The sequence below is a fragment of the Colossoma macropomum genome, unplaced genomic scaffold, assembly GCF_904425465.1.
Source record: "Colossoma macropomum unplaced genomic scaffold, Colossoma_macropomum, whole genome shotgun sequence".
NCBI classification, from domain to species: Eukaryota; Metazoa; Chordata; class Actinopteri; order Characiformes; family Serrasalmidae; genus Colossoma; species Colossoma macropomum.
Genome location: NW_023494786.1, coordinates 9,308,605 through 9,428,071, shown reverse-complemented (window position 1 = coordinate 9,428,071; position 119,467 = coordinate 9,308,605). Strand labels below are relative to the sequence as shown.

At 39.4% G+C, this 119,467-nt stretch overlaps 5 protein-coding genes across 5 annotated transcripts; 3 read left to right on the top strand and 2 right to left on the bottom strand.

Moving 5' to 3' along the window:
• The first annotated feature begins 1,879 nt into the window (after positions 1-1,879).
• zgc:77784 (uncharacterized protein LOC402947 homolog) lies at positions 1,880-50,390 on the top strand. The gene is made up of 27 exons (XM_036560426.1): positions 1,880-2,344; positions 6,950-7,276; positions 21,554-21,711; positions 22,692-22,812; positions 22,910-23,048; positions 25,068-25,195; positions 30,950-31,074; positions 33,958-34,129; positions 34,768-34,973; positions 36,667-36,748; positions 36,909-37,077; positions 40,551-40,717; positions 40,858-40,979; positions 41,078-41,294; positions 42,207-42,325; positions 42,413-42,590; positions 44,709-44,927; positions 45,035-45,077; positions 45,190-45,329; positions 45,441-45,710; positions 45,898-46,012; positions 47,085-47,297; positions 48,108-48,268; positions 48,372-48,485; positions 48,602-48,745; positions 48,941-49,080; positions 49,556-50,390. The coding sequence occupies exons 1-27, from the start codon at positions 2,284-2,286 to the stop codon at positions 49,565-49,567; spliced, it is 4,062 nt and encodes a 1,353-aa protein (XP_036416319.1). The 5' UTR covers positions 1,880-2,283; the 3' UTR covers positions 49,568-50,390.
• Positions 50,391-68,421: 18,031 nt separating this feature from the next.
• lim2.3 (lens intrinsic membrane protein 2.3) lies at positions 68,422-69,412 on the top strand. Its single transcript, XM_036560418.1, has 4 exons — positions 68,422-68,596; positions 68,739-68,888; positions 69,081-69,215; positions 69,354-69,412. Exons 1-4 carry the CDS (start codon positions 68,422-68,424, stop codon positions 69,410-69,412), a joined length of 519 nt encoding a protein of 172 aa, XP_036416311.1.
• A 144-nt stretch (positions 69,413-69,556) lies between these two features.
• On the bottom strand, positions 69,557-77,307 carry hspa8b (heat shock protein family A (Hsp70) member 8b). The gene is made up of 9 exons (XM_036560408.1): positions 77,159-77,307; positions 74,784-75,000; positions 74,490-74,695; positions 74,081-74,233; positions 72,708-73,263; positions 72,426-72,628; positions 71,660-71,858; positions 71,333-71,565; positions 69,557-70,258 (listed from the first exon to the last, which is right to left on the bottom strand). The coding sequence occupies exons 2-9, from the start codon at positions 74,986-74,988 to the stop codon at positions 70,064-70,066; spliced, it is 1,950 nt and encodes a 649-aa protein (XP_036416301.1). The 5' UTR covers positions 74,989-75,000; positions 77,159-77,307; the 3' UTR covers positions 69,557-70,063.
• Positions 77,308-84,105: 6,798 nt separating this feature from the next.
• LOC118797514 (zona pellucida-like domain-containing protein 1) lies at positions 84,106-90,375 on the top strand. The gene is made up of 10 exons (XM_036556886.1): positions 84,106-84,360; positions 84,474-84,632; positions 84,821-84,927; positions 86,409-86,635; positions 86,751-86,935; positions 87,029-87,101; positions 87,198-87,295; positions 87,566-87,646; positions 87,744-87,915; positions 90,169-90,375. The coding sequence occupies exons 3-10, from the start codon at positions 84,825-84,827 to the stop codon at positions 90,373-90,375; spliced, it is 1,146 nt and encodes a 381-aa protein (XP_036412779.1). The 5' UTR covers positions 84,106-84,360; positions 84,474-84,632; positions 84,821-84,824.
• Positions 90,376-97,076: 6,701 nt separating this feature from the next.
• On the bottom strand, positions 97,077-115,791 carry sytl2b (synaptotagmin-like 2b). Its single transcript, XM_036556879.1, has 19 exons — positions 115,583-115,791; positions 112,125-112,446; positions 109,849-110,000; positions 108,304-108,391; positions 107,349-107,406; positions 107,053-107,164; positions 105,910-106,878; positions 102,937-105,708; positions 102,399-102,491; positions 102,017-102,070; positions 101,069-101,163; positions 100,354-100,467; positions 100,008-100,177; positions 99,767-99,869; positions 99,454-99,615; positions 99,251-99,329; positions 98,989-99,088; positions 97,925-98,130; positions 97,077-97,410 (listed from the first exon to the last, which is right to left on the bottom strand). Exons 2-19 carry the CDS (start codon positions 112,223-112,225, stop codon positions 97,262-97,264), a joined length of 5,577 nt encoding a protein of 1,858 aa, XP_036412772.1. The 5' UTR covers positions 112,226-112,446; positions 115,583-115,791; the 3' UTR covers positions 97,077-97,261.
• Positions 115,792-119,467: the final 3,676 nt, after the last annotated feature.

The following is a 119,467-nucleotide window of genomic DNA, read 5'->3' as shown; positions in this document are numbered from 1 at the left end:
TCTCGTCCAACAGCAGTGTCTGACCTCACAAACGTTCCTTTGACTGAATGGACGCAAATTACCACAGACACACTCCAGAATCCAAATTCAAAGCCTTCTCAGAAGACTGGAGCCTGTAATAGCCACAAAGGAAGGGCCAAATCTCATGGTTTAGGTGTGATGGTCAGGTGTTCACATGTGTAAAAATAAATAGCATAAAATGTAGTTACAATATTCATCTATTTCTCTGCATAATTTGTTAGCCCCATTTTGCACACAGTAACAGTGGTGAGGACCTCCAGTGGACCTCCACAGAGCAGGCATTATTTGGTGGATCATTCCCAGCACTGCGGTGACACTGATGTGACGGTGATGTGTTAGTGTGTGTTCTGCTGGGAAAAGTGGATCAGACACAGCAGTGCTGCTGGAGTGTCCACTCACTGTCCACTCTATTAGTCATGCCGACCTTCTCGATCCACCTTGCAGATGTAAAGTTAGACAGATCATCTGTTGCTGCACAGTTTGTGTTAGTCATCCTCTAGTCCTTCATCAGCGGTCAGTTTCAGATCACAGGACACTGTTGGCTGGATATTTTTGAATGGCAGGCTGTTCTCAGTCCAGAAGTTACACTGACTTGTTTAAAAACTCCAGTAACACTGCTGTGTGTGATCCACACCTTGCAGCACACACACCCACTACCATGTAAACATCACTGCAGTGCTGAGAATGATCCAGACCACCCAAACAATACCTACTCAGTGCTGGTCTGGTGAGGGTTCTGACCACTGACCGAGGGAGAGTAATCATAAATTGAATGTTTATACTGAATCAGTGATCTAACAGAACTGTAACAGCATAACAGTTCTGATGACACTGAAACAGTGTCTGGGATGCTAAAGCACACAAAGCAGCTTGAATGTAAATGCTCCCTACTAAACTGTAAAACTGAGCAGTTCTTAGTACAGTGATTTTGCATGACTTAAAATAATCAATATGTCCATATTGCAGCGTGAAACATCAGAACTATCTCTATAAGTGTAAACTGCTTAGCGAACAACAGCAATTTAGACAATATAAGGTGCTTTAATTCATGGTTGCATGATATAGTTTAAATAGCTTGTTGCAGTTTCACAGAATGAATATTACAGTTTAATGATGTTTTTAAAGTTTCATGATAATTTTCAAACGTGATGTTTTGCCATACAGCAGGGTAATAATGCACATAATTTTTGAATGTATTAGTGTATGATAGATTTTAAAGTTAAAATTTTATATGAAGTAAAAAAAATAAACAAAATGGATATTATTAAATCGGGCACGTCAAAGATGCGAGTCACGTTTGTGAAACGAATCTGTTAAATGAATCGTTATGTTTTGAACCCTGTGAGAGAGGCTTTTTCTCAAAAGTGTCAGGTAGGCAGAAGTCACAGTGTTTTTCAACGGCAGTTACAAGATGTTTCCAAAGATGTAGCGGCTTTTTTAAGATAGATGATGCAGAAGAATACAAGTTAATAGTGCAGTAGTACCTAGCTGGTGGTTTGAGTTTATTCGGGTTGATGGGTGTAATATTTATCAGAGCGCTGTCACTTTAAGCTTTGTTTAACGCTGTGAGAAGTTGTGCGCGATTCGGCTTGGCAGACGAGCAGGAGCGTATTATATATTTATTTTTTCCCCGCCCGTTTTCGGACAATTCGCGCCTCCTGCGCCCGGATTGGCTGGTGGAATACCGCGTCTGCGCGCGAGCATGACATATCGGACAATCTTGGCGCAGGCGAAGGCGGGATTTTATTAAGTGTAGCCAATCCTGGCACGAGGGGCGGGGCTTGTCGGAATACAGGCGGGAAAAAACTCAACGCTGCTCGAGCGGTTTTCGTTTAAACGCGCGGAGTGAGACGGCTGGAGCAACGGCCGTTTGGCGGCGAGTGGTTGTGTTCGTTGTTTGACAGAGCCCACCTCAGTCTAAAAACGATACGTTTGAGGTAAAAATGGACCAAAAAGTCCAGCAACATGAAACGAGAGTCGTCATCTTACCTCATTTCTGACTCCATATCCAGCCCAGAGCCGACACGGAGCGCCTCGTCATTCGGATGCTGAGAGTTTGAGTGCTGAAGTGACCGTTATGCTCGTTAGCACAGCTCGAGTGAGGCGTAGGCTGCTCTGTCACACGAAGTTGACTAGACCGTCTTCATAACTATGTGACTTTAAGATGAAAGCGACTCTTCGACCTCATAATTCTGAAACCGCCACCCCAGCGTCTCACTTCTGCCAAAAAATATTTGAAAAATCTTCGAGGCACGCTTGACAATGACGCTGGGTGCCGGAAAGACCTTACTGCTGTTGTTCGTTCAGATCTGCGTTTCCACAGGTAAGTTCTAAAGGAAAGACACTGAGACAAACAAAGTAAAATTTGATGTGTTATTGATTTGAAGCTAACTAACTGAATTCACTTGGGGAATTTCTTAAGCTGTTTATTTTCATTTTATTGCACAAACGAACAAGGAAATAGTGTAATAGCCATTATTCAGCACACTACAACCATTTTCAATGAATAACCAAACACCAACGTAGGCCGGTACAGAAACAATTGGAAGGGCGTGTGGACTCTATGCATTAACCATGCTGAAAAAAAAAAAACATAAATACTATTAAGTGTTTTTGTTGGTTCCTGATGATTTTGTAATGTGTTTTGGCTTTTTTGATGGGTTGGTAGTGTAAAAGATCCTAATGGTTTAACAGGTGATCTGTGGCTGATTCTAAGTGCTTGATGGTTTCCTATGGGATCTAAAGGTGTTCTACGGGAAACTAGAGGGCTTGGAAACATTTAGCCAATTCCCAATAAAAAGTCTTGATCCTTTTTCAGCAGGGAAGTAATTATTCATTCATTCAAGCTAAGCTAGACCTCATGAAATTTATACGTTGAAATGATTGTAAACAGGCTACTTCTCGGGAACAATGTGCGCACATGAAAGTGAGCCCTTCCTTTTGTTACTCATCCTCTAATACTGGAGCCTGAACTCAGGGGGCATTCTGCATATCCCACTATAGAACATTTGTGCCATATGGCAAGGTGTGGAAAAGGCTGCTGTGCAGAAAGCACCCAAAACAAAAGCATCTGAGTCTGTGTTTCTCCAGATGTTTCACTTGTTGCTGTCTCGTATTATGAGGCACACCTTATGCCAAATAAGAGCAACAAAGGGGAAGGTCTTTGAAAAGAACATTTTAGAGAATTAGAAGAGATAATAAAGGGCTAGAGGCACACAATCATATATTCGGGTAGGCTCAGCTGATCACTGCTGTGTCAAGCTTCTGAAAATGATTCTTTCCTCTGTTCTAACAGAGGCATAAAATGTCAAGATCTTATGTTTTTTGAAAGTGATGCAAGAACTGGTTTAATCTCTTCTAAAGGTCTTATATGTGTCATTTCAATGTTACCATATGTGTTCTCAAGTAAAGCCATGGATGTGGTCAATCTTGTTGTGGCCTCATTCACTTGGCGAGCACCAATGCTGTATCATCAGTCTCTGTAGCCCAGCGTGTCCCCCTGCTGTGCCTGGCTGGCCCTGAGCATTAGTGGAGACAGAAGCTGCTGTGCACAGCAAGGTTCTGAAATGCATGTTAAGGGATGCCTCTGACCCTTCCATTATACACACAGCAAAATCCCCAGTGTTGGATTATCACCCACAGTGCTGAATTGACACACCGCGTTCATTTAAGTCCAGCTGGACACAATGAACACTGTAAGTGTTAATGTGGATTTTGCAGTACCATTGCGGAGGTGCACGCCATGTGCTTTGTTAACACAGTGGAAGCCTCAAATATGAAAGGCACAAGGCACGCTGCGTTGCTGCCAATTACGCGTTTATATAAAAGTAGCGTGAGAAGTGAGTGTGTTCGTTCTGGAGGTGGTGTGAAACATTTCTTAAGAAACCATTTTTTGCGACAAGCTTTGAAGAAGTAAGAAATAATGGGGCCTTCACGGTCCAGTCGTTAAGAAATGGCTGTACCACCGTGGACATTTCTCTTGACAGGACAAGTCACGGTTTTGTGTATGCAGGAGGGTTTGCCTGCACTAACCACCATGTCAGAGTCTCACAAAGGTGTTTTGTGATGTTTTCTCAAAACTGCCACATTTGTTACAATACAGTGGAACGGTGGAGATTTTTTGGTCCAGTCAAAACAGTTTTAGTTGTTTGTGTTTGGTCTCACGAATTAATAATATAAAACAAACTTGCAGGGTTTTTTATTGTAGAATGAAAAGTTTTTGTTTTCAGATTTATTTTAGTATAATAGAAATATCCTTTGCCTTATCCCAGCCATTCAAATTGAAATTGTTCATTCTATCAGATTGATTTGTATAATGTAGGGAATTAATCTGATGCTGAGTGGATCATTTTGTGGTGCTGTATCTGTATTTTATATCAGTCGTGACATACAAAAAGTCTCTGTGCAGTCATTAACATAATAGGGCTTAAACAGAGAATAGACAAAACAGTGCTGCACAGTTTGTGTCGTGTGGTGGCTTTAAGTCATATAAGGGCAGATGGACCACTCTGCTTGAGTGGAGTACATAGGATAATGGCATTGTAAATGGCAAATGGCATTAGATGGACCACCTAGGACAGGCAGACCGTGTCAGAGGATAGTTACGTCTATGTTACAGTGTTATTAGCTAAGAACGGCTATAGATATCTCAGTGCCCTGACTTAAGCCTGTCCTTGTTTGACTGCTCTTTGCCACAACACGCATACACAGCTGACCTTTTCCACAAACAGTTATTTTCCGCCATGTGGTTTGATTAGGTCAGTAACAGACTTCTCCGCACGCATTCTGCTGCACTGCCTGGTGCGGGTGCGCCCATTCAAGGCTGTACTCTTGTTTATTTCTGTTTGTATGTCTAAAGCAAAAACCTCTTTGGAAACACAACCCCCTCTGGCCCTCGTTTTCACAACATATTAGCATAACAACAGCACATTCAAACCCTGAGGAGGGAGTAGGAGATGCACAGCTAATGTTTTGTTAATATTAATTACTGTAAAGCATTACATAATGGCATAGCTCGTAGTCACACACCAGATATAACTTGCTTTAATGGTATTGCCGAGGAGGCGACTCGAGCCTCTCTTTTTTTCTTGCACCAGCACTAGTCTTGCAGTCTAACAGAACTGTGCAAAAGCTTTGATCAAACAACAATTGAAGTCAGCTGCTGGCGCTTAAGGTCCCCAGATTAATCCCAGTTTGTTCTGCCCTAGTAATTCTTCCCCAGTGCTGTCAGAAGCAGAGTGTTGTCACTCATTAGTCTTAAATGAGCAAGAGAATTGGTGATGACTGGTACCTCACAGTTTATGTTCCTTCCTTCATAAAGTCCATATTTTACCAAAATCACCATTGTTTAAACTAATACCTACAGTGAGCACTGTGGGTGTTCATTTAGCGCTGGTGATCTAAATCAGTTCAATCCTTTTCTGGACAGATTAAGTCATTACATTTTTGTAACTGGTATTAATGTTTTACTGGCAGTTTATTATTATACTTACTATTAGCAATAGCATATTCATCTTAGTCTTGTATGAAAAGATGTTATGCATGTTTTAAAATCTTTGAATAAGCACCTTTCCTTAAGGAGAGAAGCAGCAATTATATAATGCACCGTTCCTCATGTTTTTTTTAAAAGAGCTGCTCCTCTTTGTCTGTGCTCTACCCATCAAGAGCATGAGCTCATCCTAGAGAAACACACGGAGTAATTATCCTGCACTTTTCCATTAGAGGATGTCACACAGTTCTCCTTTACTCAAGCATAAAGAAGTCAAGCGTTAAGCATTCAAAAGAATTTCAGGCATTCAAGAGAAAAACAAGCCATGATTTATAATCAAGGAGCTGTAGCCTACACTGTCACCATGAAATGATGCAAGAATGTCCAGTGCAAATGTGTGTATGTGTTTAATTACAAATTTACCAGTATTATCTCTTATGGGTTCTTCATGGATTACTATTTTCTTGTACTTGCTTTTTAAATAATAGTGTAGTGCAATGGACATTTTAATATTGGCACATATTTTTTCCAAACTGTCCTGAGCATTTTCATTTTCATTGATATCTTAGTCCTTGATAACCTAATATTGGACTGTGTTTGATGAAGAAAGCAGGTCTGTCATTGTAAGCTTTTTCATGACCCAATTTTCAATGCTGTTATCCTCTTCTCAATGGTGCCATGGCAACGGTCAAAACTGAATTGGCCATAGGTGCATACTTTTCCTGGAATGTAAGAATATGAGATCTCAGATACATTCTGCCTGTGTCCAAGGCATTCTCATCTGTATCCTCTCAAGGTAAAACTGACTGTGCAGTCCTAGCTGTTGTACTGTAGCATATGCAGGCATGTGAACTCTTGAAAGCCCAGAGTTTAAAGCCATGCCCCACATTGGTAGGCTTTTATCGACACCTATAGAGTCCTGCACTAATGGGTCCCGAGAGGAGGAGTGCGGTGAGTTTTCCAGGCCTTCTTCCCCGGCAGCAGCCATGCCAAACCCAGCCCTAATGCCAGCTTCCTTCAACTTCTCTCTGCTCCAGTCAGCCCCTCCGGACTCTCCGAAAGCTTAATAGATGCTGAGTCATCAGCTCCTCAGGCTCCTTCCACCACCAGCCATTAAGAGTCTACTCTAGTCCCGTTTCGTTTGATGCCGTCTGAAACCCACTGTTCTTTTTTCTTTTAACTTCAGGACAAGTGCCTGTCTGAAATATGTATAAAGTGCAATACTGACTTCAAGAGAGACAAATAAAAGCACATCTTTACATGTAGAACCCACGTCTGATTTAATCACTGCCTGTCAGGCGTTTTGAAAGTTAAAAGCTTTTCCGACAACCTAGCCTTTCATGTTGCACTTGTTTGTATCACCGGAGACTTTTCAGTATTGAATGATGGCTAGAAGAGAATGGCACAGAACACTCTGAATAGTCAGTTGATTTCCTGTAGGGTCTCGGCCACGCCTGGAGGACAGTCCGCCTCGGATTGTGGAGGACCCTTCTGATCTGATTGTGTCCAAAGGGGAACCAGCCACTCTGAACTGCAAGGCAGAGGGGCGGCCCACACCAACGGTGGAGTGGTACAAAGATGGAGAGCATGTGGAGACAGATAAAGATGACCCACGCTCGCACCGCATGCTGCTACCTAGCGGCTCGCTGTTCTTCCTGCGTATTGTCCATGGGCGCCGCAGCAAGCCAGATGAGGGTGTCTACACCTGCGTGGCCCGCAACTACCTGGGAGAGGCGGTTAGCCGGAATGCCTCGCTAGAAGTAGCCAGTAAGTCACTTTTCCATTCAATCTATATGTTTTGAAAGAGTGCAGATTTCCTGAGAGTTTAAGTAAAATGCTTTTGATATGATCCAGATTTCTTAAAGAATGTGTTAGAGTATGTCTTTGGAATTCCTTGCATGCTTTCAACCAAAGTCACCCTACATAGACCAAAGGCAGGGGTACTCCTTCTAGAGTGACTTGGGGTTAAATGCATAATGGTATTAGTCAGTAGCTGAGCTCGTAACAAGTTCTTTGAACACTTGGTTCCACATCACTTGACCCACTTAAATGAAAGCATGTTGAATCAGCATAGTTAAGTTTGCAGAACCTCAATTGTTTTCAGTCTGAAGTATATCACAAAGCAATTTAGAGAATGTCTCAGAAGAAGGGCTGGGAGATCATGTCATTTATCATATTTTTCATGTCATTGTCAGTGTTTTGGTTAGAGCTGGGCGATATGGCCAAAAATGTTATCACGATAAACAAAATTTATATTGTTCGACTCACCAAACAGTGGAACATTTCACAAATCTGTCATGGGAGAGTGGGAGAAAGTGTCTGCTGAGCTGTTTTTACCAGCTGGAAAAACATGGCTATTTTGTAATAGTCATAATTTAAGAAAGAAAACAGATTATTTTTAGCTGGTGACGAGCGCTCGGCTACCCCGCTACAAATGACATCACAGTATTCAGACACCAGCTAGCGACGACTGGATATTCAATTGTAGTAGTTTAAGGGGTGAACCGCAAAATATCAACACCAGACAAACAGAGTCCTCCTTTTAGGTACGTTTAAACTGAAAGCGGTGCTTTTGTGTCGTGTTTGATCTACAGTATCATTAATTCCCCGTGTCGTGCAGTGATGAAGCGCTGCTTTAAGTTAGCCAGCTGCTAAAAACAGCTAGCCTGGAAAGCTAGCGCTCTCCCGCTTTCCAATGCCTCACAGCTTCCTCAGTTTACTTTTGTTTACATCAGGGCTGTAACTGCATGAACCCACTTCTTTCTTTCACTTTCGTTGCTTGGGAATGCACTCATACTCAAATATGACTATCCGAGCGCTGTAACACATACTTTGTTGGCCACCTTTACCCTGTTCTTCAATGATCAGGACCCCCACAAGAGCAGGTATTAAAGTATTCAGAGAGTAAAATATTCAGAGGAGCAAGATGGACTACAGTCTGTAATTGACTGTATGACTACAAAGTGCACCTATATGTTATACGTACAGTGAGTGTAGATACAGGGAGGTGTACTTAATGAAGTGGCTGGTCAGTGTTTATGTGTCAGAAATTGGAGAAACTTTGTATGTGAGTCTGTTTGAAACAAAAAAGGATCGTATTGAGCTTGTTAATGTTAATTAAAATAGGAAAAATCTTTTAACTTCTGCAGTTTAAACAAGTAGGTTTTATGTAAGATGAAGAGGAGGCTTGTGTGGCGGAGGCTGCCTCTTCAGATGAGAACACTAGAATGTTACTGGTGCAGTGATAGATGGTTAGGTGACTCACTGTTATGTACACAATGTTTTTTTCCCAAATCTCAGTGATAGCAATGCAGAAGATGGCACATGTGAATGCATTAAAATTTATCTTGATTTATACATTTTTTAAATCGTACATGCAAGCAAAACTGCTGCACTGTGCAGCCCTGTTATAGCACTGTTTTGGCAGGTGGGGTAATGACATTGTTGATGTTTTTTGTTTTCCGTGCCTTTAAAATGAACATCTTTTATTATTATAAGGCTTTGGTGGTGTTTGCTAAATTTGAATGAAATATTAGAAAAGAGAAAAGCCATATAATAACATGCTCATTTACTACCTATATGAACCCATGCACTTCAGTGGAGAAGTATAAATGAGAGCAATCTGTCTATCTAGCTGTCCAGAGCTATAGCGAATTTATTCAGACTGCACCAGACTGTTAAAGCCGAGGTGACCGAGTTTAGCTTGTGCTCTTGTACAAAGCAGTTTTGAGTGGCTTAAACACCATCACTCCTCTGTTTACTGATAAGAGTTGACCAAAATGTTGTTCTCATTTTTGGGATGATTCATTTTTAAGCAGGGTTTCCCTTTTTTATATAGAAAACTGGATTGCTGATACAAAGTGATGCCACTTAGCTGCCATATCGATACTTTCTCTCTACAAAATCAATGGTTATCTATGGGCAAAATGTAAACATATCCCAGACAAATGAAAACATTCATGTCAGCCGTATCCTTTTTCACTGCAGTAATGTGAAAGCTGGCACTGTCAGTTAAACATCACAATTAGCATATGCTTAACAGTAGTTGGTTTAGGCCAGGGGTCGGCAACATGCAGCAACTTTACTGCCCTGTTGTGGCTTCACAGCAGAATTAAATAAAATAATCCTCCTTTGCGGTACAATAAAGCTCTGCTGATCGTTCTAGCACAGTTTTAACAATAACCTGTCTTAAACGCTGGAGTTAATTTATAACTGCTAAATCACCAACCTTTAACCCTGAAGGTTGGCCCGCAGACTGTTGGTTACCATAGCAACAACAATCTCACCTAGCTAGTAGCTAACAAAATGGCAAAGAGAAAGATTTAAGACAAACATTGATAATTTGGAGTTGAATAGACTTACTTGCATTTCTAAGCACTCAATTGGTTTAGGCTCATTTGGGGGAGGGTCTCATTACTGCTGGTTTGCTTTCACATTTATGAATTCCATCCAAACCATGAATCGATTACGTATTTCCATATGTCACTTTTCTACATGCAGGTTTGCAAAATGGTAAGCACTAGCTTCATCCGTTTGCTGCTTTTTATCATTTTGCTTGGATACAAACACTCAATGATCAGCGCTTTTTGTCCACAACAGTCCTACACATGCATATGCGACTGAAATTTCACTGCTTTGACTTATCACGATAGTTTCGTGGTGCCAGGAAAGGACTGTTGTGGACAACAAGCGCTGTACTCTGAACCTCATATCTCCAAAATAGTAACTTTACAGGAGAAGGAAAAAAGATACTTTACTTTTCATGTAATGGAACCAGACTTTTGGTCCAGGTAATTTTGGGACATTTCTTTTGGTCCAATGATCATAAAATTTACACACAGTGTAAAAGGCAACAGGCATTTTCAAATTATGTAAAAAACATATATATACAAATACATATATGTGCCTTGCATGTCTGTCGTTACAGTCGGTGCATTGGAAATAAACGTGAGCTGAACAAGTATCTAACATGGCCTGGTAGCCAAAGAAAGCTTCTCTTTCAAACATGTAGTGTGTGTGTTGTAATGGCACTCTTTTGTTAAAGCACAGAGCACACTGATATGTTGTGAGACATTATTCATGGAGTTAGGAGTAACACATCATGTTCAGATGCTCCCACATGTTATCCAATTAATCGTTAAATTCTTTAAACGATAATGTGACAGATGTTTATTTGTTTGTAACATTACAGTGTGAAATCCCAAAGTTGCGCGTTTTTTTTTAACCTGCGTGTCATGTTATCTTGGTAAGGCCCTGTTTTACTTAAACTACACATAACAAATGTTAGGGAAAATTTTGGTGCATGTTATATATTTCTGTAGGAAAAATATTGTCCAGTATATAAGATTTTTTAATCCTCAAATACCGATATTGGTATCTGTCTTAAAAATCCTATTATCGGTCGGGCTCTAGTATATTGTCAGAATGATCAAGATAAAATGTATGAGCAGTAGATGTCATTTGAGAGGATGGATACTTCAAATTCTTCAGTGTTTCACACTTCCACCCTTGATTCTGCTCATCACTACTGCGAGAATATAGGATGTAAATGTGAGTGTTTTCAAGGGCAACAATTTACTTTTGTAAAATACAACCCCCAAATTTTGTTGGTTAAATTACGCTCTCCATTTCTAGCTAAATCAGTATGTAGATCTACATTTGTCAGGTAGTGTTAGTGGATAACTTAACCTTGTTCTAGCAGGAATGGCAGTGCTATCACAATAGGAGTCCTGTGTAATTCTGTTTAAATAAGATTTACCATAACAAAAGCAAAGTAAAACTAACAATTAAATATGGAGTTCATTCAGCTAAAAATAAATTGGTAAATAAACAGTTAAATAATTATTAACTAAATTAAAAAGGGACAGCAAATGAAAAAGATACATAACGTATATTTTATATGTAAAAAGGGAGTAATATGGTGAAAAGCAAAAAGGAGATCAGAAATTAGCACTTGGAGTTTATGCCCCATGTGAAGTAGGTCACATTTATGCAATTTGGGCTGCACGAAAATTCTGATCCCGGGTACAGCCCTGCGTTTATGTAAAGTATAATGTTAGAAACCATACTAAACATGCCCTGTGTAACGATATGATTTAGTTTAATTGTGTCTTAGCTGGCAGATAGCTCACATAAACAACAGGCTGAAAGGCTCCTTCCGTGTGTATATGTGAGGCTTTAAGGTGAAATGTTGTCAGAAAGATTAGCTGAAAAACAAAGTAAATAATATGTTACATATATGTCTTACCAGCTTCAAAAGTCCTCGTTTATGTAGAGCTTCCAGAGGTAGCGTTAAGTCTAGTGTTGAGAAGCTAAAGTTAGCTTGATACTAATGTAGCATAGAGACATTATTGTAATGATAGAAATAGAATAAAACAAATACTTTCCAAAAGGAAATTACAAAAGATCAGATATTGTGTTCTGCAGAAAACCAGTGATACCGTAGTTTCTGATGCATATAAGAGGCCTTTAGAAATGGATAAAAATCAATGCAAGTTTAAATGCATTTACTTCCAGAGAGTATGCAACGCTGGAGCAGTGGCTTGAGTACTCCCTCCTCTGTCAGCACTGTAGACATAAATATCTATCTTTAAAAAAATTAAAGAAAGGGTATACCGCCCAGCCTTTCTCACAGGACTTTCATAGAGTAGCCACTGAAATAGATGAAAAGTACATTCTAACTACTCGATGTCACACCCTCCCATTTTATTACTGTGTTGTGAGCTTCTCTTATTTTTTGTAGATACTTTTGTGGTGGGTCCTTGGCCCTGTCTCTGCCTGTTGTCGTAATCCCATGAATATGGCACAGGGCAGCAGAGCCGCAGCTCCGCTGCCAGAAGAAACCGGATTAACAAATTTGTTGATTAGGAAGGAAGCATAACAGATTAGAGTGGCAAAGTGTCCTCATTAAAAACACAAAACAGCAATTTAGCATGAGCCCATCTTCTGCATGGCTGGCTTCCCCCTTTTCCTCAGCTTTAGTCACCGGCGTAGCTCGTGGCTGCCTGACCTCATTAGGAGGTCACATCAAAGTGATATTTAAAGTGACATCAGAAGCTGCAAGCGAGCAGTAAGGCGTTTTACTCTCTTGGGTCACAGGATCAAGGTCATGCGTACATTTGTTCATATGTATCTACTGCAAATGGGCTGTTTTAGCAAGTCTGCTAAACCCTCCCCAAAGCCGAGTTCCAATCAACATTCTTCGGTGTACTTATCCTATAAGCTCCGCGACTTAATGCACGAACCTGCAGTGTCAAATTATTAAGTTGTGAAAGGTCATGGGTTTTAGTTGCTCAGTCGAAATGTCTCCATCCAGAGGATTTTGAGTTCTATCTTGGGTGGCCATTATTGGAAAATAGCCTTGTATACGAGAGTCCTTTACTTCTTATGCTCTAAGGCCTTCCCAGAGGACACAAAGCTTTAAACAATAGCTCCTCAAATTAACTTCCCAGATAGAAGAGGCCCCACTGAGACTCATTCATTTTAGGTCACTTTTAAGGATCATATACGAGTACTTATATATAAGACACTCTATGAACTGAAACCCAAATCCAATTTTGTGTAGATTTGTATTTCAAAACATTATTTTTAAACCATGATTATTTTTAAACCAAATCCAATTTAATGTATCTCTGTATTTCCAAGCATTATTTTTAACCATGATGTCAGAGTGAGTTGATGATGGTTAAAAGGCTGCATTTGCACAAATTGATTCTGAGGATTGATTGAGGCAAGAATTGCAATCTGTGCATCAATTCAGTAAGTAAATGACTTCTCCTCCATTTATTCGAGCATAAAATTTGCTCAGTGAAGCTGTATGGTAGATCATACGACTTACGTTAACTACTGCAAAAAGCTTATAGTATGTCTATTTAACAAAGCGTGTAAGAATGATTAATTATTTATATTCGACACTTAAAGACAAATTAAATAGTAGTCTGTCTCGTATTTAACCTTTACACCGCATACAGCATGCATACCTGCCACTTAATGGGCAGTATGCTATGTTATCAAGACCCACTGTACTGCACTTAGGGAATGAGTGCTTGTCCTTGCGGATGATGAAATCATGAGGTGAGGTCATAACAAGGGAACCAGGAGCACTGCTGCCTGTCTCATCTCTGTTAGCCGTGATTCATGTGCTAATTAGAGCTGGACCGAGGCCAGTAGGCCTGCTGCCTGGGTTTTGGGTGGGTGCGCTTTGAGAGCAGGAGCTTCTGTGGAAGACAACAGGTGGAGGAATAAGAGAATGTGGGCTTGCAGCCCCCCTTACCTCCTATCCTCCTATGCCCCTCTGTTTACATCTGTGAGTCTGTGGATCCTGCAGCTTAGATTACAGCAGCAGGAAGATTGTGTTGGGGGAAAATTATGCTGCCTTACATGGAGGCATTAAGCATCAGGCTTTGATAAGTGAGCAATATTCAGTGCGATAAATCTGCACTGTTTTTCAGGCAGATTTTTAAGCTCCTCCGGCATTATGGAAACAAAGCAGGGTACGTAATTCCATGCCTTGTCTATCATAATTTTCTCATCTTGAGCTATTTGTTTTACTGTTTCCAAAGAGCATGAAATATTAAGAAGCCTTTGTGGAAGTGATCACTCACCTAATAACCTCAATATGTTATGAGGCTCCGTGGTGTCTGCCAAGTGGATCTCAGGACCCGTATGATCATTAGGGCTATAGATAAGTATTATGTAACTGGGTCATGTTTGAACTTTTTAGGTGGGTTACACAACGAGGTAATAGCAGAGAAATAGCGAAGTACCATATGTTGATCATACAGCCCAAACGAGTTTATTTCGCACCCTCTTACTCCACAGAGAGCAAGGGGTTGATCACAATTTATTATATTTATAATATGCTTCATGTTGTTCTTTGTAGAAATGGATTTTCGGCATCATCTTGTTCTTACTGTAATACATTAAGCCATGCAAATCTAGGCCATGTTATATTGAAGCATACATGTTTATCCATGTAGAGCATGCCTGTCGAAGAACAGATACATAATCATGTTTTTCACTGTAGAAGAGTACACTTTTCCTCTGGTTGTGGGAATACCAGCAAAAGCTGAAGGCTACTTGTTGAGCTCTCTATCATTTTGACAGGGTCCAATATACTGCACTTAGTTCTCCCAAAATAGCAATGTTTGTCTGCTGGCTTTTGTGTGTAAGAAAAACCTGTATCTGTTTCAAAGCTATGAATGTAACAGTCTGTCTGGGGGAGCAAAACGGCAGCACTCCCTGAGCCAGGATTAAGATAAAGTAGGACAAATAAAAAAAAATGAAACTTGCTTAAAAGGCTTTTGAGCCAGCTGTCCCTCTTTCACTTGGTGTGGGATTATGAAGTAATGACGCTTTGAAGGCAGCGGTAATACGGCTCTCCCTGCACCTTCCCATCTAAACCCTTTCAGGGGTGACTGTTGCAGGGGTGTCCTGCATGCATGCACACCATAACAGAAGTCTGTTTTGGAGGCATTTATATTTTCTTTGTGTCCTCGATGTGCACTCAATTTAGAACTTGTTCAAAATGTTTGTCCAGAAATGTACAAGTGTACATGTACAACATGTACACTTGTACATTTGTTGAGTTTTCTCAATCGGCTGATGTCTAAAAGGGTGTAGAAAATATAGATGCAAAAGGATAGCATAAAACAGTGGTAAACAGCCATTCTTCTGAAGAACTGAGTAATACATCAGATGCTAATTAGCATCTTCAGAACATTCTGATAACCTGAGTCAACTATAAGTCTAAAGTGAAGTTTGTAGGAAAGTAGAGATCCAAGAAGATATCTCTTCTAAATAAGATATTTCCATATTCTTCTGCTTCTTCTACTACATTACAGCCAGCATACCTTCCTGGCTGGGATCTGGCTGACCGTTTGTAAACACAGACAATGTGGAGATTAACCTAGTCCCCTCTCCCTGGAGGTCAGGGCTCCATTAGCCGAGACTGAGGGTGGGCGACAGCATTATGTCGGATTAGCCCACCTCTGGGTGGTCTGGAGTGGATTTATTTATGCAGATTTTTAGCCATCAAAATGAACAACATCCGCACTCTGTGATATCTCCAGCCTGCCAGCAGAACCTCTGATTCAGCTTGCTGGCCCAGTATCAGGCCACATACTGCATACTGAGTTTCGTCTTTGGCCAAGAAATTACAGGATCCCATTCTGCATATAGTTGCAACTTTATCTGATGGCCAGCAAGCCACTAGTGTAGGTGTGTAGATACTACACGTTACATTTATATACATGTTCTCAGCCCCCTCAACACGTTCGTACTCACACATGCTTACTCATGGCCTCTTGCTAAAACACACTAATTCATAAAAGGTGAAAATGTGTGCAGTGTCCTTTCAAAAATACTGAGCGAGCAAGTTTGACCTTTCATGCTCCTACAATGTGGTGTAGTAAATAAACCAACAAATGTAATGTAAGGAGCAGGAGCACATCATAATTCGGCAGTGGCACATTAATAATGTACTGCCCAACAGGCTTGTCATTTAGCATTCCTCCATGATCCCTATAGGGGGCAGAGAAGAAAGAGCCTCTGGCCTTTTGAAATAAGATCAACCTGTGTGTGATTCATCCACAGAAATGGCCATTCGTTCCTAGGCTACACATTTAGTTTAGGGCATCACCTTCAATCACCAATGCTGGTTTTAAATACCAAAATCTGCTTTCAATCTGAGCAGTCTTTGGATGCCTGATCGGATATGATCAGTGTGCCAAAGCCCTGCTGAAGCTGAGAATTGCTTATGGCTGGCATGTATAGGAGCAGTTTCGTGTTACACTTATGAATAATTGGACGACCATGAGAAATCCAAGCGTGGCCCACATGCTGCCCGGTCATGTGACCTTGCCGGGCTTTCAGCATTGGCTAATGAGGCTCTGTGCGCGTGTCGTTTCCCCGGATGGCTAAAAATAATCTTGGAGCTTCGCTCTCTGCCTCTCTCTCCACTTTGGCTCCTGAGGAGGAGGAGAAGAAGAGAGGACAGGGGAACTGAGAAGAGGAACCATCGTCTCGTATGGTCTATCCTGGCCCAGTGCCAAGAGGCAGGAGCAGTGACAGGGTCGAGCGAGTATAGCTCTTCCCCTTAACTAGGCTTGCGGTATTGCCACAGGCCTTGTAGGCTGGCCGACTGGAGGTAAACAGTGACACTATTTCCCCCTTCCTTTCTCTTTCTTAACCAGAACTCATGAATTACTCATGGCTCCTGTCTCCTGAAAAATGCATCGTGCTAGGGGGCTGTTTTGAAACAGCCTGTCCTTGTCCTTGCTTGTTCACGGGACTCATGCGAATTATATTTAATTCAGGAGGGCGATTGGCGACTGCGTTAGAGCAGGGAAAAGAGAGTGACAGAAGTGTACGCATATATATGCATAGAACAGAGGGCATTTTGTGTTTGTGCATACCGGTGGTCAGTTGAGAATTTGGAACTGTATGGCTAGTCAATCAGTGTAAAAGGGCCGTCTCCACATCACTATGTACATGTACATACATATACAGGAATAATGTTACCAGTTTTGATTATGAATTAATTATTTTGAAGTGTGTAATAAGATTTGTAGCTACTTACCTGTGGAAAGAGAATTATCTTTAAAAGAATTCTAACATTAGTAAGAATAGAATGCAACCGTATTACAAATACTAATTATTCTAGAGTGTATGTGCTTTTTGGATGTTGGGTGAGATTAAAAGTTGGAAGCCCCCTTCCCTCTGCAAGATATTTATGCTAAATAGATTTGCTTCATATCTGAAGTGAGCCCCACCTACTTCTGTAGAGGAAATACAAATACTAGTATGAAGGGACTAGTAGGGAGTCTGTCTCTTGAGACTTCACATTAAATCATTTAGTGAACACATATTAAACTGAAAACCTCTTAAGCAGGACTTGTATGTCATTGAAAATGATCTCTAAATGTCTTCTGATTTTTGGCTATGTCACTAAGGCCATGCAGGCAGAGAAAAATAAAATTAACTAAGAGTATCATGTTTTTCTCCATTATTGAGAAAAAACCTCTTCACTCCAGTACTCCAGTGCAAAAGTCCACCATTTTACCTATAATACAATGTCTATTCTTTTTGGAAGACTTGCTTTTAGTTTTTCAAAGAAATCTGCAAAGATATTTTCCACACCTTTAGTCTTAGACATTCGTTGCATGTTTTGCTTCTCACAATCCAATTAACCCCAAACAAATTCAGTGATGTTGAGGTCTGGCCATTCCATTGTTCTGAGAACACCAGCAGCTTCTTTGTTTTGATGGTCTACCAGATTTTGCACAGTTCTATTTTCTCTGTACCTTTTGAACTCCAGTTTTGGAAATTCCTGTTTGTTTGCTGAATTGCCTTTGACTTTCCCCTTTCTTGTGCTAGTGGATTATGCTATATCTAACGTCCTCATAAATATCTCTTAAAAATAAATACCTTGTACTTAATGGCCATTTTCACAGGAAATTTAATAAATGTAGGGGGGTCTCCGACTTTTGCGCAGCACTGTAGCTCAGAGACCTTCCCTTATACTATATTTCCCTCAGAAATATGTCATGTTATGGAGGAAGCCAAATCATGTTAACTTAAGTTATTGTAGTTCACTATCACATCCAGAGCTGCACAGTTGAAAAAAACAAAAGAAACTGTCAAGTCATCTTCCTCTGTTTCATAAAGCTTTAACAATCTGCACCATCTGAGCCTCTGACCACACAGCCACTCTACAGTCAGTCAGGCGCTACACTCAGTTTATGCATTAAGAGTGTGACCCACTCTTCCTCTCAGAGTCTAGATGGGTCCTTGCAAGGAGGGGTCTCTGGGTGGGACAGATGCATTCGTTCCTGACCCACCCCTCTGCTCCCCCTCCTCCGAGCCCGTGGGGACATCAGCTCACCAAGCTCCTTTTAAAACATCTGCGCAGCTCACACACATACACACAACAGACTTCTTTTGCTTTGTGAGTGCATGGTCATGGAGAATGGCCGGAGGGACAGAATGGCCACTCAGTCAGCAGTGACCGCCAACCACAAGGGAGTCAGTGCCTTATGCAGCCACAGGCACAAACGCACAATTGAATAAATGTTATACTCTGTTGGTCACATTATCTGTCTGTCCTTACGGCTATAGCAAAGAGAAGATGCTTCCTCGTGTCATAGTTAGCCCATCTTCACGTTCTATTTTTTACTTTTTACTTACATTTTTAGTTTTGTACTGTTTTTCACTGTTTCTGGTAGATAGTGAGTGGGGTTACTTATTCAAACGTTAAGGGAAATGAGATTTTTAATATTTCTTACTGATATCTATATTTCCACAGTCTGCTTTAGTCTAATAATTGAACTGAAACGACACCTTTCTTGAAATGACACATTTCTTTGTTTGACCTCTTTGAATATATTTGGTGAATTGGAGAAGTTAATTTGTCTGATAAAATGTTCAGATAAGGGAATGTGGAAAAAGCAAGGTTAAGTGAGAAGTAGCGTGACAGATTGCATGTGGTGTATGACAGAGTGTGTGTGTGTGTGTGTGTGGTGAGGGGGTTCTCAGTCCACAGACTGGCAGATGACCACTTTAAATGCTGCCGTGCAATCTGAGACACAAACTGCTTAGAGATAGCCCCCACCATTTGTCCCTGTCGGACAGATTTGAAAATTCATGCTTCGAATAATATTATTATACCTTGAACTGGCAGATTGGACATCCAAAGCTCTCGGTGCATCCCCCAGAATTTTGAGTTTTACTAAATGTTTATTGTTGAAAATAAAAACAAGAATTGTTTGTGTTGATGGAAGATCTGTTTGGGGAATATAGAATAGTAATACAGCAGAGCAAGTCTTGGCTCTAGCTGTTGAACTTGCTAAAGTTGTACTGTAATTAAGAATTAATTTAAATAGATTTAGTTTCACCAATTAAGGCCCAATTCAATTTCCATTCCATTTTCATTTGCAAACACTAAATGATCACATTAAGCCTTATCATGCTCCATTGATAATGAATATGGTTATGTAATGCAAACACAGGGCAGACAATATGGCTGTTGGTCTGATTATTCTGTTCTGACGGGTGTGAATTGTTTATGGCCTATTAGCGGTGCAGAGGAGACGATTGGCAGTATATGAAACATTCCGAGGTGTTCGGGAGTTTCAGCTCTAGAGGGATTTTTATTGTTTGATGTGAAGAAAGTCAAAGTGCCCCCTTAGGCCCCAGCCATGGTGCAGAGGGCGTGGTAGTTATCTGTCTTCCATCTGAGATGAACTGTCTTTGCCTAGTTGAACTACAGTGATAGCATAGGTTTATTCTGCATTCCCAGAAAGATGGATTTGGACAAGACAAGAGGACACAGTCGATTACATGCTGTTGACATTGTTTACTACCTCATTCATGATCATCTCCTAGACAGCGACTTCCATTTACTTCCTTTTATTCCCCTGCAGGACTGTGCCATGTTATGTTGCAGAAGAAACTTTGTTATATCATGCTTCACCCAGTGAACTATTCAAGTGTTTTAAAAGTGAGTGCATTGTTATGAAAAGAGTTTATTATTGATAAGCTCTGGGGGCAAAGGCAGAGAGGAGCAGGAAGCTGGAGCTGCAGCGTGAGGCCATAGGAGGTGAATTGCAGACATTACTTAACCCCTTTGACATATCCTATTGATAAAGCTCTCATTTCTATCCATAAAGATATGTGAATGTACATTACAAGAAAAGAATTTTAAAATGCTAGATCCTTCTTCTCTTTCAGTCTAAAAGGACATATTCTTGACTGCTTCCACACTCCCTTCTTCTCTGGCATTAAATGCTTTGAGATTGCAAACAATCTTTAAGAATCTTTTGCTTCCTTTTCTTAGCCAGTGAGTGTATCTAACACTGCAAATAATTCAGTTATTTGTTATTTTATTTGATTTACTATTTTACTTTTTTATTTATTCATGTATTAATACCTGCTTTTGCTTTTTGGCAGAATGGGTATGGGTGTGTAGGGCTGGGTGAAGGAGGACAGTGTTAGGTCAGGTTGGGTGATAAAAGTGACAAATTTTTGAAAAACAAAACTAACTAATTTGTAACTTATTTGTCCCCTGTAACTTCAGTGTTTCACGCTCATAGTGTAACCACCCCCCCCCAAGTAAACTGATGACCGTTTTAAGTATATTTTTTCCGATTTTAACAATGTCCATGTTCCATTTTGTCCAGAGGAACAAACTTAAATGAGAAAACATGTTAGAATAAAAAACATAACACATAGTGTCATTGATGTGAAACATCACTGTTTTTCCTTGAGATCATCTCCATGACCTAAACCTTCACTTCACTTTTTCTAGATCTCTGTACTGATACCGGCACACTTCTGTCAATGTGCTCACTTCAAGCTTTTTATACATCATTTTTATGCATCAAATTGTCCAGTGATACGGTGATGCAGTATACCATTAGTAAGCTTAAAATCTCAGGAAGGATCAGATTGCCTCAAACCATTTTATGATCCGTTATTCACAGCAGTAACGATCGTCTCACTTGCAACTTGAGCACCGAATGAGCAAACACTAGCAAATCTGTAGGTCGTTACCTTCAAAGCCTTGCCGCTATCAACAGAGACATCATAATCCAAAACCTGTTGTATTGATAACACAAGAAGAGTCAGAGATCAGTTAAGAGATCTCTGAGCCAGGTGGAAATAAACTCCTCCATTCTTCCCTCTGGTACTCTGTGTCAGTAATTCATATGATTATTGTGATGGTTGGGAAAAAAACCTGAGAGTTACCTTTCAAATGAGACCAAGATCACGCCTGTAGACCAAAGTATGTGGGAATAGTGTTCCATAGAGTAACATTTGAAAGGGTAAGAAAAGTCTTTGTTTATCCGAGTTTATCATTATAATAATGTTAAATTCAGATATCCATATATTCAAATAACATCCCCCACCCCCACGTGGTGCTCACCCAAGGTTTGTTTCGGACCTGTGGGAAACAGTGAAAACTCATTTTAGTGCATTATACACTATAAACAGAATTTTAAAAGAAATCTCGATCTATCTTCATCATGCCCTCTCTCTCTGCCTCAGCTCTCAGGGATGACTTCCGCCAGGCCCCTAACGATGTGGTGGTGGCTGTGGGTGAAGCGGCCGTGCTGGAGTGCATTCCCCCACGTGGCCACCCAGAGCCTAGCATCTCCTGGAAGAGGAACAATGTCCGCGTCAGTGACAAAGACGGGAGGATCTCTGTGAGTTGCCAGTGGTCCACTAACCACATCCTGCGATGAGGGAGATGGGCAGCGATGATTGCCCAGTGCTGATTAGAGCATGACTACTGAGCAATCATGACATCATCTTCTGCCACTTGATGCACTCAGGATTAGCTCAGAGGATGCATCAGCATCTTTAAGAAACACTTACGCCATGATTTGAACCTTACTGGTGTAGAGGTCAATAGATAGGTGTTGTCTTCACTTGTCAAAACCTGCTGCCAAATCAGCAACCAAATTACTAGCAAAGTGAAAATCTTTACTGAGTCTCAGTTTCTCTCTAAACATTCTCACTGTGTTGAGCTGTGGTCACCAAATCTTTTGTAGATCTGCCTTCTTCTAGGTTTTACCTCTAACCTAGGACTCATACATCTGATCTAGCTGATCAGTGACGTCTGAAGACAGTCATTAGTTGGAGCAGATGTGATTTATAAGGGCTGTCACTATTTATTACATTAGTAACATAATGACACTTCATTGAGTAAACAGAGTTTGTAGACAAGGTCAAACAGTAAAAATGGACTGTAGTCACCAGTGACAAACTATATATATATATATATATATATGTCACTGTTTAGAGGTTCCAAAAATATTCAGCCTGAAAAAGGAACTAGGAAGTCCTTAAAAAACTTCATTAATAAATATAAAAACACAATTTGGCAATAAATGCATAGAAATGTATCCATGAAGCTCTTTTTCTTGCTGCAACCAGAGATCAGTAGAAGAATGTAAAATAAGTACTATTGTCATGCAAATTGCTAACTAATTGTTGCTGTTTTGTTGAGAAGGTAAATTATCAATGACTTTTCATTTGAGTAATTAAATATAATTGAGTAATCATAAAGGCCTTAGAGGCAAGCCATGCTGGCAGGAACATGGTTAGTTACCACTGCACTGGAACAAAAGGTAGTTGCTATGAGCAAGCAGCAGAAGTTGTGATCTCACTTTTGTTGTCATAGATGCAGGGTGGCAAGCTGATAATCTCTCACACTCGGAAGAGTGACGCAGGCATGTACGTATGTGTGGGCTCCAACATGGTGGGCGAAAGGGACAGCGATCCAGCTGAGCTTGTGGTGTTTGGTGAGTCTTTCACCAGCTGTGTTCACCCAGCCCATGCTAAGTGATGTGAAAGTGATGGTCAATGTGTGACTTCTGTGCTGTATGTATGTGTGAGCAGAGAGGCCAGTGTTCATCCGCAGGCCGGTGAATCAGATTGCGCTGGCAGAGGAGACAGTGGAGTTCCTGTGTGAGGTGCATGGAGATCCGGCTCCCACGGTCCGCTGGCGTCGGGAGGAGGGAGAGTTGCCACGTGGCAGGTCAGACCCAAACTTGCTATGACCATCTTATAGCACCTGAATTGTGCAAATTGCATGCCTAAACCACATATCCTATGTGGTTTCTGACACTTATGGCACACTTTTATCCATAAAAATGGACAGTGTACAAAAAGTACACGGCACAGCCAAAAATTGTAGTAGCAGCCATCTTTTAGCCTAAATTTTTCTTTTCTCTGTTTGTCCCTTTTTGTCCTGTCTGTACGACAGATTGTCATACAGTGTCAGAAACCATGTCAGCAAGTCTGTGATTACATAATGCCCCAGTGGGGTTTTGAGAACAATTTGTCTTCGTATTACCTGGCCCAACCCATGTCACTATGAGCCGTATTTACTAAGGAATGTGCACAAAAAAAAAAAATGGTTCTAGTTTTCTGAGTCAGATCCACTCAGAGCTTTTCGCCAGTTGCAGACATGGAGGAAAGCCGACAGATAAGTTCTATCTAGACAAATTTTAAGTTTTGACTTAGGAGGTGAATCAATAAATGTGGCTACCAGATTATCTGTAGATGAACTAAAAAATAACATGTCAAAATCTGAAGAGACAAAAACATAAGCTTGCTTTTAATAATACATCTGAGAACAGTTCTCTGATGAAATATACTTTGTTGTTCTTCCTCTCTTCTCGTATATCTTTTGTGCTGCGGCTATTTTCACAGCAAATGCACCTCCTTCTTCTTGGTGTAAAAAAAAATGCACATTTTACCCAGCTTCATGGAGGCTGTACATGTATATTGCTCCAGGTTGTCATTGCCCCTATTCTTGTACCTCAACAATGTCACTCCATAAAATTGAAAATTAATTAAATCAGGTGGGCTAAAACCTGCCACTCATGTTCACTCGCAAAAGGGGATTCTGCACACAGGTTGATAAATCAGCTGTGCTCATGGAACATGAGTTAGAATGAAGCCTGAGTTAAAAGACAATTCTGTCCACACCCAACTGAATTGTGACCACCACCAACCAGAGAAAAATTTAATTGAAAAAAAGTAATAATTTTAATGACACCTGTTATGTCATCAAATAATTGATAAAGAAGTAAAGTAAGTGAAAATGAATAGCCTAATTATCAGTTATCCCAATTAAAGTTTAAATACCATTTTAACTAAAGCAGGAGTAAATGCAATCCAAAATCTGGTTAAAGTGGAAGACAGGCTATGAGAAATCTGAATGAGCCTGACCCAAACACAACACATTTTTTGAAATGTTCAAACCTGCCAAAACCACAACACAAGGTCACGTTGTGTTTGGACAAATATTTCAGGCTCTATTTTATGTTCAAAAAGCAGAAAGTTCACAACAAATCTACTGGAATCACTACATACAAGACTTAGCACTATAGCCCTCCTTGCTGTTTATGAAGTAGCTTTTTAGACATTCCTCCCCCAGGCCAGGGTCTCAACAAATTTGTAAAAATGCAATAAAAATAAAACAGATAAACAGCCCTATTGTGATTGTAATCACACTTCTGTGTGGTTTGGAGAGCTTTCTCACCGCCTACGCCTTTAAGCTCTTAAAACAATGGAAAGATTTAGGTGTTGATGAGAATGTTATAAACTTGCATAATTTCATAAGAATAGCGTGGTTTGTTTTTCATGGGAAAGTAAATTTCAAGCAGCAAAACAATCACTTGTATGTGTCAAGTTGCTGCCACATGTATTAAATATATGTATTATTTACAGTATGAGATAATTAAGGTTATTTCTTTTTTTCCTGACTAATTGGGAACACTTAGCATTATGTAACCCTTGTGTCCTAATATGATATTCCAATCTTATTTCTTATAATTGTGCTATTGTTGTCAGCCTGTTGGAACAGATCATGTATGCTAAACACAGATGTTGCCGAACCATAAGGCTGCGAAACAGAAAAAGTCTTACTGTGGTAAAACATAACGGTTTGGAGTAGGATAGAGTGGTGTCAGAGGTGAAGAGTGGATGAGGGAGTTTCCTGAATTCTGCTCTCATCACAAAGCTGTGTGCTTGTTTTTCTTGTCTTTAGATTTGAGATCCACAGTGACAACAGCCTCCGTTTGCTGAAGGTGCGAGAGGAGGACGAGGGGACATACACTTGTATGACAGAAAACAGCGTGGGGAAAACTGAGGCATCAGCCATGCTGCAGGTTCATGGTAAGACACATGCTTACACACTTGAAAACGCTAACATTAAGACCACACATGCACAGTACTGTGCAAAAGTCAGAGACCACCCTTTTATTTATTTAATTTCCGGTCAAAATGGCCATTAAGTAAAAGTACAAGTACAAAAAAATTTAAATATTTTTCCACACCTCCAAAGTTCAGTCCAAGAAGTTGGTTACATTTTCTGCTTCTCACAATCCAATCGATCATTCGGATATTCGATCATTGGGTAGGTATTCGGTTTTAAATTTTAGGACTCAGATATTCTTTTTTTTTTTTAAATGTAGGCTATCAGTAAAGGTGAACTGCAAAATACGGTTACGTTCGAGGTTCTTGGGAGAAACTTGGACGACTTGAAGTTACGATCACACTTTTCAGAGCTATCTGCTCTACTCCGGAAAACCCACCTCTCCACCCAAATTCACACTTTTCAACATAAACAAAAACTTGTACAAATAAACCTAAAGCAGCCATGCATTAACATTTCCTCTTTTTTAAAAATACTTACAATACAGCATGGCGACGCCACAATACATTTTCTCAGCGCTTTCTTGTACTATGTTGATACTTTTTATTGCACTGTTAAAATGTGGAAATATGTGCCATCTCAGCTCGGACGCCTGTTATCCTGCTCACTCAAAGCAGTAAACATCACGCAAATGCTGCTAATGCCTTTTGTACCTTGAGTTAGACCACCTCCTTGAAGGACTAGTTAACCTATGCGCTGTGCTTTTACCCCCTAGCCCACCACTAAAAGAGGCTAGCGGGTTTGGTAGATGGAGCAAAGGCATGCTGTGAGTGCCGCAGCGCTCTGCGAGGAAAACAGCTAGCCTGGACATTCGGATTCAACAGTGGATGAAACCGCAAATATGCTTTCAACATGAGCGTCAGACGTGGATTTTCTGATCAGCTTTCTCAGCCTCCCACACGTACAACTGCCCCAGCCCGCCCCGCCTTGAATATTCGCTGTTGATTACTGCCGAAGCTCTGGAGCCCAAAAAATGGCATTTGGGACAGTCCTAGTTTTTCAGTACTCACTTTGACTTTCTCCTTCTTTATGCAACATGATTACTTTATGTCTGATCCTAAAATTAGTTCAGTTGTACTGTTTTGATTAGAAATTAATTGAAGGTTGGTCTCTGACTTTTGCACAGTGCTGTAAACACAAAAGCATATATACAAACACGCACACACATTTCACAAGGCTGCACATCACACACACACTCCAGCGCCCATAAAATATGAATCAGAAGTTGGTATTCATGGGTTCATGCATATGCTCATCTTTCATTTCCATTAAGCTGATCTGATCACGGCTCTTTGAGCCTGTCAGACACCATCAGTGCTATCTGCGTGAACTGAGACGGAAGGAGCGCGATTATCAGCCTTTCTTTCTGTCTGCCTCACACACTACATCCAACTTGTGGTAAAACATATGGATTACTGCATATGGCAGCTGTTCGAGCAACAGTGCGATTTAGATGACTGATAGAATACAGAGGCAGTGGTAATGGAATATAAGTGTGTGTGTTTGTATGTGTGTGTGTTTAGTTAATTGACTGTGTTAGCTGGAATCTAACCAGCACAGCCAGAGGAGGCAGCTGGAGCAGTCCTGATTTAATTCATCCTCCAGTTATTTTGCCGGTCTGAATTAAGATGAAACCTAGCAGTTCTTCTCTCTCTCTCTCTCTTTGTCTCTCTCTCACGTCTTCTGCCTTATGGTCTTTCCAGAATGTCTAGTTTTCTGTTTCCTTTGCTTTGATTTTGTCATCTCATCCATTCCATCCTACTCACACGCACTTTCTTTCACAAACCCACTCACACACACACACACACATACACAGGGTTAATTGGACATGTAAATGTGCATTGGCCACTAGGGCCACCAAACCAGCATATATCCACTTCAGATTTATAGGCATGATGTCTCCTGACTTTGTACTTAAAAATATGACTAAAAAAGTATGTATTCGATAGCATAAACAAAGACATGTTAAGAAAAAAAGAAATTTATAGGGAAAAAGGTCAGACTTATTTGAAGTTACATGAACACTTAGGTTACATGAAGATAAGTCTAGTTCTACATATTAATGCTGCAAAAATTTTTTTTTATTATAGACGACGTTGCCATTATTTGGGAAGATTTCACACAACAGGTAGCATTCATGGTGAAGGTGAAGGAGCTTCTTTCCATTAAACAACACTCGAATGGAAAAAGCTACAGAGCCATAGCAACCATGGAGAACAAAACAGTCACTATCAGTGTGATTGGTTTGATTATTTGCAAGTGGAAAATTTTTGAATCAACTAAACTTCCTGGACAGGCCCAATTTGTCTAAGGCTTATGAGAAGTAGGGTAAGAGAAGCCAGCAGGGCGGCCTGAAAGCAACAGGAACAACACACACACACACACACACACACACACACACGCATCATCTAAACCGCTTATCTTTCTGGGTCGCGGTGGGGTGCTGGAGCCTATCCCAGCTGTCACAGGAACAACAGTGAGCAGTAAATGGCCCTACAGTGGGATAACTGGCACAAGTCATTTTCTTAGAAGAGAAAGATTGAGATAAACAAAAGTTCATTATCTCTGTAAAAGTAAAAAAAAACAAACTAAAAAACTACATCTAAGTATTGAACCAACTGAGCATTACAAATTATTTTATAATCTTGTGTATCTATTTGAAGTGTAGCTCTTATTTTCTGGCTGAAGTAAGCAGGATTTTTTAACATGGCTCTATCACTCCCAGCAAACAAACCACAAACGTTTAGAGGGCCACTCTACAACCAAATAGAGATGAACTCCACAACCAAATTGAGATTTATTAGTTTCAACAAGGCTGAAGCCTGATTCTTGCATTAAGCAATGTTGGCACTCTGTCAACGCTCGATCCACCACTCTTTGTCCATCATCATTGTACTCGACTGAGACATCTTGCCATTTCAAACAGCTTGACTAATCAACCGTACAACCAGTTTCCAGTCGTGAGAGCTGCACAGTGTAGTTTTTTACATTTGTGGTTATCACTTTTGGGAATATCATGGATTATGTTAAAAAGAACTATAGAGGCCATTCCCATTGTCACATATTTTATAGCATGAAATCTGACTGTTCGATTTACAGCACACTTTATCTCGCCACCCCCATATCGACAAATATTAACACGTGCATATCGTGACGCCCCTACTATACATTATATACAGTGTTAACAAGGAAGCTTCAATACCAAAAACCTGTCACTTGTTGCTGACCCACCTACATCTTCATCAGGCTTTGATCATTTTGCCCTGTGGGTTTGTTATTGGGATCACTGAAGATCTGTGCTTTTGTCTTCTAAATGTTTGTACAAGTGTTTTAGTGTGTTTAGTTATTGGTCTGACCACCTTCACAGCTAACAGTAGTGGTTGTAGTGCTATTGTTTCATGCTCAGTGTGAGGGTCTACCACCTGGCCCCAAAAAAATTGTATGAGAAAACTAAGACATAATTCCAGAAAAAAATGAGAACTGTGTCATCAGGGTCTTTTTTTCCAAGACAGAAATCACCAGTGTATAACCACCACCACCAAATTACATTCAACACACTACATGCATGTTCATGTATAATATTATATTATAGTTTTATATCAGTACATGCCTACTCCAAAGAAAGTGGCCACTCTGGTCACAGGCTCTGCATTTTTTTGTGACCAAAATGAAATGGCCAGAGGCATCAGGCAATAGGCGATGTCGACTCCTCACTGCATGCTCTTGCTGCCTCAGTCAGTAAGGAGCTGTTGCATGTTTGTTGTCAACATGCAACACTGCTGGTGTAAGAAAAACATACCAGTGTGTGTGTGTGTATTTGTGCATGTGAGTATGGAAGGCTTTTTAAGCCATTACTTTGATATGACTATAATGGAAAATGCAGGCCATTATTCTTATTAGATTTCAGTGAGGATAGGTTTCAGTGGAGATTCAGCTCTGCGAATAGGCTGTATAAAATTACATAATGTTTTGTCCACTAATATTCGTTCAACCACCATCAAATGAGTTGGAGAGAGAGAGAGAGAGAGAGAGAGAGCAGAGACACACAGGCAATTGAAAGAGTAGAGTTTTTTTTCTCCTCTCGACCGATGGATCTCTCTCATCATCTTTAAAGTGTCCTCTGCTCAGCCAAGCCCTACGGTAAGCCCTGGAATCAGTGACTTAAAGTCCTCCAGATTACAGATTGACCACCCACACATCTGCTGTTTTCACATTCATCAAATGAGAGTTGGCCGACTGTCTGTTTGGAAGAGAATGTTCAAAGCCAGATGAAGTGCTCCCATGACTGAGTAGTGACTCAAAGACATCCCCACTCTCTTGGTCATCCAAAATTTATCCGGCATAAAACACAGAATGGGAAATGAGGCATGGCTCTCAATATTTCATCCTTCAGAGGAAGAGTTTGTCCAAAGCTCATTATTTCGGTCCCTTAAGCTGATGTCCAGTTTGTGGTTTTGTCTCTGCGTTCCTGCACCTGAAATTTGACAAACAATAAACAGTGTTGCTGTCACTTTGCAGGCCCTCGTTGTTCTCTTGGAGTTAAGTTTCTTCGTTGCCATCACAGTGTGAGTGCTTAGTTGCGTGGGAGTTTTCTAGTTTGCTCCAAAAGACTGTGAAAAGATGAGTCAGATTCTTTCTCCTTTTCTTTCTCTCACATTCTCCCTGTTTCCTTCTCACTCTCTCTCTCTCTCTCTCTCTCCCTCTGGAGCCTAGTCTGCTGTGTTCATATGCCTGCTGTGAAATTTCTTGAGCAGCAGGATAGAAGCCTGGTTATCAAAACAAAGGCCCACACAGCTCTCGGCTCGGTGGCTTCTAAAAAGCCATAAGGGAAATGGCTGGATTTTTCACTGCTTGCTATGGGCTCTAGAGCCTAGTAGAAAAAAGCGAGAAAAGGCAGTGACCACCTCACATGCACTGCCTTGTAATCTTCCTGCTGTCAGCAGAGCTCACGATTGGTAAGACTGCCTTGTGAACAGATGTTCTGACTGCAGTGTGTAAGCGCTACTACTCCAGTACACACTAGTGCTTCATTTATCCAGAGCTGTAGAATCTAACCCCCTAGTCCCAACTAATTAATGCCTCTAATCCCAGATGAGTGCAGAGTCTATATGATTTTAAGCCCAAGCTTCTCACACTAATGTGAAAATCACAGCACTGATGGAGCTCAGCGCAGCAGAATATATAACCTGATTGATGAGATCAGAGATCATCACTCAGAACTTGTAAAAATGCCAAATTATGTTGGCTCAGTATGATGGCATGGTGTTTAGATTCTGTTGATGGATAGGTTGGAGACCTTTGTGAACTTGGCACCTCAAATACCATCAGAAAACGAATAAATATTTCTGTTTGTGCTGCGTTTGTGCTGATTTTTGATGTAAAATGTATCTTTTGTGCTGGTATGATTTTTGGGAAATCCAAATTGCTCTGAAATAGCTCAAATTGTTTACGTTGTGTTTGTGCTTGTTTATGCTGTGAAAAAAACTTTATTTTAATTCTGAAGTTATTTGGAGATCATTTTTATCCCATCAATGTGCAAGTTTTATCAAAGTGGTCTGGTTTGTTTGTGCTGGTTTGTGCCATGAGAAGAAACATAATCTGTAACCATTTCATTTCTCAGATTAGTTTTGTAACTCCCCACTAACTTGCAAACATATTATGTGAAGTGCCAGCAAAATGTCTAACACTGACCTTTCTGCTCCCCTTTTTCACAGTGTCCCCACAAATCACCGTCCAGCCTCGCGACCAGGTTTCCGCTCAGGGCCGAACTGTCACCTTCCACTGTGGCACTCAGGGCAACCCCCCTCCAGCAGTCTTCTGGCAGAAAGAAGGGACTCAGGTAGGAGTACTGCTTCCACTGAGAGGCTAAACCCGGCAAGGCATGCCATGTTTTGCTTTTATATGCCACTTCACGCTAGCGCTCAATATCATTTGGTTACAACACAACACCGTTCGCTGATGAAGTATTATGTGTGGGTTATGGAAGCCTAATTATTCAAAGCTCTTGATGCAAATCTGTTTCATTTGTGTCTCGCCGTGCTGATCAGTGACTCATTAGGTTCCTTGCCGCTTGAAAACAAGCCGGAGCCTCTCAATAGGGATTTTTCTCCCCCCTTGCTCGCTCTGATTAGGCACGTCGTGCTGATTGCACTGAAGAGGTGAATCAGAGCGCCGGCCCATTTGAGCTCGATACACAGATAAAGAGGCAGATCTGTGTTCTCAGTGGCATAATGGAAGAGCGTTGGTGAGAAAGGCGCTTCCTCTGACAAGCCAGGAATATGTGAAAGAAGGGGAGTGGAGGTGGTTTTGAGAAACATCAGGTGTCAGAGCTCCTCCTTCAGGCAGACAAAAGCACATGCTACTGCCTGGCAGTGAGTTGGAACATGCTGGCATTCTATAAATAGACTTCAGACCCAGTAGCAGGACGATGAAGACCATTCGGTCCTAATGATGCGGTAGAAAATGACAGTGAATTAGGATGTGGTCTACTGAGTGAATTCAATCAGAAGTCCTCTACTTTCATGTTGTCTGTGCTTCATTTGAAGCTTTTTAACCCTTCCACTTCTGACCAAAATGAGAGCCTCTTAGGGGAAGTAATGCAGTGCTCTTCCCCTCTGAAAGATGTGTTGTTCTCACAGGAGTCCAAATAAATAAGCAGCCGTTGGCTTCAATCATCTTGCAGTCAGCTGAGAGAGATGTGTGCATGCTCGAATCTTTCACTTCTTGTAGATACACAGTTACATACCCATTCTTACTCATTTTGGTTCGTTTGGATTGCAGTGAACACTGTAAATTCAACACTGTAGGTGTTAATCTATCAGTGGGGATTTTAAAAGTGTATTCTAGATATAAACAGCAGTCTGAAAGGAATCGGAATTTATGTTAATGGCTCTGTGTTCCAGCACATAGGATTTGAAAGGGAATATAATGCAAAATATCAGCTTTCATTTGAGGCTATTTGCATCTAAACTGGGTGAACCATATAGGAATCACATCTCAAAAAGTGAGGAATTTCTCAGATTTATCTCACATTTCTCAGAACATTTTTCAAATATTGATTTGTGTTTGGCTGTAGAACAGTGCTTCTATTACTGTTCCATTAGAGATATAGTGATGCAACTACAGTAGTTTGCAAAAGTCAGAGACCACCCTTCCTTTAATGTGCTGTCAGAATGGCCATTAAGTAAATGTTATTCATTGTTAAAGAGTTATTTGTGAGGAGATTGGGTAAAAGACAAATGAAAAAAATAGGAGTTTCCAAAACTGTACTTCAAAAAATTATTCAAAGATATAGGGAAGACTCCTATGAACCACTGCAATACCTGGTCGACCACCAAAACTGCCACCTCAGATAAACAGTACTTGAATCTTTCATATTTGAGAGAGAAAATGAAGCTCCACTCTTGCTTGAAAAGGAAATAGACATAAAAGAACATTTGCAAATCAAGCACAGAAGCTGCTGGCATTATGAGAACAATGGGCTGATCACCAAACCTCAACATCATTGAATGTTTTTGGGATTACTTGGATTGTGAGAAGCAAAAAATGCAACCAGCTTCTAAGACTGAACTTTGAAGGTGTGAAAAAAGATCACGGTACATTTCAGGAGATTTTGATATATTTCTGGTAGATTTAAAAAACTGAAAGGAAGTCTCCTGAATAGATTGGAGGCTATAATAAATCAAACAATGGACACACTACGTACTAAAAAATATGAATATTCGATTTAGATGTTGAGGCTTGTGTGTATGTTTCTGTTAATTATATGATGTCTGCTTTTTTTCTGACACTAACTCGTAATCAGTGGAAGTTTTGATTGAAATTAAATAGATGGTCTCTTGCCTTTTGACCAGTACTGTATATCTATCTATTGTTGCATAAGTCACTGTTTCAGAGATTTCTGTTTTATCTCGTTAAACATCTACAGTTGATTTCATACGAGATGTATAAACCTGATATTTTTTTGTTCACAAATACGATTGACTGTGTTGACCCCTCACTGATCTGGGAGACCCTGAAGGACTATGCCAGGGAAATGAAAGTATACTTATTTCAATGCAAAGGAAAACTGCTTCAGGCTGAACTAGAGAAAATCGTTTGTAATCTTCAGAGATAAACGATTGATAGGCTAGGTAAAGCAACAGCTGCAAAATGTACTGCTGCAGAGACAAGCTCATTAGATGCCTTGCTCACCCAGAAAGCTGGCTCCGCACTTTCACATGCTAGACAGAGGTTTTAGAAATATGGACACAAGCCCAGGAAGTGACGAGCTAAATTTATTGCAGGTATAAAGGGGAATTCTTTCATACCATCAGAGATGAGTTCCAAAATAGGAACATTTCGAATAAAGATATTAAATAGGTTTTTAAACAGTACTATTAAAATCTCTACAATTTCAACATATGGAATGTAAAATGGATTTAGTTTTTAAAGTGTAGATGGTCTTTCATGTTTTTCATTTGTGTTTTTCCCTTATAACTATGGAAACACTGCTACTGCCTGCAGCTAGGTTCTGTTGATGATCTAAAAATAAACCAATACTGGAAAAAAAAAAACTAATTCAGCTTCAGTCAAAGACATATTTTTTCATATGTACTTGACAGAGCCACAACATTTTCCCTATTGTTGCAAATACACCCAAGTACATGTACTTTTCTTGTAGTACCTCTTAATTTTGTGACCATACATGATCTGTGTGCATGGTTGTATATGTTCTATATAGATGCTGCTGTTCCCGGGGCAGCCCCCTTCTCAAGCCGGACGCTATTCTGTGTCGATGAGCGGAGAGTTGACCATTAAGGATGTCCACAGTGAAGACTCTGGCTACTATGTGTGCCAGGCCATCAGTGTGGCAGGCAGTGCCATCTCCAAAGCAATACTGGAAGTGAAGCCTGGTAAGAACAGTGGATCACCAGTAGGTTGAAGAGAGAGATGCCATTATGGAAAAATAACACTGCAATCAAAAGCTTTGAAGAGGTCAACTTAAATTTGTCAGCCGAGTTTTAAAGGAAATGTTCAGTCTTCAGTTTTTGTATATACAGAGATGCGTGAGGCTGTTTTTTTGGACATGATTTAAACATTGTCTTGGACTAAATTGCAATGCCATTGGTGTTTCACCATTAAAAATGTAGTCCAGGCTTAACCTGGGTCTGGGAAAGCGAACAATAATGTACAACAGGAGCTCTTTTCTTCTGGCCTGCTCATGCTAAAGGCATGCACTGAAAAAAATATTGATTTTACTTTTCAATGTGTACATCATTTCAACACAAATAAAAACAATACATCAATACATTTATTGCTGAAAGTAAATAAAGTGATGGACAAGAAAATGTGTTGGTATATTTTTTAATCTGGAAATGTTGTACACATTTCAATCAAGTAAATTCCGTGCATGACTTTTTTTTATTGTGGTATGCTTTTTCTCTGCTGGCCATTGTCAGTCCATCTGCATCAGAGGCATGGCAGAGGTGGCGTGAGGTGCTTTTAGGCGACAGGAATCTCAGTCAAACCCATTGTGCTGTTTGTCTTGCAGGCCCGTCAGACCTGGTTCCTCCCATCATCCGCCAGGGCCCAGCCAACCAAACGCTGGCCCGGGGCTCCAACATCCTGCTCCAGTGCCATGTGACGGGCAGCCCACCCCCCAGCATCAGGTGGGAGAAGGACGGACAAAGCCTCCCGGAGGACGACGTCCACATAAGCCTAATGGAAAACGGCACTTTACACATCAGCGGCTTGCAGGTATTTGACAGACATTTCGGACCAAAACATAGATTGTTGGCTTTCATTAGCGGACTGGAAATTGAAAGCACTTTGGACAGATAGGCCCCTCGCTGAACATTTCAAATCGAGTGAGATGTTCACAAAAACGCCTCGGGTAATGGGTGCTGCTTGAAGTGTTTCATTTGCTGTGACTCACTTGTTGTGGAAAGTAGAAAGAGTAACACTTGCCCGATCTACTTTGATACTGTACATTTTTTAACTGTTTACTAAAGTTTGTTGCAAATTGGTTAGTTAGTAAAGCATGCAGTTAATATAGCTTTAGTAGCTATAAGAATCTGCTCCACTTAAATAGTACTCTTTTCTGTATTTTACTCTAACACATTTACTGTAATATATGCAGGGAATATTTCAGGAAAAACCTTACAGTAAAGGAATGTTGTGCAATCCAAAATAAATTCAGTTCACAAGTTGGTATTTGCAATGACTGCAGTTGAATCAGGGAAAAATATGTTTAAAAGTGTTATTACATAGTATTTTTTAACTTAATTAATTGCTCTCATACGTCACATTGGTTGAGTACGATAGTAAGCTTGAAAGAAGTCTTTTAAGTAACTCATAAGAAATATTTCTTAGAGTGAGTCTCCAAGTAAAGATTTTTCATTATTTTTAGTTTTCATTACTGTTCACTTAAAATTGCATCAGTGCATGCAAGAAGGCATTTTTCCTTTTTACATGTCAGTGGCAAAGTTTCAATGGTAATTAATGACCTTATTTAGAAACATAAACAGTTGCTTTTGACAAAGTAGCAGTTGCGAATTTCCCTTGACTTACCTGCCGTTTGTAGGCTTGAACAGATTGTGTAGTATTAATTAATTGAGACTGTGCATGATTTATGGTCTTGGGGATTCTAATTAGAAACTGACAAGTGAAGAAATACTTTTAGCTTTCTCTCTACAATAAGAAGCATTTGCAGCGGTGAACTATTCAAAGAGCCTTCTCCACACCCAATACATCAGAGAAGTGAAGCAAATCTGTCATGTCATGATAGTGTTGAACACAGGAGATGCATTAGCCTATCAAAAGCTGAAGATAGCAAAAGAGGTCTTTCCAGAAGGAGAATGAAATGTTTAATTCACCATTGCTCTGCAGAACCTCCTTGAATGCTAAAGCTTCACGCACCATGCGACAAGCAATGTGTCTTTTAAAAGAGCACTTTCCGTTGATGTTTTGCAGGTTTCTGCAAATTAGTTTCACATTATTTTATGTATGCAGCATTAGTGATACACTGTTTTTCTTTGTATACATAATAACTGGCCTCACCTTTTTCATATAGTATATAAAATATGTGTTAAATACTACCGACAAGACTGTCCTGTATGTGCGTATACACATACTGGCTGTTTTCGAGAAGCTACTGTCATAAAATTTGCATCCCTCATTTATTTAAATGGCTTAATTATATTGAACGTTACGTTACCTGTCTATCATATTTATAAGTTACATACTCATGTATAGAAATGTTTAGTAGCTGAATGGACTTTGTTTGTCAGTTCTCTCTGCTTATGCCACCGTGACCTCTAGCTCTCAGCGAGCAGGCCGGATCAGCTGAAAACATCACATTTGATCTGCACCATTTGGAGACAGAGCACTGCAATTATCTCTGTCCTCTTTCATCCATAAAGAGAGATTATTTTGCCTTCTCTGTTGCTAGGAGACCGACTCAGGGATGTACACCTGCGTCGCCTCCAGTTCCACAGGCGAGACGAGTTGGAGTGGGACCGTGACCGTGAGAGGTAGAGAACAAACGCTCTGTTCATTCGCATGCTTTCACTTAGCCCTTCACAAAGCCTGGTTCTCATAACACTCAAATGCTCACTGCAGTCATCATCTGTGCTTTGGGGCTGGGTATGAGCTTCCCAACTGGTCACGCTGACTAAAGGTTATGTGTTACAGCTACAGGAACGTCCTCTCTCCCACGGGTCTCACAGGCCTTGCAGCTTCCTGGCCCTCCTCAGAAGCCTGTGGTGACAGATGTGACCCAGAGCAGCGTCACCTTGACCTGGCAACCCAACCAGCACGAGGGGGGCGCTGCCGTCACCTCCTACATTATTGAGGCTTTCAGGTAAAACATGGGGGAAGGCAAACCACTGCCTATGAATACTGCAAGTCAGTGTCATTTTTTGTGTGAATCTCCTTTTTGCAAGTCATGGTGTGCTCAATTGCACTACCGGAGTTCCTTTCAGTGAATCCATCAAATCAATTCAAAAGTCCAGATGACTCAAACATTTCTGAAACATGACTGAATAACTCAAAAAACAGTTATAGAATATTGAATAACTGAACCTCATAACACAAAACATCACATACACTGCAGCGTAGTGTGCGTAATGACCCCAGCAACAATCTATGGGACAGCGATTACACCTCAATTCTACATAATTCTATACAGTTCCACACCAGTTGTATCACCAATCTGCATTTCAGCTGCAGTCCACCAAATAAAAACACCTAATGTTAGCTCAGCAGCTTAGAAATTGAGCCCAAGTCTTAATGAACTTGCTGCAAAGAAAAGACGCCAGGTGTCTAATTTGAGCAAATAGGTTTAAAAGAGCGAGCTCCTAGGGACATTATAATTTTCAATATTTCAAGTATTCATGTGATTTCAAGATCTACTACAAGTGCCTCTATTTTACTGATGAAGTTTTTGGGAATTTTGAGTGAACAATGCCCAGCACAACATTAATTAAAAATGAAATAAAAACATTTATTCTCTGGCCCACACATTTGTTGAAATTTTTTAAAACGGCCCCTTTAGTGGTTGAGTTTGACACCCCTGCACTAGAGAGTAAATAGAGAGTAAAAAGCTTGATAAATGTGGGCCATTGTGAGTATATAAATCATATGCTTTGTCCATACATGAGGGTCTCTTCAATCGTATGATGTGAGTCACCAAAAGAATGAGATTTGTAAAATTTCTCAGTGTATGTCTGGCTTTGGAAGACGTTCAACTACAACACAACCAGCCAAACAAAAGACTCAAAGAAGCCGTAAAACTCGCCACGCAAGCTCCTTGGATGCATTAGCCTTGGATGTAGTTATTGCTGTCACTGTGCTACAGAGACTGATGTTGAAAGACACACATAAGAAGCAAAACTACAGCTGTACAGAAGTGCTTTTCTGACATGGAACAAAACCCACTCTTCTCCACTGCAATGCCAGTCAGCTTTTGAAATCAGCAAGATTTTACTGATTTAACTCTTAAAGTACATTGCACTCATTAACACTAACAACTACTTAATTCTAAGTAGGCAATTTGTTATAGTATCGGACTGGGTACTTAAAAATATGTACTCATACTCATACTCAGTCTGAAAAAAATGATATCAATGCATCTCTAGTTTAAGCTTTGGCTTAAACGTGCATTTGTCACTTTATTTATTTTAATACTAGTACAAATAAACTGGAAAATATGTAGAACATGGTTATTTTCAACAATAGCATCAGCATATGTGCATTATGTTCCTGAGAAACCCTGTTTGGAAAACTGCAGGACAAAGCAGAGGGCTTGTCTTTACACTGACCTCCTGTTAGTAATTTTATAAGACCCTCCCCTACAGCACATTACTCTGCCCCATCTCCATCTGTTCGGCTAAGAAAACATGGCAGAATCCAGTTAGCGACCTGCATTCTAGTATTGTGGGGGAGCAAACGCACTGTGCTGCCAAAAAATGTACAGACAACAAACGTGCTAAAAAAAGAATCAACACCAGCTTTTCAAAGATAAAATTATTACATGGACATATTGATTTCATTACCGTGTCAATTTTCAGCAGGATAAATGCCATAACATTGCTGAACTTGATCCACTCACAGGCTTTCTGAGACTTGGTTGTGCATATATACATACCAGGATATTGTCATTTGTATCTGTCAGTGTATTTACCATTAATACTGCCAGTACTGATATTCATGCTTAATATTCATGCTTAAGCTCGTTTATCATAGTCCTGGTATGGGAGGTTCATGTGCATAAGGAAAATACAACACACGGAGCAGAGCTCGTCTTTTCTAGCCACGTTCATCACGTTTCATTGCATTAGATTTTTCGCTCCACTTCCTCGTTCTCAGTGGCCTCTAGTGTCAAAAGGTCTCATTACCGTGATGGTTGTTGGAGAAACTCCATTCAGAGACTGTCAGGGCTGAAGGACGTTGAGGCTGAAGTGGGGAAGTACAGCAGAGGCTCTTTCCAGCAGATCCCCAGGGCAGCTGTTACGGAGCTTCCCTTCGGGCTCTCTTTAAGTCCAGCCAACTGACAGCACTCTGTTATTCCCCCATCAGGAGAGCAGCCAAGGGGCTGGGTGGGACTGGGGGGAGGTAGCTGGGATGCTGGAAGCAGAGGCCAAGTCATTATTTAGCTTTGCTCTGACACCTTGTTAAGGAGGTGCTACGATGTGTAGTGCGGCCTCCTCTGCTCAGATGTTTCGCTTGTGTGCGCACAGCCTCTGGGTGGATGCCTCTGACCTTAGCCGCTTGTGGTGCGCAGCAACAAAATCCAATTGTTTCCACTGCCCTTCACACATTCCTGGAGTGTCTGAAAAAGAGAGAGAGCGTTACATTTTTATGGATGGTCATTTGAAAGTAGGAGTGGCTGATGTGAAGTACAGTGAATTTTATTCATCGTTTCACATACTGTGCTGCACTAAATCCATTTAGAAAGGACTAGTAATGCTCTCTTTTAATGAAACGTCAGTGTTCTGTCGTCGAACTGATGATTTGCCATATTTTTGCAGAGTACTGTACACAAATTTCATTTATTTAATGTTCAGTCAAACAGCTGTCAAGTACAGGTTATTTTAAAGTGTCAGGAAAAAAGCAGAAAATAAATTTAAGAGAAAAGTACACAGAGGCCTCAGTGACTAAATGTTATACTAAAAAAAATCACTATTTAATGTGTCAACCTTTTACTTTTGCTGTCACTCTTTTTGGGAGGCTTGCTCTCAGTTTTTCAGATCTGCAAGGATATTTTTCCCCACCTCAAAAGTTCAGTCTTAGAAGTTGGTTGCATTTTCTGCTTTTCATGATCTAAGTATTTCCAAACACATTCAGTGATGTTCAGGTCTGGACTCTGGGGTGACCTGTCCATTGTTCTGAGAATACCAGCTGCTTCTTTATTTTATTTGCAGTTTTTCTTCTTTTGGTCTGTTGCTTTTTCTCAGTAATTTATTCTTGTCAGCTACACATCCTTTCAGTCTTATATTGTTCAGTTGTCTCCCAGTGGAAGGATGGACAGAAACACCTGTGGATTTTTTCAGATCTGAGGCAAGAGTGGAGCTTGATTTTCTACTGTCCCTCAAAGATGACAGCTTTAAGTACTGTTTATCTGATGGTCTTGGTGGTCTGCCAGGTTTGCCTGGTTGTTAGGAGTCCCATTTTGTCTGTTTCTGTTGGTAATGGGTTTTTTTTTATTTCCATTTTTGGAAACTCCTGTTTTTTCACTTTCTACTGACTTTCCCATTCCTTATCCAAGTATATTATCTTGTATCAAATATTCTCAGAAATATCCCATTTTAATTAATCTCTCTCCTTCTGTTCCAGTCAGTCCGTGGGCAGCACATGGCAGACAGTAGCAGACCAGGTGAAGCAGGAGAAGCACACGGTGTCCGGCTTGTACCCCAACACTGTATACCTGTTTATTGTCCGAGCAGTCAACTCCTACGGCCTTAGTGACCCCAGCCCCATCTCGGAGCCTGTCAGAACACTTGGTAGGTGTGAAGATTAAATGCGTGCACTGGCAGATACATAGTTTTCTATTGTCACATATTTATAATTCATCATTTATGATATTGTGTATTCATATATATGAATGTGCCAATGTGTGGTTGTGTATGTGTGTGCATTTCAGATGGCAGTCCCAGTGGGCCAGCAATTGATCACAGGCGTATACAGACAGATTTAGCAGAGGTCACAGTGTATCTGCACCCTCCAGAGATCCTGACTCCTACCAGTGTGCAGATCACATGGACTGTAAGGACATGACTTAGTCATCTAAATAATCATGTTCCACCATATAACAGTCTACTGCATACAGTATCATTCACAGTGCATTTGTTATGTTATTTCAGGTCGAGCGCGAACCACACTACATTCAGGGCTACCGGCTGCTGTACAGGCCGATGGGCAGTGCCTGGCAGGTTCAGGACATAAAGGCAGGGCCCAAACACATAGCCCTCTTATCTGAGTTGCGCAGAGGCACACAGTATGAGCTCAAATTGAGGCCCTACTTCAAAGAATTCCAGGGATCGGACAGTGAGCTGGTAGTGGTTCTCACCCCAGAGGAGGGTAAGGCTTGCTTTGATATGTATTCATCAATTACTCTTGTCGTTTCAGTTTGTGTACCTCCTTAAGCTAGAAATACTGGCATCTGCCTCAGCACTGTGTATCTGTTCATTGTACATCATCTGTGCTGTCAACTCCAATGACCTGAGTGACCCCATCACCATTTCAGAACATATAGTAGGTTTTGTTTGTTTTTATTTCAAGAGGTTTCAAAATCCTTGAAGTCGAGATCACTGCAGAATTTTGTGTTTAGGCTGTCTTAACATATCTGATTCAGGTTAGGAAGGGCTTGGTAATTAACCCTTAGAATTATGTAATTTTACATTACATACATTACATTACGTGTCAGAAGCATGGATTCTAAACTTTCAGCTTATTGTCATTTTTTAAACAAACAGGAAATTTGGGAGTATACATTCAAATAGAGGTGGACAGTGTTACAAAAATATACTTTTCAGTACATGATATGCATCATGTTTATCTTGATAAGGATTGATAAGTTGTGCCACATTTAAAAAATATTATCAAAAACTAAAAAACACAAATGTGTTCAACATGTTCAACATTCCACACTCTGCACTGCACTTAATCCAACAAAACAGGCCTAATTATGCTCTCTGTGTTCTTTTAGTGCTCAGAAAAGTATATTGTGATGCAGTATGAAGTAATTCATCATGACATATGTGATAAATATCATGTTGTCCAGAATGTAAATTTATTTTATTATCTAATTAACTGTGTAATTAATTACATAATAACATTTAAATAATTATGTAATGTAGCATTCTAGACTTCTAAGGGTTAACTTTTTTGTGTTGAAATCAAGAAAAAGATTACATTCTGCAGAGCTTTTGATCTCCAGGCCTGGAGTCTGGTGATGCTTTTCTGATCATTGACAATCTTCTGGTCTCCCAGTGCTAAGCGGCCCCCCTCAGGCCGTGAGCGTGGTCCAGTTGGGCAACAGCTCCACCGTGCGCGTGTCCTGGGAGCCTCCCCTCGCTGATGGCCAAGATGAGCCCATTTTGGAGTACAAGGTGAGAGGCGTGGCTTTTCTCTACATGATGCTGAGACTGGCTATAGGCGACGGGGCCCGTAAAAATACACTCTGGCGCCTTGTACAGGTGTGGTGCGTAGGAAACGAGACCGGGCCCCAGCAGCAGTTAAACCAGAGCGTGGATGGAGAAGCTCTCTGGGCATTGTTAGACGGCCTGGTGCCGGAGCTGCTGTATCGCGTGCAGGTGGCAGCCGTGACCAGCGCAGGAGCAGGGGCACCTAGCCACCCCATCTTCATCTTCCTCAGTGAGTATTAGAATTGCCACTGATCTGAGACCAGGTTTCAGTATCAGGCCATTATTAGCAGAAAATGCTGGATTGAATATTGGAGGGAAAAAAGAAAAAAAACTCCATTCTAGTCATGAAACACAGCTAGCCTGAAATACCACACACTCACATTGTGTGATGTGATATTGTTAGCTGTATGTTAGCTAGGTGTTTGAGTAGCTTGAGCATGATAGACTGCTTTTAATGACTACTTCAATCAAACATTCATTTTAAAGTTTAGTATTTTTTAAAGTAAAAGTATCAGACCGGTATCGGTATTGGCTAGTGCTCAATGTTTCAGTATTCGTTTTGGAAAAAAAAACGTGGTAACATGCTATCTGTAACGAGTACCTTCTGCTGCCGACTGGCTCCGAGCTCTTGGTGACAGTTATTAGATGTGACAGACTAAACAGGGCCACAGCATATAGTTCAAAACCAATGGAATACATTCCAGATGTAAAATATGATTTTTGACCGCTGGAGCAGATTTTGACAGTTTGGAATATGTGATATTAATGTTTTTCCTTCAAGAGGCATGTAATGACAAATTGAATTATGAAGTCAAATATTTACCATCCTTCAGATAATTTATTTTATATACAGTGTAGTTGGTATGAAGTTGGACAGTGACACTGTTTTTGTTGTTTTGGCTCTTTATTCTAGGAAAGTAGTTCCCTGGTCCTGGAGTAAATCTTGCCTACAGATTGTATTGCATTCTCTGCTCCCAGCACACCTGATCCAACTTATCAGCTAATTAACAACCCCTTTGTGGGTTGAAGTTGGTGTGTTAGAGCAGGAAAATACTAATATGTGCAGGACAGAGAGGGCTCCAGGAGCAAGGGTTAAGAACCTGTAAGCTTGGGCAATGGATTTTAAATAAAAAAGTGACTATGAAGTTCAGCATGGCAGCTTTACTTTGAGTATATTTATGTCTGTGCTGAGGGAACCTTATAGGCCTTTCTGGGACAAAGTCTTACAGGCAGATGAGATAGCAGAGTGATGATATGAGATAAAAAATATTTTGATGACGCAAATCATACTTCCTCAGCTGTGATGCGTTGTAACAGAGATTTGTTGTATTACCTTAGAAAAGTGAGTAATGTTTTTGGCTAATAGCAAGTTAAAAGAACAATAATCAGTGTATTACATTTTATAAATGTATATTTTGAGGTTCAATAAGGTCTACATTTTAAGGCAGCCGTATTGCTTTTTTTAAATTAAAACATAACAATAAAAACAACAACAGTGATAGTGGTGGTGATTACATGAATGGTCATTTACCTTAAACTAAAAGTATTTACCCTATGGTTAAACAAGCATGGTGATTTCTTATGTGGGAATAGTTACCCCATCTGAAATTCACTTACTGAAGTCTGGACCAACGAAAAAGAGCCTCAGAAATAGGCAGATAACCCCTTTATTGGCCAGAGAAAGCATCACCAGGGAAGATACCAGAATTGGGTAACGTCAGTGCAGACTTTAGGCAGTGATTGACTGCAAAGGGTTTACAGGAACTAAACATGACAGTTTTATTTAGGATTGTGTTCATTTAACGATTTACTTTTTCCCAGAACAGATGTAAATGCTCAAAATAAAGCTGACAATCTGCCCTTCAACCTCATAGCCATCATCTTATTTTTAATGTGCTGGAACACAGAGCCAAAACAGATGCTAATGAACTACAATGTAGATTCGATTTTCTCTCTAATTTAACAATAGCCAGTTCTCATCTAATCGATCTTTCTGCCATTGTGCATCATACCACTAATTTGATGCCAAGCCTGGCACATGGCTCCTTCAATGAACTTGCAACCTGCCATCATGTTTTTTAAAACTGCTGGAGAAGCATCTCAACCCACTCAGCCATATGACCAAACAGATGGCCAAATATTTCTCACTTGGCCGTTTAAAAAAATTATGTCAGTGTTATCATGATATGTCTGTTTAGTGGTTTTCAGCAGTAAATCTGACAGATATAACAGGATGACTGTATTAGCTTCACTGATCTCGTTCACACTCAAAATGTCTCCCATTTTTTTACTAGTAGTCCTTACACTTCTCTTTCCCTGTCTCTCTTTCATTCTCTTTTTCTCACAGAAGCCCCTGCCGGCGAACCCTCATTGCCAACGCTGAAGGACGATAGCATCAGTCTCTCCGAGCAGATCTCCGGGGTGGTCAGACAGCCGGCCTTTATTGCTGGCCTGGGTGGAGCTTCCTGGATGGTGCTGATGGGCTTCAGTGCCTGGATCTACTGCAGACGCAGGAGAAGAAAAGAGCTCGGCCACTACGCCACTTCTTTCGCCTACACTCCTGCAGGTAGGTGGCAGCTGAAATAACATACTCCTTTTCTCTGCCCGCCTGTGTCATTTTTCAGTAGAGCTGTGAGTCTTACTAGTGTTAGTAACCCTAATTTTTTGCCTTAGTTGGACTCTCCCATAGTGATGGGTCAGGACTTATCAATGGAAGGTATGGATCAAATTCTATATTCTGTGCAATATTTTTGAACATGCTTTTACAATTTGAAAATGTGCTATTGTCCATATCAGGTAAGTGGATGTCAGTTGTCCTTTCTTTGTAGGCCATGCTTGCTTGGATCAAATATGGGTAACTACCCCTGGCTGGCAGACTCTTGGCCAACAAGCAACTTCACTCACACCAGCAAAGACTCCATGACCTGTTGCTCTGGTCGACATGACTCCACAGACAGATACTACAACAGTAAGAACTCTCTTGGAACTTTAGAGATTCCTACATGTTCCTGCTCTTCGCCTTTCTGTACAAAAAGCAGTTATTCTCATGTTCATTTGCATGCCTTTATTTGTTCCCCAGCCGTTGGGATCACCAATTTCCTGAAACAGAGTGATACATACAGCCCAACATCCAATGAGGGCCCCATCTATAGCACTATTAACCCAGCTGAGGAGGAGCAGCATGACATGAGCAGTCTTTACTCCCAGGGCCCAGACCCCTACAGCAGCTCACCAGTCCTCTCCAAGACTGACTTGTTCAGTCTGGGCCAGGACCTAGACCAGTGGAGCCTCCAGTCTGGCCACAGCACAGCTGAATATGCCAAACTCCAATACCCAAGCATGGGTAAAGGTACTGTTGCTTAACTTCATGTTCAGGTTTAAATTAGTTGTAGGTTTGTAGGTGATAATCCAAAGTATACATTTAAATGTAAGTTCATGAGTAGATTTAAATATTTAAATATTAAATATTAAAAATATTAAAAATATTTAGATATTTTTGGGTGTATTGTGTAATGGTGACCTTTGCATTATTGCAGCTACTGTGGGAATAAAGAAGTCTTGTGGCCCAGCCACCTTTATTTGGTCTGAGGTCCTCTCCCTACCTCCGCCAAATACCAGAGAACAAAGACACCAAGAGAGACAGCGACCCAGGTCAGAACCACTAGAACAGCACCACACTGTAGATGGATAATCTGAAATTAATAAACTCAAATTAAAAGAGCCAAATTAAAGGGAACATAATGTTCACTTCTAACTTTTTGTTACAGTGCCTTTAAAAATGATGTATGTAAATATCCTCTGATTGGCTGCCTTGTATTTTGCTTTGCTCAAAAAGCAGTCCAGGCTGAAGAACTTTATAGAAGTGCACTTGCATATGAATGGGGGGCTAAATGGTCAAAGGCTGAGTAGGAGGATATTTGGTAAATACTTTCCATGGCAAATGAGTTTTCCCCTCTGAAAGGCGATTTAAGATACTATTAACAGTAGTTTTTGACCTTGGGTATTTTTGGCCAGACCATTATGTACTATTTGAGTCAAAAGTATTCGATGTTGTTGTTGTTGTAATAGAATTTGCAGCCCCAAATAAAGTTATTTCATACAGAGTATCCCCTAGTGGTCTGCATATCTTCTCCTCAATCATTATTTACATGTTTCTCATTTGTCCGTCCTTGTGCTGAACCTCTCCCAGTGGATAGAATGGAGAAGGAGCATTAAAAACAGAACTCGTCTTCATAGACATCTCACAGTGACAGAGGCTAATGAAGTTAGTGCTTAAGCCGGAGCTTTAATGCCACGCCGAGAGTACAAGCAGGCTGAGACACAGGCCACCAGCCTCTGCTGAGCCTTTTCTAATAACTACTGGCAGGAATCAAGTGCAGTGAGACACATCAACTTGCACCCTTAACTTTTTTCTTCCTTTCACAACATGTTAGATGTTGCCCTCAGGGATGGGTCTGTTTTGATGAGAATTTTTTTATTCCTTAAACATGTTCTGTCTTGGCATCGTGATGCAATATTTAATTGTTTATAACCCATAAATCCCCTGCCACACACTCCCTGAGGGTTTGTGGCTGGTGATCTGTTTGTTGGCTGGTGTTTTTTGGGTAATTACCTCATTTTGTTCAGTGTCTGGGTTAGTATAGTATTTATTTGTGCATTATCATTTAAATAGATCTGTTTAATGATTTTTTGTGTATGTGTTACGTTTTTCTCTGTATTGTAGCTCAGACGATGATGAGGAGTGGTGTCCTCCTCTGCCTGAGAGGACCTATCTGTTTGAAAGTTTGGAGAATGCAGCCACGCTGCCTCTGAGAGGAGAGCAGTCTAGCCGAAGCACCACCTACAGCCATCAGTCTACAAGCATCCTCACACCATCCCTGCATGAGGAGCAACGGCTAGCTAATCCACGCCTGCAGCACCCTGACTTATTGCCACGGTACACTTAGAAATACATACATAAACATACACTTCTTTGGCCACTTTATTAGGAACACTGGGTAACACTGGTAATCATGGCATTTTTGGCAAATTCTGACCGTGCCATCTGCATGTCTCAGCAGAAATCAAGATTCATTAGAGCAAGCAACATTTTTCCAATCTTCAGCTGTTTAGTTTCAGTGAGCTTGTACCCACTGTGGCTTCAGATTCCTCTTTTTAGCTGACAGGAGTGGAACCTAAAGAGGTCTTCTGCTATTGTAGCCCATCCGCATGAAGGTTTGATGTGTTGTGTATTCAGAGATGCTTTTCTTATCACACTGTTGTAATATTGTATTATTATGAAGGATTTTTTTAGTTATTGTGTCCTTCCTGTCAGCTTGAACAAGTCTGACCATTCTCTTCTGACCTCTCATCAACAAGGCATTTCCACCCCCAGAATGACGCTCACTAGATGGTTTTGTTTTTTCGCACCATTCGGTGTAAACTGTGGAGACTGTTATGCATGAGATTAGTAGATTCTGAAATACATAAACCATCAGAAACCATGGTCAAAGTCACTTTGATCACATTTTTTCCCATTCTGATGTTTGACGTGAACATTAACGGAAGCTTTTGACCTATATTTGTGTGACTTTATACATTGCGCTGCTGCCAAATGATTGGCTGTTTGGATAGTTGCAGGTTTGGGTGGGTGTCTGGGCAGGTTCCTAATAATGTGGCCATATATACATGTTTACATGCTGATAGACACACAGGTTTATATTTATGAAGAAGTTCTAATGTTCATTGGTTTATGCTTGCCCAGCAGCAAAGCACCATGCACACCCATGTCCCAGTTACCTCTGTCCAACCCAAATCTACTAACCAAGCTGGAATCTCATAGTGGCAGCCTGCCGCATCTGACAGGCCACTGGCGAGACATTGGCCAAATGGAGGGGTTGATGTCAGACAACAATAAGCATTTAATAGGTAAGAAGCCCTCTGTAGTACCACATACAATTGCTTTATTAGGAAAAAACAATATTGACTAACGCAACGTATACGTATTGTTGTTTCTGTGGTCTTTAAAAAGAAGAGTTTGCTTCTTTTGCGCTTGAGAAAACTATTCCGTCGCCCATTCACCAACCAAGGCCCAAAAAGAAATCACCTAGAGATGGACGGAGAAGAGAAGTCTTAAAACCAGGAGGTCAGGAAAAATAAGTGTTGCTGATTTTGTACTTTGAATAGAATTCTGAGTTATACAGTATTTGCAGCTGTTCCCTGCTGCTATTGACTTGGATGGCTAACTCATCTTTTCGGTAGACCTGCCCCCACCCCCCGAGCCCCCTCCTGCAGAAGACTCCCTGAAGCAGCTGGCAGCCATGCTGGAGAGTGGCAGCAGAACACCCCCATCCCGCCAAGAAAGGAGAGCTGAGCGGAGAGCTGCCAGCCAGTGGAGTACAGAAGGTCTGCACTCATACTGCATCCTGCAGATAGGGTCAATTACCCATGCAGTAGCTATTGACAGTGAAGCAATGAATGGCTGCAGATGAATTTGAACAGGCTTTATTTACCACACTCGATTCCTCATTTGATTCATTTTCTTAAATGCATCCATTTCAGTAACCGCTGACTATAAATGCTGAACTGTGTCGCATACAGATGAGGAGCTGATCCAGTACTGTAAGATGAGCATGGTGTCCAGGAGTCAAATGTCCAGCCACTGTTCCCCTGCTGCAAGCCCCTCCTCCCTCTCCTCCACAGCATCCCGCACCTCAGGAGCAGCCAGGAGGAGAAATGAGGTGGAGTGAGGATTTTGATGCAGTTGTGCATGTGTTCATAACCATGTTGTGACTACAGACTGATTTAGCTAATTTAGACCTATTAAAGCAGACTGCTTGAAAGCATGCATATGTCATCCGCACACACAGTTTGTGTGCATGTTTTTACACTGCTTGGTTCAATAGACCTAAATTGGTTAATTACACTATTCACAGTTCACACAGAGACAACACTGTAGCAAAGCAGGGATCAATAAGCAGCAGAAAAAACAAATGTCTTTAACATGAAGCACACTTAATCTCTAGGCTCATAATTGTGCTTTCATTGTTGAACAATAACACGACTTCAAGAAGCCCTGAAGATCAAACATCAAAACATCAATACTAGATGTATACTATTTGAAGCAAGTGGGAATGGAGGACAGCATGTAAGCGCTTTTGGTGTTAGCTATCCTGCACCAGAAGTTTATGTAATCATGTGCTTGTTTGTTTGCAGAACATGATATGAGAGGAGGAGGACGATGATGAATTTGTCTTTAGCATCCTGCTGTGCCATCTCTCCTTAGAACTCCAACCTGCTTTCATTGAATCAGAGGCCAGTAGAACACAAGAGCCATACAAGTGTGTGTTTTTCATCCACCTCTTTGATATTTATTTATTTATTTATTTATTAATTAATTAATTTATTTATTTATTTATGTACGTTTTAGTGTTTTTCTAAGCTCTTCTTCTACGTCCCATTAATGCCCTGCCATTATGTGTATATAGATCCTTTTGACTACGTTTTGTGTGAGAGGAAGACAACAGAGGGGAAAAAAGTCCAGTCAATATTTTTGTCTGACCAAATATGTTTCTGAATGTAACTGCCATTTACATGTACACCTTGATGTTTACATGTAATGTCATGGTGTTTATATTGTGCTATACAATAATACAGACAGTATTATCAGACGCAGTCAATGCGATCAAAGCCCATCAGAGTGGTGTGGTAGAGTAGAACAGCAGTCCAGAGTCCCTGTCTGTGAATCTCCACCATCACTGAACCTCCTGCTTCAGATCTGTCCACGCTGCAAAACTTTTGTCTGTTGAACAGAAGAGTCTTGTCTGCCAAGCTCCACCGCTGAACGTGTGCTCTACAGATGCTTAAAGAAATAGTTAACGTAAAAAATGCTAACATTGCTAACACTGAATGGAAGTTAGCAGGGCCTGTTAGCATTATGCAATTGAGATCACCATTCACTGTTACCACATCAGCATTAACCTGGTTATGTCCTCTGACATCTTTTGATTGCAAAAGAAAACACAATAAAACGAATTTGACGTTCTTTTTATACTACCGTGCGTGTTCATTCTTTTCCGGAAGAACTTTTACATGGTGTTTGAATAAAGGAATAAATTATTACATTATCTGAAAGACATTTAGAACCATTTCTCATCGTTTATCATGGCTTTCTCTGATTTTTTCTCTCTAATTTTCCCTCTTCTAATTTCACCCATCCTGCTCCCGAAATTCACACATCGCAACTGAGCAATAAATGTGATTGCCAGCTTTTCAGCAAGCTACAACCAGACACTCCCAAGTGGCAAGTCTTCACTGGCTTATGGTAGTTCTCTTTATGATTGCACTAAATTTGCCAAAACATGTTATTTGTATACCCTATCTGGGGAAAGTCAAATTAGATGGAATACAGTAAAGCAATTTCTAAAAAGATGAAATCCGTGGCTAATGGTTAAATCATGTAAAATCGCGATTATCATCAGTTAAAATTGATTAAAAAAAATGTCATTAAACTTCATTAAAAAAAGAACTCCCATCATATGTGTGCAATATAAAGGAATGAGAGCTTCCATAGTGACACAGTGTACTACAGCCATCTGGAATTTGGCCCTAAACTGCAGTGCTAGGGTACCTCTGTAAAATGCTACCCTACACTCCTTCTGGGGTTCTCCACTCAGTGCTGATAATGCAGAGCCAGAAACTGAGAAAAGAGCCAGAAAAAGAGTGGAAACTGTTAGTTTTATGTGACAGCTGCATGAAGATGTTAGTACGCACGACACTGAACAATAAGACAGATGGCAGCCTTAACTTTTCAATTACATCTGAAAATAAGAGACAGGGGTTGGTTGTTGTTGACAGCTCATAGATAAGCAAAGGCATGACAAAGCGCCATGCTGTCTGCTCAGTCTGCCTCCGTACCTCAGCTTGATGTGTGACATAGCAGGAAACATCTCGGAGCCGGAAATGGTGACAAGTGATAGAAAGCGTTACATACTTTAATTGGCCCACCTGTGAAGTTGTATTTGTGTATCCACATTTATTATTATATAATAACACCCTTATTTATGATAATATTACTTCCACAGAGTATTACAACTATATCGTAATGTAACTAATGATACTAATACTAATACTGTAATGGAAGGACTGTGGATATATGTTATGGCCCTTGTTAGACTGCCCTTATTTCCACCCACTACTGACTTAAGAAACACCCACCTTGTTTGCTCCACTTTTGGTGTAGAAACTGTAGTCCATCTGTTGTCATACACAATTTGTGTTAGCTAGCCTCTAGCACTTCATCAATGGGCATTTTCTGGCCACACAGCTGCTCTTGGCTGAAAGCCTCCGGTAGTTGACCGTTCTAAACCCAGCAGTGACAGTGTTTCAAAAAGTCTGTCACCAAAATAATATCTGACAGCCCTGTGGTTGAAAACTATCTAGTGATACAGAACAAAATTAAGTGTTTGGCTGACAAATTGTGCATGACAACAGATGGGACACAGTCAGTAATTGTACACCTACACTATATGGGCAAAAGTATGCAGACACCCCTTCTAAATGCATCCAATTACACACTCACAGCTTGTGTAATCTGTGTACAAAGGTGCTGCCAATAGAATGGGATGCTCTGGAGTAGCTGACCTCAATAATGATCTTGTGAACAAATCAAATCTTCACAGCAATGTTCCAACATCTAGTCTAATGTAAACCATCTCAGAAGAGCAGAGGTTGTTACTACAGCAAAAGGGTGACGACCTCTCGATTAATACCCTTGATTTCAGAAGAAACGGATGAGCAGGTGTCTACAAATCTGTGGTCATGTAGTATAGTGCTCTGTAAGGAAGGTGGAGCTCTCAATTTCAGGCATTTGGGAATTGCAACTGCAACTGCAGAGACCCCAGAAAAACTTACAACGAACTTCGACACACTTGAAGCTGATAGATAAAAAAATTAGCTGCAATTTTCTCTGACAGTCAGCTAATTTAGTCAGTTAGCTCTCCAAACTGATTTGCTAAAACAGGTCATATAATTAAACTGACATACTGCTAATATGGCAGTCATGCTTTAAATCCTTATAACAGTGCAGTGTTCTTATCGTTGTCAGATCTCTTTCTGTATGTTTTGAGTTTTTAAACTGAGACTCGAGAAAATTATTGTGAGGAATCTAATTCTTGCAATCGATCCAAATCCCATCACTTAGAATCGGAACCGGAGTCGACTCCAAAACGCCGGGAACCGTATTACAGAAACTTCCTATCTTTTTGTCTTAAGTTAAGATCTGACAGGTCAAGATAGGATTTTTCACAAATTCGTATCACAGAAGCAAATCTTAATTTAGGAATTTTATCATATCTTACAGCATCTCGTCTCAAGTTAGGAAATCTTAACCTACTCGATCGAAATCGACAGTCAACTGTCACGTCTGTTACCAAGCAGCCTACCAGACTCGCACAGCTGACACGTAAACACGTCATCAAATTAAAGTTACAACTACGTTACCGATGTAAAAAAAAGGTCTGAACAGAACTAAAGTAAGATAAATTGAATATTATGAATATTTTGGCAGGGTTTCGTGCTGTTTATCAGAGCGTCGCCGCTCTCAGTTTCATTTCCCGAACGCCTTAGCCGAGCGCGCTAACGTTACTCCTGCTAATGAACAGACGCACGTTCAGCGCCGTCTCCTCATTAGTCACCATCACTGTAACGTTAACATGTTCTCTAACGAGTTTTCAGCGACATGGAAAGGCCCCTGTTTTCTTCTCTAGAGTTAGGATAGGATTGTGAACTTAAGAACTGTTGTTCTGTAATAGCTACTATCCTAAATACAGCCCTAACTGAAGTTGTCATGGTGGAAAAACAGATAAGATTTCTGAATTAGCTCGTTCCTGTAATACGGCCCCTGCTCACCATCTCTCCCCTCACAGAAGCTCACGCTGAGAAAAACACTAGCAGTTTCCCTAAGGCTGCTTTGAGCCCGTCGGGCAGGCACTAAGCAGACAGGGCCGTAATTAAAACACAATTATACACGCAATTTAATAAAAAGTCTGATTTAAAGGGAACATTAGTGTGTTCAGTTCAACGGGCATAGCAGTAAAACTAAAAACAGCGGATAAGGTCATGTAGTATAGTGCTCTATAAGGTAAGTGGAGCTCATAAAGTGGCCAGTGAGTGAAAGTAAGGGTTTACCCGTCAATCCCAAGAGTCGATTATCCGATTCCAGGCATTTGGGAATCTAGAGTCAACTCCAAAGGTATAAAGGTTTGGACTTGATTCCGCAAAGATTTGTTAAAGTTTGCCTGCAACTGCAGAAACCACAGAAAAAAAGAGAAAAACGTGTCTTAGAATGAACTTCTACCCACCTGAAGCTGACAGATAAAAGGGGGACGGGCGTTTGTCCTCTCCCAGAACAGCTGCACTACATTAGCTAATAGCCTACAAATCCAACATCCACTCATGAACCCTTAATGCATTCATATAGGTCAGTCTGCTCAGATCCTATAGCCCACCTTAATGGCTTTCTGCTGCATGGTAGCTGAATACTAACGTTGCAGTAAACACATACAGGTACTGCAGTACTTCCTCGAGTTGATTAAATGATTCATTATAATAAGTCTCTGATCTAAATGGGCCATTTGTTGCCATGTGGGTTTTACCATTGATCCAGCTTGATGGGTTGAGGTTGTGCATGGAATGAGTAACCAGTTACTTCGCCTACAGGTGGGCCTTCATCCACAACATGTATGGCAAACGCTACAAGCAGATGCACAGTATTTATTTATTTATATCTGATAGATTTATTGGCTTATGTAGTGACTTGCAGCTCTCAAGAACCAGAATGGCAGACAGAGTCACGTCATGACTCACTCCAACTCACATAGATTAGGACTGAAGAGCGAGCTGGAGCTTTCTATAGACATGAAAATGGCTTAAAATGAGCCCCTTACAGGAGACTGTATGTGATTTATAGAGCACGCTGTCTCTCTCCTGCAGTAGATAATTATCCCTTCTTAGTCGAGTATGCGTTTATATAGAGAAAGAGATAAGAGATAAGAGGGAGAGGGTGGCATATACCCCAGCTGGCTTCCAGCTTCATTGTTCGGCTGTCAGTGGCAGTGCGGGTGGGATCGGAGATGTGTGTAGATAAGCAAATCTTTAATCCATGTTTGATTATGCCTAAAAGCTCTGGGTGAATTAATTTTAGACTCAATCTAGCCACGTGGTGGACTGTGTGCATTCCCACCAGGCTGAGGAGAAGCTGCCCTCTAGTGTCAGACTGCTGACTTACAGCGAGGTTCGCGCTCATAAGCGAGTCGCTCTTTTGAACCGATTCTTTCCATTAAATCCGCGGTGGAAACGATTCAGATCGAATCGAATGCTTACGCCATATCGCAGGTTGGAGGCCTCTAATAAAATTCGAATTAAATGTAAAATATTAAACAAAAACCCAACATTAAATACAACATTGTCACATATTAATAAGCTTTAGCGTATATATCTGGCTCCTCTTTCATTAAGGAGGCTGAAGTTAGCTTCCTATTCACATCTTAGCTTCCTATGCATGTTTTCTTTCTATGTTACACTACATTACAGAGTACCTGAAAAAAATGTATTATATTATATTGTATTATATTATAAATGACTATATATTTCTAAGAGACTCCTTAAATCTTCCTGTCTTTCTTTGGAAAGCAGAGCTTGTGGAGTCCAGCCTTTTCTCCCCTGTTTTTAAGTAGCATCTTGTTAAAGCATTTGTAGGCAGTTCATTTAAAAATAGCACACGGTTCAGTGTAGCTCTGTTAAAAGTGTCAAGTCCATCTTCAGAGGTCGCGTTCTATAAAGCCTCTTTGCCCCAATTTCATATTTAATGCTACTCTACAGATTGTGGTCCCATGGTAGTTTTCCTGACTTCCCTCCACTAAATAAACTTTTAGTGGCCAAGGACAGTCATTATAACTCAGAGTAAGTTTCATAAGATGTGTTATGTATATTATGTATCCAAGAATATAATCATTATTGGATTTTGGCAGTTATCTGATTATTCAGATAGTCATGTAAACAGCATACTCCGATTTCTTAGATATGATTAAGGCTGTTTCTAGAAATCCGATAAAGAGAACTGGATTTTAGCTAACTAATCGGGATTTTCAGCACTTAAGTACCCTTACTCTGATTTCTTTCATTTTCCTCATTCTGCGCATGTGCTAAACAGAGCTCTGTCCCGGAAACAGCAAGCAGTGTTTTGTTGCACCTTTGAGATTGCAACAAAACACTTTTGGAGCGATGCTGAAACAAACTACATCCTTGATGGAATGAAGAATTTAAATATTCTTCACCTTCTAGATGATGAACGGCTCATATTTCCGCTAAAGTGACTCATGTTTGAAAAAAGTCATGACATAATGATCTTAATCTGTGAGTTCGGCAGGTTGCAAAGTAGAAATCTGATTATTGCCTGACTCATGTAAACCTGCAGTTTTCACATTATCTGATTGCATGTAAACATGTTGAGCTAACTACTGACAAAATCTGATTTTCTACAATTATCAGAATAATACGTGCACATGTAAATGCACTCAGTAATAGCAAAAACTGTGATAACTGTAGTCACTACTATTATGGCAGGAAATGTTTATACTGTTCCGTCCCTGTTGTCTACAATGGCTACTGCTGGAGCTGACCTTCTGCTCTGGCACAGTGTGAATCAGGGCAGTATGGAGTGATTTCTACTCCCCTTCACCTTGCTAAACCCCACTGATGCCCCTGAAGCGAGGCTGGATGTCTGCCCAGGCTGGCTTCGCTGCTATTCAATTTGTTTCAGACACCTGTTGCTTGCTTTAGGAGGTGAAGAATGGGAATATGATGACTGCTATTCAAAATTACACTCAAAAGAAAAATACCAAATAATGTCAGGGGCTGTTGGTTTGATCTTTACTGTATTACAGACTCTTTCTACAGTGAGTAGGCCGATAACAAAGCAATAATCATCCCTTTGTTAGATAAAGATAAGATATTCTGTACCAACCCTACCAATCTCTTGTTCTAACCTTGTCAGTTCCTTATGTGTACCACCACAGTTCAGACCTGACTCTCCTGTCTTTATTGTGTTTCGATTTTGATTTTTCCCATTTGGCACATCTAGTTGCTCTCGGCAGGTGGCTATAACTGCCTTCATCACAGTGTGGTCAGTCAGAGTTAGAGGATGTGAGTTGAAGACAGCAGGCAGCCTGTTAGGACTTCATGAGGAAAGCAGGGAGGAAATACAAAACAAACTTTAAAGAGCCCACATCATGGAAACCACATTTTCCCTTGCTTATTTTAAAATGAAGGAGTCGTATGTGGTATGTAAACATTGTTAAAGCTTCAAAACATACATTCACTGCCTCGTTCATATAGTTCATATATGGAAACTAAGCAGTTCAAAAACTGCCTGTTTTGGATTCATTATTGCTGTGATATCAAAAAACAATTGAATATGTACAAACTCACCCAATGTTTCACTGGTCCACTCACAACCAACCGGTGTAAAACAAATATTGTAGAATTGCTGGATTTGCCACTGTTCTGCCTGATTTCTGGTATAAAACAAGCTTATATTAGCTCAAATTGTAGATAATTTATGTCCATTGATACACATTGCATATTGGAGGGTGGGCCTCCAAACATCGCTGTATTGAAAATTGAGAAGAGTGTTTTACTGCAGGCCTTCATGCTTTCTAGTTATAAACAGGTGGGTCTTAAACTCCTGATCTAAGGAAATACATGCTTTCATCACTACCATCCACAGACAAGGGGCAGTATGAGTATATGCTACCGTTTCGAAAATTGGATAGAGTGGGAGCTAATTGTGTTTCACGTTTTCAAAACAACACTAGACTGCTTCAGCCCACAGAATTACAACTGCTGCTTGTGTTTTAGTGGCACGCATTCCAAAGCGGCCAACAGTGGGTGAGGGAAGTGATTCTCTTCACTCTAAAATGCAGCGTTAACTTTATTGTGCATGGGAGCGAAATAAAAATACAAAAAGCACACATGGGTTTTTGCTTTGCTCGAAATATTCTGAATTCTGTTTCTTTCTTCTGTGACTGGTTTTAGCAGTTGTGGTTAAACAATGCAGAAATCTGGGGGAGCAGCAGCCTCCTTAGCACTCTCACTTCCCACATCCCTCACATGAATATTTGAGAAACTGCATTTTAAAATGACTGCACAAATCAGTTTTAGATACAAAGTCAGACTTCTTTACAGTGGTTGTGAAAGCTTCATTAAATGCACATGATTGTGAGAAAAGTGTATTTTTTTTCTTTGAACATTTTCACCTCACAGAAGGTGATTGTCAGAATGAAAAAAAGTACATTTTTAACGCAACGGGGGAGATTTTTTGATAAAGTGAAAGATTTTTCAGGTGTACTAAAGTTATAGAAAAAAATGCTGACGCCAATAGTGATGTGAATATTCACATGAAAGATAATCAAAGAAACAATGTAAAGCTAATGAAGGGTTTGAAAATAATAGTATTCAATTAAGTCAAGTGATTTTGAGATAATGGTGTACAAATCCAAAGATATGAAATATTTGGGAGAGGCAAGGAGGAGTCAGGTGATGACCCCTCTTTGCCCAGAGACGAGTATAATAGTTATGGGTTTTTGTGAGTTGGTCAGTTGCTGCCTGGGCCAACTTAAGATTAATGCTTGTCTGTTTGGAAGAATAAATCTTAAATAAAAGAAATTGTTCCTTTTTCCGCCAGTCCTGGTGTTTTGAGCTTTATTTTTATTATTTTATTTATTTATTTGAACTTCAAGCAAAGCTGCCTATTTTTGCTATGACAAACATAAACTTTATTTTTTTCACAGTCATTTTACCAAGAGTACTGACCACTTTAGAAGGTGCTGTAGGTTATACCAAAAAAGAAAGCAGGTTTCCATGGATACAGTTAAGTGACAGAGTTTAAAGTAATGTAATTACTCCCATGCTGACAAAAGAACAGAATATATATATATATATATATATATATATATATATATATATATATATATATATATATAATTTGGATAACACACTCAGGTCATCCTGTCACCTGTGAAGATCACACTATGAATATTCATGTATCAGAGTTCATGTATTTTGAATTGGTGGCCTGCTTCTTTGCTGTGACTCTACATTTACCTGCCTCCCCCCCCCCATCACCACACCTCACTTCACCCTGCTTAACCTAAAAAAGATCATGTACAGTCATATGCAAAAGTTTGAACACCTCTGATCCATGTTTTGTCGATTTTCCAAGTGAAAATAAGTTAACACATCTTCTACAAGGAACACACTTCTGCATATCTTAGTGCACAATTGCTTATGATAACTTTAGTAATCCTAGAAGAATTTCTACATGATCCTACGCAAGTGTTATAGATTACTATAAGACAGTAACAGGAATAATATAGTTGAAAACATTATAGATTATCATAGTAATAGTATGGTATGGTATAAGTCCTATACAGCACTACAGAAATCTTATAGTTTCTTATAGTGTTAGTAGGGATGCACTGAGACTTTTTCTATTCTGATACCAATACCTGATCCTCAAATATCTCCTGATACCGACACTAATACTGACTAATTACTCCACAGGTGTCTATAAATCCTACTATTTATACAAATCCACTTTTCAAATATTTCATTTTGGTCAAAGCAGTGTCCTGTGTCACAAATAAACTTGAATGAATGGCATTAATAGGTTGAATAACCTTTTCACATAAGAATGTTTTCAGAGCTTTGTGCTCTTTGGCATGCTTTATTTTCAAATGCATAATTCAGTCATGCCACACATTGCCTTATGGTGTCAGCATTCTCTACTGCTGATACCAGTACTGTACTGAAGTGCCTGTATCTGGCTGATACTGATACAGTATTGTGTTACTGTAGATCTTTCTTTAAGGGTCTGTCAGTGATTCTCAGAGCAGAAGCATATCCATCCATACACCCACATTTGATGGATTTTTCAGTGAAATGAGATATAATCCACCTGCATCTAATAATAAACATGTGCTGGCTGTCTAAGCTGACTGAATTGTAGCCTCTTCACATGTTAACAGTCTGACACAGTGCCGACTCATAAAAAAACATACAACAGTTTGCTGTAAGCAGTTTATGTAGCTTTCCAAGCGTTATCGTGAAAGGTTGTGAACATCTTACTTACTGACAGATGGTAGCATGAACAGTGTTTCCATATGGAGTGTAGAGTGCAGCTAGCCGTGAGTGTTTGTGTGTCTCTGGGTGTTTCATGATCTCTCAGTATGGCTGGCACTCAGAGTGCTGCCAGGGATCAGTCACGCACTGCTGAAAAGAGACACAGCAGACCACACACGCCGCACGCTGGACAAGCCAGAGCAGATGTTCCTTCAGGCCTCTGCCTCCTGCCTTATGGCTCCAAATGGACATGGTGCAGCCCATAAAAGGGAATTACTTCAGAATAAAGTCAAAAATCTAATTTACACCATTTTTTCTTGATGTGACACATCCAAAGTAGGTGCACAGGTACTCGAGTACTCAAGGTTCCAGTAATTGAATACTGAAATAACTAGTCAGGTATTTGTTACGTTTCATCGCAGGAAGATGGAGAAAATATTAAAAGCAGCAATTAAGTAAAACATCAATTTTATATTTTAACAGGCCTGTAAAATGTGCTGCTTATAAAAATGCATATTATTGTAGCGTCGGCACAGAAGACGAACCAGTATGTGCTATTTTTGTTCCAGGAAGATGCCCTTCATTTAGATAAACAGAAGAGACAACTAAAGTACTAGGTGTGGGGAATGGGGGGAGACCACCAACCTACAAACACAGCACAAGGACAGTGAACACATCCAACACATGTAAATAAAGCACAAAAGAACATGATAAAGCCCAAACAAGACAAACTTCCACTTAACAAACAACTTTAAACATTCTTAAACTAAAAAACTTATACTAAATGCAAGCTGCAGAGAGGCGCCCAGCTTTCTGGGAGTCCTCTCTGCTCTCCTGAACTCTAAGTCCAGTGGTGGCACCACATTATGTTATACAATCCAGACCACAAGTGCTGGAACGTGAGTGTGTTGCCAATGATGCGTTGTTAAGGACGTGGCCGTAAAGCAGAGATAGAGCAGCGCTAATAAGGCAACTCTAGCTGATGTTAGTTTGGTCCAGAAACAATGAAAAGATATTTCTCTGACAAGCATATTGGCCCATCGTCCGCTGAGGAGTAAAATGCTTGTGTAAAAGTCCTCATCAGCAAAGTTGTGCTGGTTAGCTCTAGTAACTTAGCTCAGTAGCTCATCTAAAGCAGCTTCATCCTCATTTACAGCCTCATTTACACTTTCCAAACACAGTATTTCTCTCGACGTCATATCATCGGTCTAATGGTGACAGCAGTGTAGTCATCGTTAAACCTGTTCCAACACTTCTACCAACAATAGCCAGACTATTTGCATCAATGAGAATGCTAGATATACATAAAGCCAACCCAGCACCCTTCACTATAAAGCATGACACAACTTTTGTCCAGTGGAGACAAATTATACACCCTACAGTTTATGTACAGTTTGGAAGCAAAACTAACCCAGTAAAAATAAACATGACATTTAATTGATTTTATAGAAGTAAAAGACTGTAAAAATGTTTATTAACCCTTTAATGCCCCATTTTTGCTTGAAACAGCACACCCAAAGTTAAGGGAGCGCTGCTCCCACATACTTTGGGTTACAGTCATGATCTTGGTCTCATTTGAAAGGTAACGCTCTCAAGTTTGTTCCCAATCATCACAATAAATGTATGAGTTACTGACACAGAATAACAGAAGAGGAGAAGAATGGAGGAGTTTATTTCCGCCTGACTCATAGTTCTCTTAACTGATATCTGACTCTCATTGTGTTATAAAAGACCACAGGTTTTGGTTTATGATGTCTCTGTGGATAGCAGCAAGGCTATGGTAAGGACCCTCAGATCTGCTAGCTTTTACAGATTCGGTGCTCATGTTGCCAATGAGATGATCATAACTGTTGTGAATAAAGGATCATGAAATGGTTTGCGGAAATCAAATCCTAAAATTTCAAGCTTTTTAATGGTATATTGCATCACCATATCACTGGACAATTTGATGCCTAAAAATGATGTAGAAAACAATGGAAGTGAAAAAAAAAAGTCTTCTTATTGTAAATTGATCTTAATGTTAAATAGTTGGCAATCTAGGGAAGGCATACGTGTTTGGACATTTTTGATTTGAAAATTTTGAGTTTTAAGTTTCAGCTTCTGGGTTTTAAATAAACTTTCAGCTGTTTTGAAAGTTTTCAAAAGCAAAACTTCAGTTTTTGATCTCAAACCCAAATGGATTCAGTGTATAATATACAAAAGAATTTGTCTAGTCATTTCAGTACTTACGGAGGGCACTGTGTAATACCCAAGCTTCTGCTCTGTGATCTAACAGCACAGAATTAAATTTTCATTATACGCTAACAAACGTGGCTCTAATATCCTGCTTCTGAACATGCTGATAAGGAGTGTTTGATTGGGGTTGGAAGTGAACAGTGAAGACAAGCAGATCTCCAAAATCAGGTCTAGCCATCTCTGATGTAAATAACATGTCATCACGCTTCCTGTTTCTCAAGGACCGAATTAGCAATAATTATAGAGGCTGTCAAGAAAAATAATGTTGCATTTTAGGCCTTTTATTCACAAGCTTTTAATGTGCCTCTAATTAATCATCAGCACACTGAGGCAAAGGCGCACTCTCGCTCCTGTTGACAACTTTGGTCTCTGTCGTGTTGTTTTTCAGTGTTTTCCTTCTTTAGGGCCTTCTGAATAACTGTCTGGAGTCATGCTTGTGTAAAAGATAATGCCCTACTCAATCCTCCTGAGTATTGTTTTGAGCTAATGTTGATTAAGGTAAAAGCCGATCATTAAGGTGTACTGGAGGGCTCAGTGTAATATGGCCCATTAAGGATCCATCTGTGTGCTTTGTGAAGCGGCCCCATCAGATGATCATTTACTAGGAGGAAAGCTTTACTGGACACAGGGGAACCAAAAGGCATGATGATTTAGTGAGTCATTAGTAGATGTCTGTTTCAGCATTAATTCAACTCTTCATGTGCCCCTCATAAATTCTTCTCTTCTGAGGAGAAAAACAAGCAAATAATGGTGGATTTTTCTTTACTGTTTAATGCTAAAGTTCCATTTCTAGGCCTGTTACAATAAAGAAATGTAATAAAATTCCCTAAAGCTCTATCTCTAGGCTTGTGCTTGCAGTGTAGATATGTGCAGCCTATAATCATCCATCTTAGTTAAAGCCACACTATGTAAGATTTGGGGATTTGGAGACCTCTCTGGTGGAAATGTGTAATTGCACGCAACGTGTGAAAGAACATTCTGTAATGTGGGTTGTGTTTTGGACCCCTTCCCTGAGCGGATAAATCTGATGATTTTGAGTGCATTGAAAGAGTCTTCAAAGAGAACTCAGCCAAAACTTGGTGAAGGACGTGTGAGTAAATTATCTACTATTGTCGTCATATCTTCATCAGTATAATTTTGATTTCTGACTTTTAAATTATTATTTCAGGCTTTAGAGAACTACTTTACAGGCAACACACGCACACCATATTGGTCTTCTCCTGACTCATTAATGCCACTTCTACTTAATTTTAACAAAAAACACTGACCTAGTGCAGCTTTAACGAACAGTTCGGTAAAAAAAATCCAGTCTACTGAATTTTTCCCTTACACCAAATGTAGTCAATCAGCAGGGACATCTTTGATGTCTGGAGTTTCCTTCTTTAGTTTTGCATTGGAGCCATAATGCTACTAGTAGTGTACAATCAATGGAAGTGTATTAGTGTACCAGTTTAGCATCATGCAAACTGTATTCATTAACCATCGAATACATAAGGCTTGAAATTTATTCTAGAATGGACAAAAGAACTCTGCATAGCCAATAATAGTAACAGCAGCCATAAGGCTTGAATTGGTACATTTTTATAGATGACATTATACAGTGTGTTATGACGTACGCAAGTCTGTTTGATGTTATCAGAGAGGATTAATGAAGCAAGAGTGGTCATGAAAAAACTTCCAGAAATCTGTGAAGTGAGGGAGGACTCATTCTCCCCTTACCCAGACAACAGGAATCTGACTTCCATGCACACCAATGGAAAATTCTGGCCATTTCACCACACTTTAATAATTATTTTCCCCTTCAGTGATAATATTTTTTGATTGTTAGGCTGTTGTGTCTATTTTAAACCTAAACATTTTTAAAGTTTTGTTTTGGCTGTGTTCAACTAGCTGTAGGGTTTTGTTGCCCACACTGCTGTTGTCACCCTGGGAGACAGAGGAGAGGTGAAGCAGATACATGCCATCTTACATAGACAGTAACTGTAACAGTTTTCGGCTCATTAAACCAGTGTGGACCAGCCAAGCTGGTCTAAGCTGTATTTTTTTCAGCAGGGTAATATGGTGACTATAATCTGTCATTACTTTTAGCTAGATTAGCCAGTGCAAAACTAACTTTGGACACCAAACATGTCTTGGTTGTGTTGGTCCCATATTTGAATGCTAGGGCACTGAGGTCCTCCAGCTAAGGGTTCTTAGTAGTCCCCAGGACAAAGCGGAAACAGAAGGGTGATTGTGGTTTTGTGGTTTGTGCTCCTATGCTATGGAACAGTTTACTCTTAGATATTAGATTTGCTGGGTCTAAGGAGCTGTTTAAAAAAGGCTTCAGGCACATCTGTATGCATTAGCCTTTGTGGTTGGACAGCTAGTTTTCCTGTTTTTGTGGGTGATGATGTGTTATTTTGTTTTATTATGTTTTTATTTATTTTTATTTTATTGTGGTGAAGCACTTTCTAGTGTCTTGGAAAGTGCTATACAAATGAATGTTTACTTGCTTAACTGGCTTATTGTTACATTTAGCATGAAGGGAAAAGGTGTAATTTTCTTTTTCATCAAGCTATTTTTTTTAACAACAGTGATTTGTGGCCTTGTGACTGACTGATGGTACGGCTATGTATTGTCCTGAACTGCCCTCTGGAGCAGAAGGTGCATGCATTTCTAAACAAAAGCTAGTTGGCTCTTAAAACTCTTTCACTGTACAGAAGGTATAACAGCAGATATTTTAGAGCGCCCTTTTGCCATGGATCCCAGTCATTCATTACAGTATTGCCAGCATTGACTGGGCGCATAGCTTAGTATAGTATTGTGCAGGCCTATGTGACAAAGACTATTATGATTATCAGATGATGTCCATATTACCAGTGTACCAGGGTAACTCTTTCAAAAACCTTCGGCAAGTGTTCAGTCTGACAATGACGGCCAGTTCTTCACACAATATCTCCAGTATAGACAGAATCACCAGACACCAGTGGCGCCCTCCCACTCTCACAGTCCTCACAAGGCCGCCAGTGTAGGGCGCATTGTCTCAAAGTGAAGTGATTGTGCTCAGTTGACTGTGTCCTTATGGCACCTTTTTATTCACTGTTCTTCTTCTTCAAAAGCAGAGGTAAAGATCTAAGGAATGTGTCCCATTTCACTGGAAATGTGTGGGAGCTGTTGAATGTTTGAAGTACTTCTGGAAATGTTTTGAAGTAGCTCTCTGTTTCTTCTGACGTTCATTATAAAAAACTGCTGAGGAGTACAGTTCCTCCTTCTCTTTCTGCTCTGCTTGGATGACAGTGATAACATAAAGCTGAGAAATGTGCTAGCAAAGCTTGTCATGAATATAATGGCTTTTGCTGCCCCTCATATTAGACCTAAAATAACATGAAAATACTGTTGGTGTTATGATAGTTACAACATACATGACACTATTAGATGTAACAGCACTGTGATATAACTTTGATATGAGGATCTTATATACATAGGGACTTCTATCCTTGTTCACAAAACTGCTCTTCCAACGTTTGGCCAATGTGCAGATACCTGGCTCCCTCTACTGGTAGTAAAAAATAACCACATGTTAATGAAAACATTTTTCAGGCCTCGTACTTAAAAAAAAACTTAATAAATGTAGTTTTTAATAAATTGATAGTATGTAGTTTTAAATAAATGATATGTTCACTTTGTTTTTTTCAAGGACATTTGTGCACTATTTAGAACTGCCATAATACCGTCTGAGAAAAAAAATCAGCCACAGAGTTCACTGAGGTCTAGACTGAGGAGGGAGATGAAGATGAGGAAGCAGATGAAGATAAAGAGAGCAGACACTTATGGCAGTGAGCATTATTATCGTTTATAGTTGAATCCTATAAACCTGGATATCATCAAAAGCATTATATGTGAATGGGACATGTTCTTGTAAATGAGTTCTAAAGGGGCATTCCACTACTTTTTCAAAATTTCTGAATAATTCAGTCCTTAAGATGTAAACAGAGTCAGAGAAATGGTTCACTGTACAGAAACGTACAGACTCTGATTTCCTTACAATGGTGGTGATAGAAACCAGGGCCACAATGTCTAAAACACGAATAAAGCCATTTTATTTACTACCCAAAACCACCAGTGAACCTACACCTGCCTTCTGAGTTTTTTATATGAAATGTTGATGATGATGAAATAGTGTTGAATCTGAAAAAAGGGACTTTTTTTCTTTAGGGACTATTTGCATGTACCCTTACACCATTAATGGATTAAAATTATTGGATCAGAATACATTTTACAGTAAAATTGAATCACAAAACTATAAGACAATGTTTCAGATATCAGGCAGCGTAAATCTAACCATTTTTTGTAGTAACTTTTCTGTGAGGGAGCTTTCAGAAGCATTAAACTCTTCAGACGTCTGGTTCCTATCACCACCACTGTGAACAATTCTGACTCGCCAACTTTCTCTAGAACGGAGCGTTTCCCATGAAACTACTCTGAATGACTTTGTTTACATCTCAACCATCTAATTATTAGTGGATTATTATCTAATATCTAATTATTAGTAAAAATTAGTGGAGTTCCTCTTTAATAAAAAACAATGAGTTAGCAAGAGTTAGCATTACATGTGAAAGGAGCATGTCCTCACATGTGGGCCTTTATAATGCCAGTGAGTTAGCATTAGTGGATGAAACACAACCTTCCACACGAGCCTTGACTATACCAGTGAGTTAGCAACAGTTAGCATTGTATGTGAAAGGAGCATGTCCTTCCATGCTGGTCTTTATAATACCAGTGATTTAGCGTTAGTGGATGGAACATAACCTTCCACATGAGCCTTGTTTATACCAGTGAGGATGTAGCAAGAGTTAGAATTATGAATGGATAATAATATATATATACTTCTACATTGAGCCTTGACAATTCCAGTGAGTTAACACTGGACATGAATAGAACATGTTCTTTCACATGAGCCTTGATAATAGTGAGTTAGCAAGAGCTAGCATTATATGTGAAAGGCACATGTCCTTCTACATGAGCCTTGATTATACCAGTCGCACCGATTCAGCCTTTTCAGTGTAGAAGTACATTAGTGGAATTTTCTATATAGAGCAGCCCATTATTCACACACATAATGACCAGATATTGTTCAACATTTTTTCTTTACATTTCCACATCACTCCCTTCATGTAATTTCTGCAGTTGCTTTCTGTTCTGTACTGACTCTTTACTGTTTCATTTTTAGCCATTTAACATGATTGGAATAATATAATATGAAAACAAATTGCTCGGTCATTCCTTGCTTTGGCAGTCCTGCCATTGTATTGAAATGTCACTGAGTTTAGTCACCAGAGCTTCTCAGTTTCATTGACCTTTAGTCACCAAATGTTAAAATCTATCACCTTTTAGAAGTGATTTAAGTCCTTCTGGCTATTTTCATAAATTATAGTGTTCCAATTTGGTCAAGTTTGATGCTGAGAGTTGCGAAAAAAAAGGGTATAATTTTTTCTTAAAATTTGCATTTATTTAAACTTGTTTAAAATATCAGCTTTATTTGTTACAGTCACCTGAATTCATAACTTCACTGGAAAAAGATGTAAAAAATAAAAGGGCAAAATGATTTTATTTATCTGCAGTGTTTCTAAATTGTCAATTGAAAGTACTTTGTCATCAGTATTAGTGCTGCACTATTTAGCTAGTGCTAAATAGTTTTGTATTTTCAGCAGATTCTCTTAAGCGCACGGTCAGCCGCTCTGATTGGCTGCTGCTCTGCTGGCCCTATTGTCCCCCCGCGCCGTCATCCCTGGGTCCCGTGCACGGGCAAAAAATATCTGCCAATAGCCGAAGGAAATCTGTCTGCCTTGGCATAATTGAGCTTCAAAGTATTCAATTGGAAGAAAAAAGGAGAAAACTTTATAAGGGGGTAAATAAAGGTAGGTTGTCATTTTGTCCTACTGTTTATGCTTTTAATTTAGGTTTTAAGTGTTTGAAAGATGTAGTCAATAATGGTCAAATCTCTCCTTGTAGTGATGTTTGACACCTGCTGAACATAGACAGGTCTAAACTTACATGAACTACATTTCTAAGGCACAGATGTAACCCAGTAAAAGCACAATTACAATTATGTAATAGCAAAAATGTATTTGTCTTTTCCCAAAGAAGCTAATTGTATCTTTTCAAATTAAATATTCAAGAAACCCTATAGAAATGTTTGTTTCAGTTCAGTTTACTTTTATTTGTACAGCATTTTTAACAACATATCTATAAGCAAAAAAAGCAAATCTGATCTCAAGGCCGTAATGAGCAAGCCGAGAGCACCAACAGCTGGAAAACTCCTGAAGATCACAGGCAAATTTTAGCAGATCCGTGGTAGTCAAGTCTTTTAATGCATTTGTGCCTCATTTAATCAGGCTCAACATTTCTGTGTTAAACTATGGAAGTCAAGTGTGAATCTTTCAAAACTCTCTTTAAAAAGCAATACAACACTGCAGATTGTTATTTAAAAAAACATTGGTATAAACTGTGGCAGCTTTATTTGTCAGTGGGCTTAAAAAGGTTAAAACTAACCCTTTTGAATACTGTGTATATTCTTAGAGCTTCTTTTTCATTGAATTAATTGACCTACAGCAGAATGAAACATGACAGAATACTATTTGCTCATTTGCTACATTGATATTTTCTGTCAGTGAGCTTGTAGATCCAGGATGTACAGCTTTATGGGAGGTGGATTATTCTGTGCTGGAGTAGGCAACATACTCCTGGTGGTCTCCACAGCCACTGACTACTGGATGCAGTATCGCCAGTCAAGCGGTTTCATGCACCAGGGCCTGTGGCGCTACTGTATGCCTGGAAAATGCATGACACACACAGACAGCATTGGTGAGAGCAGGAAAATGTGTATCTTACTCATAGATCAATAGAGTAACTTGATTGAGAGACTAGACACAGTACAAATACAACACACTTGGTAACTGTACTGTACCTATGATCCTGATTCATCTTCCTTTGTAAATTCCAACAGCTTACTGGGACGCCACCCGTGCCTTCATGATCCTGGCCATCTTGGCCTGCTTCTTTGGCCTAATCATAGGTGTCATGGCTTTCATCAATTACTCCTCGTTTGGCGGATTTGACAAAACATTCGCTGCTGGAATTCTGTATTTCATTTCATGTGAGTGTCATTTTCAGTGCCAAGCATGAGTCAGTGTAGTTAACACTGACACATTCAGGGCTTTTACTCAGTTCTTAATCTACATAAGTACTTCTACTGGCTCACAATATTTAGTATTAAATGAAACTTTTAGATCGCACGTTGGGTCTTTTTTGCCTGTTAGCTTTGTGACCCCTTGTACCTCCTGCTCAGGCTTCTTCGTGCTGCTGGCCATGGCTGTATACACCGGGGTGACTGTGAACTACTACGGGAAACGATATGGAAGCTGGAGGTTCTCCTGGTCTTATATAATGGGTTGGGTCTCGGTGGTGCTCACCTTTTTTTCAGGTACAGTACATTTCTAAAACCTTCCTGAAAAACATAAAATTATGGTGGGTACATAGATGTACTTAATAATAGTTTCTGAAATAAGTAGACATAACCAAACCATTAAGTTGTTGCTTGATCCTTTTTGTCCCTCTGTAGGTATATTCTACATGTGCGCTTACCGTATGCATGGACCCAGAGGCCCCATGTCCCGCTGAGGCATCTCAACCCACTTCTACCATCATTCAGTCTGAATGTGAACCACCATGTCACCACCAGGTCCTTCCATTTTAAAACTGTCATTTGTTTACCTCACAATCCTGAATATCGAAGAATAAAAGACTGAAGATAAATAAACCAAGTGCTCCTTCATTTTCCTCATCTTTATTTCACAATAAAGCAATTTTTCTTGAGAGTATGTAGGCCAAGCTGTGTTACTACACAATGTATAAACATGCATTGTGAGTTTCTTAAACAGCGGCAACTAAAGCCTCAATTATGAGAACGTACAAAATTCAATCAAATACAACATACTGAGAGAACTGCTTGTTCATTGTAAAGAGCAGAGTGTACAACTTGCATATACCCAGAGATTTGAGATGTGTATATTCTAAAGACTGAACAAAAGAGGGTGAGAGAAATGAAGCACTAGCTGTCACACTCAGTAACATCATTGTGTAAACATGCTTTTCTAACAGTCAGAGAACTGATAAATGTCAATGAGTCACAACTCCTGTTACTTTACAGTAAGTCATTACCTCACAAGTGAAGTCACAAGTAAAGGTCAGATAGATTACAAGTTTAGAAACATGCCACCAAAGAAGAACAACTGTGCACCATAGAACCAGTAGAAAACATCTAAGGACAGTTTAGTCGACTTCCTCAATGGTTGGTCCAGAAGATCCTCCTCCAGGTGCAGCTCCAGCCCCCGGGAATCCTCCCGGCATTCCCTCTGGCATCCCACCCGGCATGCCCCCTGCACTCTGGTACAGCTTGGTGATGATGGGGTTACATACCTTCTCCAGCTCCTTCTGCTGGTGCTCAAACTCGTCTTTCTCAGCAGTCTGCACAAACACAATAAGAACAACAAAAAATCAATACAGGGCCACAGAAAGGCCACAGTACTTGTACTGTGCATTCCACATAAGTGTTATGGGAGTTTGGATGAACCAAAACAATCACACTCATGTAAGGATCCAACAAATAAAAATAAAAAATAAAATTATTCTTTCAAGAATAATATTCTTTCTTGAATATATTGCAATGTGACTGCAATGTGCCAGCAGCGATACATCTCTGCTTTAGTTAATCAGATTCAGGGCCTAATGGGGACCAAAGGTAAGTGATTCTCTAAAATGTAACTTCCTTTGAGCTACGTCTTTGATAAAGATCAAACAGATTTAACAATTACAGAGTTTTGCAAATATTTTGAAACCACTGATCAAACTAAAAGCTGAGAAAATGCATCTACTGATATGAAGATTACATTTGCAGCACATAAAACATTGACATTTTGGAGCTGGGTATACACTATATGTCCATAAGTTGTAGACACTTGCTCATTCAGCGCTTCTTCTGAAATGATGCATATTAATATTAAGATTATTCCCTCCTCCTTTGCTCTTCTGGGAAAGACTTCCCACTAGGTGATGGGACATTTCTGTGAGGATCTGAATACACTCAACCACAAGAGGATTTGCGAGGTCAGGTTCTGATGTTGGATGATTCATTCTTCATCACTACCTTATCCCAAAGGTATTGGGTGGAGCTCCTTCACTCCAGAAAACTCAGTTCCACTGCTCCACAGCCCACCACAGGGGGGCTTTATACCCCTCCAGCCAAAGGCTGGCACTGGGCAGGGTAACCTTAGGCTCATGTGTGACTGCTCCAGAGTGTCACATTCTTTGGCAATACTTTTCTATGGAGATTTTAAAAGCTGTATACATGCAACTGAACAACTCTTTGCAATGGGCGCACCTTAAAGTAGACAAACTCACTAATTAGAAGGGCTATCTGGACACTTTTGCACATAGTGAAGTATCAACACAGCGGCCTAATTTATCAATGACTCATGAAAATGGAGTGCGCTCTGTTGCCTTCAATTTCACTGTGTAATAGTGAAACCTAAAAGCATGTACCTGGTTCTTGTCCAGCCAGTTGATGACCTCATTGCATTTATCCAGGATCTTCTGCTTATCCTCATCGCTGATCTTGCCTTTCAATTTCTCATCCTCAACCGTGGACTTCATGTTAAAAGCATATGACTCAAGGCCATTCTTGGCGGCCACTTTGTCTCGCTGGATATCGTCCTCAGCCTTGTACTTCTCAGCCTCCTGGACCATTCGTTCGATTTCCTCCTTGCTGAGACGACCTGAAAATGAAACAGACATCAATGAACATTTGGAACTCTTGTTGTAAGTAAAAGTATTCATAAGCTGTATAAACTCATGACAGTTCTGTTCTACCTTTGTCATTAGTGATGGTGATTTTGTTCTCCTTGCCAGTGCTTTTGTCTACTGCAGAGACATTCATGATACCATTAGCATCAATGTCAAAGGTAACTTCAATCTGAGGAACGCCACGGGGTGCAGGAGGAATGCCTGTTAACTCAAACTTCCCAAGCAGGTTGTTGTCCTTAGTCATGGCCCTCTCACCCTCATACACCTGAAAGACGACAGTTAGGTATAAACCTAACGTATAGAATTCATCATTTGGTGAAAATTTTAATTTACACAATTTTCAATTTTCTGAATCAGGTGGACAAAATATATGATGCCATTCAAAAGTCTGCTATCACTTTTTTTCAGTAGTATAAAACCTTTTTGTTGCTAATACATGTTTCCAAAATACGTGTCCAAAACGATGAACAGACCAAAGATTCCTTAATGACTGAGAAAGCTGTAAAACAGTTACAACAGAATTAACACCCAGAATAACTTTGAAACATAGTGATCAAATATTGAGGCAGGTGACGTATCAAGGAATTACTGTAAACAGATATTTGCAGTGTATTATCATCTAATGACTTCTTGATGTTGCCTAACAATACAGAATAAAACTCTGGACACAATAAACAAGTCTTAGCTGGTGTCTTGGCTACATTTAAGGGTCAGGGTATTGTGTACTTTTTTTTTGGACAAATGTTCACTTCACATTGTGATATAAAAGGAGCCAACTTCATTAGATAATCCTCTAACTCACAGGCCCGAATGTATGAAACATCATTCTCACCTGAATGAGCACACCAGGCTGATTATCTGAGTAAGTGGTGAACGTCTGCGTTTGTTTGGTTGGGATGGTAGTGTTGCGTTTGATCAGGGTGGTCATGACTCCACCAGCTGTCTCGATACCAAGGGACAAAGGAGTGACATCCAACAGTAGCAGGTCCTGCACGTTTTCAGACTTATCTCCTGCCAAAATGGCTGCCTGGACAGCTGTGGAGCAAAAAAACAAGTAATTCATCTGCTATGCAAAACTTAAGATATGAATCAGCAAAATGATCATTCAAATGACCTGCGCCATACGCAACAGCCTCATCAGGATTTATGCTCTTGTTGAGCTCTTTTCCATTGAAGAAGTCTTGCAACAGCTTCTGGATTTTAGGGATGCGGGTAGAACCTCCAACCAAGACAATGTCATGGATCTGGGACTTGTCCAGCTTGGCATCACGGAGAGACTTCTCAACTGGGTCCAGGGTTCCCCGGAACAGGTCAGCGTTCAGCTCCTCGAAGCGAGCCCTGGTGATGGAGGTATAGAAGTCAACGCCCTCGTAGAGTGAGTCGATCTCAATGCTGGCCTGAGTGCTGGAGGAGAGGGTGCGCTTGGCCCGCTCGCAGGCTGTCCGCAGACGACGCACTGCCCTCTTGTTGTCGCTGATGTCTTTCTTGTACTTGCGCTTGAACTCAGAGATGAAGTGATTGACCATGCGGTTGTCGAAGTCTTCACCGCCCAGGTGAGTGTCTCCAGCAGTGGACTTGACCTCAAAGATGCCATCCTCAATTGTAAGGATGGACACATCAAAAGTGCCACCACCAAGATCAAAAATCAGCACGTTTCTCTCTGAACCCAACTGCGAAGGAAACAATAAACACTGTAACTGAGAATGCATGTATCACTACATATATCACACATAACCCCATAACAGCATTTTGTACATTCTTAACAGAATTTTGAAAATGATAGATACTAGGGCTGAAGGACAAGGGCAAAATACCTAATTGCAGTTTTTCTTTACCATATTGTGACTGTGATTTGCATTTGGATTATTTGCTATAAAGATAACAGAATATGCACTTTTTATGGCTTTAGGTTTGAATGCTAGATGTAGTGTCCCAGCACACAAGTTAGTTATGGTTGCGTTGTCATGGGTGTTTGGCTGCTTTTAACTGGTCTAACTTTGATCTCAAGCTCTGTGTTGCCCCTGATACTCACACTCAGTGATGTATCTAGTTCTTCCCAAGACCTGGAGTGATGTTTTTCTCACAAAATTTGTTCCACCCATTGTAAGTCAAAACATGACTGGTTAACTCCAATGTCAGTTCCTAATTTTATTAGTGGTTAATCTGACATCTTAGGCCTTCAGTTCAGCTCCTGAAGTTCTAACCAATGGGAGAGCTCACTTGCCTGTATCTATTTAGATACCACAGAGTAAAACTACCTGATTATATTTCCTGTTTGGCGTTTCAGGAATGTTATACTTTTGTTTCCAACCAAAACTTGGCATAGCAATGATATGTGTATTTTGGATTTGTGTATTTTGTTTGTATTTCATTTTGTATATCTTGGATATGATTCATATGTATTTTGTATTTATTTCTTTTTGTAATTTGAATGTACCTACAATTTATTTTCTATTACCACAGTTATGCAATTGACACCACACTCACTTTCTTGTCCAGGCCATAGGCAATAGCAGCTGCAGTTGGTTCGTTGATGATTCGCAGAACATTTAGTCCAGAAATGGTCCCTGCATCCTTTGTAGCCTGACGCTGAGAGTCATTGAAGTATGCAGGTACTGTAATAACTGCATTTGTGACAGTCTACAGGGAAAATAATGTAAAATGAAGAATACAGTGTTGTTGAATTCACTGTATTACCTAAAGCTTTTTAACTGAGCGCATTAACAGAGGTGAAGGTTTTATTTACACTACAAACATTCAGCTGAACTTCAGCTGTGCTTTAGCACATAACATTTTCAGTACAGGAGATCATGAGCATTAAAAAACACAAATAAGCACAGAACTCAACTAATGCTTGATGTTTATATTATCAACAATTCTAATAAACAATTCTCACCTTTCCAAGGTAAGCCTCCGCAATTTCTTTCATCTTCACAAGCACCATTGAGGAGATCTCCTCAGGATAAAATGCCTTGGTCTCGCCTTTGTATTCAACTTGAACTTTAGGCCGTGAGGAGTCATTGATTACTGTGAACGGCCAGTGTTTCATGTCTGCCTGGACAACTTGATCGTCAAATCGCCGTCCAATCAGTCTCTTTGCATCTATACACGAAATGCAGGAAGAGGAATTAATCCAGCTTGGCTAAAAAAGAAACAGTCAGCTGCTTTTAGAGGCTGACATGAGGCTTACCAAACACTGTGTTGTTGGGGTTCAGGGCGACTTGATTTTTTGCAGCATCTCCAATCAGCCTCTCTGTATCTGTGAAGGCGACGTAACTGGGTGTGGTGCGGTTGCCCTGGTCATTGGCAATGATTTCAACTTTGCCATGCTGAAAGACGCCTACACATGAGTAGGTGGTCCCGAGGTCAATGCCAACTGCTGGTCCCTTTGACATGGTTTCTGCTGCCTGCAAATATACAGTAGACTGAGTAACCAGGTTAGCATCACTTGGTGGTGACACTGGTTTCTTTCTCTGTTTTGTGCCATCTTTACTTTACCATGCTTTCTCTTTTAATCCCAAGAGAGCTGCATTATCCTCACAGTCTATTCCTGATCGTGTGATGACAGGTTACTAAGCCACTAGTCCATTTTTCCACTCACTACACGTCAGCTGGACTCATTTTACTTGCACTGAACCAGCACCTGTTCATACAGCCTCTTAACAGACCAGCTGTCTTTACTGCATAAAGATGCTTTGATATGTACAAACTTATGGGGAATGACGTACAACACGACACAGCTCCCATTAACAGGGGAATTCTACTAAATACTAAACATTTCTGCATAATTACATGGTTAACATAGTTAGCATAGTTATTTGGAGTGGTTTGAAATGTATAGTGTATGGATACGTATATGTGATGGAACCCAGACGTTCAAAGTGTTCATACTTCTTAAAGCCATGTTACAGAATGATGCCTGAGACTTTGGTTTATGATGGTATGGACAAAGTTTTGGTCTAAAGCATACATTTATTGAGGTGATGTTACATGCAAGCCAAAACAGTACCCAAAGAAAACTTACTTTTTCATATTTATCACCATTTTACCATGATCAGTATTACATATCAAAAGTCAGAAGACACATGTAGGTTCACTGGTCATTTTGGATAGTAAAAAAATGGGTGTATTTGCACTGTAGACATCGTGACCTCTGGTTATTACAAGGTCACCACCACTGTAAAGAAATTTGAGTCAGTAAATATTTCTACTGTGAATTATTTCACATCCAACCATTCTGAATGATTTTACATCTCAATGACTGAATTATAGTGAAAAAGTATTTTACCCCTTTAATGGAAAAATATATTGATATTTTAGTGGAGGCAGCGCTCACAACAGTTATCTCAGGTTCATTTAATAAATACCCGATGACGGTGCTCAAGTTAAATGAGTTTAGGAAGCAGCTCATCCATCACAACTGTTAAAGGGGAATTCCACCAATTTTCAAAAATTCTAAATAAATCAGTCCTTGAGACGTAAACAGAGACAATCTGTGGTTTGTTGTGAAGTGGTTCATTGTAGAGCAGGGGCCTCTAACCCTGGTCCTGGAGAGGTACTTTCCTGAAGAGCAACGACAATGTGCCACACCTGCTCCAGCTAATCATTCTCTTCCCAAGTCCCTGCTTGGCTGTATCAGAAGTATTTAAGTAAAGGGTGGGACAGCTTACTGGATACAGGCTGGAACTAAACTCTGCAGGAAGGCAGCTCGGCGGGACCAGTGTTGGAAACCACTGTTGTGGAGATTTCTTTACAGTGGTGGTGATAGGAACCAGGGGTGTCTACAACACAAATATAGCCATTTTATTTATGACCCAAAACCACCAGCGGGCCTACAAGTGTCTTCTTAGTTTTTATATGTGGTGCTGATGATGGCAAAATATTCATGAAATCTGAAAAAGTAAATTTCTTTGGGGACTATTTTGCCTTACAACAAAAATAAATGGATTAAAACACATTTTAAGCAAAACTTTATCATAAAACAATGTCTCACAAATCAGGCAGCGTATACTCAACCATTTAATGTAATAACTTTCAGTGAGGGAGCTTTCAGAGGCACTGAACTCTTCAGACGTCTGGTTCCTATCACCACCGCTGTGAACCCTTCTGACTCGGCAAGTTCTTTTCTCTAGAGCGGAGCTTTTCACGTCAAACCAATCTAAATGATTGGGTTTACATCTCAACCATGTAATTATGTAGAATTTAGGAAAATCGGTCGGGTTCTCCTTTAATGCCGATAACGACCCGAATGGTTTCCGAAACATTACATAAGAGGAGCGGGGAGTTGCCTTGTATGGGCTGTTTTCCTTTCGTCACAATCGTACAAGCCTGCCAGAACATTCCGAGCATTTCGGCAAATTCGTTGCCGCGAGTTGAACACGACCAGGAACTCAAGGCACGGAACGATTTGCATTCTAGAACTTTCCGACGGAATTCCACATTCCATTTCAACACTCCATCAAGCTATTTGACCAAAACTATAAAACTGTGCAGGTGGTCTGTTTTTGTTTTTTTGAACGTGTCAGACTCTCTCTCGAACTTAATTAACGTTACAGCTCTTCTTACCTGACAATACTCTGACTTTCGGCTCTGTATCAGCTGATATGTGGGATTCTGGGCCCTTCTCCGCGAGTCTGTCAGGGTCCTGCGGGCTGCAGCAGCATCTCTCTCCCGCGGCTCCTTAAAGACGCCCGCAGAACCGTCCAGAACACGGAGCGGAAGACTCGGCCAATCACACGCCGCACGCCTGCCGCGAAGGCCAATGAAAAAACGCGAGCCGATTCGGGAGGAGCACCGCGCTACAGTCACAACAACGGGCAGAAAAAAAAAGAAGAAAGAAGGAGTTTTAACTAGAAGGATCTTTGCTCACTCACACTTAAAGGGGAATCCCACCAATTTTCAAAATTTCTGAATAATCCAGCCCTTGAGATGTAAACAAAATCATTCAGAGTGAAATGGTTCATTGTTCAGAAACTTACAGACTCAGATTTCCTTACAGTAGTGGTGATAAGAGCCAGGGGTCGCAATGTCCATGGCACAAATATAGCCATTTTATTTACTACTCAAAAACACAACTGAACCTAAATGTGTTTACTGAGTTTTATATGTAATGTTGATGGCAAAACAGGAAATTCTGAAAAAGTAAGTTTGCTTTGGGGACATCAGGTAGGGTATTCCTGATCATTTTGTGTAGTAACTTTCTGTGAGGGAGCTTTCAGTGGCATTAAAGTTCAGCGGGTTTCTCTTAAACGGAGCATTTCACATATGGCTTTGTTTACATTTCAGCCATTTAAATGATGTTATTAAAAATCTAAGTATGTAGAATTAAAAAAAAACGGTGGAGTTCCCCTTTAATAGCGATGTTAAGTTCGGTTCAGTTTAGCCAACCGATTCTTTGAACTCCGTACGTGCCATTAGGGCGCAGAGCCTGCAAGTTCCAATCACTTACCGAACCGATTGTTTCTGTCCGTTTCAAAGAATCAATCGATCAAAATTCCCAGTTCACAAACACATAAGAGAAAGAGAAAGGCAGATGCAGCCTTCAGAGAGAGAAATGTGAGCGAATACACAGAAATTGACCTTGATAATGTGGTGCTTCACAATTTTATAAGACAGCTGAAGTTGTGAACCATGCTGAGCGCGTACAACACGGTCATAGTTCGATTACTGAAAATATGTACGAGTCGGACTTTGCTAGCCAGGTAGGTTACCATTACCAAAAAATGTCCATGAAGAGTTAGAAACTATGCTAAAAACAAGACCATAACATTAGCGGGAGACGTTTATTTTCTATTTAGTGAAAAAATTGTTGTGTATTGTAGTGACTTTCCCCTCACAGCTTCCATAGCAAAGGCCACAGTACGGCTAAAAACATTAACTAAGTTAGCTAGCTAATATTCTGATAATAAGATGTTACAAACCATCCTCGAAAACATCTCCAAAAGTTTAACAGCACCCAACAGATGTACGATAAATATCGCGAATTTGTCTTTAAGGGGCACTCTGGCCAAAATAAAAACTTTTAAATTGACAGCATCTGTAGTAAACATGTCTACTCTCCTCCTACAAAGGTACCCCAATAGTCTCTAGAGACAAACTTAAAGACTGGGGACTGAGGGGGGCGTGAAAGTCTGGTTCCTTAGTTTGAAGCCATGTGTGTGCCTGCTTTTCATATGTTCAGTCTGGTGTTTAAAACAGTTCTGTGTACATCTCCTAGAGCTCTGAGTAAAAAAGTCTCACTTGCCAAGACTCAAGACATGTTTCATCAGGTTCTTCGCAGTGTGAGTGGTACCACACCTCGACTGAACTTTATAGAAAAATAAATGAAATAGACACCATTTTGTTGAAGGAAATTACAGGTTGTACTTTACGCATAATCAGGCTAAACACTCCTTAAGGACATTAATCTTCCTACGTTATCTAATGATAACATGAAATTACTTAAGCTTTGTATTGTTGACTTGTCATAAATCTGTCTAAGGCTTCATGACGAATGAAGAGTTTGATATTATTACAGAAGGGATGAACAAAATAGGATCCTGCATGAAAAAATGAGTGCACTAGGGACCTCTCACATTCACCATGCGATTTATTGCTTCAGCAATCTGGACACTTGGGGCTCGGCCTTCGCAGAGGTTAGATTAGGATACAGGCTGGGAAAAAATTCACACCCTTCTTGTAGTTTGTTTAGGTGAGGAAAGAACTGCGTAGAATCACAGTACAGCAACAGCTACACAAATCAGGTGTGAGAAATTACAAATGAAAGCTGTGAGTTATTCTCTTCATATACGGAGTGAGAAAAAGAAAATGAAAGACAACATTTATAAATAAAATACACTACTTTCAGGAAAACGGGACAGATGAAGTTTCCTCTAACATGGAATGGCATATAACGTGTCATCAGTTAAGATTCTCAGCAAGTATTTATTTACAATTATGCTGATTTGTCTATTTATTTATGGTCCCCTAAAATAAGGCATTGTCGTATTAAAAGGGCTGTGATTCCTTTGTGGTTCACAAAGGAATGTTTATGTAAATATCTATATTCTGTACTTTAATCTTGTAGTAGTTGTTAAATTTCAAGTTCTGTGCTGGAATACTTACAGACTGCACAGTCAGTTTGTGTTCAAGACTTGCATTTTTATACAGTTTTATTCAGAACTCTATGTGGAGGCTCAAAATATGTTTGCGTACTTAATGTTTACATTGCAAACATTTAACTGAGAACCTCTGTACTTTTTAGGATGGGGCTACATGAAAAATTAAGCATCTTTACTTTTTGAACCCCAGTCTTTAAGAACTGAAGAGGATGCGCAAATGTTTGACACCTGCTCATCGACGTTTCTTTGGAAATGAACGGTATTAATAGGGAGTTTGTCCCCCATTTTGCTGTAGTAACAGCCTTTGCTCTTCTGGAAGGCTTTACATTAAGTGTTGGAACATTGCTATAAGGATTCAGCCACAAAAGTATTAGTGAGGTCAGGTACTGATGTTGGATGATTAGTTCTTGATCACTCCTACTCATCCCAAAGGAAATGGATGGTGCTCAATCACTTCAAAGAGTACTGTTTCACTGCTTCAAAGCCCTATGCTGGAGGGCTTTACACCATTCTAGCCTGGCATTGAGCAAGGTGATTTAAGGCCAGGTGTGTCCAATCTTATCCACAAAGAGCTGGTTTGGCTGCAGGTTTTTATTCTAATCACTTGATTCCACTTGTTTATTCAATTAGTCCCTGTCTTTGAACAATTGATGCTGTGTGCTCCTGCTTTGTTGGAATGAAAAACTGCAGCCACACTGGCCCCTTGTGGATAAAATTGGACACCGCTGCCTTAGGCTCGTGTGGCTACTCCAGAGAGTCCCATTCTATTGGTCATGCTTTTCTATAGAGGTTATACAAGCTGTGTGTGCAGCTGAACATCTGTGTCAGCAGTAAGTTCACCTTAAAGTAGCTTAATTCACTACTTAGAAGGGCTGTCTGGATACTTTTGTACGTTAAGGACTGTTTCCTTTTCACCTGTACGGGATGGTCTCCTCTGCAAGTTCAGCTGGCCACAAGGGGCATCAGTGAGATTGAATATGAAAGTTGAAGAAGGACAAGGATCTCACTGCAAAGACACGACGGCATGCTCATCAATGTCATACCGCCAGCCACCACACACTGAAACCAAACCACGATACCTTCAGTATCCCAAGGGGGATTGGAAAGTATATCCAGGGAAAGGCCCACTCGCTCACAAAAGGGATGCATGCATTGTATGGTGGGTGTGATGAATTCACTCATAAAGGAAAGTGAGTCAGAAAACACACACCCTTAGGGCCAGACAGCACATAGTAGCTGTGGAGCCCATGTCTGCTGAGACCTGATATTGTGAAAAACAGCCTTTTGAATAAAAAAAGGTATATGCAATTGTAGATAATAGCTCTTATATTTCTGGTTTGCTTGAGTGGAATTTAAGCATGAAAACAAGTATCTTTCCTGCTATATCTCAGTATTGCAATCATTAATATGCTGCTGAACGTCAACTAAGGAATAGCATATAATGGTTGGCATGATTCTGCAAAATCTATGGTCGATCAGATGGGGCATCAGTACTGTGCAAAAGTCAGGGAGCATCCTTCATTTATTTAATTTCCAGTCAAATCAGGCATTACGCATCAGGAAAAAAGTGGAAACCTCAACAACTAAACAGAATATGCAGACCCAATTCCAAAAAAGTTGGGACAGTATGGGAAATGCTATTAAAAACTGTAAGCAGCAATTAGTAAATTCTTTTTGACCTGCATTAAATTAAACACAATACAGAATATTTCATGTTTCACAATACACAATATTTCATGTTTTACCTTATGAACATTTTTGTTTTTTCTAACTATATACTTATTCCAACTTTGACGCCTGCAACACATTTTTCAAAGTATTCCCGAGCCCATGCCAGGATATCCATTTGTGGTCATTTGTGGTTTTTGGCCTTTTCCTTTTGTTTTCTCCAGATTCCGAATGTTTTGATGATATTATGCACTGTAGATGGTGAAATACCTAAAATCCTTGCAATCCCTGTTGAGGAACATTATTTTTAAACTGTTGTATTTTTTGCTGATGAACATTTTTTGGAATTAGGGTTGTAAAAAAAGTCAGTGTTTAGCGTTTCCCCCCTTGGCCTTTATTACAGCTTCCATTCATTTGTAGAGACTTGCTTTCAGTTTTGCAAAAAAATCTGCAGAGATATTTTTCCATACCTCTAAAGTCCAGTCAGTCTCATGCATCTGCATCTCATGATCTCAGTAATCCCAAACACATTCAGTGATGCTGAGGTCTGGACTCTGGGGTGGTCAGTCCATTCTTCAAATAACACCAGCAGTGTCTTTGTTTGAAATGCAAATGTTCTTCTTTTCTGTCTATTTTTTGTTCTCAGTAAGGGCTTTTTGACAGCTCCGCATCCTTTTAGACTCATAGTGTTGAGTTGTCTTCTCACAGTGGAAGGATGGACAGACACACCTGTGGATTTTTCAGATCTGAAGCAAGAGTGGAGATGAATTTTCCCCTATCTTTGTATCTTTCGGCTCCAGCTGCAGGTAAATATATGTTTTTATGACAACACAACACAAAATAGTTACAGGGGTCTTGCAGGAGTTTTATGAAGGGAGTACTTTGTAATATGCATCCATTTTATTTGTGCCCAGAGCAAAAGAACGGTAGCAAAACCATGCTGATGTCTTTGACACCAGCTGTCTGCAGAACAACAGCATTTGTCTCAAAGGTACTGCTATAAAAGGTTACTGACGTCATCACACAGTGCATTGGGTGTCCAGACAGGGCAGTTCTACCTGAAAACACCATATTGCAGTTTATTTTGTGAAGTAGACACTGCTGTTAAACATTGGGCTGGTTTTCTATAAGTTACCTTCTAGGAGAACGTCAGTGAGCAGGTTGTTTTTTCTGTCTGTAAACCCACAGAATAATATCTGCTAGATGCTTTAAATACATTCCTTAGTAAATGGATTCTGAGGTGAATTATTTTCTGAAAGGTCTGAAAAGCTTTTTGTTCAGTACTCTCACAGTTGCTCTTACTCACTACTTTAACAGACAATATCAGCCTCTCATTCCATAGCTATGCCCAGTGAATCATGCTTAGTGAGTCATGTCACATTTTTTGCTTAAAGGGCCCATATGCTACATTATTTTGTATTTTATTTTTGTCCGCTGAAGTCCATGTATGACATTTGTGTGGTCTTACGTACCAAAAACAGTCATCATTAATTTTTACGTTGCCCTTTTCCAACTTTTCTTTATCATTTAGAATAAAAGAGGTTGTTTTTCTGTGCTTTTATGTATGAAAATGAGCACTGTTCTGATTGTCTGCCGTGCATTATGCCTCACTCATAGGGTTAGACTAAATACTTAGAAAAGTAGTGATGGCTGAATACTGAATACACTGTCCTAAATGTATTCAGTAATGTATTTAATTACAATACATACAAAAGTAACATGTTCTGAATACATTTAGATTGCATTTTTTTCTCACATTGATTTATAAGTCTACTCAGGCTTTATCAGGCTTTATGTTTGTAAAGAAGCTGTTATTTACAATCCTTGTTAGGATTAGCATGTTTGCTACATGCCATCTGCTGATTTTAAAAGAGTTGATTAGCGAGCACTGATGGTATTTCTTCTGAAGATTGTATGTTTTTGTTGTTTAGTAGGTCAGTAATCTGAAAATATTCTCTTAAGAATGTAAAAAGTAACCTTATTCTGAATATTGCCTTTACACAGTATAATTTGGACTGAATTTGGGATACTTAATTTCTGTATTCCATTACATCCCAACCCTGCTCACTCATGAAGTAGTCCAGGTTGAAACACTCCATATAACTTCAGAATGAATACGCGAGGCTAAAACTGATGAGGCTGAGTGGACGGATATTACACTGTAAATTTAGACTCATAGTGTTGAGTTGTCTTCTCACAGTGGAAGGATGGACAGACACACCTGTGGATTTTTCAGATCTGAAGCAAGAGTGGAGATGAATTTTCCCCTATCTTTGTATCTTTCGGCTCCAGCTGCAGGTAAATATATGTTTTTATGACAACACAAAATAGTTGCAGGGGTCTTGCAGGAGTTTTATGAAGGGAGTACTTTGTAATATGCATCCATTTTATTTGTGCCCAGAGCAAAAGAACGGTAGCAAAACCATGCTGATGTCTTTGACACCAGCTGTCTGCAGAACAACAGCATTTGTCTCAAAGGTACTGCTATAAAAGGTTACTGACGTCATCACACACTGCATTGGTTGTCCAGACAGGGCAGTTCTACCTGAAAACACCATATTGCAGTTTATTTTGTGAAGTAGACACTGCTGTTAAACATTGGGCTGGTTTTCTATAAATGTGTTTGTTTTTTGTGACATTTTGTTGTGGGTACTGTGGCGTGAATGATATGTACCTTAACAATGTTTACATACTACATCAAACTTTTATTTCGAAAGAGTGTTATCCATGATGTGGGCTGTTTAAACCAAAAAATCTGCAAGGAACGTGGGTTTGGATTGCATCGCGTGGCAGTGTGAGGCCTGTCCTGCACAAAAGGAAAAGTGCCCATGAAGGTGCCACAAGATTGAGACACAGGCAAAGAGGAGTAAAACAAGCCAGAACGAAGATCTGAACAAACAGAACTGAATGGAATGGAGAAATCATAGTGCTGGCAATTGAATGGACTTGTAAAGGCATCAGTGAAATATCTCAGGTTCAACAGGACACGGTCTGTGACAGGTACATATACAGGTTTAAAGTTTTTTGCATTGTTTGCACTACAACTTCAAAAATCATTCAGTATTTGTTCGAAAACCTTTTTTTCTGCCCGATCTGAATTGTTCCTGCATCAGAGGATATCACTGGGAGGTTTCATGTTGCTTTCGTCTTTGTGACATTCCTTCTCACACCCTTCCCCTCAAAAGGAGGCCCACATAAATAGAGGGCACAATGAATGAGAAAGAAATCGGCCTTAGAGGAAGGTGAGGACTAACGCCTGTCCATCTGACAAGGTAATGCATCTTTTTGCTCTAAAACAACTTCACATGTATAGTAATACTGTTGCTGATAATACTATTTGAATAGTTTCAATAAGGTATATTTTACACATGAGAAACATGCGAGCAATGAAGAAGCTATAATATCTGTCTGGTTCTGTTTGATTAGCTGTTGGCTTTTGGTGATTTTGCTGTGTTTTTAGGATAATGTGGCGTATGTCGCTCATGTGTGTGATCACCTTGATCGGTTGCTGCTCGGCTCAGACAGACTACATTACATGTAGGCTCCACTCTACTTTCAGACAAGCAGGTTAGTGTTGAACTGTGTTGACTGTTTCACTCTGAGTTTATATTAATGTAAATCAGTTACTTTTTAATGGTGTTGTCAGTTATTCCACTCAACTCGTCTATGGACTGGCGTGTCATGTCATGGACTTCAATGAAAAAAATCAAGCAAAAGGATTGAATTCAAGTTTTGCAACCTTGCAAAATTTCAAAGCTTTGCTCTAATTTTTTGTCCCAGCATGTTTCAAATCACATCTTAAATGTTGAGTTCTTGCAGGCTGACTGAACTGACTGAAATATTAACTGGATATAAATACAACACTAAGAATAATATTTTATTTTAAACCAAGTAGTTTCTGGTAACGAATGTCCACGACCGGCAAATGTATTGCAGAGTGTACTTTTTATGTAAAATGTATGAAATTTCAAATGGCTTTTGTATCCTATATTTTCTCAAACTATAGGATATTAACTATTTGTTCAACATGGTATAGTTGACTGAAATGTAAATGTAAAAAGAAACATCTGTAATGCTATTATAATTAGAACAAAGTATATTTGCCATGAGGATCTTAAAATGTGAAAAGTCCATCATCTCTTATGTTTCCAGGATGGATTCTAGCCAACATTTCCCCTCAAACCCTCAGGCAATACGCTTCTCTCGAATGCATTGGCTCAAGCCGATTTCATTTTTATTCTGCTGCAGGGGTCAGTGAGGTTTGGGGTGATGTACAAGTGTTCTTTCCTTATATTCTCAGAACATTTGAGGTCTTTACTGAAGCTTGTTGATCATGTTGATCATGTTGAAGGTCAGCTAGACAGGACACCTGTTGAATATGGACAGTTGTATGCAAAGGTTTTGAACACATTGGTCAAATAACATGTTTTGTTGTGTTTTTTTTAGTCATGAGTTAACATGTTAATGAGTTAACATGTTTCTGCAAATTTCAGTGCACAAGTTTAATCTATTAGTTGAGTTTAACATATCAGAAAAAAGAAAACAAGCAACATACATGTGCCACAACAGGCCACATTGTAAGGTTTATTTTTTTTTAAAGTATCATAAATTCAGAGAATAAATATTTCACACTCTGAAATAAAAAGTACATTCTCAGAGAAACTGACCTTTTGTGGAATTGTATTAAATCAAACCAGTTAATTTAACATACAAAATATTTTTAGTACATAGTCATATTTGTACCCACTTAATATTTCAGCTCAGTTCAGTTGTTCACTAATCAGCTAAACATAATATTGAAGATGTAATTTAGAATCTGGTGCAGCAAGCTTTAAAATATTAATTGGAATTTTGCATGATTTCTTGGAGTAAATAGACATTTTTGCTTGAATTTTTCATCGAAACCTATGATCTTTGAGGCCCTCAGTGACCTTCTGTGGAATAACTCTGATGAATGGAGAATTGTAAATTGTAATACTGTAATATACACTATGATTTATGATCATAATATTAGCCCTTGTTAATTTGCAATTGCTTTTATCTTCCAGACAACTCAGACATCACAGTGACATGTGGAGCTAATTACATATATCTCAGCATCCTGCTCTGTCCAATCTACTATGGAGGCTACAACGAATCCCTCGTAGCCCTCAATGGAAGATTTAACATTTCAGCCTGCCGTGGAATGGCGGATTTTGGAGCCAGCACCCCTGTCCTCAATTTCAACATATCAATCTTCCAAGAGACAATGTCTCTCTGTGGCAACTCCCTAGTGGTATGAGACATAAACTTAATATTATGTTCTGTAAAACAGCTCACACTTGGAGTTTGACAGGAGAAAATAAAGCACTTAAGCAATCAAGCTGAAGCAAGTCTTTGTTTTCTGTTAGATTGTAGACCAAGTGGACACGGGTCAGCTGTCTGCTTTTTCCAGAGTCCAGTTTGTCAACATTTCTGGAAGTGTCATTTCTCAAGATCCTGGCAGCAATCCCATCACCTACTACCAGGAGCTGCAGTATCAGTTCTCCTGCCCCTACCCGCTGCAGTATTTGGTCAACAACACTGAAGTAAGCGTGTGAGTACAGTTCAAATGCTGCGCTTTTCTTGCTCTTTGAAAGCACCATATTGATCTTGCTGTCCTGTCAAAAACTACATTGTATCTTGACAGGTCTAGGATGAGTCTGGCTGTTAGAGGGAACAGAGGAAGCTTTATCAGCACACTGAGCATGAATCTCTTCACTGTAAGCATCTTCTTCTTATTCTCAAACCTTGATTGACAAACAGTACATGACCGAGGCAGCATAAAGAAACTAAAACTCCTGGTTTTTATTCCTCAGAACCAGGAATACACGCAGCCTCTCCAGATACCAGACGGTGGGCTGCAGTTGAAAACTCGAATTTATGTCCAGGTCAAGGCAAATAATCTAACCAACAGGTATATCTATATCTGATTAAACAAAATTCATTGCCCTGTTGAGCTACACAGTTTTTACTAATATTTTATGGGATTTAAACTGCTTCTTATTCAGTTATTAATCTTAAAATCAGCAACTCCCACAAATTATTCAGCAACTATTAAACTAGTTATAAAGTAGGAGTGTGGGCCCACATTCAGTTGCTTTCACTGTGAAGTGTTCTTTTCTCAATAATGAACATTCATTGGATGATTTAAGCATTTATTTTCTCAACATTTGTGTATTGAAAGGTTCAATGTGTTGCTCGATCGCTGCTATGCAACAACCAACCCAAATCCAATAAACAGCACTTACTATGATCTTTTTGTTGGGTGAGTCCATTATAAACATGGGAAATCTAAAAAAAAAAAAACTTCTTTCATATTGAAAGATTGGGTAATTTGTATAAATATCTGCTTTTCACTGTAGGTGCAACCGTGATAGGCAGACAGTGGTGGACCTGAACGGAGTATCCCAAGAAGCTCGTTTCTCTTTCGAGGCCTTCCGCTTCATAGAGCACCAGAACAAGACCGTTTCCACCTTCTACCTGCACTGCATCACACGACTCTGTGAGAATTCCATGTGTTCCTCCATGCTTCCGGTAACTATACTGCTCACCACAATGAGGCCAACCCTCAGACTTTCTTAGTTTTCTTAGGGTGACACATTCAAAGACCTGAACATGTATCATCTTTCATTTACACCTGATATTAAAAGCACCTCACATTCATTTTGGTGAAAATTGGATGATGATTGTTAGCCAGTAAATATCCACATCCTGAAAGTTTAGCTCTTAGGAGTGTAAATTGACTTTACAACAAAACAATTTGATTATGATTAATTAGGGAATGATTTGATGCGATTTAATTCAGCTCAATAATTTTGTTATATTTTAGAATTATTTTCATACTGAAAATACAGTGAATGATCAAATGTGAATAGACAAGCTATTTACACACTAGTGGAATATAGACATTGTAAACAACATGCCAAGTTTTTAAAATATATGTTTATGTATGAGTTTTTTGTGGGCCAAAAACAAGCCCATATTTATAAGTGGTTAAAACCATTACATGTTTTGTTGATTTTCTACGTGAAAATAAGTAAACAAATCATCTACATTTAACAAACATAAGGTAAAATAAAATAAAACAAGTGTAAAATGTGCCATAGGTTTTACAAAGGCCTTATTTTATATTTTATTTTTTCCCAATATGTTCATTTTAGCAAATAAACATTGATTATGCATTAAATTGTGCAGAAGTTTGTTCTCTTACATTTTCACTTCAAAAATCAACAAAATGTATAATTTGAACAGGAGCAGCCAAATATTTGCATATGACTGTAATATTCAGTCGAATCACCACCATCAGATTGATGCATCACAATACATCAACAGTAGCTTGTATTTTAAAACATTGATGGCAAATTGGAAGCAAAAGATCTATTTTCGATCTGTAGCTCGACTGAAAAAATCTGAAGGAAAAGAATAGGAAATTCTAATCACATTGTCTTCACAGTAGCTCATATAGCCAATGATGTGTGCACTGTGTGATCTAAGCAACTAGCAATAATTTATGCACTAATACTTTAATAGTTGTAGCTGTGTTTGAGATGCTTTTAAGTACAGTTATGGGAATGTCTAGATCATAAATATCTTTGTTTTCTCATGGTCAGGCTCCTGATTGCACAATGGACACCTGCTGTTGTTCTCTCCTTTGCACTCATAAAAATAAAGTTGCCAGAAAAAAGGTCTTTACTTCTAGCTCCCTTGGGAACCTTTCAATAGATGGTTCTTTAAATAAATATGAAAGTCAACAGCAAAACAACAACAAAAACAGTGCTTCAAGAGTTTTCAGATATATTAGCATAGAGAACTGGGCAAAAGTCAGAGAGCACCCTTTCTTTTATGTAATTTCCAGGCAACCAGCTAAGTTATTCATTTTTCTTAGTATCAGGAAAGAAGCAGAAAATATATGAAGGCACACTTTCAAGAATTGTTTTTCTTTCATGATATATGTTGTTGGGAGTGGACTTTACACATACAAGAAGTACAAGTGCTATATTATGAATACTGCAACCTTATTTAGTGTTAGCAATCATATGTCAGCCATTATTCTTTTCAAAAATTACTGTATTTAGTGTGTATTAGTGTATTTAGTGTGTTCACTCTTTGCCTTTATAACAGCTTCCATTCTTTTCAGAAGACATACTTTCAGTTTTTCAAAGAAGGGGGTAGGGATATTTTTCCATGCCTCCAAAGTTCAGTCTCAGAAGTTGGTTACTTCTGAGACTGAACTTTGTTTTCTGCTTTCTTTCAGTTTTCTGCTTTTCAGAATCCAAGCAATCCCAAACATATTCGGGGATGTTGTGGTCTGGAGTCTGGGGTAGTCAGTGCATTGTTCTGAGAACCAGCAGCTTTTCTGTTTGATCTATTCTTTTGTGTCTGTTTCTCCTTCCTTATGCAAGTGGATTATTTTATATCTAAGCTCCTCAAAATTAGCTCATAAAAATGTATATATTATATATCATGATTGATTGTATTGTTGTGGTGTAAAACAGCAGGATTGTGATAAACATAAAATGCATTCAACACATGGATGTCCTCTAAGGCCATCCCCCCCTAAATCTGATGACATTTGAACCTGCTGCACTGCCATGTGAAGTAAAAGAATACTTTGTGCCTGTGTTCTGGATGAATGGAAAAAGATGAATATTATAGGTGTATAAAGAGGAAATGCACAAGTGGTAACTGATGACTATCAGATTACAAAACTTCAGATATGGGTATTTACTTTTCAGTAACATGTATATATGAGCCGTTTTGTCTATAACTGGATTTTTGCTTTTGCAGAACTGTGTGAAGAAAGTGAGAAGGGGGATTCAGGTCAATCAGTATTCTAGCGAAACTGTTTCCTCAGGACCCATTAAGACGAAAGTGGACAGCGGTAAGAATTACATTGAGACATACGCTGCCCATCAGAATTTGGGAACATTTTGCCTTCTTTTGACATTTTTTTTAATAATGTTGGATTTTCACTGTTACTTTTTAAGTAAGTAAGAGAGAATTACCCTTTTCCTACATTCATCTAGTATTTAATTTCTTCCCACTTATTACATTTTTGGTAGTTTTATGTGACAAAACAGTCACAATACAATTTTACATTACATTTTTCCAATCTCTCTTTATCCCTTAGAATTAAACAGGCTGCTTTCCTTAATCTGTCTTTAATACCGATATAAAAATGATCTGCGTTCTGATTGGCTGGCATGCCTCATTCAAAAAGCAGCCCAGATTAAAACACTACTTATAACATCAGTACAAATGGGCAGGGCTTCTGCAGGCTGAATAGGCGGATATATGTAAATGTGTTGGTGTTTGTGACATCACAGAAACGGTCAGCTTTTGCAGCTTAGTTTCCATATGTGGAGTGTATAGAATGGGGAGTGAATTGTATGTTTTGATACTTTAACAATGTTTACATACTGTAACAAACTCTTTAACTGCTAGAAAGTGAAGAAAATTCAGCTTTGCATGGTATTGGCCCTTTATCTTGAGAAAAAGTGAATATCCATGGCACTCTTCATTGAGTTAAAAAGCCTGTATTGCAACATAGCCTTCAACAAGGAGTGTAATTGTCAGGTCCCCGTCTCTGCCTACTGCTCTTTCTCGCTTGGTGTCGCCTGTCTACTGATTACCGGCTCTGCCCTCCACATGTTCCTCATTCCATCTGTGCTATTTAAACTTCAGCTTTCTTTCCTCAGTTGTGAAGTCTCTTGCCAACTAGCAGAGTTCTGAGCCATAAGTCCTCTTACTTTGTAAACTTGTTTTTCCGATTAGCTTTGTTTGTTTCTGCTCCTTTTTTAAAGTTCTGCTTTTCTGTATTCAAAGCCTTTTTGCATCCAGTCTTCCATCTCTATGAAAGACAATCTGTGACCGAAATTTGGGGTTAAATAACAAACAGATAAAAGTTGTGGGGGTTGGCACTGTTAGCACTACAAGAGCTTTTGACAGTTGTTACTTCAGTTCACCAGGTTTTGCAAAGGATAAATGGCAAAATCTAAATAACATTTATTTCAGACATTTATTTAATACAATTCTGAAAAAGCTGTTTGTCCCCAAATGTGTTGAAAACATTTGATAATGTAAAGATCCAAATGAGCAACTCAGTTGAAATTTTCATGATTCTTCTCGTCTCTCTTTAGGTGGACCTCCGTCATCATCCACTCAGTGTAAGAACTACACTCTAAAGTCTGATTATATTAAGGTCATAAGTAGAGATGGCATAATAGCACCTTTTTCTTTTCCGATACTGGTGTTGAAACTGAGTATCGTCCAATATCGACAGCGGCCCGATATTTATTCTTCTTTCTTTAAAATGAGCTGTTTGTAATTAATCTTAATTGCCTTAAGATTAGCGTCTGTAAAATAGTCTATCGTGCTCAAACTACTGCGTCACTCTGCAACCCCACAGGAAGAAATGCACAGTGAGTGTTTGCTATTTCAGAATAGATCTGTTACAGGATTGGATCTGAGTCATTCCTTATATTTCTAATGTTATCTTATCCAGCACTTTCTGCTGATATAGGCCCAATCCCTGGTATTTGCCATTTCTACTTAGAAGTATGAAGTATTTAAGTATTTAAAATATTATATGCTTAAGTATAATAATTGCATCTCATGCAATATTCTTTTTCTCTCTCCAGCCACCTCATCGCTCCCTGAAACTAGTGAAACTGTAGCAGCGGTTGCTACTCTCACATGCTTGTTGAGCGTCTGCTGTACTGGACTTGTTGTGTTTCTCATGTTCTATAAGAAGCGCAGATGTGTTATCCATTATTAGGTGACCTGACCATCTTTCTGGACTCATTATGTGTGTCAACAAAGCAGTGCGATGGGAGAAGTTGGGAAGACACACCTTCAAATTCACAGTCAAGATCCTCTACCTTTACAGTATGTAAAACTACAGTCCTGTATATACGCTGTATGTATTTTTTTTTGCTTTGAAGAAAAACATGTAAATGCAAATTTAATATAAAATTAAATATGTTTTCAAAAAACATCACTGTGGCCTTTCATATGTGCTTTTGTATACATTCTTTAAAGGTGCCGCAAAGGGTTCTTTAAGCATAAATATGCTATAGAAGAACTACTAAAACTACTGATTTGTAAGTGTGAAGATCCTTTTAAAGGCTAAAGAACCTTCACACAATGTAAAGGTTCTATATCAATTTGAGAGTTCTTCCTAGAACTTTTACATTCTTTGGAGGTTCTTTAAAACGGTTCTTCACACTCACACATCTCATTTACAAAAATGATTCTCAAAAGAAGCATCCAAAATTCTTTAAGAAACCAAAAGTTGTTCTTCTATGACACTGTGCAAAGAACGCTTTTTGGCATCTTTATTTTTAAGAGGATACTGCTGTGGTGCTTCAGATATGGGTATATACTGTGAAAGAAGTGCACATTATATTATTTAGTTATTTTCTTCATTCAGTGAACACATAAAATATTGGCCCCCTCATGTCAGAAAAAAAGAAAACTGACTTATGAAATTTCTTGGAAGATTCACTTACATTGTTCCAACATTGTTTTTATTAAAGCATTAATACCATTCCTTCCATCGCTTATTCCAAAAACCTTATTATATAAATGAAAAATTCTGGGTGATGATCTGCCAGAATATACAGTTCTACAGTGAACTGGGCTGAGCCTCAGATCTTTACACACTCAGCCAACGTATTTTCCAATCTGTATGATTATATAGTGTAAGGAAAAGGGTTTATCTGCTTGTCAATTTCCACCGGGTGCATGATGGGAAATAATCTCAAAACTCTAGTTGCTGTAGTTTTGCTCTAGTTTTTTCCAGTAACAGAGTAATGTGAAGATTTATAGTTTAAATTCTTGTAATCACCTGGGCTGATGTTTATAGCCATTCTAGTAAATAATTGATCTTTGACTTTGGAAATTACTTGGAAGATTCACTTACATTGTTCCAACATTGTTTTTATTAAAGCATTTATACCATTCCTTCCATCGCTTATTCCAAAAACCTTATTATATAAATCTTTATATAAGAGACATGTTTAACTGTTATAATTTCATGATGCTGTATAATAGTGTAAATTAGTGTGATTTGACTCATTAGAATCCGACTATTCTTACTCATTTAATATCATCCTATTTTTTAAGCAAAATAGCTGCCATCAAATAAATATATAAGGTTTATAATATATAATGTGTGTATAAATGGTTTCTCTGTCTAAACCAGCTCTAACTCTTTGAGGCATAGACATGCAAACCCACTGTATCTCTTAACCCTCTGAGTATGTGACTTTTTTAAGTGCACTTTTGAAATGTTCTTTTTATTGTTACCTAGTTGCCCACTGAATCTGAATAAAGTACATTCTGTACTAATTTATATTTAGTCATTTAAATTTTCTGCAAGTTTCACATTTTGTTTATTGTTTTCTTCACTGTCCAAAAAAGGCAATTTTACAGGATATGAAGTAATTGGGTAAAGATATTTTTATTCCAAGCAATTCTGGAGCATTTGTATTCATCCATTCATCATGAAATTTTCAAACAATGTGAAGGGCAATCACTGTGCTCAAAAGATGTAGAAAAATAAAAATGGAAAAAATAGATGCTTCTTTTTTTTGGACAGTGACAATTTGTCACAACATGATTTTATAGGAAAATGATAAAAACAGGAGTAATAGGATCTTTTAAGAGGTTGAAAATTGTTAAGGTAGTATAGTGTTCAGTTGACATTTTATTAAAGTATTGTTTTTTAATTCAGAGTGCAAAAGTCATTAAGAAACAACTTCAGGCTGGATACACTGAAAATATCACTGACTCATGTTTATTTAACATTGTTCAGTGGATATTATGTTTCTACTGACTTTTTGCAACAAAATGAAAATCATTTTCTGCAAAATCTGTTGTCACATCAGTTTGGGTTTCTCAGCAAAAATCTTTTATTCCATTTATGTCACAATTTGTGCACCTTTCGTCTTCTCTGACTTCCCCATAACCTACTGATAAGGACATTCCGTTTATGTAATAAATACATTTTTAAATAAATAAACATTTTAAATAATTGAATCATTAAATTAAATAACATTTTTTAATAAATAAACATATTAAATTATTGAATCATTGAATTATTCTCTTTTCCATTGAGTAGTCATCTGCAACTCTTTTGAAACTCAGTCACAACTGTTGCAACAGTCTTAAGGTTTAATGAATCACGTGATCAGGTCCAACAACGTCTGATCAGTGGAAGTGGAAATGAAAATAATAGGATAAACAATAAAAAAGATCATTTTATTGGGCGGTTGAAGATCCACCTGATACATTTAAAGGGGAACGCCATCAATTTTTCAAAGTTTTCACATACTTAGATGTAAAGTCAGTCAGAGTGGTTTGGTGTGAAATACTTCGTTCTAGAGAAACTTACACAGTCTAATTATTCACAGGGCTGGTGGTAGAAACTAGCTCCCTCACAAAAAGCTGTTCCACTAAATGGTTATAAACACACTGCATGATGTCTGACACATTGTTTTATGATAGTTTTGCGAGAACGTTTTGGCCTGAAATGTCTTGTTAATCAGTTTTAAGCTATTCATGGTGGAGAGGTACATGCAGGGCGCTGTCCCCAAATAACTTCAAACTTCATATTTTCCACTGTTTAACCGTCATCAGCATTACCTATAAAACACAGAAGACACGTATAGGTCCACCAGTGGTTCGGATAGTAAATAAAATGATTATATTTGTGTTGTAGACATTGTGACCTCTTGTTACTATCAGCCCCACTGTAAAGAAATCAGAGTCTATGAGTTTCTCTACAATGAGCCATTTCACACCAAACCACTCTGAATGAATCATTTTACATTACGAGAGAATTATGCAAACATTTTGAAAAATTGGTGGAAGTCCCCTTTCATGCAAGGTTAGTAGTTTTTCATTTGGTCATTTATCTGAGCCATGACAAACAAACATGAGTTTCTCGAAGCTAATGTCAACATTTCTGGCTCAAGCAGCCAGCTAACGCTAACAGGTAACAGCTATTTAAACGGTTGTAGTGCCGCCGTTTATTCTTCACTGTTAGTCAGAGACGCTGAGGATCTTCAGCGTCTTCATATCCGAGTACCACAAACACATCAGAGACACTCTCACAGTCTCTCACTGAAACTGTGAGCTAACATTAAAGTCACCTCACATTTAGTATCAATTTCTAGAAGTAGAAATGCGTGAAGAAATAAATGAAGAAAGCTTCAGGAAAACATTTTTGTAGTTAGGTAACAACTAGGTGCTAGTTAAGTCGCTACGTGCTAACCAAGCTAGCTAGGCTAGTCTTGCTAAGCTAATGTTAGTAGCTAGTCCCAGTACTTCAGACTAGACTTACTGACCGCTGCAGTTACATGGCTAACTTATGTGCTTATATGTGGGTGTATTTCATTCTATCACTGAAATGTCTGAAACAGTAACTTAGTTCAATACTCTAAGAGCAAACCGGTAAATTAACGCTAGCATAATCTCACAAATCTAACGTCAAATCAACATCAGCTAAGTCGCTACATGTTAAACTAATCTCAGTAAAATTGTTCCTCTAATTGAAGTGAATTGAGAAAGCCACAGCTTCTTACTATGAGAACTGGAATTTTACATGCTAAAATATAATTCTCACCAGTAAAATCTTTTATATAGTTTTGTCATGTTCGTATTTGATTTTATTAAATATCAAATTACTACAAATCAAACAGCTTTTTATATTAGGGCTGGCTAGTGCATCATGCTCAGTGTTGAAGTCCACTGAGCTCTCAGTTGGAGTGGATTAACAGGCTGTGGTTTAGTTGTTTATCTTTAGAACTACGACGTTCAAGATTTGTCAAGAGGGAGTGAACTTCTGAATGTACAGCAAAGGCTTGTTTTACTATAAATCCAAAAGGTCACTTGACGTGGTGCTGTTTTAACTGTGCCCACTAGGTGGGGAGAAAGATTAGCAGTTGCCACAGTTCCCCACCTATTACACAAGACTGATAACACTGATCTTTAAGGGGACCACATCATGCAAAATGTTTTCTTTTGTGAAGTAAAAGATTTTATGTAGTACATAAAGAATCAAAATGCACAGTTCACTCCCCAGTCAATACAGTCTGCATGTATACACCAAGCTGCAAAACAGCCTGTTGTGAAGTCATTGTTTTTGTGATGTCACAAAACGAGTGCATTTACATCTTTCTTCCTATTTAGCTTATAACAATTTGGCACCGTCTATTTACCCTGGAGTTACAAGGAGTGTTTCAGACTGCTTTTTGAGTGAAGCACAATACAGGCCATCCAATCAGAACAAAGCTCACTTACATATCCCAGTCTTAAAGACTCAGTAATAAAAGAGAGGTTGGAAAATGGTAAGGTAATGGCAAAATACGACTGTGTTTGTTACATATAACTACACAAATGTCATAAGGACACCTCAAAGCAAAGAAAAAAAATACAAGACAAGTGCAGGATAAGGGCCCTTTAAACACTTTCTCACACAACAGAATGCTTTTAGACTGTATCTGTTTTTCATAAACTAGTGACCATTTTATAAATTAAGATTAATATTATAATTATGACTATTATTTTTTATTATCAGTATTTAAAAAAACAATGGTTGTTTAAAAAACAGTTGGCTCAAGCCAACCAGAAAACCAGAGTGAGAGTGAAAAAGGCATTTTAATTACGTAAAGAGGACAGAAATGATCACACAAGATGCTGGGACAGTTTATTCAAATGTAGTTCTTAGTCTGACACTGAATAAAATAAAATACATTGTGAGTATGAAAGCCTGTTTTTTTAAGAAAGGTAAAAATGCAAATATATACTCATATATGCAGAGTAACATAAGATGTCATATATAATCTGTCTTTATCAAGTGTGGTTTAACACCATGTTATTTCCATGTACTTTTTGCTGTGGTCACCATTCTCAAAGGCAACACATCCTCCACCCATTCATTTGGTGATTCCATCATTCTCTCCCATAACGCCGCTTCCTCAGAGGTAGAGTCCATCCAGTCCACTTTTACTCCGTAGCTTTTGCCTGCGAAGGATAATAATAAAACCATGAAATGACGGTTATTATGAAAGTAAAACAAGAAAAAAGAACAAGATGGGAGAAAGAGAGAGAAAAGTTAAATTCAATTAATGTTCTAAGAATAACTGCACAGTCTAATAAAAGGCGAAGGGGATAGAGGTTTTTCCAAAATGGTATAATGCAGTGCGTCTGAGAAGTATATTTGCCCTACTTTTGATGTTTTTTTAACTCTATTTGCAACATGCTCAGCACTCAGAAATGCCAGCTATCGGTCCAAAATCAAACCAGTAGCCAACGTACTGATGCTAAAACTGACACAATATTCTCTTTCTTTTCACTCAGTGCTGCCTGGCTTAGATGCAAACAAACTGCAGTCACAAAAAACGCATATTCTCTGTAAAATCTAATAAGTGAATAACCAAATTATAGGCTGCTATTTGTAACCAACATAAGGCATTAAGATATGTATCTACACCAAGTTTACACAGTTAGTGGTTTTCCCCACTAAAGATTGCTCTACCTGTTCCCAGGCCCAGCCGCAGTCCTCCAAGCAGATGATTAGCCAGCCGGTCCCGGTCCCACACGGTCAGCTCCACGCAGGCCTCCTTCAGATCCTCTGCCCTGAAGCCATCATACACCATGGTATGGTTAAACACAGGGTTTGTTGTCCTCTTTAACACCCGCGTCTTCTGCCGACTCTTTTTGCTGGTGTCAGGCAGTACAAAACTGTGGAGACATACACACAAACATGACCATCCTCATGTGCTGATATTGAAATTCTCAAAATTCTCTACAATAGAGGAAAGAAATGTAGGGTGAAAAACTGCTAAAATAACACAACTTGCCATAGAAATTCATTCATTTTGAAAAAGAAAGTAAATCTTTAAATTGTATGGACACCCTTATATTTTCCATTATAGCGAATGTAAACCATATCATCATGTAATAATGTGGTCATTATATCAGTTATGGAACACAGAACTCAGCTATCAATTTAGCATCTTTATATTCAGTATTTGCACCAAGGCCTTATGTACATGGAGGCATGCTATGACGATATGAAAATTTGCCAGAACAGCACTACATGGCTTAGACAATGTTTATGCAATAATTCTGCAATACAACAGACTATGGCTGAACGATTTGGGCAGAATATCTAGCTGCACTTTTTCTGACCAATATCAGTGACTGTGATTTAAATTGCATTAATTTTTCTATAAACTATGATCCAGGCCTGTTTTTTTTGCTAAGAGGACCAGCATACCCACTTTTTCTAGATTAAGACTTGAACACTTAACAGCTTGTCGTTATGCTACGTTTTATTCTATTCAACTCCTTTCCATTAAAAATGTCTTTTCTTCAAGGCTGCTGTCTTATTAACCAGACTGCCAGTTAGCTGTGGCTGTAATGAAGGTGGTCTTATTAGGTTAAATTCCCTTACTTAAAAACATATATGACAATTGTACTCTTTCAAATCACGATTCTGATATAAAGACGATTAATCTTTCAGCCCAATAACACATGGTCAATAATATGACAGCACCACGAAGCATTCAAAGTGTTTATGCTATCTGTAGACATTACCATTTAACAAATGGGTCTATAGCTGCACCTCTGATCAGAGGCAGGTTCTTGCAGTCTTTAACCCAGATATGCACTTCACCTGAGTTGGGGACCGTATTTGCTGTATGAAAGAAACAAGCATCACACACATAGAGCACAACTAATGAGCAACAAGAAAATCTAAATTGTTTGTACTTGTCTCTGTATCTCAGTTCCTAGTTAGCTTTAAAAGTTGAATGGAACTGTATAAAGCAATAATCTGTTAAGAAATCTCAGATATTACAGTGGGAGAGCTGGGGTAAGAAACGTATGGCCAGTCTCATCTCGCCTCTGTCCTCTGCAGGCTGGAGGCTGCTTGTGTTCTGGAAGGAGAGATTCAGAAGTCAAGACAACATATTCAGAAATGCAGTGCTGTACTTTTATTCATACATTTTTACATTTACAACATGTATTTAAATACTAAGTATATAAAGAGTCATAATATACCCTTGATTTGAGGGATAAGGAGTTAATCTTAGTGTTTCCAAAATCCCACGTGGAGAGGTCGATCTCTATCTCTCCCAGGAAACTGTTCCGGCCAAACGTGTCATTGTGCCAAGCAGAGAGGTTAAGAATCTGTGTTTTTAAATACTCCATTCGAACTCTATACTGTAGGAGAAAAAAAAATAGGCCTACATTTAACAAAATTGAAATATTTATGATTGTAAATTATGCATGGTCTGCATACTAAATGTATAATTGAATTCACGTCTCCCCAGAAAACAGACATAGTGCAATTCATATACATCAGGTCCTTTACCCTTAAAATCTCATTGTATGTAGGATTCAAGGTCCTCTTTTTCACTGACGTTTTTTTTTTTCCCAAATTGGAAGAGTCAGGGATTAGGTAACTTTTAACATACCTGCAATTGAAGCATTGAAAACAGTTTTAGGGATATCTGATGTTCTAAACATGTCTTGGTTTAAAGTATGAAGTCAGATCAAGTCTATCTCACAAATATTAAAGGACTGTTCAGTACGAGGGGTTCTAGGCTACTTACGGGTCAGATCGGTTCCTCTTAGGATCTACCGCGGCCAGATTTTTGCACTGAACCACAAAGATATGGAACTCTCTCAACTTCTGCACATAGTTTAGTGAGAACTGGATGGTCCCTTGAACTTCCACACTTGTGAAGTCGCCACTGTAAACACTCATCACACTCCCGCTAACCTGTGGATTTCAGGCACATGCTTAACCAGTGTAGTAGTAGAACAAGAAACCGTTGCAAAGCATATGGATGACCATGCCATGCTGAGAGCATACACAGACAGTCAACAGAAGGCCAGCCAATATACAAATTAATTAATGATGTTAGTGGGATGTGAAGCAAGGGAATAGCAACATACAGAAGATGTAGAGGCTGAGTTGCTTCTAAGGTTAGTTCGTGGTATGCTGTTTTGCCAGTGCATGCCGCTGTGAGAACTGTACTCTGAGGTGGAGTCACTTTCCCCTCCATCATTCTAGGTAATGGGGAAAAAAAGCAACTTTTGCTATGCTTTCATGTTTTTTAAGGCTAGACAATATATATATTTAGGGCTGGACAATATCGCGGTATCGAACACTGCAGAACTCATATTGCAGAAGGCTTTAATTTGAAAACTTTGCGAAAACTTTACAGCTTTACAAATATGCTATGGCACATTGTAAAGTTTTCAGAAGTCCTGCGCATAGTAACAGTTGCTAGGCTATGAAGAACCAACTGGGTGAACCACTTTGCTATAGCACCACCTTGAGGCAGACCAGTGCTGCATCACTAGTTAATTAAGAATACCAAAGACAGAAGCTCGCCAATTGTAGGTTAACAATGACCTTTCCCTGAATTTGAATTTGAGCATCTATTTGTCCCTAATGGACAGCATAATGCCATAATAAGTTTATTTTCAGGGACCCTGTAGAATTTTGATTTTGAGACATTCAGGGGTTCCAAGAGATTAATTAGGGGTGTTGGACCCCCAGGACCCCCTGTGTTTCACACTGTGACTAATATAATCAGTGTAATCTTTTTTCTATATTGTACAGCCCTTTAGTACTTGAGCTTGGGTCAGTATGAACATGCTATACCTCCTTCTGCAGGAAAGAGGGGACGGACTTGCTGAGTTTCCTCAGGTGCTCTGGGTCTGAGAAGGAGGATGAGGGTGGGGAAGGAGTGCTGGAGTCTGAAGGAAAACCGTCATTTATAACTGCAGTATGGTGCAAATGTCAAATAACATGCAGCATCAGGAATGTCACTATTTATGCATGGGGGGCTAAGCCTATACTTAGGGGGGCCTGGTCCACCAAGAGAATTTTTCATAATGGCCCAGAAATGTCTGTTCATCATAAACTTTTAGAGTCGCAACAGCCAGAAAATGTTTTAAAAAATGGCTATTTGGTCAAATTGGCACACAGCAGATTTGTCTTTTTGTAGTTTGTATTAAGCACAGAGCTAGTATGACTTAAAACTTTATCCATTCACTTAAAACAGGCACAGATCAAGCAAAGGTAGTGAAATCAATGCTATCTCCTCTCTCTTAGTTAAGCTGCAAGATTCTAAATATATTATTCAAATACACGGATTAATGAGTCAATCAGAATCAGACCCTCCCCAGGTCTCATATGATTGGCATACAACCTACAAGGTCTGATATGACTGGCTTACAACTTCTAAATTCTTATATGATTGGCCGAGCTGGGCATTCCACTTTTCACGTTATGTTACTAAATTTGTGGCAGCACAGCAGAGACAGAGCTGGATTAGAGCAGCAGCAGCGCCTCCCCCAGGTCGCACCCTGCTGTCACAGTATGTTGTAAATTTGGAGATGCAATGACACAGTTGAATAATGTGGACTGAGTGAGAATAAACTATACATGTTTTGAACTAGTAAAGTACACTTATTTGGGAAGGGAAAGCCCCCCCTAAAACTGGCCTAGTGACACCCCTGTGCAGCATTGATTTCTCGGGATGGTTGAAACACCACAACAAAACTTCTGAAGTTGTTCTATTAGTGTACAAAGGACAAACATTCTTACTGTCATAGCTATTTGGCATGGAGTCATCCATTTCATTGCTTTTTCTTGTTGGTCCTACAGAGGATAGTACAAAGACAAAACACATAGAAAGTAGAGCACATTGCAGAGTTATAACTGTCACCTGAATTTCCCATTCTAAGTTGCACAAAGAGACATTTTACCCAGGACACAGACAAAGGAGGTATAATATTACTACATGAGAAGGTGGACTCATTACAGTGAAAAGGGTAGCTGAATATAGCTACAGTGGACAGAGGATCAAGTGCTTGGCCATTCTAGAGCTAATAGTGGTATGAAGAATAAAGAAATTTGTTAAGAAAAAGTGTTTGTGTTTTTCAAAAGCTCAGCTTAATTATATTTAAAATATAAAACTAACACTCACTTGGTATTGCAGTGATGTCTTCAAGGCTTTTATGGTATATGGGTCTAGCGACAGCCCGTCTGAGCGCACCCTGAACAAGACTCTCCTCGTCACCTGCCAGGCGTGAGAGTCAGGATCACAAAGGAGCAGTTACATAACAATTAGTTACATACTGACACACAGTAAAGCGTATTCAACACAAAGGCAGAAGCCACCTGACACTAACTTATACACTAAAATTTCAACCTAGTGTTGTAACACAAAGTCTACAAAGTCAGTGGGAGGAGCTGATGAAGAACACAGGATTTTCTGTTTACATGCAAAATGTCTATAAAAAGTTGTGAACTAATTGAATGCCATGTAAGGTCCACCCTCTCCTGACAAATTATTGCTTTACAGGAAATTCCTAAGTGAGTGTGATTGAATTATAAACATGCCTTATTCATGAAAAATATATACATTTAAATCTGCAAATTGATTTAACATTCCTCTGTATTATGTTGTTAACCATATTATTTGTAGATTTAAAAAAAACAAGGTAAAAACATGCATATCTCACGGTCTGAACTTGCCCGAGAGTGGGACCAGGTGTCTACGGTATATAAAGTGCTATGGTCGAGATCTTCACTGTTGTGTGTATTGTGACGCTGGCCCAGGCTCCCTCTTCTAGCGCGAAGCTCAGCTGAGCCTGCCGGAGTGCTAGCCTGAACAGGAGAGCACCTCAGGCTGCAGCCTGTGTCTGGAGACATCTGGAATGGGGTGCAGACTATTTCGCTCATCTGCTCAGTGACTTGTGGAGGAGTGAACATGCCTTTATTCTCTGTGATTCCCAGGTAGTGCTGGTAGTCCCGTGGAACAAAAGACCTGGCAAGAGGTTGGGAATCAGAATCCTCAGAAGTGCGCGATGGTCTTCTCTCACTGATTTTCTCCCTGTTCTTGCTGATTTCTTGAGACTTCTTCACCTGTAAATTAGCTTCTGGACTCTTCTTGGACGGTGACATGCTAACTTCAGTTGCCGTTTTTATCTGTGGGAGGTTTGTGTCAGGTGCTTTCTTGGATTGCAAGTGACGTTGGTCCTGCAAGTGACGTTGGTCTTCATCATCCATGTTGACTGTGAACATGCTAGTGGCACGTCGGAGAGAATTTCCTCTTCCATTTATTATTCCTTTACTGCTCCTTCTACCCAGCTGCCTTGATTCCTTATTGAGCATACCTGGAGGTTTAGGAGGTACTGTATCCTTCAGAGATGATTGCGAGCCTCTCCGTGGCTGAGGGGAATTGGATGATCTCAGAAGGTCTGGCTCACCTGAAGGTTTGTAGAAGAAATTAGCTTTGGAATCAGGGTCAGGTCTTGTGGCAGCTGTTCTCTCTTTTGAAGAAGATTGGAATGCTCTGTCTGTCCTTGGGGGTTTAGTGTTTCCACCATCATTTCCAAGCCCTGTCAAATTGGTCTTATCTGACTGGTTTGGGTAAAGATTCTGGTTCAAATAAAGCTTTGCATCCACAGGGGAGTGCTCTTTGTGAGTCTCAGCTTTTGAGCTTAACAGCTTTACTTCTGGACTTTGGCTTTCGAGAGAGGGTGAGTGCTTGGCGGAAGACCCAGCCCAAAAGTCACGGAGGGCCTTGAACTGCGAACTGTTAATGCCTTCTGCTGTGACCGACTTGTCTCGCAATGGAAGAAAAGTAAAATTTGGAGACTGTCTGCCTCTGTCCTCAAATTCATCATCTAACTCTGTGCCAATGGTTCGAAGATCAAACTCTGATTTGGTGAATCTTTTATTCAGCTTTGCAGAGGAGGTCACAGATGATTTAGTGTCATCGGCTGCTGATGATCTGATGCATATCCTGGGTTCCCATTTTTCTTTCTCCCAAAACAGTTTGAGCTGTTTTATCCCTTCTGCCCTGTTGTCTTGCTGCTGGCCACTCTGCTTTGCTAATGGCACTGGATTTTGCTGCTGCATGTGAGTGCTAGACTTAGGTGGAGATCCAGGTCTAGCCTGCAATTCTTCAGTCTTTGTTCTGTGGTCTAATTCTAGCACCGCTGGGGACATGCAATCTCCCTCACTGCTGTTAACACTCGTGGTTCCTCTCGCATTTTCATTACTCTGGCCGTCCACAAAGGACGCATTGTCTAGTGAAGGTGAGGATGATTTTAGATGCAAAAGTGGTGTAACATCTGTGTCTGAGGGGGAATTCGAAACCACTATATCTTTCCTGTGATTAGTAAAACTCCATGGTGGTTGCATATCTTTGATAATGGTTTCTTGTTTGGATTCATAATTTGAACCTGTGCTAATGATATTCTTACTGTCATCGACATTCAGAACTTCCTTAACACTTGCTTGTTCCTTTGTTTCAGCTATTGCATAATTCACTTTTGAATTCAGTTCAACACTGGGTGGTTCCTCTATGTCATCTGTCACTTTCTTGCCAGCATTATTTTGGTTAACAGTTTTGTTTTCCTTTTCAGAATTCATGCTTGATCTGCTGACCAGTATCTTTGGACCAGTGTTACCTCTCTCCCAGAATGACTTTAAATTGGCAATTTTTGGTGGCTGATTCTCCTCGTGGTCTATTGTCTCCTTCAGTTGATGTTGAGTGAGTTTGCTCTCTGTGCCTTCTAACTTGTCAACATTGATTCTCTCCTCATTTTTGCTAGCTACCTCTATACCTTTATCTTTTGAACCGGCTTTTTCAGAGATATCCATCTTTCTATGAGTGACATTCTCTGGCTGAAAAGACGTGTAAGTAGAAGGACCAGTAACAGGAAGTGGTTCCACTCTTGATGGCTTAGATTCAAATCTTTCTTGTCTAACATCCTGAGTTTTCCTAAGAGGCTCTGGCTCATCCACACTCAGCTCTTCCCCCCAGTCACTTTCCTTAAAAAACAAATCATTCATCTTTGGAGTATTCTCATTGTTTTGTTTTGGAATAATTAAGTAAACATTGTCCTCTGGTTTGGCTCTTAGATTTATCTCATCTTCAAAGTCAATGTCCTCGATCTTGGTGTCATCCTCCATGTCTGCCCTCACGCTGCCCTCGGAGTCAAGTTTATCGCTGCTGTCTGAGCTCCGGCTGAACCATTCCAGAACTTTAGCGATAGAGTCTCCCTGTTCCTCATTGGGGTTTGGAGCAGGGGAATCTACCTTGAGGGGATGTTTGTAGTCATCAGTTTTTATATTAGGCTTGGTTCTTATGTTAAATGTAGGTGGACTGTAGCCACTCTCAGGTTCAAGGTTAGCATCAGCTATTTGGGAACTAGATACTGGGCAAGGGGCTTCAACTTTTTGGGAGGCTTCAACTCTCTTGGAGGCTTCATATTCATGCTGATCTGTGAAAACATCATATAATGTTGAAAGAAAGACATCCTGTGGAATAAGAATTGCTACAAAACTGACAGTTATTATGATGGTCTGTTTTTTCATTAATTTATTTGTCCTAGATCAAACAATAACTAAACAGATTGTGTGTGAATGTATATACCTTTTCTGGTAAAAGATTTTTGAAATTAGAAAAAAGTTTTTGATCTTACCAACAGTGGTTTGAGGATGATATCGTTGCTCTTGTGTTTGTTCATTTTCATTTTTGGGTAACTTATAGTCCTCTTCCTTCAGTTTGTACTGTGAGATTTGAGGGACTGTGCTCTCATTTATTAGATTGTCCAAGTGTGCTTCCAGTGTTGATTTGGCAGTTGGTCCAGGAACGGACAGAGGTTTATCCTTTGTCCCATCAACTGTTATTTGGTTCTCTGGTTCAGCAGATGTTAACCAGTTATGAGTGTTATTATCTTCATGTTTATGTGTATCTGTATGCATTATGCCTGGGGTTTTGTGTTCGTCATCTGAGCGGATGCTTGAAGTCAAACTCAGTCGTGGCTGTATTTTTGGCTTCTCTTGTGCTTTCTGTTCTGAAGTATTCAAAGGCACCGGAGATCGCACAGGCAAACGTGACTTTGGCATGGTTGACTTCAGTGGTGAAGAGGACCTTGATGGTTCTTCGTCTTTTGAATTGAGAGAGGGCTTTGTTCTCTCCTTGGTTATTGCATGCTCTTCAAAAGCTTGCTCTAGAACAGTGTTGGTGGGAACTGAGCTAAGGCGGTTGAGAGGCCGTGGCAGTTGGCTCTTGATGTTGGAGTCACTGGAGCTACAGCTAGAGCTATGTTTGAGGATGCCTCTTGGTGGAGGGGACCTGAGGCCTGAGCTTGTAGAAACACTTTGTGTGGACACAGTGGATGTGCTGTCTGAGATTGTAGACACACTCGGGGTAGACATAGGGGAACTGATACTGGAGCTTGTAGACACACTTTGTGTGGACACAGGGGACCTAATACCAGAGCTTGTAGACACACTGGTGTTGTCTGAAACTGAGCTGAGTTTATAAAGTTTGGTTCTCTTTTTTGGCACAGGTTTTTGACGAGGAGCTAGTTCCTGTAGAGTGTCAGAGACTTCGTTTTTCGTTTCAGTTTCTGTTGCTTCATGAGTTTTCAATGGAGGCATTTCTGCTGAAGATGCAAGCAGATAAGTATGAGTGAAACCAGAATTTAATGGAATTATAGTATTTTTTTTCAATTTTGAACATTTGTGTGTGTATATATATATATATATATATATATATATATACATACACATATGTATGTATAGGTATATTTTACATATCGGACAATCTGTTAAATAACCTCTAACTGATGTTTTCTTAGCTCTAGGTCCTGGGGCTCCATTGGGTACATGGCTGTTAATCTCCTCAAGGTCTAGATTTATTGGAACAGTATTAAATGGGTTGTGTCTTGGCTGGAACAAAAAAAAAGAGAGCAAGTTTATAAGTAAGACTGATTTGATTAATATTTTATTCTATTTTCAATGTATTCAAAATCTACAATATAAACATGTTTGGACTCCAAATAAAACACAAAGCATTAATTCACGACCAAATTCCAAAACACTGGTTTAGGTGAGCAGCAAGCACTTTACATACTCTGGATGGTGACCGCATGCCCAAATTCATTCTGTCTTGCTGAGCCTCTGATGTTTCACTGTTATTTAAATGCAGAAGAAGGAATGTGCATAAATAAATCAGAAAGTGACATCACAGCCATATTAATCAAGTACTTTAAGGTCCAAATAATCTACTGTCAACCTTTTAAATGGCCAGGACCTGCTGGCAGGTTCAAACATACACATAAAAATCTGTAAGAATATTTTTGCCAGGTGGCATTTTAGTCAGTGTAATTACTGAGTAATAAGCCTTAGGATGTAACAAGCCTGGTTATTAATTTTGTGAGTAATTGCCATGCTCATAATTCTGAAATCTCCCTTAGGGAAATTGCTCCACTGTGGCATTCCCACTCAATGCGGCATTCCCAGTTTTTGTTGTTTTTTTTCTTTTAATAGATCTAATGTTTCTTATTAAAGAAAATCTTGAAACACTTCTTTTCATACTAACAAAAATATCCTGACCCAGTGGCATTTTTATTTACATTCACACAAGATGGTGGCTTTCAGACCATGGTCTTCTGAAAACACTGAATGCAAACGCCTCTGTTGACTCTCAATTGAGTCATCTGGCACTTCAAATCATAAGATATCCACACCTAAAAAACACACATGAACTAACTGGGAGAGAACTGAGCTGCTCAAACAGTAACATTACACACAGTACAAGGTTCTAGCAACAGCAGAGAGTAATAACTTTTATATTGTTCCGGGTCATCTGACAAACACAGGGCTACTGTCCAGTACATTACCCCCACTAATCCTTCTAAGCTGTAAGTGCTACATACATGAATTTATAATCCTTATGACAGTATCTCCTTAATGCATTCATTATTTGTCAAAGGCCTTTCATTACACAAACTGCATCAGGACAGACAGGCAGGGTAGGAATGTAATGACCACAAATGCTGGTGTTTTGCTGGAACACTGTGAGTCACCTTTTCAGACTGTCTGATGTCCCTGGTTTTGCTGTCATAGCATCGTTACTTTTACTGGATCGTTCCCTCCATGACTGAGTTAAAAACTCTAAAGGGAAGAGAAGAAACACATTACTGGTGATTAGGTAATCACCAATAGATTGTGTACTATAGAACATAATATAAATGACAAGTGTTTAAAGTGGCATTTAATCCAAAAGATTTATTTTTGAAAAATCTTATTGTTTACAAATATTTTTTATTCTTAAATTCTTCTTTTATTCTATTAAAAATGAATTATTAGATTACACATTACCGCACATAAACTCCCACATGGGAACACACTACCAGAACTCTATTGATGTTTTCATGCCACCTGGTCATAACCATGAGTTCAGTTCTCGTGGTTGGGGTTCATGAGCAGTGCTGTCTGAGATGCTCAAACTCCATATTGCACACTGCACTTACAACTGGATTGGTCATTTTCTAGATCATATTTTCATTACCTTGTAGAATTCTGCCTGAGGTATATACACTAACCAGCCACTTCATTAACTATACCATCATGCATCTAAATTTTTTGTCCATTTTATCATCTCCACTTACTATTCAGGTGCACTCTGTAGCTCTACCATTACAGACTGTAGTCCATCTGTTTCTCTGCATACTTTGTTAACCCCCTTTTACCCTGTTCTTCAATGGTCTAGAACCTCACAGGCCCACCACAGAGCAGGTATAATTTGAGTGGTGGGTCATTTTCAGCACTGCAGTGACACTGATGTGGGGGTGGTGTGTTAGTGTGTGTTGTGCTGGTAAGAGTTGATCAGACACAGCAGTGCTGCTGGGGTTTTAAACACCTCAGTGTCACTGCTGGACTGAGAAAAGTCCACCAAACAAAAATATCCAGCCGACAGCGTCCTGTGGGCAGCGCCCAGTGACCAATAATGAAGGACTAGAGGATGACCACAAACTGTGCAGCAACAGATGAGCTACTGTCACTGACATTTACATGTACAAGGAGGACCAACAAGGTAGGAGTGTCTAATAGAGTGGACTGTGAGTGTTTAAAAACTCCAGCAGCACTCCTCTGTCTGATCCACTCAGACCAGCGCAACACACACTAACACACCACCACCACGTCAGTGTTACTGCAGTGCTGACAATGATCCACTACCCAAATAATACCTGCTCTGTGGTGGTCCTGTGGGGGTCCTGACCATTGAAGAACAGGGTAAAAGGGGGCTAACAAAGTATGCAGAGGAACAGATGAACTACAGTCTGTAATTGCAGAACTATAAAGTGTACCTGAATGGTAAGTGGAGCTGATAAAATGGACAGTGAGTGTAAAAACAATCAGTGTACTATATGAAGTGGGTAGTTGGTGTATATCTGTATTATCCACATTTACTTTCTTTGTTTTGTATAATTACATACTTATCAAGCCATATATTACAATCTGTTAAAAAATTAAAAATTGTCTTTATATGTTCTATTTCTTTTCTTTTAAATCTTCTCCAGAAGCACAAAGTAGCTGTTCCTTGTGTATGTAATGTCATGAAGACTCACCCACTGTCATGGGTTTCTTCTGTTTCATAGATGCCATGATGATATCAGAACCATGAATTCTGTCCCGGTGTCTCTGAGACTTCGCCTCATAGAACCACTCCCCTGTCATGTACTTCAGTTTGCCCTGCTCGGGACCCACTTTTTGCAACTGCCTGTTGTTCAAAAGAACATTGAAAAAGGCTATCATGAAACAAAAGTTTCTGGTTGTAGATATTTTAAGGCTATAAAATCCTTTTTCATACATACACTTTGGAATCATTTTGTGTTGGTTTGATTATTTGGTTTTTAACCACATGGCGTAAAATCACTATGCAGTCCATTTCCCTTAGGCCTAACCACAAACCACAACAGCCTCTCCTGCCTTACTGCCACTTTAGTCAAGAACATTACGTTTAAGTTTACTATGTGTATCTCAATCAACTTGGAAGACTGTGTTCAAGCAAATCTTTCTTATGTTTCTTCCTTTGCCCCTTGTACCTGAGGAAGCACTTGCAAACAGCTAAACCAAATATAACCTAATCCTGTCCCATCACAATGAATTAGTTAAAGACAAATGCCGTACATTCCAAGAACTTGTTTACTTCATCAGCCACAGAAAAAAAGGCCCCCGAATTACTTTGTTTTGAATCTCACCATCTTTTACTGATTTTCCATCTTTATCATTATATGTTCTGAATGCTGCATTGTTTATTTCTCTACATAAATTGCATATGTTTTGAGTTAATAACCACTTGTACCACTTTTCCCCAGTTTCTGTGGTACTCTACTTCAAAAGAATTGCACAGTAAGAGTCTTCTGAAGAACTTCTGCAAGATAAAATTCAACAAAGCTGAATTCAACTTGGCAGTTAATTGCTGAAGTGCTATCCATCTGCTGTAGAGCCTCCTAAATGACAAACATTGCCCATGCTGGCCACCCAGCTGTTTGCTTTATAAAGACAAAGAACATGGCTATCTATCACACAAGTATACAGTGCACCATCATAATCAACTATTTCCTTATTACTTGTTGCCCCTCAGTTAGCATGTTACCAACCTGAAGGCTTTTATTTTAAATGTGCATAGTAAGGCAATACTATGGTAACCACTCATTACGTAACTGCCATTATTTCTAAGACAGCTAAAACTGCAAAGGAAAACAGTTGTCCCTCTCTCAACCACCCAACAAAACTCTGGAACTACTTTTAACTCTTTCCAATTCCACTGCATTCAGTCAGATGTAGACAATCCAATTATGTTTAAAGAAGTTATTAAAAAAGGTCATAACTTAATCAAAATGTTGTGAGCCATGGCAGTAAATCAAAACAGTTCGATTAAAATCATGTGTCTGGCTGTTGGCAAATGGAACACATCTTCATTTTCAGGGAAACTATGCTGGTCATGTGAAAAGGGCAAGACAATTATTCCACAAGGGTAGACTTAATCCTTTTATACAAGGTTGAGCAAGGCCGTGGCTGAATGCAAGGAAATCACCCAGTCGCGGCCAGTTTCTGCATTTTTCCTTTCATGTAGGCACACAGGCTCCCAGACACTGCACATTGGGTATTTGAAATTGAGATCACATAACTCTCCAGTTCGTTGTGTCCACTTACAAAATGCTCTATGAAACGTGGAGCACTTAAAAACAGTCTGTTTGGCACTGGTGGTTCAATATGGTTCCATCTTCATTGTAGGCCTAACAAAGCGGAGTACCTGTTTGAGCACTCTGATATGGTGCATTTTTCAGCGCTACCTGAATGCTTCTTTCTAAAATTAAGCTTTAAAGCTGAGGTTGAGTGGTAATGCAATTAGCTGACTCACCCTAAAGCAGTCCTCTGAGTGATCAGACACGGAATCTGCTTCTGCCTTTATTACATTAGGCGACAAACATAATTTTCTCACAAGTCTCTCTCAAGAGACTTGAAAAAGTCCCTGTTTTCCTTTCAATGCTGGACATCTGAAGGCCAAGCACTTCCAAACACCGAGATGTTTTGCTTCGGATGTAATTATATCAATATCAGTAGGAATTTACGACTGCACAACATAGATGAAATTGTAGCGCCGTTATATTGATACAAATACTGATGTTTTAAAACTGGTGAATCAATAATGTAACGTGGTTAAAGATTGGCCTGCATGATTTTGACAAAAAAAAAAAATTGTTGGATTACATGAAAGCCCTAATTCATCTCATTTGCATATTGGAGCCTTCTGTAATATCAGTATAGCAATATCATGCCAATACTAAGATACTGTTTCACGAATGATTGTGATTGATGCTATGTCAAGGGAACTCACTTGATCCGCTCCTCCTCTGCTTTCTTCAGCTCTGAATCCCTCTTTATCACCGTCATAATCATCTCCTGCTCCTCCTCGGTTAGGTAGCTCAGGTCAATCATGATGCTCTACTCAGCCCTCCCTCAGTTTATTTCTGAACCTTTTAGAAGGAAGTTCGCAATGTTCTTCTGTTGTTTACAGGGACCAGTAAAGTCTTCTCTGGTCAGGTGCTGGTAGGGAGCTTTGATGAATCTTGTTTACATCTTGTTTACAGCTGAATCATCTCTGGCCGTGTATAACCTTCACCCCACACCAATTCAGAGGACCAGCAGTGGCTCTGTATCTGCAAACCACAAAGTGGTGAGAGAAATTCTTACAGTACCTTCAAGCTTTTGACACAGATCAAGTGTCCTTCTTAAAACCAAACAGAGTTATTATTCAGACACTTGTTGAATGTCAGAAATTATGGTGGGAGAATCTAATAAAGCACTAACTGTATATTGAACTGGCAGCTATTTGGGGTGAAATGTGATTTCCCTATATCTCTACAATAGAACCAAGTGGTCTAGAGTGATCTGTGATTAGACAAAGCATGTGACAGCTGCCCATGAGAAGAGACAGTCATGTTGTTCCAGTTGTTTGTTTACAAGAGCACCACACAGCAATTGAACTAGAGAAATAAGGCTGGTGTTGTGGACATGGATTAAGACTGGTCTTTAATGGTAAAACTTTAGTCTAGTCTAGGCTGAGGCTTAATTTGGATATGTGATTTGTAATACTAGCCCTACAGTACATTGGCCTTATGTGGAATGCTTAACAACAGCAACTAAAGTAGTGAAAGCTTGCTCTTGAGTGATTAAATGGATGATTTTCATTAAACTAAACCTGTTTAATTTAATATATACATACATACAATTTAATATATATACATACATTTCTGTAATAGGAATGTTACTTTCAATATTTTGAGGCAAACAACACTCAAACCTAAATAGCTGTCCCTTCACACATGTAACCAATCCATTAGCACAAGCTGTTTATATATGCAGCTGTTGTTAACTGAGTGTGGAGCTCAAATTCATGGCATTCTGCACCGTAACTGAATTCTTTACAAAATGACCCAAAGCACTTTGTATACCCACCCTTCTGTGTCCAGTAGTTTTCCACTGCACCGTTTGGCCTGATACATATTCAGAATCACTATAGAGTAGTACAATACTGTCAAACAAACTACTACTTATTAGCACATTAATATTAGGGACAACTTAAAACATAATATAAACGTGTCGCCAAATTCCTTTTGGTGACACGTTTATATTATGTTCTTTAAGAGCAGGAAAGAAACTTGAGAACTACATCTGCTTCAAATGACCCTCACATGATTAAATCTAACATTCATAACTACAACGTGTCTATGTTAGCTGAGCAAATATTTGAGCAAAGATGTCTAAGACGTTATTTACTTAGTTTTACAGCATGATCAAAACCAAACACAACTGCGACGGAAGACAGAAGAGTGAACTAAAGTGAACAAAACATTTTACAGAACAGTATTTCAAAACCTTGCAAACTGTCGATACAACACACAGCAGACCTGTTAGCGTGGAATCCAAGTCATAATAACTCCTTAATAAGACATCTGAGCCTAATGACTCTGTACACATTAGGGGTAAACTGGCTGACAGTTATTGTGCAATATCTACACAATATACTATACATATACAGTATAAGGGCCAGTGTTATGGACATGGATTAAGACTAGTCTTTGACGACTAAACTGCAGTCAATGGTATTTTACCATTAAAAACTAATTTAGTCAAGGCTTAGGCCTAATCTGGATATGGGAATTGTAAGACTAGGGACAATGTATTGTAGGACTAGTAATAGGGGTGGGTGATATGGCAAAATACAATGTACCAACAGTGCCACATTTAAAAATGATCAAAAACTATGAATATGATTTTTGTTTCACACACAGTAAGTCCAAACAAATATAGCCAGTTATGCTCTCTTTGTAATGAAACAAGCAGTTGGTCAGTGTTTTTTAAGTACTGAAGATATTTACGCTATGCTCAGAAAAACATTTATTACAATAATGATAGATATCACCACATTCCCCATATATTCACCATATACTGTGCTACCCACTAGAAAGGCTGGTTTTATTAAATAGACAGACAGACAGACAGACAGACAGACAAACATAGTCGTATGCATAAGTTTGTATACCCCAAATGACGTTTTGTTATTCCTGAAGTGAAAAAGACATCCCTTACACATAACAAACTTGAATTTGGCATTTTCTCCTAATTAAAGTGCTTGTTTACTTATCTTGTTTGCTGAGTTTAACATACTGGAATAAAATACATACATTTCAAAATGTACCATAACTGTCACAGGTCACTTTTTATGTTTTGTTTATTGTTTCCAATTCAGTCAATCATCAAATAAACAGTAATTGTGCATTAAAATGTGCAGAAGTGTGTTCTCTGTAGAGGATGTTAACTTATTTTCACCAAGAAATTCAATAAAATGTAATTTGACCAGGGCGCCAAAATTTTGCATATGACATAGACAGACAGACAGACAGATACACAGATAGACAGACACATAGACATGCAGACAGACAGACAGATAGATGGCTAGATAGACAGACATATAGACGGACAGATAGATGGATAGTTAGACAGATAGTTTACATAAATAATGTGATCTCACTCCTCCAATTGTGTTCTCGCTTTTAGACTGAGTGAATGTAGACCTTCATGACTAATTATTATTAATAATTAATAATAATTATTATTATTATTTATTTGTATTTTTTCAATTAAGTAAGTCTCAAATTATCGCATGTGTCGCAAGCGTTACATAAAGGCTGTATTTCACTGTAACGCAAGGCTGCTAAGACATGGGCGCTCAATAGCATGAAGGTAATCATTAAATCAGCTCATTCTTGGTTCAAGAGAAGCAGCCAGTCACAAGGAGCCCTTCTGAGAGCCGAGTCTCCCTATACTGTCTACTGGCGTGTAATTAGGTTTCAGTAACAGGATAAAGACGTTTATTTCTGGGGTGTAAAGACAATACAGCTCTCTGAGACCTGTTGTGGTTTGTTTTCTGAGGGAGATTCAACTAAAGTCGCCCAAGTTTGTTATGCTGGTTTATCAGCAATGAGATGAAAATGGAGAAGAGAGAAACTTACTAACTAACGTTACTGAACCCACTCACAGACCAGGTCAACGTGCACATTAATCTTTCAGAATGATCAGTTAGTTATATATCTGTGAGGTAAGAAATGGGTAAAAATGAAGGCTAACGTATACCTAGTAATCACGTGTGCGCTGTAACCGAGAATAATGACGCTTCAGCGGAGCCACAGACATGACTCGCTAAATCTGAGCACTTAGCCAGTCAGTTCAAACGTTCATTAAAACACAGACAAGTTCGTCACAAGAGAGGAGAGAAAATCAAGCAGCTCTTACCTGCTTTCAGAGAGAGCGCTGAGACAGACTGACTCCTTCAAACAGCAGTCAGGTGTTTGTAGCCCTGCCCGCTGCTCTGGACTGTGTGGGGTTTGGCGTGTGTAGCTGTGTTCAGCCTGAGCGCTCACTCACCTTCTACACTTCAAGTCCGTCTTTGTGTTTGTAAAGTGGGAGTGAGTGAGGTCGGTGAAGCAGGACAGACTGGAAAGCACACGGTGTAACTGTTTTCAAGCTGTTCTGGGCTAATTTTATATAGCTGGGAAATTTGGTCCATTATGTGTCCTCACAGTCAGACAGAACAGGAACGGGATGGACACAACAACCGCAAATGCCACTCAAGTTAAGAAATTTTTTCTCAGTGGTCTTATACAGAGGCAAGGGACGGGATGAGATACGGGACACGAGTATATGGAATATTTATTCAGTACACAGAAATTAAATGTTTTCAGTCCAAGTTAGTCCTCACTTTGTAAAGGCAGTATGTAGAATTCAGTTACTTTTTACATTTTTAGGAGAATACTTTTAGAATAGTTACCCACTAAATAAAAACATACAATATTTAAAAAAATCCAGAAGTGTTTGTTTATAATCTATTTTATAATCACAGCACTGGACACAGCATGTAGCAAACATGCTTGTTTGACAAACTCTAAAAGGGACTTTAGGGTTAACGAGTAGACGAATAAATTAGTGTGGTGATCAGTTATTAATCTCAGTGTTACTGAGCTCTGCTAAAGCCCGAGTAGACTGATGCATCAATGTGGCCCTTCTTGGTGCCCTCATGGTTGAAAAAGTGCCCTCTAAAGTGGCAAAAGGACAGAAAGTGCACTATTGGCTGTCCTTCACATGGGAAGACATTATTTAGTACCCTCTAGGATGCCCCTTCATACAATAAAATATGGTGATGTGCCCTCTAGAGCAAGAAAATTCAATAACTTGTCTTAATGAGTGGCCTTCTAGTGGAGAAAATGGTTCTCAAACCTTGCTTACATTCAAAACACATTGTTTGGCTGCTAACAAAGCTTTTCTGTGTTTTTTGCAAGGGGCTGATAAGTTAGGCTAATATCTATATGTTAGACATTAGATTAGCTAGATGTTTGTGAAATAAAAAATAAAGGTTTATAGTTTACTTTGTAATGTGGGTTGCCCAATAAAATAATGTTAACCTTAATTTAGGATGAAGACTATTTCATCATACATGATGCACCATAGCTGTTTTTGCGCTGGTGGTGCCCCGTGTCGTGCAGTGGGTGCCCTTTTTATTTTTTTGCCCCATCCTTCAAACAGCATGAGTCTGCCGTTGCTCAACCCTAAACAGAGGTGGGAGTACCTAGTACTCTTTAAAAGATGGTTCCTTAAAGGTTCTTTAGTAAAGATGGTTCTATACAGAATCATGAACACTCAAAGAACCCTTTGCACGATTAAAGGGTTCTTTGAGTGTTCATGATTCTGTATAGAACCATCTTTACTAAAGAACCTTTAAGGAACCATCTTTTTCAGAGTGCACTTTCTGTCTAATATCTTTGCACGATTAAAGGGTTCTTTGAGTGTTCATGATTCTGTATAGAACCATCTTTACTAAAGAACCTTTAAGGAACCATCTTTTTCAGAGTGCACTTTCTGTCTAATATCTTTGCACGATTAAAGGGTTCTTTGCATTATGAAAGCATTCTTCAGATTGATGGAGAATGTACTGTAGATGGTTCTATATAGAAAATTTTTGGAAATGGTTTTATATAGCACCAGAAAGCGTTCTGCTATTGTTAATGTATCAATTTGTAACAATAGAAGAACCCTTTTTGGTTCTATATAGAACCTTTGAAGAAAGGCTTTTTTAAGTGTGTACATTCACCCAGTTATATGTACTTAAGCAAAATTTTGATGAATTTGTATTTTTAATTCTACTTAGGTATATTTATAAGAAAAGGAAAACTTTGTACTCAGTTTGCTATATACTCACTGCCAATTACTTCCATTTTTACTTATTCAGTATATTTGGTTTCATTACATGAAGTTGGTGACAGCATCTGGTCTATTTGTGATTGGTCACACCTCCCACCTTTTGAGTGTAGTCATTTTATTTTAGACCATTGAGAAGAGAAGAACAGTGCCAGTGAACAAGTTCCTATGCTGACAGATGCTGGATGTACTATGAAGTTCTAGTGCAGTTCTATAAGTTTCTCAGTACTTAAAGGGGAATTCCACCAATTGTTCACAGTCTGCATAATTTTGTAGTTAAAATGTAAACAAAGTCATTCAGAGTGGTTTGGTATGAAATGCTCTGTTCTAGACAAACTTACTCCTTCAGCATTGTTCACAATGGTAGTGATAGGAACCAGACATCCAGGAGGTTTAATGCTTCTAAAAGCTGCCTCACAGAAACTTACCGCATGAAATGTTATGAATATGCTGCTTAATGCCAGAGATATTGTTGTCTGGTAGTTTTGAGACATATCGATTTTTGAGACTTATCCATTCACGGCAGAGTTGGTGATGTAAGGCAAAATGATTTAGTACTTACAGTCCACCCGTCATTTATTTCACTCAAGTCAATTTCCAGACAAGTTATTTTTTTTAGCATCAGGAAGAAAACTGAAAACATTTAATTAAACAGAAGCCAAAATACAACAGCTAAAATAATGCCAAATCTTTCACTGTTTAGGGCGTCCACAATTTTGCCTTTTTTACAGCTGCCATTTTTTGTGAGACTTGCTTTCAGTTGTTTAGAGAAATCAGCAGAGATAGAAAGTCTTAGAAGTTGGTTGCATTTTTTCTTACAACCAAATAATCTCAAACACATTCAGTGATGTTGAGGTCTGGACTCGGGGGCAGTCAGTCCATTGTCCATTGAAGCTTGATTTTCTCCTCTCTCTCAAAGATAGGAGAACAGGATCCTATTGACAGTTTTGGTGGTCTACCAGGTTTTGTACGGTTGTTGGGTATCCCATTTTCTCTGTATGTTTTAATAATTAATAACTCTGGTCTGACTTTTCACTTATTTTTCTTGACTCTGTCGTTCCTAATACAAGTATTATATCTAATTACCTCTACATAACATATGCAGTAAGTAGTAAATAGCTTTTTGCAGCAGCATGGATCAGTTATGGCCCATTCCTCTTTGCAAACCATCTTCAATTCCCCAAGGGCCCCCCTGTTGGTTTAGCAATTTCAAAATCCCCCATACATTTTCAGTGGGATTCATATCAGGAGATTGGCTAGTCCATGCAAACATCTTTTTTAGAAAGCAGTCTTGAGTTATTTTGGCTGTATTTTTGGGTTCATTATCTTGTTGAAACAAACATCTTCTCCACCTTCTTGGCAGATGAGATTAAATTCACCTTGTCCCAGTACATTCATGATTCCTTCAAAGTCATGTCATGCCACAGTACTGTTTGCAGAGAAGCAGCCCCATATCATGATGCTCCCACCTCCATACTTCACTGGGAATATGGTGTGTATGGTGTAGGATCATTCACGTAATTGTGCTTTTTGTTCTCTGTGTAACTGCTGTTCCTGCTGCTTTCAGGTTGTTTTGAAACTCTTTTCAAGCAACTGCTGACTTTTGTCTCACCTTCCTTATTATTAGTCTGAGAATCATTGCATGGCACACCTCTCCGGGTACAATCAGTTCATGGCTCCCTGAACTTTCCAATTGCATATTAAACCAGTCATACTGACAGGGAGGTTTCAGGTCTTTGTTATGCGGCTGTAGATTTTTCCATTCAAGTGTCATGTTTGTAGTTGGCAGAAATCAGCTGGCACTATATTAATGTACCCACATTAGGTTTTTAGAGCCAGGAAAGATTTAGTTAAGGGCTTATTGTGCTCACAGTACTTGCAGTCATTGTATCATTTAGTTATAAAATATTAAAACTTTAATTCACA

Coding starts and splice junctions, on each gene's coding strand:
- zgc:77784 (XM_036560426.1), top strand. CDS start 2,284: ATGACGCTGGGTGCCGGAAAGACCTTACTGCTGTTGTTCGTTCAGATC. Junction 45,711..45,897: donor ATACCCAAGCATGGGTAAAG/GTACTGTTGCTT, acceptor GCATTATTGCAG/CTACTGTGGGAATAAAGAAG. Junction 48,746..48,940: donor CAGCCAGTGGAGTACAGAAG/GTCTGCACTCAT, acceptor TGTCGCATACAG/ATGAGGAGCTGATCCAGTAC.
- lim2.3 (XM_036560418.1), top strand. CDS start 68,422: ATGTACAGCTTTATGGGAGGTGGATTATTCTGTGCTGGAGTAGGCAAC. Junction 68,597..68,738: donor GACACACACAGACAGCATTG/GTGAGAGCAGGA, acceptor AAATTCCAACAG/CTTACTGGGACGCCACCCGT. Junction 69,216..69,353: donor GGTGCTCACCTTTTTTTCAG/GTACAGTACATT, acceptor GTCCCTCTGTAG/GTATATTCTACATGTGCGCT.
- hspa8b (XM_036560408.1), bottom strand. CDS start 74,988: ATGTCAAAGGGACCAGCAGTTGGCATTGACCTCGGGACCACCTACTCA. Junction 71,859..72,425: donor AGCCTGGTGTGCTCATTCAG/GTGAGAATGATG, acceptor GTCGTCTTTCAG/GTGTATGAGGGTGAGAGGGC. Junction 70,259..71,332: donor ACTGGCTGGACAAGAACCAG/GTACATGCTTTT, acceptor GTGTTTGTGCAG/ACTGCTGAGAAAGACGAGTT.
- LOC118797514 (XM_036556886.1), top strand. CDS start 84,825: ATGTGGCGTATGTCGCTCATGTGTGTGATCACCTTGATCGGTTGCTGC. Junction 87,647..87,743: donor TACTATGATCTTTTTGTTGG/GTGAGTCCATTA, acceptor TTTTCACTGTAG/GTGCAACCGTGATAGGCAGA. Junction 87,916..90,168: donor TGTGTTCCTCCATGCTTCCG/GTAACTATACTG, acceptor TTGCTTTTGCAG/AACTGTGTGAAGAAAGTGAG.
- sytl2b (XM_036556879.1), bottom strand. CDS start 112,225: ATGATTGACCTGAGCTACCTAACCGAGGAGGAGCAGGAGATGATTATG. Junction 107,407..108,303: donor ACATCAGACAGTCTGAAAAG/GTGACTCACAGT, acceptor TTTAAATAACAG/TGAAACATCAGAGGCTCAGC. Junction 99,870..100,007: donor AAGAGGAACCGATCTGACCC/GTAAGTAGCCTA, acceptor CTTCAATTGCAG/GTATGTTAAAAGTTACCTAA.